The sequence below is a fragment of the Camelus ferus genome, chromosome 9 (genome assembly GCF_009834535.1).
Source record: "Camelus ferus isolate YT-003-E chromosome 9, BCGSAC_Cfer_1.0, whole genome shotgun sequence".
Lineage (NCBI taxonomy): Eukaryota > Metazoa > Chordata > Mammalia > Artiodactyla > Camelidae > Camelus > Camelus ferus.
Genome location: NC_045704.1, coordinates 36,863,081 through 36,974,955, shown reverse-complemented (window position 1 = coordinate 36,974,955; position 111,875 = coordinate 36,863,081). Strand labels below are relative to the sequence as shown.

The 111,875-nt window shown below is 42.4% G+C and overlaps 2 protein-coding genes across 6 annotated transcripts; both read left to right on the top strand.

The window, feature by feature from the left end:
• The first annotated feature begins 26,038 nt into the window (after positions 1–26,038).
• CSNK2A2 (casein kinase 2 alpha 2) lies at positions 26,039–64,511 on the top strand. Of its 5 annotated transcripts, XM_006179750.2 has the most exons (12): positions 26,041–26,493; positions 27,265–27,376; positions 36,466–36,567; positions 38,962–39,012; positions 48,013–48,072; positions 52,844–52,927; positions 53,734–53,844; positions 55,421–55,522; positions 56,052–56,152; positions 56,923–57,071; positions 58,345–58,438; positions 64,064–64,511. In XM_006179750.2, the coding sequence occupies exons 1-11, from the start codon at positions 26,390–26,392 to the stop codon at positions 58,419–58,421; spliced, it is 1,053 nt and encodes a 350-aa protein (XP_006179812.2). In that variant the 5' UTR covers positions 26,041–26,389; the 3' UTR covers positions 58,422–58,438; positions 64,064–64,511. The 5 variants fall into 5 exon arrangements, with proteins under 5 accessions (XP_032342325.1, XP_032342327.1, XP_032342324.1 ...); XM_032486434.1 differs by lacking the exon at positions 52,844–52,927 and having other exon boundaries at positions 26,039–26,493; XM_032486433.1 differs by lacking the exon at positions 64,064–64,511 and having other exon boundaries at positions 26,040–26,493; positions 58,345–62,916.
• A 10,802-nt stretch (positions 64,512–75,313) lies between these two features.
• On the top strand, positions 75,314–87,215 carry CFAP20 (cilia and flagella associated protein 20). The gene is made up of 6 exons (XM_032486432.1): positions 75,314–75,666; positions 84,112–84,191; positions 84,917–85,028; positions 85,639–85,827; positions 86,178–86,288; positions 86,777–87,215. The coding sequence occupies exons 1-6, from the start codon at positions 75,583–75,585 to the stop codon at positions 86,780–86,782; spliced, it is 582 nt and encodes a 193-aa protein (XP_032342323.1). The 5' UTR covers positions 75,314–75,582; the 3' UTR covers positions 86,783–87,215.
• The last annotated feature ends 24,660 nt before the right edge of the window (positions 87,216–111,875 follow it).

Here is a 111,875-nt window from a genome sequence, read left to right as displayed (position 1 = left end):
AATTAGGAGTTTGGGATTAGCAGATACAAACTACAATATACAGATTAGATAAACAACAAGGTCCTAGTATATAGCACAGGGAACTATATTCAATAATATATAATAACCTATAATGAAAAAGAATATATATATATAATTGAATCACTATGTGGTACACCAGAAACTAACACATTGTAAATCAACTATACTTCAATTAAAAAATATATAATACACACACACACACTCACACAGAAAGAAAGCAAGAAAGCACTTGCTTCCTTTTTTTTCATTTGCCAAGACAATATTTTTAATTATGAAAGGAATACAGTGTTACTGACAAAAAGTTGACCTAGTACAGAAAAACTCAAAGAATAAAAAATCACCATCAATTTAATCATCCAACATTTTACATGAATGTAAATATATACATACATGTACAACATAATCAAGAATATAACATAAATTCTTTTTTGTAATATGCATATGTACATTATCAAACTTTTTCTTTTTTTTTTAAACATTTTTTTATTGAGTTATAGTCATTTTACAATGTTTGCACTTGCTTCTTTGAAAGAGTGCAGCCAGGTCATCTGACTGCCAGGTTCACTGCCTCTCCATGCACCACCACCTCCCAACATCTATGCACTTCAGAAAGCCAATTAAATCACATAAACTCTACTTTCATCACACTCCTTGTGAACACCAGTTATCTGGACAACTCATTTTCAGAGAACATAAATACTAGATTCAATTATCTTTCAAACATATCTCTTTCTACCCGCTACTCAGTCCTGGCAAATTAGCAAAAAGAGTTGGTTGGCTTTGGAACAAGCACGGAGAATCCAAAAGGCAGAGTTAACACATTCAGGCTTCCTGCTCCTGGCAGGAGAGTTCATGTGAACATAGCCCATCATGACATCAAATCCTCACTTGTGCTGCTTGCTGATTCTCCCTCTGCCGCCTTCACATCACCCCTCATCACTACCCCTCCATCTTTGTGCTAGTGGAGCTACCAGTCCCACAATCCTAACCTTCCTTTCCCCATGCCCTGGAAGACTGGTTCCTGTGGACTCCATTTCTCAGGCTCCTTTGCTGGCTGACTTCCAGTTGGGCTCAGCCAATCAGAGGCACCCACAGGAGACAGAAGGCGGGAAGAGAGAGCGTCCAGGGTATTTCCTCCCTGCTCTCTCCCTGCTTTGGCACCACAGTTCTGGTGGGACAGAACTCCTCTATAACCACGCCTTCCAGCTGTCATCCCCTCACTCACAGCGCCAGCCCTCGCCGGACACTGGTTTCACCATCTCTCCCCTTCCCTCCATGTCTAGAATGGTGCTGGTCCCTGGGTGCCTCACTGTGGTTGTTGGTTCCCTTAGCTCTGCCCACGTGAGTGTAAACCGTTCTTTCTGCTAAGGTCTCTTCAGTTGAAGTGAGTGGAATTCTGTTTCTTGCAGGACCTTGACTAATAAGTACATTTGGAATCCACCTGAAGGAGTTCATCTCAGCTCCAAAAACTATCTGCCCACAGAAACAGAGAGGTTTGCTGTGAAGAGATCCCTGGGAGAGGGAACTGTTAAATATAAAGTCACTCAAAACTGTAGGCCATCTGTTCCTTTTCTAAGAGTCGGACTTTGTTAGAGAGATAGCACCAGGTATCTAAAAGAGGTGGGGAAAGGGGTGCCTTAGAGGTGCGACAGTCAGGAGCAGAGTGTTTTAGTGGCCTAGGGTTCCAGCCCTGACTTGGTTTCTGGCTTCTTAACTTGGTTTAGTCACTCTATGTTTTTGTCCCTCAATTTCCACCCCTGGGAATGAGGATGAGACATTTTAATTGGCTACCCTATGCATCTTACAAGCTTCCTCTCAGGCACAAATGGGATAGAGTAAGAGAAAGTAAGAGTTTGGAAAGTATGATGCCAAGATGGGAATCCCAGCACCTCCTGCATCTTTAAGGAGCCACTGCCCCGGTTGGTCAGCAATCCAGAGTATATTTTTATGAGAAAAACTGACTCAGCTGGCAGGTTTGAAATAATAATGATAATGATAATTGCCATTGTTATTTCTTAATATATTTATTACCAATTAGGTAATATCGTTCTTGCCTAATAAAAACACAGCAATTACTGGTTCATACTGTTTACTGAGTGCTAGCTATGTGTTGGACGCTGCACTAAGCACGTTCTAAGCATTCTCTCGTTGCATCAGCATGATGGCTCTGGGAGATGCAAGTACTGTTTTAACCCCCGTTTTACCAGTCAGGAGGAGACTGAGGTTCAGAGAAGTTTAGCACCTTTCCCAAGGTCAGATAGCTACTCTGGATGGGGCTGAAATTTACACCCAGCTTCATCCCACTCTGCTATGTTCTCTCATCATATCTGCCCCATTAGAGCAGTGGTTCTCAGCGGGAAGAGGGGGAGCAACTATTTTGTCACACCCCCTAGTAGATATTTGGCAATATCTGGAGACATTTTTGTTTGTTATAAATGAGAGGGGTACTATTGACTTCGAGAGAGTAGAAGCCAGAGATAGTGCTTGAATTTGTTTCCCCCAGCTGCTGTGACAAATCACCACAGATAGCTTAAAACAACAGAAATTTGTTGTCTCACAGTTTTGGAGGCTAGAAGTCCAAAATCAAGGTGTTGGCAAGGCCACACTCCCTCTGAAGGCTCCAGGGAAGAATCCTTCCTCACTTTTGATGGCTCCCAGCAATCCTTGCCTGTAGCATTTTTACTCCAATCTCTTCTTCCATCTTCACATGGCTTTTCCCCTTGTCTTGTGTGACCTCTCCTCTTTGTATAAGGACACCATTCATTAGATTCAGGGTCAACCCTGAATCCAAGATGATTTCAAGATCCTAAACTAATTACATCTGCAAAGATCCTTATTTCAAACAACGTTGCATTCTGAGAGTTTCCAGATGGACATGAATTCTCAGGGATGCTGTTCAATCTGCTACACTGTTAAACACCCTTCAATGCACAGGACAATCTCCCACAACACACAATTATATCAAAATATTAATAGTGCTTATTGACAATAGCCAAGACATGGAAGCAACCTAAATGTCCATTAACAGATGACTGGATAAAAGTTGTGGTATATTTCTACAATGGAATACTACTCAGCCATGAAAAAGAATAAAATAGTGCTATTTGCTGCAACATAGCTGGACATGGAGATCATCATTCTAAGTGAAGTAAGCCAGAACGAGAAAGAAAAATACCATATGATATCAATTATATGTGGAATTCTTAAAAAAAAGACACAAATGAATTTATTTACAGAAACAGACTCACAGACATAGAAAACAGACTTATGGTTACCAGCAGGAGAAGGTGGGGAGAAGGGATAAATTGGGGGTTTGAGATTTGCAGATACTATCTACTGCATATAAAATAGATAGACAAAATTTTCTACTGTATATCACAGGGAACTATATTCAATATTTTGTAATAACCTATAAGGAAAAAGAATATGAAACAAATATATGTATGTATATGTATGACTGAAACGTTATGCTGTACACCAGAAATTGACACATGGTAAACTGACTATACTTCAATAAAATAAATAAATAATAAATCGATAAATAAATATCAATAGTGCTGAGGTTGGGAAAATCTGCTTTAGAGAGATGCATTTGTTCTCTGGAAAGCAAGGAGAATGTGACTCTGCTAACCCAGACAGCTACAAACAGAAAGGGTTTCAGAACAGCTTCAAATCCAGAGGCCACCCTCTCCTTCCACTTTTCTGGGACCACTTTTTCTGACAGCCTCCAATAGCTCCATGTGGATGCTGCCCCCTGCCTGGCATTATTGTAGCACCATGCATTTGACTTAAGAACCGTATGGTCAAAAAGATGAAAGAAAGAAAGAGAGAGAGAAAGAAAAGGAAAGAAAAAAAAAACTTTGAAAAGAGAAAAAAAATTTTAACAACAACAAAAAAAGAGAGAATCATATGGTCTGATCCATCCAAAGTATTAAGTTTCAACCATAAATAAGAAGTGTCTGGCCTCTTCCTCCCCCAAAAGAAAGATGCTCAAAAATCAAAGAAAGTTTGGCTCATGGGCCGTTGACTGTACGGTGTGGGAAAGGGACCAGCCCTTCAAGGTGGGCCTTCATCTGCTGGCTGTCAGAGAGTGCTTTCCTCCATTCTGTCAACAAATATTTGTTGAGTACCTACTATGTGCTTGGCCCTGGGGATGCAACACAAAGGAGCAAGGTTGGTGTGTCTGCTTACATGGAGCTTCTAGTCTGATGTAACAGTTGAAGTCCAGCAGGGGAGTGCTAGAATAGAGGATATGCCCAAACTTCAAAGGATCATGGAAGGCTTCCTGGAACAAGTGAGCTCTAACCTGAGATTTGAAGACTGAGTGGGATTCAAACCCAGGTAAGTCAGACTCATTTGTCCAAATTCAAGCACAACCTTGGCCCGCAAGTGAAGACCCAGGGAAGGATAGTATTGGGAGAAGAGAGCGCTTGTGCAGGTTTGGGAAATTGAAGGAAGGTCATCTATGCTTCACTCCTTTGGAAGAAAGCAGGGAAGGTTATTACTAACATCCACCTTCTGATTTTCCTCCAGAAAATAAGAATCAGAGACATGTAGCTAAGGGCCAGGAGCCATAGTCAACATCACTTGTGTCTCCTGCTTCCTCTGGATCATAGAGGAGCAAAGAGATTAAGGGGCCAACACAGCCTTCAAATCCTGCCTCAGCCATTTATTAGTTGTGGCTTGGAGCAAGTCGCTTCACCAAGCCTCATTCCTCATACCATGGTGCTGCCCCCTAGAGGTGCGTGTGTGTGTGTGCAACTGAGGGGGCCACGAGATTACTCTCGTAAGAGCTCAGCACAGGGCTTGGCACCCAAAAAGACCCTAGGCCTTGGGGCCTGTTTATTTCTCGTCTTTGGCCGTGAACCCAGGCCTGGCCTCCTCCTGCATCCAATTTCCAGGGAAGCTCCCTGGACTGAGATGAGGGCCACAGGAAGTGGGAAAAAGAAATCGAGGCCTCCATTGATGTATTCACTTTTTAAAAAGTAAACTTAATGAAAGAATAACATAGAAAAATATGCACAAATCATACATGTGTAGCTTGACAAAACTTCAAGAACAGAGCACACTTGTGTAACCAGCACATGGCTGAAGAGATGGAACGTTTCCCAGAAGTCCCCCAGATACTCCTTTACTGTCACCATCACCTCCAAGGGCAACCAGGACCCTGACTTCTGAAGCAGACATTAGTGTTGCCTGTTTTTCTATTTATACACATGAAATCAGGCAGCACATACTCCTTTGCGTCTGGCTTCTCTCCCTCACCAGCATGTTGACGAGCGTCGTCCACATTGATGTGGGTAATTATAGCTCACTCATTACCGTGGCGGTACAGTAGTCTATTGTGTTTATCCATTCCACTGTTGGTGAGCTTTGGGGGAGTTTCCAGTATGAGGCTATTGTAATAAGCACTGCTAGGAACATTCTAGTAAATGTCTTCAGGTGAACATATGTACACATTTATGTTAAGTACACACTTAGGAGTGCAATTTCAACGTTAGTAAATATTGCCAGTTTTCCAGTGATTGTTATACCAGGTGTTCACTTTTTAAAACAATCAGTGACATGGGGCACTGTGCCTTCCTTCCCCAATGGTCAATCATTTGTTTACACGCATTTATGAAGCCTGTACCTGTGCCAGGCACTGGATGAGCTATTGGAATGCCAGGGTGGAAAGGCCATGGGATAGTCTTGATCCCTGTGCCCTAAGACCTATTCCTATTTCTTTTTCTTCCTTGTGTGTGTGTGTGTGTGTGTGTGTGTGTGTGTGTGTGTGTGTGTTTGTCAGGGGGTGGGGTGGCAATGAGCCCTTCTGGCTGCATTTCCCAGGCTCCAGTGTCACCTGGAGGGCACTGGCTGGAACCCAGTGGGCAGGTAAAAGGAAGAATCTCGGGCCATAGGGTGGGAGAATAGAGTTTTCCTCTCTCTCCGCGTCGGGCAATGTCTCTGGTTGTGGCTGCATCTCTTCTGGGGCTCCCAGAGGACTGGCCTGTTACGGTTCCAGCTTCTGCAGGTGACCCTGGTCCCTGGGCTCCAGTGACATCACCTGCTCCCTTGCCCCTCCAGCTGAGGGGCGGCAGTAACTTCCTACTCTTGGTGGCTCTTTGGCGTCTCCTCTCTTCCATCACATGTGTATCTAATTCCTGGCAATTGTACCCTCTTTAGATGATGAGAATGATTTCTCTCTTCCTGGTTGGATCCTGACTGATCCTGTCAGGGACCTCTAGGCCAGTAGGGAGATCTCCAGGCAAAAACAGGTCTCAATCACCCAGACCATTGCACTGATGGTGGCAGATGAGACTTGTTGTGGGTCAGGCGGTTCTGTTAGACATATTCTAGCGCGCCTGAGGAGTCACCACGAGGACTATTGCCAGGTAAGGGCAGTAGCTTCCTCCCAAACCTAGGAGAATTGTCAGGAGGCCTAACTCAGTGTCCTGCCAGCCGAGGCTGCTCCCTCCAAGGCATCCTGGTTCTACGATGGTTCTAAGAATCAGAGATCTGCAGGCTGGTCCTCAACATGAGTTGTCTGTAGCAGCTGTTTACCTTTGAGGGGAGTAGCTCACTCTCTTCCATCACATGTGTATCTAATTCCTGGCAACCATGACCTCGATTAGCATATTATCTCATGGCGTTCCCAGTGCTTTATGCACAGTAGGTAATAATAACTCACACCTGAGCATTTACTGCATGCAGGAACTGTTCTGAGCACTTGACATGTCAACTCAATAATCATGTTATTGTGACCCCATTTTACAGGTGAAGAAACCAAGGCATGGGGAGCTAAATTAGCCGGTACTCAATCCATGTTTGTTGATGAGAATAGCATCAATAATGGGTGTAGCAGAGTGCTTAAAAACACTGGCTTTGGAATTCAAAAGATAATGGTTTGAGTCTGGATCCTGCCCCTGGCTAGTGTGTGATCTTCCTCAGTTTTTTTCTCTGTAAAATAAAGATAATGATGCCCACCTGGCCAGGGTCCTGAGAGGATTAAATAATGGCTGATCATCAGTGGTAGCAGAGCTTGTAAAATTTACATCATATATAATACAAAATTGTACTTCATTGCATGTATACTGCATCTCAATTTTTTTCAAACATGTACTACTTTATTTATGATTAGTAATGACCTAAAAACAAATTATACCCTTCAGATTTAACAAACCAAAAATTAACTTTTTTTCTCTAATAAAATAACATTTTTGATGAATTTGCTTATGTTATCCCAGACAGTAGCCTCAGATCGTAAGTTACCCCTTTGGGGCTCATACTGATAATCTCAATCTATGAGGTATATTTTTAATACTGAATTATTTTTAATTTTGAAATACTTTCAGTTGCAAAATATAATAAAGAATTGTCATACACCCTTTACTCAGATATTCCACATTCTCCAACTATTAACATTTTACTACATTTTCTTTATTATTCTTTTATCTATATCTATAAAAAACAAAGTAGATATTCATCTAAGTTTTCTTTACCCAAACATTTCTTTTTCTTGTAACATTTGAGAACGTTTGCAGACCTGATGTGCCCCTTCATCCCTAAATATTTTAGTGTGTGTTTCCTAAAAGCAAGGACACTGTCTTACAAGATTATAAAAATCAAGACATTAACATTGATTTCATATTGTTATCTAATATAATGATCATATTTAAATTTTGTCAATTTGTCTTTTAGGGTAAAACAAATGCATGAATTTTTCTGGTGCAGAATTGCATTTAGTGGTCATGTGTCTCCAGTTTTCTTTGATTTGAAACAGTTCCTCAGTCTTCATCTTTTGTGACCTTGACATTTGTGAAGAGTCAAGGCGAGTTATTTTGAAAACTGCTCCTCAGTTTGGGCTTGTCTAATGTTTGCCCATGATTAGATTCAGGTTCTGCATCTTGGGCAGGAATGTCACAGAAGTGATGTGTCATTCTCAGCGCAACACGTCAGGAGGCATTTGATATCATGTGATTTTAACTTTGATCACTTAGTTAAGGTGGTGCCTGCCAGGTTTCTCTGTGGTAAAGTTACTGTTTTTCTTTGTTGTTTGTAAGTATCTTGTAGGGAGATACTCTAAGTCTATGTAAATATTCTGTTTCTCATCATACTCTCACCAGCCATCATTGGTAATTCTTGTCTGAATAAATTGTTAGAATGCAGTTGCCCAGTGGTGATTTTTCTAATTTCATGATTCCTTTCACATTTATTAGTCGGGATTCTACTTTATTTACTTATATCTGTATGGACTCAGGAATTCTTATTTTATTCTATGAGTTGTAAATCCTTACTATCATTATTTAATTTAATGCTCAACTTATCCCAAATCTGGCCCATGGGAGCCCCTTCGAGCTGTTCCCCTTGTCCTTCTGAATTGTCCCCACCAGTTTTTGTATGCTTGCTTGTTTTCTGGCCAACTGGGTATTCATCTCCATTTCCCTTACCCAAATCTGGCATCAGCCATTTCTCCAAACAACCCGAGTTTCTTTTAGTAGAGAATTTATATTTCCATTTTAAAAAGAAGGAAGGAGAAGAACAAAGAAAAGGAGGATGAGGCAGAGAAGTGCCCCAAAAGTGGAGGAGCAGGAGGGTTACAAATAGTGTAGTATGTGTTTAAGTGTTTGCATGTAAGAAATCAATAGTTTTAAAACAAAAAATATGATGCAAATATAATTGTACTCCTCAGGCGATAGTTACACCACAAGTCTACCTTTGAGGTTCTCCCCGAATGTGGATCCAAATTACCTCTCTGCCTCCCAAGCACACCCCCTACCTTAGCCTCTACTAGAGGTGCTCAAATGAGGAGGAAAAGGGAAGTCCACGGTGTGACGAGGAATCTCAGTGAGCTCAGCTCTGGTGTCTCTGAACACTGACCTTGACCCCAACCCTCAGAGCGGCTTTGCTAATATCTGTTTTGTATCTTCATACACTGGGATTTTAGTCCATTTTATTTGAGGAGGTTTCAGAACCATGGGATGGGGAAGGTGGTTAAGAAGAGCCAGACAATGAAATCCAGTTGTTTTCCCTAGATCCTGCCTTCACCTTTGTAAAGAGACCTTTTATTACAATCTCCTCAGTGACCCAGTTGTGTGTCACCTGTGTCCTGCAGATACACACGTGAAGTCTGTCCTAATCAGCCACAAAAGAAGGGACAGTGTGACAAAGATGTGAGTACCATAATGATTTGTAAACCTTAAAACATCAGACTGCATTGAGAGTGTCAGTCTGTAAGTCAGAATCCCTCTTCGTCTTGGTTTCAAACTCTGTCTTCTGCATTCCACCCAGAGACAAGATGAGGAAGGAAGCTGGATTTGGAGTCCAAAGCGAACCATCCCCCAGCCCCATAATGTCCCATTAGTGTGACCTGAACAAATTACTCAGTTTCTCTGACCTCCCTCAAGTGAAGAAACATTGGCTGCCTCCTGCATGGGTCGCTAGCAGAATTGTACAAGATGATGATTGTGGGGAGGGATCGCTGACATCCGGAGTTTTCCACTCACTGTGCATTGTGGGGCCTCAGGACTGCTGGGGTTCCCATAGGTGCCCCCTTCCTTCTTGCTTTTGGTTCTATTTGTTTCCATTTTGGCTGCAGAAGATCCCAGTCCTCTGCCAGCCACTCTGCATGCCCTTAGAGGTGACCGCCTGTACCGCTCGTCCCCTCCCCTACCCGTTGCCAGGATGCTAAGGATGCTCAAGGGTGATAACATCTGTTTATGGTCTCTCTGTGCCACTCCCACCGCAGGAGACCATGAGCTCCTCAAAAGCAGGGATACCACCCATTTTGTCCGCCGTTGTGTGCTTGCGTCTACAAGAGACCAGCATGGACCAAGTGCTCAATAAGGTATACGTTCAAGGATCAGAGGCAATCAGGAATCAAGGGACACCAACCATTGTTGTTTTACTTGTATGTGCTAAAAAACAAAATGAAGTATTGTAAAAACAAGGTTACAAAAATTGCCCACATGGCCAGCCTGGTGATAATAATGTCACCTACATTATAGGCTTGTTGTGAGACTGATATGAGATCATTTACATGAAGCAGTCAGTGCCGTGCCCAGCCAGGAGCAAGTGCTCCATCAGTGTTGGGTGGATTCATTAGCAGTGACCAGCACTTGTCTCTAGTGCTTGAGAGTCCCTCTGCTCCTGCCAGCCAGGCACCAGCTGCTAACATTGGGTTCCAAGGACAGAGATCATGGTCTTAGGGACAGAGGTGTCTTTCTGTCCCCCTCTCTAGGAGAGACACTGTGGCAGGTGAAAAGGCAAAGGGAAGCTGTGGGCCAAACTGAGTGGACACTGCATTCAGCTACTAACTTGCCCCTCAGGTAAATGGTTTAATCTTCCCAGGCCTCAGTCTTCTCATCTGGAAAATGGGGGTATTTACATCAGTTCCATCTACCTCACAGGTGGTCCTGAAGGCCAAATAAGAAAATGGCTATATGGAAAAGCTCTTTTAAATAAAAGGTCACTAATGAAGCTCAGTGGATGATGAAACTGTTCACTATTGCAAACCTACCCCTGCACAGGGGTCCCCAGATCCCCATTTTAAAGACTCTCTTCAAGCTCCTCTCCATCCACTCCTCTTCATCCTTTAATCAATGAACCTTGCACAATCCCCACCTCCCCACCCTGGGTTGGCTCCAAGAGAGCTCTGTGCAAAGGCCCAGACTGACATGGTTCCTTGTTTTTATTGATTTGGAAAGGACTCCTCTGTTACGATGGCTGAAACAGGGCGCTCTGTAGGCTCCAACCCCCAGGCAGCCCACAGGGAAGAGAGGAGGTAGCCACCTCCACCCCTCCTGGAAAGTGACTCACTCTGTCAACATGCCCATCTGAAGTTACAGCTGGTTCTACCAGATCCCCCTGGAGCTGGGCCCTGCCCTTGCCAAGCCGGAACCCTCACCTTCCTTCTGTGTCGAAAGCCAAAGACACACGCCAGCCAGAAATACCAGGACCCCAGAACCCCATTCTACTCAAAATTCCTTCAGACTAACACAGTCTTTGTCAAATATTACTGAGGGACATAGTGGAAAAAGGGAGTTTTCTCTCCTTCCCTGCCCTCCTCCTCAATCCATGCCCCAAAGGAAACCACTATTAAGAGCTTGGGAACATCCCAGATTCTGTACAATGCATATTCAATTTCATTTATTAGGACTTTATTTTTTGAAGCAGTTTTAGGTTTATAGCAAAACCTAAGAGAAGGTGCAGAGATTTCCTATATTCTTCCTGTTCCAACACATGGCAGAGCCTCCCCGAACAGTGGTACAGTTGTAACAACTGATCAGCCTACATTGATGCCCTGCAATCACTCAAAGTCTGTAGTTTTCGTTACAGTTTACTTTTGTGTTGTGCATTCTATGGGTTTGGGCCAAATGTATAATAACATGCATCTGTCGTTATAGTATGATACAGAGTATTTTGACAGCCCTAAAAACCCTCTGTGCTCCGCCTATTCACCCCTCTCCACCCCCACCCCCTGGCAACCACTGATCCTTTTACAGTCTCTGTAGTTTTGCCTCTTCCAGAATGTCATATAGGTGGAATCATACAGTATAGAACCTTTTCAGATTGGTTCTTTCACTTAATAAGATGCATTTAAAGATTCTCCACATCTTTTCATGGCTTGAAAGCATGTTTATTTTCAAAGCTGAATAATATTTCACTGTCTAGATGCACCACAGTTTATTTCTCCATTCACCTACTGAAGGACATCTTGGTTGCTTCCAAGTGTTGGCAATTATGAATAAGAGCTGCTGTAAACATCTGTGTGCAGGTTTTGGTATGTGATTGCTGGATCATAAGGTAAGAGTATGTTTAGTTATGTAAGAAACCATCAAACTGTCTTCCAAAGTGGCTGTACCAATTTGCATTCCCTGTTGCCCCACACTGTCTCCAGCATTTGGTGTTATTAGTGTTCCAGATTTTGGCCATTCTTGTAGGTGTGTAATGGTATCTTACTGTTGTTTTAATTTGCATTTCCCTGATGACCTATGATGTGGAGCATCTTCTCATTTGTTTTGTTTGTCATCTGCATGTCTTCTAGGGGAGATGCCTGTTAAGGTCTTTGGCCCAGTTTTTAATTGGGTTGTTTGTTTTCTTATTGTTGAGTTTTAAGATTTCTTTGTAGATTTTGGATAAAAGTGCCTTATCAGATGTGCCTTTTGTAAATATTTTCTCCCAGTCTGTGGCTTGTTCTCTCAGTCTCTTGATGTATATTCAACTTTGAAAATTTAACAAGTAACACAAAATTTTACCTTCTTTGGGAAAAAAATATGAAACAGGACAAAATCTGCCATGACTTTTACCCCCTCTGAGTCTACTCTCATCATGGCCCATATATTATGCCTGTCCTTCTTCTAAGAGTATTCTTCCCCACTTTCGTCTTTTTGCTTTTATTTGTACAGATTTCTATTCCTGTGGGAAATATACAGCTCTATTTTGTGTGCATGTGTTTTACATAAATGCTGGCATATCATACCTATTATTTGCCAGTCACAGTCATACTGAGTCTTGAAGATTCAGCCATGTCAGGACTATCTTGTTCCAAGCATAGCATTGTACTCCATTAAATGATATATCACAATTCATTTAGGCTTTCCCTGTTGGTTGATACTTGGGTTGCTGCCAAGGTTTTCTTTTGTCCCTTTAAAAAAATTACATTTTTCCCATTTTGATCAAATTATTATGCATGTTAATGATATTAAAAATTAAATAATTTTCCAATGTTTATAGCCAAAATCAGTTATGCATTCCCCAACCCCACCCGCACCCCCACATATATCCCTCCATAATCCTCTTCTGAAAAAATGACTTACTACTCTTTCAGCTGTTTCTTCTGGCATTTACCTCCATATTTTTGAATAAGATGCTTATGTGCTATTTCTTGATTTATCAACCTGAGACATGGTCTACTGCTTTCCTATTGTGGTGGAGACAAATTTCTCGCTTTATATGTACCACACTCACTTACTTGCTTCCCCTCTCTCTGTCTTTCCCATGTAGCTACAATTTTCTGGTTAAATCAGTATTCTCTGTTCACGTTATTGTGACTGTGGAAGTATCTTTTCCTGCCAAGCAGTGTTTCTCAACTCTAACTGCACCCAGGGAGCTTTAAAACACCCATGGAGATTTAAATCATCCTGAAGCCCAGTCTGCACCCCAAATCGATTAAGTCAGGCTGTCGTCAGATTCTTCCTTCTCAACCTTCCATCGGATGCTTTGTTTCTAATCTCACATTTTAATTTGCAAGAACTCTTACTTGTTGTCTGATTTGTTTCTTGTAGCAGACACTGCTGGCATAAGCCCTTGGCATCCACCCCTGCGTGCTGCCCAAGGCTGTTTACTGCAAATACCTATGACTCTCTGCCCAAGGGATGTTTTCTTCTACGTAGCATCCTCAGAGTACAGGACGAGTTGGAGGTAATGAATGTCACTTCCCTTGGAGGCAGTGGATCCCTGTGCACTGACTGGGATACCTCTGAGGCATGTTCTATACTGTCTCCAAGAGTTCCCCAGCGAGATCAAGCTCCAGTGCCAACCAGAGAAACTGACTGGAATAACACACCTTTTATTGCCTTTCTTCCCCTCCCTGTCTTACCTCCCATCTCCTCAATCAGTATTTTCTGGGATTACCTACCCAAGATCACTTGCACTGGAATCATTGTCTCAGATTCTACTTCTAGGGAAACCCACCCGAGACATTCCTTTCTTGATTTAATAGAATCTTATTCACGTTTCATGGATGCAAGACCTTATCATCCCTCTGAGGATATTAATTATAGTGAGATCTGACATTTTTAAAAAGTTTCACTCCTGCTGCTACATGGAGACTTAGCTTGGCCCACAATATCCACAGGTTGATTTTCTGGAGTTTCTCTAGAGATAACGCACCCATCTCTCACTGTGATGAGGCTATGTGCCCGGCTAGCCGCAGCCTTAGAGACAAGTGGTAGGAGGGAACAGGGTTCTTCCCAGTCAGCACACAGAATTTCCTACCACATCCCTGTTTGTAGTGGTGTTCCTCCCTAACTTCCACTGTGCCTGCTGTCCTTAGGTCTGGAGCCTCCCTGGTTCCATTTTTCTCTGGAACAAATTTCTGCCGAGGGTGGGAAAGGGTAGTCACTTGGCTGCATCAGATCTGAACGGGGTCCCTAGGTGGTTATTATTCCAGTTATAATTGTTAAGTAAAAGTCACACCAAACTAATCAAAACAACATTCATTTTATCATCTGTCATAGTTTCTGTGGCTGAAGAATTTGGGAAAGACTCAGCAGGTGCTTCTAGCTTGAGATCTCTCAGGAGATTGCAAGCAGAAGATGATTGAAGCTGGAACAGCAGGTGGCCAGCATCCAAGTCTGTCTCTCTTTCACTCTCTCTCTCCTTAGTTTCAGGTCCACTTCATGGGGCTTGGGGGCTTCTTGGAGCTTCCTCACAGCATGGTGGTCTCAGGAGACTCACAGTGCTTACATGGGATTCCAACACCAAGAATTCCAGCCTTGGAAATTACACATCACTTCCACTGCATTCTGTGGTTACAAACCTGCCCCAGTTCAAGGGGAGGGGACAGAGATTCCAGCTCTCAGAAGAGGAGAGTTATGATCACATTTTGAAATCCACGTGGAATAAGAGATGCTGCTGTGACCATCTTTGAAAAATATTATGTGTCACAGTGGTCTCACTGCTTCTCACACCCCGTTCCCAGCCATCCTTCTGTTGGTGATCCCTCTCCACCTCCAACACGTCGTCCTGACTCAGTTCCTGGTATTTTTGGATTTAGTCCATAAATCTTCCGACTTCTTATGGTGGGGGGACCCACATACAGATTTGCAAGCTGGACAGTACACAGTGGAACCATATCTTAGGGGTGTTATTCACCTTGTAAACATTGTCACTTTGTCTATTTATTATGATCATTTTCCAGCAGATGGCAGTAAAAGGGGGTGGGGTGGGAAAGAGCATATTATGTCAATTTCCCACCAGATGGAAGTCAAGTATCTAGCGCTACTTCCTTCCTCTTCATACAAAGAGGCTGTAAGGCTATTGGGTAGCCTGGCTGCTTGCTGGCACCCTCTTCTGCAGATAACTTCAGCTTTGCTAACTCACCTGCTCCCTACCTGCTCAAAATTGAACACCTCTCATCTACTGTCCTCTCACCTGTTCTTTTTCATTCTTTTGTAGGTTGATAAATTTTGGGTTCATTTGCTTTGATTTTGGTAGGGCTTTGGGAGGAGGGAGAGGAAAATACATGTCCTGAATCTATTATTTTAACCAAAAGCACCACATTTCTAATTTTTCCCTGAATAGAAATTGGTGCAATAATGCCTCATTGTGCACATGAGCAAGTATTAATACCTCTTGTATAGTTTACTTTTACAAAAATGGATCATGGTATAGATGTTATTGGGCAATTTGCTTTTCTCACTTAATGTATTCTGGGCATCTTTCAAAGTCAATTTATATAGATCTACTTTACTCTGTATAATAGCTGTATAATATTCCATGAAGGATAGGAATTCTATTCCAAGGGAGAGAAAAGGGGGGAAAAATCTCCTTTTTGTCACTCCTTATCCCCCAGGTGGAGGGATGACTCCCCAGGAGAGTTCCCCCTCAGGGAGAGGGTTTGGTGGGTGGGGATGGAGTGTACAGTTTTAACTATATCATTGATTCCACGTATGTAATCATAATCGTAGGGTGGACATGTCAGATTCTGTTACTTTCCCCTTGACTTTATTGCTAAAACCCAGGACTTCTCAACTTTGGCACAACTCACATTTTAACCAGAGAATTCTTTGCTGTGGGTTGGTCTGTGCGTTGTAGGCTGTTTCACAGCATCGTTGGCTTCTACCCACTAGATGCCAGTAGCATTTCTCCACCTCTCCCCCCCCCACCACCAACCCAGCTGTGACAAACAAAAATGTCTCCAGACTTTGCCTAATGCTCCCTAGTGCAAACTCACCCTTGGCTGAAAACTGATCTGAAGTTCTCTTAGCAACAAGTGACCCAGTTAGCTGTTTTTGCTTCCTTTGTTTCTGGTAAAACTAGCTATTTATGATTTTTTAGGAGAGGATCTATATTCTCACCATGTCAGTTTCCTGTGTGCCCAGATAGGGGGTTAATTTACTCTCTTAATTTACTCCCAGATTTTTTTTCCCTATCAAGTTTATTTGCTGGTTTTATTTTAAATAACTTTGAAAAAATTTTAAATGTAATACATATTTGTTGTTGAAAATTAAAAAATACAGAAAATCACAGGGAAGAAAATTTTACATCTCCTTTTAGGCTCATTCCAGAAAGTCATCAATAACATGATGTTTGTTATTACTCTTAGAGCCCCCCAGTCTTTTTACTTTCTTTTCCTCTGTGTAGAACATGTGTGTATATATAACATTTTAAGCAAAACTCTTTTTCATTTAACATTGTAATACCTCTCCTTGGTTTAAGCACCAGAGTCCTTTGCAATCACTCTATTCATACATCCAGAGAGCTTATCCTTAACGTTCAAGTTCTGATTGTTTATGCTGATTAAGGCGATCACTTGTCTGTATCATTTTTGAAATACAGCAAATGACCTCTGTTCTCTGTTAAAGTATAACCTGAAGAACATTAAAAATAAGACTCTCATGCAAATGAGCATGCACCAAAGATAAATTTAATTTGTTAACAAGGGAACCAGCGGGACAGTGATGGGGGCTCCCAGAGGGGCAGGGCAGCTAAACCAAGCCCTGCCCACCTTGGAGAAAGTGTCTAGAATGTGTGGACTTCTGGCCAAGTGTGGATCATGTTCTTGTGGTAAATAGAGGCAGGAAATGCCAGGCTTGCTGTGTGAGGCAAGGGAGCGGAGGACTGTAGCCTGGCCCTAGACTGGATCCCTTCAAGGAGGTCCCAGACTTCTGCAAGCTGTCCTCTGAGTACCAGCCAGAACAAAATGCCTCCTTCAACACCCTGCCACACTGTCAGAGATTCCACCACATTCCCAGAGCTAAGTAAATAAGTTGCCGCCTTTTAAAAAATGTGAATGCTCCCAGGAGGAGTAGGCATCTAGCAAGAAGTCAATACCTTATTGTGAATTAGCTTATCAGATGCCCACCCACATCCTGCAGAGACAGGGCTCAGAGGAAGTGGGAGTTTTGACTCATTGGGAGGAATGAGGGAGGGACAGGAGGGAGCTCTGGTTGAAAAGGGCTAGCTCTGCTCAAGAGAGACTAGGAGGGGGCCAGAATTGGGATAAGGGGCCTAATGGGAAAGTTTTCACCTCCACTCATCAAGTGATAATTGGTGATCATATTAGTTTATCATATGCCCCACATTGTGCTAAGCACTTTGCAAACCAGTGTTCTATTTTATTTATTTATTCATTAACACTTACATAGCACCATGTGCCACCACCGACCTCTCACACTCCACATGCTACACCTAGTTTATTACGGATCCTGTTGGCTCCCACTGAAAAATGATTTCAGAAATCTGACCCTTTCTCATCCCCTTTCCAGCCTTGCTGCTCACCCACTGGTTTCCGGCAGGTCTCCCCCGCTGGTCTCCCTGCTTCCATATTTGCAGTCAGAGGAATTCTTTATAAAACACGTTCCTCCTTTATTCTAAAGACTCCAATGGCTCCCGACCTCTGTCACTATAAAAACCAAAGTCTTACACCGGTCTATACAGTGCTACCTGAACTCTCCCCTCTTACCTGGCTGATGCCATTGACTGCCGGCTCAGCCACAGGGCTCCCACTCTTCCTCAGGCACACCAGCGTGCTTCTGCTCAGGGCCTCAGACTAGAACACTCTTCTCCCAGAATCTGCATGGCTCCTGCCCTCACTTGCTTCGAGTCTCAGCTTAAATGTCACTTCCTCAGAGAAGCCCTTCTTACCACTACCCACTCCATCTAAAAGAGCCTGCATGTGCCAGACTGCCCACTCTCAGAAAAGATGGCTGCAAATATAGAGAGGGAGAAAACTAGAATGAATTCTATGGTGTTAGATTGGAATTGGAGATATGGAGTGAACTCATGGTTTTCAATATACACAGATATACAGAGAAATAAATATAGATAGAAATATAGATAAATATAGATTGTGTGTGTGTGTGTGTGTGTGTGTGTGTGTGTACACATATATATATTGTTCAGTCCACTGGAGAAGGCCTGGGAACAGCAGCAGTCCGGTAAGAGTGAGCATACGTTGTGGCCTGATCTTGGCTTCTCAATACTCTTCTCCACTAAAAAGAATCAGGACACCTTGGAGAAATGTTTGATTCCAGGCCTGGGGCAGGGAAAGTACAAGATGAACTTGGAACATTTTTCTTGTGCCAAAAATAAGAAAGTACTCAAAGGATGATGGAACATCAAAAGGATATAGGAGCCAGCTTGAGGGAGCTCCCACTAGGCAAATAAGAGATAATTTGAACATCAAAATAACTAATAGCAAGAATTCATTATAATTCATTGAATAAGATAGGAATCCATGAGTTCATTCTAATATAAAGAAATAAATAGAAAGTTTGATGAGGATCAGGATAATTACAGAGCTTTCAAAACACCATGAAATACATATTCCTTAAAAAGGTAAAAAGAGTGACTTTATAGGAGAGAAATCTGGCAGATGCTACCCTGATAATCAAGTGATTGAAGTTAATACCTCAGGTAATGGGACCATAGAAACTGTACGTCACCTGATAGGATGGTATGAGGACATGGCATTATTTCTGTCATATTTCAGCCAAGGATACATAATCTGAATCAAATCATGAAGAAATATCAGATAATCCCAAGTTGAGGAGCAAGCTACAAAAGTACGGGCCTATCGTTTCCTAAAAGTAATGGGGAACTGCTCTAAACTGAGAGCGATTAAAGAAGCATGACAACTGTAACTGTGTGGTGATGGATGCTGGCTAGACTCAATGTGGTGATCATTTTGCAATATACATACATAGATCAAATCATCATGTTGTGTACCTGAAACTAATATGTTATATGTCAATTATATCTCAATTTAAAAAAAAAGAAACATGACAATGAAATGACATGTGGTTATGGAGGGGTTCATTTCCTTTGAAGGACTTCACTGGGGTAAATGGCAAAATTAGAAGGGGCCCTAAGGATCACGGTGTTGGTAGAATGACACGGTTCTTGCACTAATTAGGGCGAGTCCCTGCTCAACTCCGCGATGGCCCCAGCGATACCATGGATGTCTAGTGTGCTCGCCACCAGGGCCATCTTCTCCCAGCCTTCTCTCTCACTGTTGTCTGTATCTCGTCCTCCACTTTCTCAGTGAAAGGATTGGTCCCCACCTTAGGGGTGTGGAGTCTGGATTTTCTTCTTGGGTTTGGATTGTGCTTTCTGGGGCTGGCAGGTCACCCACAGGAACTTCTGTTGTACTTTGTGCTCTTCTGGGCAGCAGAGCTGGCAGGCCCCTGTGTTCACAGGGCCGGCCCATTGCTAGCATTTGGGCTTTCTGTGTCATCTTCCAGCCAAACAGGAAGACTTCTGCAAGCATCCAGACATGATGCACTTCCTAAAATAAAAAGTAGAGCTTGTGGGTGCATCATCTTTTAGTTTAGTTTGTTCTTTATTGTTGTTTGTGTGTGTGTGTGTGTGTGTGTGTGTGTGTGTGTGTGTGTGTGTGTGTTATTCCTCAGGGGATAGCCCCTAGTATCTATTGGGGGAAATAAAAAACTCCCAGATTCTCAGGCTCAGAGTCCTCTAAACAGATGCCTTAAGGTGAGGAAGAGGTGGGGCTTGGATGCACGGGGAAAAGCCTAATGCCAGGAGGATTCCTCCGTATCCTTTTGCCTCCAACAATCAGAGCAGCTGGTCCTCTGGAGAGCAAACTTTCCTGCTTTAAAATAACACCAACTGTAAAGTGATATGCAAGTATCTGTGATTTCTACTGGCGACAAACTGGCAGGGACTGCTAATGCTACTGCGCTTTCTTTTTACTTAAAAAAAAAAACTTTTTCTTTTTTACTACAGACATAACAGAGGGAAATGCTAAATTTTATTTAGAGGTTAGTGAATAAAGGTGTAATTTTTTTCATCCAAGTTTATGAACGCCCTGAGCTCTCGCCACAGACCCACGTTAAATACTCCTGGGTTAGCACTTGGTGAGCCTGACAGCCCAGAAATGGCTGCAGAAAAGGATCCACAGAAAACCCAAGGAGGAAATGATTCAGGCTTAAATCAGGGCCAACGCTATGGATGGGCATCAAGTTAGGAGGGTGGAAGCAAGTGGCTGTCTGGACAGAAAGCCAGCTGGACTTGGTGATGGATGGGAGGTGGGAGCTGGTGGTGATTTTGGACAATTTGGAAGAGCAGTTGATTTGCCAGGAAGAGGACAAATGTTTGTGAAGTACAACAGCCTTGCCAGGGGGTATGATGCCTGCTACTGTAGAATTCAGCCCACTCCCCTCCAATTGCCCACCCCAACCTTTTGTGTGCAGCTCTCAGGGAAGAAGTGCCTGCCCTCCAGAATACTGCCTCCACCTATCACTTGCAACTCCAGGATTAAGGAACTATGCTGCAGGACTTCTGAATCCTGATCCTCCTTAAAATGCAAATCTTGTTTAGAAAGCTGTTATTTTAGTCTGAATGAGTTTATTTATCCTTCCCTGAGAATAATAGAAAGGTTTGAGTTCACTGAGCTGCTTGGAACAGACGGATAATGAAGAACTGGGGGAGAAAACTGTTTCCCCTTTTCTAGTCAAACAAAACTGAATAAAAGGGGACCCCACTGGAGCACCAGCAGGAAATTTCTGTTTCTACTGCTTCTAGCTTTGGCAGGTTAGGTCACATCCCCTCCTGCCCACTGTGTGTGGGGGGGCACTTTCTGGTTGGACGGCAGAGTGGGTCATACTTTAAGGATGGTTAAGGAAGAAAGAATCAAGAAGTGATAACCCTAAGCAAGTTGTGTGAATAGACCCAGGTGGAGTGCTGCCAGGGAGCCCCTAATGAACACACTTTATTCACCTTTCTGGGGCCTCAGAGACATGCAAAGGTGAGAGTCCAGCATTCCCTGTGGATTCCTTGGTTTACAGAGAGAATTTAACATCCTACTCCCCCCACCCTCTACAACCTCCCAACTGGTGAAAAGCCTCCATTAACCCAGAGATTGCTGGGGGAAGGGCTAAGATAGTCAACCGCCTGTAAACATTGGTTCTTTTTTTCTGATTATAAAAGTAAAATCAAATGATTCCAAGACTCAAAAGCACTTAATGTATCTCCTTGCAGTTCTTTTCCTGTGCATTTGTTACATGCCTGAGAACTCACCTACTAAATATATACATAAATTTTGGCACAAAGCAAACAAAACAAAAGAACATACATTGTATTACATGTTCTTATTGCAGAGAAGAAGACCTGGAAGGATATACACCCCGTTATGGGAATGTGGAGGGAAAAGAAGGACACTGTCAATGTTTTAGCTCACTGAATGAATTTCTTGAAAACATATTTAGTAAATGTACTGTATGAGTTTCTTACTGCCGCTGTAACAAATTATACACTTAGTGGATTAAAGCAACACATTTATTATCTGATAGTTCAAGAGGTCAGAAGTTTGAAATGGGTATCATGGACTATAATCAAGGGATTGGCAGGGCTGCATCCCTTCTGGAGGTGCTCGGTGAGAATCTGTTTTCTTACCTTTTCCGGCTTCTGGAGGCTGCCCACAATCCTTGGCTCCTGGCCTCCTTCCATCTTTAAAGACAGCAATTGCTTCATTCTGATCTCTGCTTCCATCATCACATGTACTTCACTGACTCTCCTGCCTCCTTCTTTCATTTATATGGGCCTTTGTGATTACATTAAGCCCATCTGGGTAATCCAGGATAATCTCCCCATCTCAAAATCCTTCATTTAATCACATCTACAAAGTTTCTTTTTCCATGTAAAGTAATAACTTCATATATTCACAGGTTACAGAGATTAAGAAGTAGGTCTCTGAGAAACAAGGCAGGGAGGGTGGCATTATTCTGCTTACCATAAATACTTAGTGCAATTTAAAAAACTATTTAAAAAACCTTGTATTATAAAAATTTTCTCATCACTAAAAATCCCTAATAATCATAATTCCTAATGATGCCGAATATTTCAGTAGGGATACACCACGATTTATTGAACTGGTCCCCCAACTGGGGATATTTAGGTTGTTTTACATTTTCATGATTTTAAAGATGATTTTCATGATGAACATCTTTGGGTCTTTGTGGGGGGATATATTGAATCATAAATGGCTTAAAGAAACAGACTTGGTGATCAGAAAGACCAGAGTTCAAATCCAGCCAAAGCCTCAGTTATCTGCTTCATTGCAGTCTTGTTTTCCTCAACTGCAAAAAAGGGACCTCAGCTCCAATCTCACTGGATTTTTAAAAAGCTTTCTTGACATATAATTCATATACCACACAATCCATCCAGTTAAGGGGTAAATTCAATGATTTTTAGTCTCAGGGTTTTTGCAGGATTCAATCATACTGAAAACAAAAATTGTCACTTCTATTAATAATTCTTTGATCATAATTTTCATTATTTTCTTGAGCTAGGTTCTTAGAACCAGCAAATATAGCATAAAAGCCTGTAAACCTCTCAAATGTTTTGGAAACAGTACTTGTGAAGATAAAAGTGTTCTTATGAGGGTTTTTTTAATTTTGGGAGGTTGGGGGTATTTTTTAGTGTTTGGATAGAATTCGGAGGCATAGGAGGAGTGGGTAGGAAATCGTTGGGCTAATTGACTCAAGATGCCTTCTTTCATTCTCCCTTGCATAACTCTGAATTATACTCACCCCCAAACCCACACACTCACAGAGTAATTAGGGGAAGTTGATTCTGGTTCACTGAATGTCCCTGCCCTGTCTCCCACCCCTGCAGAGCCACTGGCCTGTCCCTCTCCATATCCACATGAGACTCCTTCAGTGAGAATTGCATTGGTACCATCTCCAGTTGCCCATCTTACTTCACACCAAGCACACTGGCAATCTGGCAGGAAGGAGAGGAGGTAGGTCCCCAGCAAGTCCACAGGGTGCCCAATCTACCTATCAGTAAACCAGAGAAGCATATTCCATTTGGCTGTGGGAGGACCGACCGCAGGTTTCAGGGCTGAGTTAGTGAAGTGTCAGCCAAATCCAAGAGCATGTTGCACCAGAGTCATCTGTGGGTGAATCCTCAGGCATCCCAGTAGGTGTGGGAGCAGGTAATGGGAGATGGGTGTGGGTTAGGCGGTGAGGGATGAGAGGAAGATGCAAGGAGGGTGGGTGGGGTCAGAGGTGGGCGAGGGTGGAGGCCAGGAATGAGGTCCCAGCTCTGGTTGGATCTAGTAGTTAGACCAGTAGTTTGGAACCATTTTTGGGTCATGGCCTCCTTTGAGAATCAGATGGATGCTAAGGAAAGAATGCATGCACACACATACCAACCCACAAATTTTGCACAGTGTCAGGGGTTCCTTGAACTTAGAAAGCTCATCCAAGAGTTTAGGATTAAAAACCTCTGATCTAGACTAGTTCACGGGGACTTGTCAGAAAGAAATCCTAACGCTGCATTAAAAATTTGAGAATGTTTATGTCTTCTCATGTGATAGAGATTTAGGGAGGTTTGCAGGTTTGGGAATTAAATTCCAAAGCCCACTTATTCCATACATGCTCTATTTATTTTCCTCCAGCTTTTATTTTGAAAATTTTCAAGTCTACCAAAAGGTTGCAAGCTCATATCTTCAATCACATTCTCCAGTTGTCTACACTTCTCCCTAATCGCTTCCCCCTCCCCATGTCTGCTTGTGCTCTAAGAAACCCATGTTTTTCTGCATAACCATTTGAGAGTAAGTTGCAGATATTATGATACTTCATCCCTAAACACTTGGCATGTAACTCCTAAGAGAATCTCCTAACCACAATATAAACCACATACTCATAAAATTTAACATTGATACAATACTTTATGTAATGTACATCCTATATTCATACGTACTGGTTCCAATACGTAGTGTCTTTTTAGCTGTATTCTTTCTCCTTCCCTTCCTCCCTCCCTCTCTTCCTCCTTCCCTTCCTATCTTTTTCATCCAGGATCGAATCCAGAATTATACACTTCATCTAGTTATATCACTCAGGCTCCTTTAATCAAGGGCACTACTCTGGAGTTTTGTATTGTTTTCTCTTGTGACATTGATCTTTTTGAAGAGTCCAGGCTAGCTGTTTTGCAGAATGCTCCCCAGTTTGGATTTCTCTGATTAGATTCAAGTTAAGGTTTGGGGCAGATGTTGTACCCCTTCTTGGTGCATCACATCAGAGGGTCAGTTGGTCCCTTACTGATGATGTTAAGTTTGATTCATGATTAGAGTGATGACCTCCAGGTTCCCCTTTGTAATTAACATGTGCTCTGTAGGATAACACTGTATTCAATGAAAGCCTTGAGCAGTGGCAAATGCTGGGTGAGCCAGTGGCAAGCATCAAGACTCAGTCCTTGCTCTCCTGCTGTTTTTACAGTGGAGGAAACAGAGAACAAGTTAGGAAACAAATAATTACAAAATATGCAGTTTTCTGAAGAATGTGGGTGAGTGCTGAGATAGAAATTACCAATTCTAACACTTAAAGTGAACTTAAATATGAGACTTGAAAAGGAAGAAGGAGTCAGGTATAGGAAGATGGGAGTGGTGGGCATGGAGGTGCCTCTGGACAAGCTTGGAGGGTAGAAAGAACTGAAAGATGAGCATGTGGTGATTTCAAGGAAAGAAAAGTGATAGGAGAAAGGTCCTGGTCTGGTAATAATAATATCGAGCACTTAGACTCTGCTCGATACTGTTCTAAGTGTTTTACATGGTTTACCTTGTCTAAATTTTCCCCATAGCCCTTGAAGTAGATGCCTTTAGTAGTTTTATGCAGTAAAATCTACAGCACAGAGAGGTTAAGTTATTGGCCCAAGGTCACACAGCTTGTAAGTAGCAGAGCTGCAATTCAAACCTGGATTCATTTGCCTCCATAGTCTGTGCTCTTAACTGTATCAAGGGTCTCACCTAGAAAACAGAATGTGAAAAAGGATTGGAGTCAGAGCAGCCTGGACTAAGTGAGGAAGATCTGTCGATAAAAAATGTGGGATGGGAAAGCAAGACAAAAGAAAGGCCCAGAAGATCAAAGAGAGAAGAGTGTTCAGCGCTAGAAGGCAACATGATAAAATGAGCCAAAGTTTGGTTGGCTACCCCACCCTCAGTCCATGCTCAACCTCTAGCCTGTCCCTTCAGGCAGGACTCTCACAATTCTTTTCCTGCTCTCTGTCCTCCTAAACAAAACCAGGGCATTTACTGAGTCTCAGAGTATTTCCCCACAAATTGCTTATTAATTACAAAGGGGAAAACAGGAACTTTACATTCAGCAACTTGGCTGACTCCAGGTTAACCAAGTGAGGGAAGTGAACACACAGAAAGATCTTAGGGAAGGTTCTGGAAGGAAATTTGGGGGGAAATGTAAGAGAAGGGTTTTGTGAGGAAGGCTCTGGATGAAGAGAGAGGGGGAAGTCTTGAGGAGGTTGAGGAGTTTATGGGTAACAGTGCAGGCTCCATTTGGGGAAGCCGGTGTCTCTGGGAGGGATGGGGAAATCTTGAGTTGGGGGAGGTTCAGAGTGGTAAGAGCGAGACATTAGGGAGGGCTTGATGGGAACAGTTTGGGTGACAAAAGGGTCACAACAGGGTCAATATGGGAGGTCGGGATGGGTAAACTCTGGATGACAAGAGGGTAGAGAGCTTGGGGTAGGGGTCTCTAGGAGAGTGCTGAAAGGGTATAAGGGGTAAGGCTCGAGGACAGCAGCCTGGGTGGGGTAGGCCCTGCGTTGAACGTGTTTAGCCAGCCCCAGGATGGGAAGATTTGGAAGCCGGATTGGGGAAGCCGGGGAACCCGGGGCGGGGCCGGGCCGCCGGGCGGGTCCCCCAGCGCTGCAGGGGGCGCTGTGAGCCTGGTCAGCCCCGGGCCGGGCGGCGGCCGCTCCTAGTGAGCGCGCCCCCTTTTCCGGGTTTCCTACTCCTCCTCCTCCTCCTCCTCCTCCTTCTTCGCCGCCGCCGCCACCGCTGCCCCTTTCCCGGCCGGCGGCTGCCGCTGCTGGTGCCGCCACCACCGCCGCCGCCGCCGCCGCCGCCTCGGGACCGCGAGCCGAGCGGAGGCCGCCGCGGAGCGCGAGCGCCGCCCGCCCCGCCGCTCCGCCGGCCGCTCCAGGGCCGGGCCGGCTCGGCCGGCGCCCCCCGCGCCCCCAGCCCGTCCGCCCCCGCGGGCCCGGCCTGGCTCGGCCGCCCACCGCCGCGCTCCTCCTCCTACTTCGGCGGCCCCCTGCCCGCCGCCTCCTCCGCCCGCCGCCCCGCGCCCCACGCCGCGCCGCCGCCGCCGCCCTCTGCGCCCCGCGGCGCCCCCCGGTCCCGCCCGCCATGCCCGGCCCGGCCGCGGGCAGCAGGGCCCGGGTCTACGCCGAGGTGAACAGCCTGAGGAGCCGCGAGTACTGGGACTATGAGGCTCACGTCCCGAGCTGGGGGTAAAGCCGCCGCCGGCCCCTCTGACCCCAACCCCTGCCGCCCCCCGGCGCAAACCTCAGCGATCTGTCTCTCAGCCGGCCCCTCTGCTGGGCCCGCGCTTCCTTGGGTCTGGGGTTGGAAGCAGACCACCCCCTTACATGTTTTCGTCTCCCTCTCCCTTTTTCTTGCCTCTTCCTCCCCGCCGTGCGCACCCCCTTTCTCCCGCTTACCCCAGGGAATGCTATCTTACTGAGAAGTACAGTGGTCCAGGGACCAGAGCCTGGTGGAAGTGAGGGAGCAGCCTTTCCTTCTCACGCTTTTTAATTTATATTGGGGTGGGAAGTCAGCAGCTGTCCTCTTGAGCTATTAAAATTCTCTGCTTTTTTAGTTTCGTGAAATGAGGCTGGGTGGGAGGAAATTTTTTAAAGACGTCCAGATTCTCAAGGCAGGCGCAGTCTACCTTCCGGGTGTGAAATATAAGGCAGGTGCTGTGGGCAGAGGGGCACCCTTTGAGGATGGACGCTTTGCTCTCCCCCCTAGATTGGCTTAGAGCTGTACCTTTCCTACCTCATCTCCACCAAGTTGTGAGGGACTGATTACGTTAGGAGCTGTGTCCAGTGAAAGGAGCCAAGTTTATGTTGTGGCTTTCATTTAGGGAATGAGTTGTGGCGTGATGTTTAGACACTACCAAATGCCTGATTAATGGAGGCGGTTAGATGGGGGCATGTAATGGGCATAGGTTTGGTTAATTCCAAATCCTGGCATTTATCTGTCACTCTTGCCTTTCACAGTAATCAAGATGATTACCAACTGGTTCGAAAACTTGGTCGGGGAAAGTATAGTGAAGTATTTGAGGCCATTAACATCACCAACAATGAGAGAGTGGTTGTAAAAATTCTCAAGGTGAGTGTCTTATGAGTCGCATTGAAATTTCCTTTTCACAGGTCGGAAGGATATAAACTACTCCAGCCACATTCTAGAGTGAGCAGTACTAGGTCTCATTTTACTTATCTTCTGATGTCCCTCTACTCCCACCCTCTGTTTTCCTGTAATCTTTTGAGAAAATATGCAGACCTGTTTCAAATCTAAGCTTGAGAATTTGGGAACATTCTCGTTCTGAAATGTAATTATAGGCTCCCAAAGTGCCTATTCCAAAGGGGCTCCATTTGTTACAAAATAAATAGGTATTCAGAAGCAAGAAGAGCCTTTTCGTGAAGATCTCATCAATCCAAGGGCTTCTTGAGCACTGAGTTCGTTACTCTTGGTGCTCTAAGTTATTCCAGAAAGAGAGCTGGAAGAAATTGGAGCAGCTCTAAAGATAAGTTTGAAGCTTGAGTGGAGGGAAACACCTCAGTGGATTATCACTTTATTTTTCTCCTTTAGCGATAAACGTTTCAGGTGGGGTGGACGTGGTGAGCTGTTAGTGCCAGGAAGGTTCTTTGTTGCTTATCATCTAGTAAAAGTGAAATTGGGAGCGGTAGAGAGTACACTTATAATCACTAACATTATAATTGGAACAAAACCCTCTCAGTCTGGTTTAGCAGCCTAAGTTTGTTAAAGAGACAACTTCTGTCATCTCTTGGATGAAATGTGAAGATTTGGCTAAATTCTCTTTCAGGTAACTGATTTTGTAGCTTTAATAATGTATTATAGGGTGTACTAAAAAATAATTCTTAGAATCTGTGAAGGTTATTCATCATTACCAGATCACTTGTTGTGTGTGGCTGTCATTCAGTGAAATCTTGATAAGACCAAAGAGTTAATTAATTAATACAAACACTTTTAGGGGGTGAGGATATAATTCAGTGGTAGAGTGCATGCTTAGCATACATGAGGTCCTGGGTTCAATCCCTAGTACCTCCACAAAAAAATAAGTAAAGATTTTTTTTTTAATGTCTAAATATATACATACAAGCATTTTACATGTACAGGACTTCAGATGTGGCCATTTTGGAGAGGCTCTGTAAATAAGAATGTAGGATTGAAAAGTTTTAAGTAGAGTTACGGCAGCTGTGTCCCTGTTTAGAAAGAAGAGTCAGACTTAGACTGTCTGAAAATCACCTTTCAGAAAAGTGGTCTACTCTGTCTCTCAGTACCATCCTAGCTTAGTGATGGAGAAGCAGGATTGCAGTAGAGAGAAACAGGCAAGTTACTTGTGCTGCCAGAAACAGTAGGGGTGAGAAGTGAGGAACTGATACTGAAGATGTGGCGTTTGACTCCCCTCTTCCCTAAATATGAATTGCACCTACAAAGTCATATTTTTTTTCACGAGCATAAATATTTAATGTTCCTTTCAGAGAAGTCACCTGGGAAAGCTATACATTTTTTTCCTTTATACATTAGCATAAATGTTTTTTTAAAAAGCTGCTTAAAATCTCTCTAGGAAGTAAGCAAGACATAAATTGAAATTAGGAATATTCTTATTCCACTGCTGTGCATTCAGAAGAATGAATTTCTGACTAAATTCCAGAAAAATGTCTAAACTTTTGTGTGATGGTAGCATTTTAGAGTAAATGTACAACTTCCCATGGTGTCTTTTTTGAAAAGGAACAGCACTCAGATGTACGTGCAAGTAATAGTACATTGATTTAGGAAGACATCTTATTGCCCCTTAGTCATCCTTCTAGAGAACCTCATAACCTCAGTTGGATAGTTTTTCCCCTGCTCTAAAAATTCATGGGATATGTCTAGGGAATCCAATATGGAAGCTGAAGTTTATTTTTACCAACAAGAAACGTAGGCACAAAGAAACATATCTCACATCACTATGTTGAAATAACCTTTAGCCAGAACTCCCATTTCCTGTTTCTTCCTGTCTCTTGCTGCTCATTTTACCATTGGGTTGTATCTTAATGTTGAGCACAGAGGAAGTCCCAGTGTTCTGGAATAAGACTTGGGAGGCCCCTTTGATGCTCTAGTCCATGAAGTGTTGTTTCTTTTGTATCTCTTTGACACAAGTTCCTTTCAGACTATGGCCTGAACCACCTTCTTTCCACTGGTGAAAAACTATACTCACTTTTTGTTTTTCAAAGCCTTGTATCATTTCTATCCAGATTTTGTTCTGTCTGAAGGATGATGGGGTAAGAAAGTACTAACTGTATTTTTGGGGTTTTCCCATTGTTCTGACAGGCTGAATTAAAGTAGATTAAAAATACTGGATTTTTTTGTTTGTTTTAAAGATTAGGATCTTTATTCTAAGTTACATGTACCTATTCAGATGAGACAAAGTTATGACTACTGCCTACTATTGTGGTGTTTGGCCACAGGAAATTAGGTACTCAATAGAATGCCAGTTGCTCGTAATTTGGAGGAATCTAGAAAAAGCTTCCTCTTCATGTAGACCTACTGTACTTCAACTGCAGGAAGGAACTTACGTATTGATGTGCACGTTGTGACCAAGAGAGAGGGTATGTTCCTCGAGGACAGGAGCTGCCTATCTTTTTGGTCAGTAACATTTCCATCCAGTCCTTTTCCATATATGAGAATGGTTGGATGATGAATGACCATGGAGAAATTTTGTATCATTTAATTTACATCAGATTTCTAAATTTTTTTTGATCAAAACATATTAGGGCTGTTAAGAGGAACTTAGAAACTGGTGAGCAAAATGCTTCTGTCTATGCTGAAGTGAAATTCTGAGGCTGAAGTCTTAAACTTTACAATCAAATAAGGAGGTTATCTTTTTTGACAAATTGTTTTGAGGAGAAAGGGAGGAGGGCAGATGGTAAGGGTTACTGTAGTATGACAGGAAGCCATTTTTGTTCCTAAAGTTTCATCTTTTGATTCTGAAAAAATCAGTTTTTCAGTTCTTTTGTGGTAACTCTTAGGAAAATTACACAAAAATGAGAGCATTTGGCCATTTTGGGCAACTTCCAGCCCTTTGTGAGTACCACCTATATATGGATTTCGATTCTCCTTGGGATCCTTCGAATTAAACTGCTATTTCCTAAATAGAAGTTAAGAGCAATACCAGTTTTTAAAAATCAGATGTACAGGACTTTGGACCCATGCTGTGATGACTAGAAATCCTCATGAGGCTTCCTGTTGCTAGTATTATTTTATAAAGAGCTTGACTATCCATTTTTTCCCCCAGAAATTAATTCTCAAGCTTCAGAGAGTGGTAGTAATACAAGTTCATTTTTTCAGCATGTTTAGCCTACTTGTTTATAGATATTTTTTAAATTTTTTGCTGTCAGGAGGTAGTATTAAAAGAAGGATGAGATATCTGTTGATTATAGATCTTTTTAGTTACTTCATGATGAGCTGGTGGCTGTTATCTTATATCAAAATGATGTTTTCTCCATGCTGATACTGTGCTTTCTCCTTTATTTCTACTTTCTCAGGTGGAAGGTTTTTTACCCCTCCATTTACTTCATTAGGCAAGTGTAACAAGACATCTTCCTGAAGCAAGACATTAATGTTAATTCATCAGAATTTTTCATGATTTCTAGTTTCCACACGTCTCAAAGTATACAAATTTTTTTTAAAAGTATTATTAAACTATTACTGACTTCACTCATTTTAATTTTTTTTGGAGGGGGGAGGTAATTTGATTTATTGATTGGATGGAGGTACTGGGGATTGAACCCAGGACCTCATGCATGCTAGGCATGCACTCTGCCATTGAGCTATATACCTTCCTCCCTAAGTATCACTGACTTTAAAAGTAATACAGATTTTAAAAGTTGTGTGTGAACTAGTCAGTGCTGTTTCTAATATTGTGGTTGTGGGGTCAGAGATTAAGAGTGTGGTTAACCTGTGAAACAATCACAGAATAGGGGAACATAGAAATGATTAGAACCCAAACCTTTTTTTCACAAATAAACCAAGACCCAGGAGTGCCTGCAGTTTGCTCAGGGTCCCATGGCTGTGAGGGGAAACACTAGGTTCACAACCCTCTGTCCCTGTTTCGGGGTCTTGGTAGATGTGAAGGGCAAGGGTAGGACATTTACTGGATATTTGACTTCTTGCTGTACATCTTGCTGGAAAGATGGACGAACACTCAGCAGAAGTCAAATGAATTACTTTGTTTCTAATGATTTTTGGAGTTATTCTTCTGAAAGGAAATAACTTGATGTCAGTGGGTTGCTAGTTGAAGTGTGGAATAGATGAATACCCAGAGAGCTATGGAGACCCAGATTTGGGTTCTCTGGTTTGTATTCACAGCAGCATGTTTAATGCATAAGTGAAATGTTACTTTCCTTTCTTGGTCTGATACCACAAGAACCAGTGTTTTTGTACTTTTTTAACCCATACAGTTTCTCCAAGTCTCATCCTGATTACTTGTAAGGTTTAGGGGTTAACAGTTTTGTTCTTTTAATACATTAGAGTTTATTGGAGAGTGCACCATGTGTGAAAAGAATCTTTTGGTATATATAGAGTACCTATTTTCATGTGTAGAGCATGACTCCAAATAATTTTTAGAGCCTAATTTTAGGATCTGTCACCTCATAATCAGGGTGATATAGTGTAAGAAGTACTGCAAATGGAGGGCAGAATACTTGGATTCTAGAACCAGCTTCTTCATTTATACCCACTTGACTGTTTTGTTATCTGTAAAATGGGTATACCTTTCTTGTTTGACTCACAAGTTGTTGGGAAAATCAGATGAGATGCAGATAGATGAGTAGGTAGTTAGAGGATGGTGTTTGAGTAATCTACAAAGTTTTTTTCTTTTTCGAGTGTGAAGTAGACTGCCTGGATTCAGGTGTTAATTCCAACACTTAGGAGCTTTGTGACCTTGAGCAGTTACTTAAACTCTCTTCCTCAGTGTCCTCATGTAAAATTGCAGTAGTTAGTAGTACTCATCTCAGAGTACTATTAAATGTGCTTAAAGCGGTGCCTGGGACTTACAAAGCAGTAAAATATGGTTACAACAATATTTCATTTGTGCCAGGTGAATGATTTTAGAGGGCAGAACCAGTCATAGAAAGGACTATACCATCCTCTCAATGAGATTCAAAAGACCTGCTGTATATCTCGCTTTTTAAAATAAAAAACATTTTTTAAATCCTGAGAATAAACAGTTACCCTTAAGGAGTTGGTATTGTGGTTGGAAAGATGAGAGTTGAAAGATTAGGGGGAAAGTTGCTGTGAAGAAATTAACATTGCTCAGATAATATTTATATTTAGGTCAGTTGCAGTAGATTTTAGAGATGCTACCAAGGTAATGAAATAAAAGCTATCATCTAGACTGAGCTTTCTTTCTCCTATCATACATTCCTGACAACCATTGTTCATTGTAATTGTTTGTTACTGGTGATGAAATCAGTATCTTAGTCGGGCAGTTGTTGCTTTCGTGGTGGAATAAAAGTAATCCCATGTTTGAAAGTTCTGAGCTATAGTCCCACTTTCCTTGAATTTATCAGGTCGGTTGTGCTTGGAAAGACTTTAAGATGGGACTTTGCCTGTTAATATTTGCTGGGATTTATTGGGGTCATAATTCTTAAGCCTTTGGTAGACATTACTTTGCAAATTCAATCACAATTAAATGCTAGTAGTTGAAACCTTTCTCACATCTGGCTTTTTAAAAACCAGCTCTGAGTAAATAAATAGAACAGATTACTGACTTTATCAACTTTTTCCTTTCCAAGCAGCCCATCACTAAATTGTTCTTTTGTTTTAAAATGTTTTAAGTTGGTGAATGGGGAAAGAGAAAAAATACCTTACTCTTGAATTATTTTGAACAAGTTTCTCCTAAATAGCTGGGACTCTTCACTGTGGGCAGAAACCTGAAAAAAATGCTTTTTTTCTTTCTTTTCAGATCTCATGCACAGAAAATTTTAATGAGTGTTTTTTTCCCCATAAATATTGTCTCTAGGTGTGTGCCAAAATTCATTTATTATTGAAACTTATTTTAATACTTTAATTTCTTTTTTTAGCTTTTTACCATTTTATCTACTAGACTTTGTGTTTCTTTTTCCTTTTTTTGCTTTGTTAAACTGCTAAACTGATCCAGTTAGAATCAGGTAAATTCTCTGAACTGGAATAAATGAACCTTGGGTAGGAGAGAGGCTCTTTCTAATGTGCAGGGTGAAATAATGAGATTGTGATAGAAATGTATTCGCCACCTTCCTGGTGGTGAATGAGTGCAGACTCTGGGCTAGAGGGTCAAAGCATCCTTATTTCTGTAAAAATTCATGGTCTCTTTTCCTTTAAATGGCAAAGGTCCCTTATAAATCCTAACTTTTTCTCTTCAGTTACTATTTATAGAATTTAAATCATTGCTTTCACTTCCTGGGAGTTTATTGGTTTTTTAGCTTCTGGAGCATCTCTCAGGTTCAGCAGAGTAATCTTGAGGCTAAAGGAAGTTACCTGTAGCCTGGTTCCTATAGAGACTTGCTGCTCCTGCTTTGCAGAGGTGTGTCTTGAGCTGTGCCTTGAGCTGTGCATCACTTTCCTTTCTTACAGTCTCTTGGTCTTTTGTCAGTATATGAGGACTCCAGCTGCAGTATAACTCCATTGTGTGACTTCAGAATTACCGTGCTGTCCCCAGTCTCTGGTTCGAGAAGTTGTTGGACAGGTGACAATTCAGCAACAAAATATGCTTCACTTGCTCTCTAAGTTACCTTTAGACGTAATGAAAGATACGTTCATCTTAACTTAACTGGGTTGTCCAGGAACAGTGTGCCTGTCTGATCAGTTGCTGAATAGCAGGAGAACAAAGCAAGGCTTTATATGGGGCATTGTCATGAAAGCAACTTATTTAATGGTTTACCCCTGTGCTCACCCACTGTTAGAAGGAGAGGAGGGCTTTTGGTGAATATAGGCTGCTTCTGGCCGTGGTGTTTTTCTCCCTCTGTTACCAGTCCTAATCCCACAGATTTGTAGTTGCTTTCCAGTAGTGGATGAAAACTGGAATTTTCTTACATTGAATATACTGGTAGCATTAGTAAATTTTTAGATATAATACCCAGCTTTTGTTTTCCTTTTAACTTTTTCACAAAATTTCAGACTTACAGAAAAGGTGCAAAAATTCCCGTGTATGTTTCACTCAGATTTCTCAAGTATCAACATTTGTTTTTATCCTTCTCTCTCACACTGTCTCTTGTGTATACACACACACATAGATATGTATGTATATGCCTATATAACTATATTTTTTACATGTTTTAAGTGCTTGAGAGTAATTGCAGTCATCCCTGATTTCCTGTATTTTCTAAAATCAAGAACAATTTTTTTTACATAACTCACAGTGCCATGATCCAAAGTCAGAAATTAACATACAGTGCTGTTAGCTAATCTACAGCCCCCATTCTCATTTTTCAGTTGTCCTTACAGTGTTCTTTATCACAAAGGGAAACCTCAGATCATGCGGTACATTCAGTTTTCATATCTTTTTAATCTGGAGCAGTTGTTCAGTCTGTATGTTTCATGACATTGACATTTTTGAAGCTTATCGACTAAAATATTGTGATATGTCCTTCTCTGGCTGTTTTCTGATCAAGTTGTACTTTATTTTCAAGAGCTTTCTCTTCCCAAAGTACTGAGCTCTGTAATTATGAAAAAGGAAAATAAGGAGTAAAATTCCCAAGTGAAGATAGGGAAGAACCACAGTAGTGAGGTCTGTTCCGCTGAGAACCCTGACCAAGTGAAGTGGTCATGATTGTGGCAGCTGGCTTAAAAGAATGCAGCTAGATTCCAGAGCCTCAGTTGAGCACCTTGTTATAGGTGATGTAGGTGTTCTGTGTTTCATAATCTCTGTTTTGTTGTGTGTTCAAAGCTGTAGCTTGGTGACCAGCAAGAGATGATGGTTTCTCGAGCATATGCATGTGTTACGTCTCCCCTTCCCTCCCCACCAATGCACCATACACACAGACTTTTTTAATCTTGTTTCATGGCCAATCCATTGAACTCTTTTTGACTGTGCTAGTATAGCTAGTATAACACTGTGATGGAATACTCCTTTTCCTTAGTTACATTTCTCCCAAAGCCACACTTGGGAAGTAAAAGCACAGTGGCTGAGTGAGGCCGACAGAGTCAGACTGTGTAGATTTGAATCCTGCCTCCACTCTTTACTATTAGCTGTGCAATCTTGGGCAAATAGCTCAACTTGGCTGAGTCTTCATAGAAATTTTATGAGGATGAAATATGATTTATGACTAACTAAAAATTTGAAAATAATAAAGCTAGCATTTATTGATTGCTACTAAATGCCAGTCACTGTTTAAATACTTTATAAAATGTAATTGATTGTGATACTTACTTTTCTGGAACTACTTTTATTCTTCTGCAAATTCTTTAGCCCATTTAAGAGAAGAAATAATGTGTGCAAAGCTAGTGTTTCTCATTACGGTCTTCAGTTTTGCTATCAAGTAGGTTAAGAGGTTAGCAAGTAGCAGAGGTTTTTCAATCACTGCTGTATCAGAGATCAGTTTTCTCCTTTGCTGATCCATCATGTTTTTCTGTAGGAATGGGATCTGTTGGGAAGTTTTACTGGCTTTGTGCTGATTTCAGATTCTAGATGTTAAGGAAATGGGAGTGGTGACAGGAAATGGGAGCCAGCAGCTGGGAAACAAGTTTGTAACTTGATGTCAGTGAACTGGTCTTCCCTCCTAGAAGACAAAATTACATGCAACTCGTTGTAAGAGCAGGTGTCTCACCATTTTGTTTCAGTTTTTCTATTTGTGAGTGCGTGATAGACAGCTGTTCAGAGCTATAACAGTTTCCATTTGGCAGTTATCTAGTAAGCATTTTATTTTTAAAGTATGACATGGGTGTTCAAAAATTTTAAGTGCCCTAAATGTAACTACTTAAAGATCTGACACATAAGCTGTATGAGTCTGTGAATTATTTAACTTAATCTTAAAAGTTCTCATGGGCAGGCCCGTTTTTATCTCTCTTTTTTTTTTTCTCTCCTGATTTAGACATGCCCTTTAGCATAACACAGTGTGTGAGATAATGCAGTATCCATTTGATATAAACATGGTTTTAAAGTTTTATTTATTAACTTCAAAAGGAGTCTCACTTTTGATTACTTTTATGTATTTAAGCCAGTGAAGAAAAAGAAGATAAAACGAGAGGTTAAGATTCTGGAGAACCTTCGTGGTGGAACAAATATCATTAAGCTGATTGACACTGTGAAGGACCCTGTGGTAGGTGCCTGGTGGTTCTGAGAGTGAGTGAGTGAGTGAGTGTGTCACAGAATTTCAGAATATGAGAAACATCATTATAATCTACTGGGGATGATTGAGTTTGTCTTTACTACTGAATGGTTATGAAAACCAGAAAAAATCATAGCGGCCTAGTGATAAAATAGCCACCACCACTTTTTTGGAACCTAAAAGCACATGTAGAAAAAATTCCTGTCCCAGGTTTGTTACCTCATTATTTTGATATGGTCCGCAAACGTTTGCTGAATCTCTTTACGCCCCTGCTTCTTCCCCAATTTTGAAAGCTTATTACTGCCAATTAACATTATTTTACCTCACTAAGTAAGCCTGACATTTGAAAATCTGGGTTTACAGAAGGAAATATCAAGTGTTTCCATGTGGACCCTTGCCATAGAGAGCTGAACAGACCACAGCCCCACAGACCCCTTGAAAGGCTGTCTTGCTATTTCTCATAGTGGTCTTTAATTCAGCATTCATCTTTAGGACTCACATTGTATTTGCAGATGTAACTTAAATATTTTTGTTAAAATGCTTGATTTTTAGCCATTTTAAATGTGCTGTTAATTTTGTTTTCTCTCCCTGAGGGGAGGAACTTAACCTCACGTGTTTATGATTAGCTGAGGGTTTTTTGGTACCATGCTTATAGCACATCCCATCCCATTTCTGTTCTTCACCTGTTCTACCTCAGATATTTCTCTGTTCTCCCATGATAGCTTTTTGTTTAAGAAATAGGTTTTTGTTTGTATCTGCTAAAGACATCCTTGTAATGTAGTAGCTAACATACATTGAAACTGTGTGCTAGGCACTATTCTCAATGTTTAACTGTATCACATTGTTTAATCCTCACAACAATCAGGTGGGGTAGGTACCATCATTGTCCATCCTGTCACATTGTACAGATAAGAAAACTGAAGTCTGCAGAAGTTATTTGCCCAAGATTACACAGTATCATTGAACTGAAGAATAAGGAAAGTTTTTCCTTTGGGATCCTGACAAGATTGAGAAGGATGATTGTAATCTAGATTGTCTAGTTGGCATTAAAAATATATCCCAGCCTTATAAGCTCAGATTGATTTTACAGTGATGACTAACTCTGAACTATATAATATTTGAAAATGGCCTGCATTGTGAAGCAGTATGTAGTTTTATACCTGGAACATCTTCATTTTGCTTTTTTTTTTTTTTTAAGTTCCTAGAACTTAGTGATTCCTGTCTTACTATTTTGGTAATCCGTTATTTAAAGCATGTGTGTGTTTTACATGATATGTAATTCAAGTAAACTGAAGTGGATGGAAACCAACAGGGAACCTCTGTCCCATAACTTGTACGGGAACAGGCTTGCTCCCAGCCTGTAGACAGATCTGGTGGTCTTGATGAAGCCCTTTCAGTGTTGGGCTAGTGAGGAATCCCTGGACCAGGGCTGTTGCTTGTTCTGGCAAAGACCTGCATGCATGCATTGTAGCCTATTTCCTAGGTAACTTTCACCTGCTTCCTTGAGCAAAATTTTCCTAGCCATAAAGATTTCCAAGATGATTTTGTTACTTTCTATAACCTTTTAAGCCCCTGCTTTTCTCTCAATTTTGAAAGCTTATTCCACTGCCAATTAGCCTTATTTTACCTTACTTAAGTAAACCTGACATTTGAAAATCTGTATTTAAACAAGGAAATATTGAACATTTTGTTATTATTGCATTAAAGATCATAGTGCTTTCAAAATACTTGATTTTACATGAGTTTTTGAGGAATGCATCTTTGTAAAGTGAGACATTCTCTAATCGTCTCTAGCCAAGGCAAGGCAGTAATTTCACATTATAACTTAATAATAATCACAGATTTTTTTTTGATCCTGAAAAGACCTGTGATAAATTCCCAAGACCTCTGATAATTCTGTGAAATGCATCTGGCTTACTAAACCAAGATGAAAATGTATCACTCTTTCGTGGTTGGCAAACTGGAACACTGCAGAGTATAAATCTTCACATAATGTGCCAGGCACACTAACAAGTTGGTCAGAGGATATGTCTCTTTTAAAAAACAAAGCAAAACCTTTATTATGAAAAATTTCAACCATTTAAAAAAGTAAAATGAATAATACAATGAGTCTCCCTGCACACATCACCCAACTTGAGCTCAAGTTAATCAGCTTGTGGTCAGCGCTGTTCATCTGCACCCCACCCACTTCCCCACCGCCCACCATCCCCAGTTATTTTGAAGCAAGTTCCAAACAAAAAATTTCAGGAGGATACTTTCTTAATAGGCGTTCCCTGATGAGTGAATCTCTTTCATCTGAGTAGGGTTTGGGAATGGGCCAATATGATAGAAGCAAATTTGTTTATTTTTTGAATATTTATAAAGCATTGCTATTCTCTCTTGCAGTCAAAGACACCAGCTTTGGTATTTGAATATATCAATAATACAGATTTTAAGGTGCGTATGTACTTTTTCTTTGTGGCATGGGGTTAACGGGGAATGGGGATGTGGTAATAAGTACTGTTGATAGTCTAGAACACAAGGCGGGCAGGAAAGGTCATTGGTGAGAGCAGGAAGTAACAGATTGGATTCCTTACAGCATTAGTACAGGATGCAGAAAGCCGTTAGGTTCTTACATTTTTATCACCCTTTGCCTTGCTTACTCTGGGAATCGCTGCTGGTCTGGCTCTAAGTTAATGCGTCATCTATAGCACTCATGTTTTAGACAACATAGTTTTAGGTAGATGTTAACTCTACTTTTTATAGGAATCTTACATTCCTGATAGCAAATGGTAAATGGGTCCACAGCTTGTGTGAAAAAATGCAGTATAGTACATTGGATTCAAGCTGTCATCTAGATGATGTGTGTTGGTCAGGCACACTGTATACAAAGCAAATGATGCAGCATAACTGTGCTTTAGAAAAGCCCTATTTTGGGGTGTTTACATTTCTTATAATGCATGTTAATTTAGACTTTGAAGTGTTCTTCGAAAAGCATGGTCTTAAGCTGTTTTTTCATGAATATGTTTTTATTGTTCAAACACTGCAACCTTCTGATAAGGTTTTTGGGGCCAGACATACTGAACATGGTAGAGCATAATATGAAAACCAATATAAAAATAAATAGTCGTGTTGATTTTTATGGGCAGTTAGAGAACTTTTAGGTGATTATAATTCTCTATCAGTGAAAAAAAAGGCTTGTGGTTTTATTGTTATAGAAGGTATGGCAAAACCAACACAGCAGCTGAAAGACGCTGGTAACAGGAGTGATACTTTTGGGTGAAAATAAAAGAATCTTACTCTCACATTTACTTTTTATTAGGTAATCACTCTAAAATAAGGTTAGTGATAAGTAAGCAAAAGAGGATTGTATGACTTATAAAACAATAAGGAAGTTTTATATACAGTCATCCCTTGGTATCCACGGGGGATTAGGATACCCCCCAGGGATACCAAAATCTGAAGATGCTCAAGTCCCTTGTATAAAATGGCATGATATTTTCATATAACCTATGCATGTCCCATATGTTTTAAGTCATCTTTAGATTACTTATAATACCTAATACAATGTAAATGCTGTGTAAATAGTTGTAAATACAATGTAAATACTATGTAAATAGTTGCTGGAGCTTGGCAAATTCAATTTTCTGGATTTTTTTTTTCCCTGAATATTTTCTATCCGTGGCTGGTTGAATCCTTTAGATGTGGAGGGCCAGTTGTATAGCTTCTCCCATATGTAACAAATTTCCTTGTTGATGTGACTCCTTAAGGTGAAATCAATAGTGAATTCTAAAAGGTGGGATGTAAACTTTTCATTACCTAGCAGAGCAGTGCTTAGCTGCTAGACTACCGTGCTGATGCTTGTAGATGATTACGCTTCTGCTGTGCAAGATGTCCGTGGCTGGGAATGTGTGTGCATTTAAGAAGGCTTAGGGCTTTAATGAAACCAAACATTCTCTTAATGCAAAAGTTTAAAGCTGGTCTTAATGAGACTTCATAGTAAAATCCCTCAGTTTTCAATGCGTCTGCTTCCTTAATGAGTTTTTACCAATTATCTAGCCACACATGTAAAAATATTCACTTCAGCATTTTTGTATTTCTTAAATTGACAGCTGCTCTCTTGATTTAACAACATGCAGAAGATCAGTTTTTAATTCCTAGAGAAGTCTTCCTTCTTACAAAGGGGATGTTTTGATGTGGTACATTCTCTAGGAGCTTCCTTTAAAAGGGAAACTGATGCTTTTGGAGGCTTGCATATATGAAAACATCTTTATTCTATCCTTGCAATTAATATAATTACCATGGTATAGAATTCTAGGTTGTAATTAATAATTTCCTCAGAATTTTGAAGAGATTGTTCCACTACTACCACTGAAGCCATTCTGGTTTCATCTTGTGTGATCTGGTTTTTGTTTTTGGTTTTTCTTCTGAAAGCTTTTATGATTTTCTCTCCATTCTCAGTCTCTGAAATTTCACAGTGATGTGCTTTCGTATGGGTCGCTTTCATCTTTTGTCCTGGGGACTTACTGGGCTTTTTCAGTCTAGAAACCCATGTCCTTCCATTTGGAAAAATATTTTTAATGTTCTTTTATTTTCTTCTCTTTCTTTGTTCTCATTTTCTAGAACTCATTCAAAAGTTAGACTTCATATCTTAGAACTCTATTTTCTTCTCTGAATTTTTAAAGATAGTATCCTGTTCTTTTATGCTTTATGTAATATCTTCTATTTTCTCACTGAGAATATGTGGTCTTTTTCCCATTATGTTTTCTTCATTCCTTTTTCTCTTTTTCTTCTAAATTCCTTTTTTGGGGGGTGTTCTCTGTTTTTGCCTCTTACAGTTGTCTGAAATGTCATAGTTTTTATTAAATGTCTGCTCATACTTCAGAGTAATGAATTCAATGATTACTGATTGTCAGCTCCTATCTCGAGGATGCGAGTCTGGCTGCCAGCGTCTTAGTAACTTCTCAAGTTAAGGAGAGCTATGGGGAGTGTCATGTGGACTTTCACTTAATTCCCCCTTTTCAGTGTGGTGTTTTAAACTCATTTTCCTGTTTTCAGCTCAATCTCTGCCCTCTTTCGGGGATCCCTGGGGTCACTAATTCCTGAACCTTTCTGTAGTTCTTCAGTGTGAAGTGTTTGCTACTGGACCGCCTCTGTTGGCAGAATGTTAGCAGAATTCCCAGCTTTTGTGTGGTCTGCTAAGTCAACTGGACATCTGTTTTATAGCTTCAAAATTTGTTATTGCTTCCATTCTTTTAGTTATTGTGAGTTAATCCCCCCTTTTCCTCTTACTGTTATTTTAGAGGAGCTTTGGGAAGAAGCAGAGGTAGGATGGGTTTGTTCTGCCATGTTAAACTGGAGGTCCCTTTGACATGTTCAAGCCATGCCATTTTAGTAACTTAAAAGATCATTAAATATTAGGTAGCAGTTGTGTGCTTTGGAAGAACAGATCATGACAGAAAAATTATTTTCTTTTCCAGATGGTATAACAGGCCACAGGTGGGAAAATCAGTTGATTAAATGTCCAGTGTCCATTTTATTAGGAAAGTTTGTTTTTATTTTTTCTCATTTTACTGTTAAGTGTACTAATAGCTGGCTTTTAGATATCCAGAGGTTTGTCCATTTTTTTTAAATTTTTAATTTTATTTTTTATTGAGGGGGAGGTCATTAGGTCTATCTATTATTAGTTTTTTTTTTTTTTAAATGGAGGTACTGGGAATTGAACCCAGGACCTTGTGCATGCTAAGCATGTGCTCTATCACTTGAACTATACCTTCCCCCCATCCCTGGTTTAAATATCAGGGGTGAATCAACAGTGATACAGCCTGCAGCCCATTCTTTTCAGTATTTTTTATGAATACAATTGATAATAAATTTTGATCTTTGATTTCCTTTTATTGTAGAACCTTTCTGGTTTTGGTATCAGGCTTATACTAACTTCATAACATAAACTAGATAGCTTTTCCTTTCTGTTCTCTGAAAGTTTACATGAAATAGAAATTATCTAGGTAGGTGTCTTTTGGGGTGGGGAGAGGAGACTTTGGACTAAACTTTCCTTTTTAAAACATAATATTGGCTAAAGTTTTATCCCAGCTTTCTATCTCTTCCAAGTCTGTTTAGATAATATCTATTTCTAAAGTTGTCTACTTTTGATTATATTTTCATAAAGTTAATAGAATTCTCTTAGGACTTAAAAACATAATGCATCTGTAATTTATGCTTTCCTTTACGTTTGTAACATTACTTGTACCTTTGCTGTGTTTTCTCCCTCTTTTTAAAAAAATCAGCGTTGCTAGAATTCTCTTATTCATACCTTCAAAAGAACCAGCTTTTGGTTTTGTTGCTCAGATAGTTTTTGTTAGTTTTTCTATTTCATTCAGTTTCTGCTCCTATCTTAATTATTTTCTTCCATCTCTCCTTTCTTCCTTTTTTTTTTTTTAACTGGAGTTACTGGGGATTGAACCCAGGACCCTCGTGCATGGCAAGCATGTGCTTTTCCACTGAGCTGTATACCCTCTCCCCTTCCTTCTTTCTTCTTTCTTGAGTTTTCACTGTTTTTCCTACTAACTTCTCAAGTTGAAGTCAACTCACTTGATTTGTTTCTTTCTTTCTTGATCGGTAGTAAGTGTTACGTCTGTACAACCCCAGGAACCATTTTAGCTACATTCCATGATTATGGAACTCCTGTTTAGTTTTCAACCCACTGAATATTGGGAGGAATAGCACAGTTGATACCCTTAAATTACTCACCTAGGTTTACCAGTTGTTAATACTGTTTGCCACATTTGCAGTTATTTCTCTCTCCTCCACCCTCCCCTCTTTATCTCTGTCTCTATCTGTTGAAGTCATCATAAAGTAAGTTGTAGACATCATGATACTTCATTTTTAAATATGCTAGCACTGGAACTAGGTAGGATATTTTCTTAATATAACTTAACTTAATATAACATAACTACAATACTATTGGTATACTTAATTTAATATTTATACAATAATGCCATCTAATATACCATACAGAGTTTAAATTCAAAAGTTTCCCAGTAGTTATTATCCTAGGAATGGCCTTCATAGCTGTATGTTTGTGAATATATATCCAGGATCTACTTGGTTTTTTTTAAAAAATGATTCTTCTATTTTGTTGGTTCCTAATTTGATTGCACTGTGGCCAGAGAACATGATCTGTATGTATATAATGTTGATTATTTGGAACTTGTTGATGGTTGCTTTGTGACTTTGGTACATAGTCATATTTTTTATATTGTTAATTTAGTTCAGATCTTTTATGGCCTTGCTGATTTTTTTTCCTTGATACTTTATTTTATGATAGAGGTACTAGTTTGATCAATTTCTCCTTGAAATCAACAGTTAAGCTTCATATATGTCAAAGTGATAATAAAAGATACGTGGTGATACTTAGAACAAAAGACAAAGCCAATTTCTAAAAGTTGGGATGAATAGTTACAGAAAACTCTCAAACTCAAAATTATCCCAAGGAGGTTCAGATACTGTTTTGAGGTAGAAAGAGTTTTCGTTGAGACATGCTTCTCAGTTTTCTATGCCTTTGGAAGAGTATAAATAAAAATGAATATACAGTTTAAGTAAAATATATCATGTGGGCATTTTAAAGATTAATGAGACATCCCAAATGGGCCCCATCCTAAGAAGACGGTAGACCTATATTGATCTGTGGAAAATTTCATATCACTCCTAGAGGAGGCCTTGAACTCCTGATGTTTTGAGGTCTTGTTCATGTTGCTAGAGTTTGATGTGGAGAGGATGAGTTCACAGTCTCAAGTTTCCTTAATTGGGGGAACAAAATCTACTTTTATTATTATTGGTCACTGACATTATTTTGTCATCTTTGTAAGACATTTTCATGTGATTTGTAGTAACTTTGATGTACTTGATTAATGATTTGTTCTGCTTCCTTAAATTTCTAAAAATGTTTCCCTTGGTCTCATTCTGAATCTTGGGGTTATGTGTAAATAGTGGCAAAATGGGTGCCACCTTTCACTTTTACTTTATATCACACTTCCCCCACTTTGTCTTCTCCCTACACGGGGACCACTGGGGTTTATGGACATAGACCAAGCTGTGTATGTCAGGGAATGTGCAAGCTGTGTGTTCAGGGTGAAAGTTCGCTGTGTTGGTAATTCCCATATCTGGCTGGGAACCTTCTTAAAGTGAGAAGCCCTCCTGAATGACAGTCACTGGGGCTGGGGCCTTGCAGCCATTCCATTCTGCATGTTGGTTTTTGACCAAGTAGGCCCTGATTTTCTTGATCAAATTGTATTTTTTGCATTCTTCTCCCCAGACTTTCTGAGGTTAATAAAGGTCTCAGGAGATTTCCACCTTGGGTTCTTTGAATAGTTCTGGAGTATAACTGATTTCTAGGGAAATGCCAGTATATTTGAGGCTTTGGACCCAAACTAGGATTGGTGAATAGTTTCTTCCTCAGCACCTTTGTAGTCTTCCGGGAAGCATAGGCTTGTTTTGTTTTTGGTAAGTCACTTACTTTATGAAAATGTAAGTAAAACTAACTTCCTGGCAGCGTTTTGCCATTGGTTGGTTAATGATGTCCATGTACCTGACTAAGAATAATGGAGGAGAAGTGTAGTTCTTGTGAAATTTCCCTTTCTAATGTGTTGTTGACTCATTACTTCTGTTTCTTGGAAAGGTATCAATTTTGTTTCATTGACTGGTGAAGATCATCAAAGACAAATATTTGTTGACTGTCTTCTGTGTGCAAGCAGAGGATCACGCCACGTGTGGTGTAGGGTATATAAAACATAGGCTGTTCTGCTGTGTGAGGACTTAGAATATGGACTGGGTTGTACGGTGGGCCCTTGACATACTTGGGGGAGGGAAGGTTCAGAGATCTTGAATCACCAAATTGGTGACTGCCACCAGTCACATCACTCATTCCTCCCCATCATGCATATGCCACAATGTGCAAGGATGCTGGCATGGGACTCTTAGGATGTGGACGAGGTGAAGAAGCCCTTTGTTGTTTCCAGCGGAGTGAGAAATTATCTTGATAACTTCAGGTCACTGCCAGTACCTGAGTGAGAAATGTTAACTCTGGGCATGCTGCTGCTGTTGGCGTCCTGTGGGCTCCCCAGAGGACAGTAAACATCATGGGGGCTCAGAGAGGGAAGAGACCACTGTCAGCTCTGTAGAACCCTGATGGGATGGGATGCTAAGGGGGAGGGGCAGGTATTCTAGGTTTTGGAGAGGGAAGAATGGAAGTGGCACACACAGGTTTGTTTGGTCAGGGTGGGGATCTCCTGGGGGTTGCAGTGGAGAAGGAGCTACAGAGTTAGGGGAATCCGGACTGGATCCTGGCGAGGCCTGACTTCCAGGCCCCAGTGGTCAGATGTTACAGGTATAGTTGGTCTCCTACCCAGAGCTCCTGAAAAGTGAGAGTGAATGTCAGCCTGTCGCTTAGGTCTTTATAATGTATTAGGCCTAAAAGCTATAGTCAGCTAGGGTTTTTTGTATTACATAAAATTGATATTGGTTGGAGTAGCCAGAAATACTATGTTAGCAGTCCAAGGCAATTTTTATGCCTTACACTGTTCACATGGGTGCTTGGTATAGATACCACGTGATATGAGAGGAAAGCCTCCCACAGATAGAAATCCAAATAATTAAATAGCCCATATCTGTTTTTCGGAAATAAAATATTCTAGCCCTTTAGGGTTTAGAAAATGTCCTTTTCACTTTCATGGCCTGTTTATTGACTTGAGGTTCAACTTGGCCCAGTCTCTGGGAATGATCTCCTTAACTGTCAGAGGAAAAGCTGATTTGGCATCCAAAGAGATGGTATCTTCAGCCTGTGTCTCCATACAGGCTGTTCATGTGCTGGCTGAGAAGCCTTTCTTGCTGTTCAGAGCTGAGGGAGAACAAAACACTTGGGTGTTTAGCTGTTAGGTGATTGAGTCTCCTGAGCAGAAGTGGTGGCGTGTTTGCTGTTGGGCCTGAATGTGATTCTTTCCCAACCAGGGTCAGCCTCCAGTAGTGGAGCAGCTCAAGGCACCACCAGTGTACTGGAAAGTATGTTTTCATTCCCTGTAGTGCCCTTAGCTAGGCACTGCCTGAGATTCATGAAATCAGATCTTAGTAAATGGAATTTTGAGAAAGAGGCAAAGTCCTGGTGATAGAAAGTGTTAGGTTCTTGGCAAACCTGTTATTTTTCCTAAAAAAATTTTTTTGAACAGGTAATATCTTTACATAGATCTAAAATATAAAATAGTACGCAGTAAAAAGTCTCCTTATTCCTGTGTCCAACTGTCCATCCTCTAGACATATGTGCACAAAACCACTTTTCATTAATCTCTTACATCATTCTTCCAGATACAAACAAATATGCATGTAAAGTTTTAAGTTTCCCCTCCTTTTACACAGATTGTTTATGCTGTTTTGTGCACCTTGGAAAGATTCCCCACGTGGTTTGAGTCTTCCAGTAAAGAGAGAAACAAAATAAGTTTGATAAAGGTGTGCAAATTAATTTTATAGAAGGTACTATTTGACTGGTGGGGAAAGATTTGCTTGGAATTGATTATCAAAAATAATAGTATAGTTTCTGATAAGGGTTTGTGATAATTTAAATGAACCTGGATGTGTAAATTCTGCTGTCTCTCTTAGAAATTGGAATTTAAAAACTCCCATCGGATGGGTCTTTGGATTATCAATTATGAATACTTTCATTTGTATGTCAGTTTGGTCTTGAATCATTTTCAGTACCTGTATCTTTTCCTTCCCTACTTTCTTCCTTTTCTATATTTTCTTTTCTTTATTTTTTTAAACATCTCACCCCACCACTCCTTTTTTCCCCTCTACAACATTTTACTTCTTTAGTTCCCATCAGTTATTGCCTATGAGGTGTTCTTTTTTTCCAGCCTGCAGTTCGTTTTGGGAATGGAAGGTACAGATTTTTTTAGTCTCTTGCCATCTCCAAATGCTATAGCAGTTCATTTCCTTCATGTTTCACAAGCAGACTGTTTTGTCACTATTTTACCATGTGGGCTGATGAAATTTTTCAAGTTCCGCTGTCCACTCAGAAGTCAGTTATCTAAACCATGGTGCTGCAATGGGTTTAGTTTGTTTGAAGTGCGGTAAAAATACGAGGTCAGTTGGACAACTTGGACTTCATCTCCATAATAATGTAATTGTGGTGTTGAAATCATAGAGCATTACATGAGTTTTTGAAAGATCCATGTTGGTATAGATGTTTTTTTTTTCCCCTTGGAATTCCTCTTTTTTTTTCTTCTGAAGACTGAAGTATTAGCGCCTTGTCTTATGTTTTTATCCCTATTTGTTCCAAATCAGGTAGTAAAATGCTCTGGGATTCTTGAGTGACTTAAGCACTAAGTTTATGGAGAAAAATGACCAACTTTGGGATGACAAGATACAACAAGACTAAATAAACTTTCTGTTTTCTAAAATCTGTTTCAGCAACTGTACCAGATCCTGACAGACTTTGATATCCGGTTTTATATGTATGAACTACTTAAAGTAAGTGACATTCTTAAACAGTGAATTTTTTCAGGCTTATTCATTAAAGGAGAAGTTTTTGAGAGGACAAAGAGACCTCAGGAATATTTTTTGATACCCAGAGAATTTATAGTGTTTTTTGTTTGTTTGTTTTGTTTGTTTGTTTTTTAACTTATTTTGAGGTCTCCATCAGGGGATCTTTACATAGAAATTTTCCAGTGGAACTGAAAATGGTCAAGTTAGGGGTACTGGGGACATTATACCAGAGGTTAGAACCTCACTCTTCATAACTCCTGTTGGTACTTGGATTTTTTTTTTCCTGCTTAATTTATACTTACTATTAGTTTTCATTGCATAGCAGATCACCCCCTAACTTAATGACTTTTTAAAATGATCTATTAATTCTCATAATTCAGTGGGTTGAATGGATGAGTCTTTTGGTTTGAGTCCACTTGACTGGGGCAAGATGGTCCAATTCACATATCTACGATGGCAGCTGTAATAGCTGAGGTCTCATTCTCCAGGAGGTTATCCTGGGCTGCTTCCTGTGGTGGTCTTGAGGGTCCTGACAGCAAAAGAGGGAAACCTCGACATGTATGCACTTTTCAAGATTCTGCTGTGTCATGTTTGCTAATGCCTTGTTGGCAAAAGCAAACCACATGACCAAACCTAGATTCAGGGGGTTGGAGAGGTAGATTCCACCTCTGGTTGAGCAAAGCATTGAAGTCACATCATGGAAGGACATGCATTCAGGGATGGCAGGACATTTTGCAGCCATCCTTTTCTTCCCCTGTCTCGTTGAGACAACATACCCTTTAGCCTACCTATTTAGCCCTGGCTGGTTAACCTTAACATGCAGGGAGAGGTGATAGGTGGACCTTCTTGGAGACTTACTAATCCCAAGACTGAAATTTTCAAGCATTATTGATAAATAGAGGAAAGATCTTTTTTAGTTTGTCTAGGTAAACACTTAAGAATTCTGAAAAGATTTGTAAAATAGAATAGACCAATTTTTTTTAGGGTCATGGATCACCAAAAGTGTAATGATAGCTATGAACTCTCCCCAAAAATGCATATGAAAATATACATACAGCATTATGTACAGCTTTAGAGTGAAACATGTGGATCTCAATATAAGAAACTCTGGAAGAATATAGAGGAGACTAAGGTATTGGCATTATTGATGAAAATTGCCAGGATGGAGTTTTGATGGGATTGTGAACAGTTGCTGGAACAAAATACCAAGTTAAATTAAGGCTAAAGCTTTTGGAAATGGGGATTTGAAGAACTAGCTCTTTGAAGTAAACATGTTCTTTTTACAAGCACTTGCACAAACCACTTATCATTAGAGCCATAGTGGTGGGTTTAAGGGTTCACTCTTATGGCTCACGGGTCTTTCTTTTGTCAATAAGCAAAATGATGAAGAAGGTAGAGCTTGATCTATCCCATCTTTCTCCATCTCTTCTCCGGGCTAGAATTGGAGGACTCGGTGGGACAGGGGTGTGCAGTGCTATGGCCCTGTGAACTGTCAGGCTAGCCTTTTTCCTAGAGGTGCTTCTCAGAAAACCCCAGGCATTCACTCCATGAAAGCTGCAATCCAGATCTCTTACAGGGTTGTTTTTGTTTGTTTGTTTTTGTGGGGGTGGGCATAGTGATAGGTTTGGTTGGGTTTTTTGTTTTGTTTTTGTTTTGGGTTTTTTTTTTTTTAAGTAAGGATTAAGATTTTGTGGTTAGCTAGCACACTAAAGGTAATATTTATAACCTAGTGCAATTGTCCTTTGATCAGGTAACAGCATCCCAGTGATGCAGGTCTTCAGGCTAGTCATTCCGATGGCACGCAGTATCTGATGTTCCCTCTGCCTTCCGGGGGTAGCAGCTAGGGATAAGGGCATACTTTCTGCTAATGAGACTTAGAACCCCAGATGAAACTTGAAAAACCTCCTTCATGCTTAATAGTCAGAAACTATCAGCTTTTAAAAATGAAATAATTCCCCAAGGAATTTAAAAGCAGTCAGTAATTCCACAGGGAATCATCTTGACTAGTGAACTTGGCAGAAGAATTAATTCCCTTACTGTATCTGTTCAGCCTTTGCTTTCATCAGGTATTTTTCACACCCCAGGTACTGTGGTTTTAATTACTTTATTCCTTTGGGCAAAGACAGGGCAAAATAATAAAATCAACACTTGCTAAATTTTCTCCTGGAAAAGGGAAGAAAAACAGGATTGGGGAAGAGGAAATACTTAACATCATTAAAAATGTAGAAGAAACTAAGTCTGAGGGCATCAGAGTGATTGCATGGTGACTTGCTGAGGCTTCCCACCAGGTGTGAGCTCCTGATTCAGATTTAGGGAGGTCTGTCCTCAGGAGCCCTGGTTTCCTAAGGTACTGCCACAAAGCCACTGTGGAGTCTTGCTACAAGTGTTGGTGTAAAACAAGACAGAGAAAAATTAAACTGAAGTAGAACCTACATAGATGAAATGAGTAGATCTAAGAGTACAGTTTTCTGGATTTTACATAAATGTGAAACCTTCATCCACATCTACATAAAACTATGCTGTCCAATATAGTAGCTGCTACGCAAAGGTAGCTATTTAAGTTAAAAATTAAAAATTCACTTCCTTAGTCACACTAGTCATATTTCAAGCATTCAGTGGCCTCATGTGGCTAATGGTTACCATACAGGACAGTGCAGATATAGAATATTTCTCTCCTTGCATAGATTATATTCTCATCTCTACCATCATAGTTTAGTTTTGCCTGTTCTTGACCTTGATGTAAAAAGCATCATACAGGGTATACTCTATGGTATCTGGGGAAGGCAAAGTGTGCCTGTTCTTAGAATGAGGTCCTTAGGACCATCCTCTAGTTTGTGTATTCCCTCCCATGTAAAGATGCCTAGTAGAGTGTCCTTGCTAGTCTAGTCCGTTGAGTCTCAACCAGGTTAACTTTGTCTCCCAGGGGACTTTGGCAATGTTTGGAGCCACTTTCAGTTGTCACAATTGGAGGGGTGCTACTGGCATCTCGTGGGTAGAGGCCAGGGGTTTTGCTAAATATCCTACAGTGTGCAGGAACACTCCCCACAACAAAGAATTATCTAGTCCAAAATGTCAACTGTGCCAACGGTGAGAAACCCTAATCTTGTCCCTCTTACAAGAGTACTCAGTGCCAAGCACATCATAGATACCATAAGATTATGGATTGATAGCATCATTACTCAAGGAGTATATTATGGGACTCGTGTTGACGTCAAGAGCTTTTTAAGATAAGACAAAGCAACCAACATTGAAGTTTATGGAAATAGTTACTGTGTTGGAAAAGGGAGATTTAGGAGCAAATTTTTATATTACATAAAACAAAAAATAGACTTAACCCAAATAAGAAATGGGTGAAAATTTTGAATCAACATTTGTCCAAAGGAGATAAAGGCTAGCCCCAAAGCATATTAAAAGATGTTTAATTTGATCACTAATTAGAGAAATGCAGTTTAAAACCACAATGAGATACCTCTTCAGATCCACTGGAACAGCTGTAATCAAAGAAATAAATAAGAGCAAGTGCTGACGAGAATGTAGAGAAATTGGAACCCTCATATGTTGTTGACAAGATTGTAAAATGGTTCAGCCACTTTGGAAAACAATTAGGCAGATTTTTCAAAAGTTTAATGTAAACTTACATACAACCCAACACTTTCACCCTTAGGAATTTACCCAAAAGAAAGAAAAAAAATATGTCCTCTCAAAGATTTGTAAGCAGCATTTATAGATAACATTAGTCATAATAGACAAAAGTTAAGACAACCCAAATGTCTATCAACTAATATATACAATGAAATACTGCTCAGCAAGGAAAAAAGTAACATGGATGAATCTTAGAAACATTGTGCTGAGTGAAAGAAGATAAAGTACTATATGTTGTGTTATTTCATTTTATGAATGTTCAGAAAAGGCATATCTGTAGCATTAGGTGGTAGATGAGTAGCTGGGAGGAGAGGGGAGGGAAGGAGGAAGTAGGAGGTAGATGGAGTGGGACTGACTGCAGGCAAGCCCAGCCTAAGGGAAATTCTTGGGATAATGGAAAAGTTCTAAAGCTGAATTGTGGTAATGGCGGCACAACTTGAGAAGTTTACTTAAAAAATCATTGACTTGTAAACTTAAAAATCTTAGCTGCATGCCAACAATCTTATAGGAAGTAATTTTCTCTCTTAGAGTAATAACATAATCATGATTCTTAAAGACCAGCTGGCTCAGGGATTGTTTTTAAAGAAAATACTAATATTAGAATGCAAGTAAATCTAGAAAACCCAGAGACACTTACCTGAAAGACAAGCCACATTGACAGATATATTTGGATGTCATTCTTCATGTCCACGTGGACCCTTACATGTTATTTGAACAACTATAAGAAGTGACTCCAGTGAGGTTCCTAGATCTGGTTTTAAACACATCTGCAGATTAATGTATGATTTCTAAATCCAGGTGGCTGAGACACTGCCACCAGGGACAGGTAGAAGAGTACCTTAAGAAGTATATCATGCCCCTTTTTAAGAAACCTTCATCATAGCCCTTGACGTCCTCTCCATAGCCCTCTTTCTACCAGCTGCCAGCATCGTGTGCTCAGAGAGCTAGGGGTGCCTTCTGAACATGTTTTTTTCTCTTTTTTTACAGACACTAAACTGCCCCTGGGAGACTGTATTCAAATCAAGCTGTCACAAACAAATAATAAGAATATGTTTACATTGCAGGGGGTGGTAGAGGGTTTGCTTACTTTTCTCTGTGCTTTCTTATCTAATAGGCTCTGGATTACTGCCACAGCAAGGGAATCATGCACAGGGATGTGAAACCTCACAATGTCATGATAGATCACCAACAGAAAAAGGTACCATTACAGCCAGGCAGCCACAAGCCTTTCATTGGAAGGCTTAGGGCCAGTCAAAACTCTGACCAGTACTAGGTGATTTCTGAAGACTCGTTCTCTTTTCTTTGGCAGACTTGTGATAATAGTATTTCTCCAGTCTCCAGTGTTGGTTTCTACTATACATAAGCGTAGTACACAAGGAAAGTAGACAGCTAACCCTAACTGTAGTCACTTGTTTACTTCGGTCATGTTTTTCTGGAGGGCCTCAAGAAAGAAACTACAGTTGATGGTTTTTACTTCCTTTCTTAATGACCCTCAGACTAATCTGCCTGGCCTTACAAGTACACTGAGTCCTTCCTATTTTCAGTATCCAATTCTGGTTGTCCCTGACTGGTGAGTAAATGAATCAACTAGTGTTTGATTAATGGAAGGCTAGAGCAGCACTTCAATCCAGGAGTGGGCGTATGTCCCCAACCCTTCCGTTATGACTAGAGCTTATAGTAAGAACTCTCAGTAATGGGCGGATGTGTTAACACATGAAGCTGGTATGGAGGCAGAAAAAATGCTTAAGCTCTATTGATCTAGAGAGAGTGGTAAGCCAGGATAATTTAAATTTGAAAAAGAAAAAAGCAGCAGCAAATAAGATTCTGAGTGCTCTGCTCTAGAAATGACCTCTTATGCAGTTGCAAGTATAGATTTTAGCCAGTGCACTTGCTGACATTTTCTATATGGTCAAATAATTGTTTTCTAATATACGTGGCCTTGTTGTAAGGCACAGGCATCGAGAAACACTCCTTTCACATGTTTTATTTCTGTCATATTTATAGCTGCGACTGATAGACTGGGGTCTGGCAGAGTTCTATCACCCTGCTCAGGAGTACAATGTCCGCGTAGCCTCGAGGTACTTCAAGGGACCAGAGCTCCTTGTGGACTATCAGGTAAGATGGCTAGTGAAGCACCTCTGGATTCTTTTTATATTTCCTTAGGGCTTTGCCTGAGGTATTTTGGTTTTTTCTTTTTTTAGTTGAAGTATAGTTGATTTACAATGTTGTGTTAGTTTCTAATTTACAGCATAGTGATTCAGGTTTATATATATATATATATATATATATATATATATATATTTCCTTTTTCATGTTCTTTTTCATTATAGGTAATAATAAGCTGTTGAGTATAATTCCCTGTGCTCTACAGTAGGACCTTGTTATTTATTTTGTATATATTAATTTATATCTGCTAATCCCAAACTCCTGATTTATCCCTCCCCCCCTTCCCACTTTGGTAACCATTGTTTTCTGTAAGTCTGTGAGTCTGTTTCTGGTTTGTAAATATGTTCATCTGTGTTTTTCTTTTTTAGATTCCAAATATAGGTGACATCATATGATATTTGTCTTTCTCTGTCTGACTTACTTAGTATGATCATTTCTAGGTCCATCCATGTTGCTGCAAATGGCATTATTTCATTCTTTTTTATGGCTGAGTAGTAAATTGGGTATATATACCACAACTTCTTTATGTAGTCATTTGTCGATGGACATTAGGTTGCTTCCATGTTTTGGCTGTTGGGAGTAGTGCTGCTATGAACATTGAGGTGCATGTATTTTTTTTGAATTAGAGTTTTCTCCAGATATATGCCCAGGAGTGGGATTGCTGGATCATATGGTAACTATTTTTAGGTTTTTAAGGAATAGCCATACTGTTTTCCATTGGGGCTTCACCAAATTACACTCCCACCAACAGAATAGGAGGATTCCCTTTTTTCTGCATCCTTTCCAGCATTTATTGTTTCTGGACTTTTTAATAATGATGGCCATTCTGACCGGTGTAAAGTGATAACCTCATTGTAGTTTTAATTTGCATTTCTCCGCTAATTAGTGATATTGAGCATTTCTTCATGTGCCTATTGGTCATCTGTATGTCTTCATTGGAGAAGTGTCTGTTTAGGTCTTCTGCCCATTTTTTGATTGCTGATTTTGTTGTTGTTATTGAGTTGTATGAGCTGTTTGTATATTCTGGGAGTTAAGCCCTTGTCAGTCCCATTGTTTGCAAATATTTTCTCCCAGTAGGTAGGTTGTCTTTCTGTTTTGGTTATGTTTTTGTTTGCTGTGCAGAAGCTTTTAAGTTTAATTAGATCCTATTTGTTTATTTTTGCTTTTATATCTGTTGCCTTGGTAGACTGACCTAGGAAGACATTGCAACGATTTATGTCAGAGAATGTTTTGCCTTTTTCTGTTCTAGGAGATTTATGGTGTCCTGTCTTATGTTTAAGTCTTTAAGCCATTTTATTTAAAAAGCCTGGTTTTTATTTAGTTGATTTGGATTTGGATATATTCAAAATCCAGTCTATTCTACTGCAAAATGATTAATTACAGATTTTTCTCAGCCTTTTTTTTTTTTTTTTTTTTGACTTTGAATTTAAAAATATCTACAAAGGTCAACTAAAGACTAGAAACTCAGATCAGAAAAATGGCATTTGTAACATCCTTGACTGACTGGTTGTCTTTATTTCCTCAGATGTATGATTATAGCTTGGACATGTGGAGTTTGGGCTGTATGTTAGCGAGCATGATCTTTCGAAAGGAGCCCTTCTTTCATGGACAGGATAACTATGACCAGGTAAGCAAGCACTGTCTGGATCCTATCTACTTTGGGGCAGATGCCAAGAAAATAGCATCTTGATAAGGGATGCTGTCCTTGAGGCACTAAAAATCACTCTGTGTCTGCATATGAGCTTTTCTTCAGGGTAAAAAATTTCACAAAATCTTGTCTGTGGTTAGCCAATCTCCAAAGATAGAGACAGATAGTACTGTGTTATGCCCAACTTCCAAAGTGAGTTTATGAAGTCATGTACCTCCTTGTCTAATAAAACAGGATTCTGGTCATTAGATTTTATGCCCCCATAATCATCAGCTTCTAGAAGATTATTGTCATAAGTTGTGTTACCATTTTAAAGGCATTTTGGAAATTTGCATTCATGTAAACTTCCTATCTGTGGTTTGCTGCCTGTCTGCCCCAGGCTTGGATCTGTATCTAGTCCCTGGAGATTTAGTGATGTGGAAGTCTCCTAATTTCTTGATCCAGCATCCCCGTGGGCTTGCAGTGAGTTCTGTGCTCAGTGATTTGGTCAGTTTGTTTTGTGTTTCAGCTTGTTCGCATTGCAAAGGTTCTGGGTACAGACGAGCTGTATGGGTATCTGAAGAAGTATCACATAGACCTAGATCCGCACTTCAACGATATCCTGGGACAGTAAGTAAGAGAGAGAAAGAAAGAGGGTTTTAACTTACCCATATCAGAAGTGGAAAGGTTAGCCAAAATCACTTTTTAAAGCTCTTTCCCCTTTCTGCTCATACCAGAATTGAAATACTCTTTTTTCCCCATCTGTATTTTTTTTATCTTATCATGAGATAATTGGGCATTGTTTACATGTGTCTTCTAATCATTTTACTTCTGTAAGAAATAACCTGTTTATCGGTAGAAAATGAGAGACAATCATGTAACAGAAAAAAGCTTTCTGGACAGCATATGCTTATTTTAATGAAAAATCTTAGAAAGCTGTGATTCTTCTTTGAATAAGAGATTTATAGTTTTTTCTTGTTCTGTGTAATGGATTTTGAATAAGGGAGCAAATTTTAAAGCACATTTTTCAGATACAGTACAGTAGTGTTGAAAAGTAAATGTGTGGACAACTTTCACCATTTCCATCTCCATGCTTCACCCAGAATTGACTAAAAGCCTGGAGCGTTATCTAGAAATTACCTAGAAAATTATCTAGAGAGGTTCCACAAAGTCCTAAATCAGATGTAGAAGTTGTAATCAATTCTATTTATCAGTCGGCACTGTTTTGTTTAAGGATGCTATAATCATAACTGGGGAGTGAGGCAGGTACTGGTAAGAATGAGATTTAATGAGCTTGTAATCAGCACAGTGTTTTAAGACATTGTTGGCTTTAGCCCTAATATGTAAGGATTCTTGTTTAACTTAACCTCAGGACACTAATGCTTTCCTCTTTTTGTCAGACATTCACGGAAACGCTGGGAAAACTTTATCCATAGTGAGAACAGGCATCTCGTCAGCCCCGAGGCCCTAGATCTTCTGGACAAACTTCTGCGATATGACCATCAACAGAGACTGACTGCCAAAGAGGCCATGGAGCACCCGTACTTCTGTGAGTCTCCGGGGCCTGATTGTCAAAGGGAAATTCTTCCACCCTTTATCACTGAGGACAGTCAGGATAATTCTGAGTGTTTGGATGACTCGTCCTTGGGATTTGGTCTCATTAGTTCTAGGCTGTTGAGAACTCTGCAGATCTGCTTCTTGATGCCCAAAGATGTTTGCTTGTTCCCCACTGTAGCTCCCTTGAGTCTGGCCTGTTTGTTGCCCTTGACCCTGAGTTGATGGATCACAAGTATCTAAAATTTTGTTTTCAAATATATACATTTGTGTGGAAACCTAATCAAAGGTTTTTCCCCCTCAAAAAAAATAAGTGATTAGTTGGAAGTAATAAGATGACCATAGTGTATTTTTAAAGAAGGAAGTAAGTTAAATAAAAAGAAAGAATTTGAGGAAAGGAAAGCAAGTATGGAAAGATCTCACTAAAATCCTCTCTGAATTACCAACTTCTTAGGTGTTTCACTTCACAGGATGTGTATATATTCAGTTTATGTGGTTGCGTATCTGTCTGTGTGCATATAGTTTTCCCTGCTGATAAAGTGTGTCTCAGACTTTCCTCTTATTTCAGGCAACATGAGGTCATTTAGTCCAGTCACAGAGGATACCGAGAGTAAGGGAGTTTAAGTGACCTGCTCCGTTTCTCTCAGAAGTGAGATGAAAATGTACTCTCATTCCTTTTCCTTTATCCCCCTCTCAAGATAATAGTCTTGAACCTACTGGCCCTTAAGCATTAGTAGACAGCAAATTTAGAAGGTCTTACCCTTCATTCTTCCAGTACACTGATTATGTAAATCATAATCTTTCTGATTTTCTGAATATATACTGTACTTCTATAAAAAACTTTTATACTGTTGCTTAAAATTGATAGGTCTTCTTTTTTTTTTTTTTAATTGATAGGTCTAATGGTTCCTTTTGTTCACCCTTTCCTCCAAAGTGTTTATTGTCTAACATGCTTTAAAGAAATCATGAGTTGGATATGATATTAATATTCAAGGAAAATAACACGTAAGAAGTTAGTAGACATTTTGCACAGTGGCAGATGTGTGATTCTGTGCCTCTTTTCCCTGAGTCTCAGCAGTTGAACTTGTACTCTGAAGAAGTATACAAGTTGACTGTACTAGCATTTCCCTGATCATCTCAGTGTCTGTAATTTCTGTTGCCCTCCTGACCCTGACTTCCTGGCGGCCTATCTCGATCTCACTGTGGAACGGGGTTGGGTCTGTCATGATGTTTTCCCCTACACTGGCTGACTCTCCTGTTTCTTACAGACCCTGTGGTGAAGGAGCAGTCCCAGCCTTGTGCAGATAATGCTGTACTTTCCAGTGGTCTCACGGCGGCCCGATGAAGACTGGAAAGCGACGGGTAATGCGGCATTGATGCTTGCCAATAAAACCAACCAACCAAACACAAACCTTGAAGGAAAACTACAGTGTGATAAAAAGAAATTCTAGCCATTCCTTCTAAACGCAAAGAAGAGTAAAGACCTAAAAGTCTGTCAAAAAGAAAGAAACTCCCCAGTACTAGTCTACAGGGAGCTGCCGTTCTGGTAGCCTGACGATGCACATAGTTGAGGATCTGAGGGGCCTCTCCCTTTGGAATGCATATGGGAGACGAGAGACTCGGAGTTGTTGCACGTTTACCTTTATTTAACAGGAGACCACTGTTGAATTAACCCGTTCAGTCAACAAGCTCTGAATATCTGACTTCCTATCTATTCCACTGTGGTCTGGGTTTCTTTTGGTGAGATTCAGGCTCAAGTTTTAGCAAAGCATCAGCAGTCTATTCTGACACACCAGCCTCATTTATGAAAAGGAGATACTAAAACAGTGACAGTATTTTTTTTTAAAGCTCTTTTACAAATTCATGTTTTATGTATTTTTTTTTAATGACATGAGCTCTCTAGGAAATGTACCTTCATCCCTGCAGTTTTCTTCCAAGTGTATTCATTTGGGAAAAAACTGCAGTCACTCTCACAAGAGTCCCCTTTGATGGGTCAGGAGGCATCACTTTAAACCTTGTGATGCCATGAACAGGTCCGTCTGTCTCATCAAAAGTTGGATGCTAAGTGCATAACTTGGAGCTCACCGTAACCTTTGTTGATTTGCCTAATTTAAAACTTTGTTGCTATTTTTTTATGTAGCTTTTTTTTTCCCAGCCTTATAAGGAAACCTCACTATTTCCCAGCACATCCCTGTGTGTGCACTTACTTTAATGCACATCTCAGAAACAAAGATTTTCTGTTCACAACCATAACTAAAGCTGGAAAGTCAGTCTTCAGGGAAGTCAGAGAGGGAGAAAAAAAAGTCCTATTAGAATTTAGGCAAGAAAGGCCTATTGGGTGGAAAAAAAATATTCCCTTCCCACCCTTTGTTCCTTTTTAGCCCCATGAGAAACAGTTTCCCACTGTAATCAGGGTAATCTGCATTTTTAAGCTCTGGTAGTTAACACAGGAATGTGTTGGCAAAGATAAGTCTTTCTCACATGCAGGGACTGGAGTTGTGTGGGCAGGACCAGCAGATAACCCAAGTGATCAGAGAGAGTAACATGTGAGGGGCTTGGGGAAGGGAGTGGAGCTCCTGGGGCAAGTGTCAAAGCTTGGGATCCATTATGCTAGCCTTCATGTTAGCAAAGGAAGCTAGATATTGTTTAAGGAAATAAAAAATAGGCTGATTTCATTCTGGGGACTTGTCATCAACATGGTTTGCAAGCAATCCCCTGACCCCAGCTGCAGAGCCATGCCACAGCTGTGGGGACCTCATACACCTAGGCTAGAGGTCAAGGTGTCTACCACCACATCACACTTTAGGATTTCTTTATCAACTATTTAATAATGCCATACATTTTTATAAGGTGAGGTTGTTTGAGAACATCTGTTTACATTCCATATTCCAATAAAATCATATTGGTATTGGTAGCAGGTCCTATCTCTAAATGTAGATTCTATTTTTGTTGTTTGGTCGGTGGGGACTAAAAATACAAATAAAACTTTTATTATAGGTTACAGATGAAAGATAAGATCCCAAAGCCAGGAAATGCATTCAGTTAAGGTTCTTGTACCAGTGCTACCTACCTGCATTGCACATTCTGTGTATTAATGTGTACATTTGTTCTACCTGAATATCAGACAAGACAGGAGCTCTTGGTTGAACCCATATTGATACGTCAGGCAGTGAAACTCAGTGTTTTGGATTATCAAAAGCCTTCTATTGCTCCCTTTTAGGCAACACCAAACTGTTGGTTGTTATTTATCAGGGAGATGTGCGACTGTGTGTCTTTCCTGCTCCACCCATCTCCTGCTTTGTCACGCATTCCCTTTCCCCACCACCTTTTTTTTTTTTTTTTTTTTAAATGTTTCCTGTCTGGACCAAGCAGGCTAGCCTACTGTATGGTCTTGGTGAAGTGGTAACCCCATTTCTTTCTCTTGGGTCCCCCAGAGGCAATAAAAGCATCTGGAGGAGAAGAGTCAGGTGACTGACTGCTGCCTCTCTCCTCTGGTCATGATGTAGTAGGTGCAAACACAGCTGGCCTGCCTGTCCTTGGGCTGTGACTGCGGCTTGGCAAAGGAGTAGTTCTTCCTTTTTATTCATGTAGTTTACTTTTCCACCACCTATACTTTTTACCTCTCATGCCTTAGACATACAGCATAACTGAGTTTGAAGTGCTCTCTTCTGGGTCTGGTCTTAACACTCAGCTTGCTGGCTGGTTGGCTGTGCGTGGTTCTTGCCCAAACTGAACTGAATCCAGTCCAGACCTTTCCTCTTTTACCAATCACCAAAACCATTTTGTGTCCAGATGGACCTAGCTCCCCTGAGATTTAGAGTATTTACCTGGGTTAGAAGGCGGTCTTGCAGAGTTCCAAACGACGGATGAAAGTATGCCTGTGTGTGTTTGTGTGTGTGTGTGCATGTGTGAATCTAGTCTTACATTTAGACAAAGCTATGATAGATTCACCCATCCAATATCTGTTTGGGTTGGCATATTATTTCTTAAATTCATCTCAGTAATTTTCATTAGACATTTTGTTTGCTTCATTACCTTAACAGGTTAAAAGTGCCTATGATAAGGACTTATTTCCTAAAGAAAAGCAAAAAAATGTGGGGAACAGGGTAGTGTTACACTGTCATCTCAGGTACTGCCTATGTTCAAGAACATAGACCTGTATGGTGAGAACAAAAGGTTCCTGTGCCAAATACAGATGGGTGTATCATGGTTTATTGGCCACGATGAGCATAACTGCAAGGTTTTGCTTTAGCTGAGAAATCTCATGGTGAGAGTAGAACTGAGGAAGTGTTAATATTTCCATCAGGTTTGCTTGCAGTTCACTCTTCCCAGGATCTTGTCAGCTGGCCTGCTCCTGTCCTGCCCTATCCCTGTGGTAGGTACCAGGTGGGAGAAGCCATCAGGTGTGTAATGCGGACCAAGCATTCCCGGGGCTTCTTACTAGTTAGAGGGGTGCCAGTTGCCAGTTCTGTGAGGCACGTGAACATCAGTCACTCTACTGGTCTCCTAACAGGCATTTCTCTAACAGGTCGGTACTAACAAGGCTCAAAGCATATGTATTCCCTCACAGAGAATTAAAGTACTCTCCAACTGATTGATTACAGGAGACAAAAGAGCTTGTAATCCTTGGGCGCTGGGAGAGAGGATGGGAGAGGAGGGTGTTAAAAGAAGAAAGGGAACCAGTAAAAACAGTCAAAAAGTAGATCTTGAGGAGGGAACAGGACTTCTTGAGAGGAGAAAGCTAGGGGGCACAAAGTTGAAGTTCTCTGATGTGCCGAGATGGGCACTGCCCCAGGGTTGGTCCCAGTGGGGCTGCAAGGTGGTGCTCTCGAGGCAAATGCTGAGTCCCGGAGAGAGCTGGCAGCCGTGGGCCTCAGTCTGCGCCTACTCAGGGAAATGACTTAGCTTCTCCCAGGTGCTGCTATGATGAGGATGGACGCAAAATTATTTGGGGACACAAAAATTGGAAGAATTTTTATATATGCATTGAAATGGATCTGAGAGAGCCCCGTTGACAGTTTCCTTTAATGCCAGTTCAGATTAATGATTTGTTTAGAAACCTGTGTTACTGCATGAGCACTCACAAGAAAAAGCAAACTTCCCTCCTGCAAATTAATAGGAGTGGATAGTAACTGATCAGAGTCAAGGTCATTGAGAACATAAGCCTGAAAACAAAAGCAGGGTCCGTGTGAGCACACAAGAAGCCAAATCTGTCAGTAAGCTTATTAATTAATCTAAGACTAGTATCTTGCCGTTAAAAACTAACCCCAGGGTGGGGATGAGGAGAGGGGAGGTGGCAGGGAAACATCTGGCTAAGAAAACCAGTAATAACATACACTTTGGAGCTCTATGGATGTGTCCATGAAAATGACCCCAACCAGGTATTGTAGAGGCTGGGGAACGTGATGTGAGGGGATTATACAGGTGATGCATACTTTTGTGTAGAGACTCAACAATGTGCTACAAATGTGATACTTAATCCTGAACTGCATGTATTGGGGATTGTTTAAAAAAAAAAACTTTCATTGAATCAATAAATTAACAGTTTTTCACTTGCTGGCTTTTTTTGCTGTAAATGGTGACTAAGAGGTTGGGACAGAAATCTTACACCCAGTGGAAAGCTTGGATAAATCTTCGAGAACCATGGAGCCATTTCCTTCTGTTTGCAGAAAAGCAACACTGCCTGGGTTGTGATCTTTTACTAATGACTACTTCAGACTCAATTGGCCACCTCTTTGTATCACTGGATGACTGATGTATGATTTATGTGCTGCTGCCCTTAGAGGAAAGAAAAATGCTATGTTAAATTCTGTTTTCATAAATAAAAATGTTGATAATCACCAGCCTTCCCAAGTGGGAGACAAGCCACTGCCATAAGGACCTTAAACTTGTATTTCCTGTGTCTTGGGGGAGAGGAGGGATAAACTTTGAACTGCAAAGATGTGGGTGGGTGGTTGCAGTTAATTACCTTGGTGTGATGACTTTCCTTTAGCAAGAGGCAGGACTAGGGTGGTGTGGTGGGGATTGTTCTGTTTCTTGCTTCTGAGTTACACCACTCAGAACCTGCTGCTGGGGGTTGACCATTTCATTGCACGACTTTAACCACTGTGGCAGGGTGTCTGCATTTATGAAAACCTCTCCCCAGCTCCATTCCTTGCAACGCAAGTAGGCACATGCTGTTGTTTGGCAGATGGTGGTGTCTTTCATTAGTGTGCTTGTTTCTCACTGATCCCTCTGTGGAGTTGAAAGCTTGAAAATCATCTGCTGAAGAGTCATTTCTTTCTTAACCATATGCACCATGCAGCCTTTCTCAGGTACTAAGCAGTAGAACCCTTCCTTTGCCCAAAGGAACTTTGAGTCATGAAGTGTTTCTGTGTGACAGTTTCCCAGGTGCATAGTCCCTTCTGCCAATGCTCTCGTACCATCCTGAGATGCTGCTTCTAGAATTCTGGCATCTCACCACCCACTCTGCTGTGCTGGACATGGAAGGAGAAATGAGGTTTTCAGGCCAAGCCTGACAGCCACTTCCAGGGAAGAGTTAAAAATACTTGAGCTCTCTTGGACTGGACCCTTACCCTGTGTAAAAACAGTCATCTGAGTCTTGGTCCCAAGGTGTCCTCTGTAAATCAGGTCATGCGGATCTGCTGAACTTGGTAGCTTGGCTTGCACAGAATGGTCAGGAGACTATGGAGCTTCTAAATCAGCTTCCTGGACTGAGAGAAAGGGAGGGAGTGGGTCACAGCAAGGCTGGGACAAAGACTGCCCGTTAGTGGTGATCAGAAGAGGAAGGAAAAGGGTACTACTTGAAACCTGAAATCGTAAAATCGGTTCTTACCTGATTTCCCACAAACTGCCATGGGCAAGTTGGGCTTGCATACTATTCCCAGCACTCCCCTGGAGAAGGGAGCCACCAGCCAGTGGAGACCTGTTCTCACTCCCAGTCAGATTGATTAATGCCGTCTTTCCCCTCCTCCCATCTCTCCCCAGGTCTGTTGCGGTTCCTCCCACTTTTCCATAAGCAGAACAAGAACCAAATCAAACGTCTTAACGTGTGTAGAGAGATCACGTTCCGTGAGCAGACACAAAATGGTGGCAGGTTTGGCAAGCACGAACTAGACCAACCGAAGGGCAGCCCACCACCGTATATCAAACCTCACTTCCGAATGTAAAAGGTTCACACGCCTTTGGCTTCCTGTTGACTTCCTCCTGACCCAGAAAGCATGGGAAATGTGAAGGGTATGCAAAATGGTTGTTGGTTACTGTTGCTCCCCCCGTGCCCCTGGCTCATCCCGTGGCCACCTGTTTTCCAGCAGACCACGTTAACTAGCCGACCACAGACTCCACAGTGGGGGCACGGGGGGTATGTGGCATGAAGGGCGGTTACATATTATAATTTTAAAAGTATATATTATTGAATAAAAGGTTTTAAAAGAAATGTATGGAGAGTTTTCAGTGTGGAAGGGGCCACTAACCGAGACCGATGGCCACCAGGACTGAGTGAGATAGAAAAGCGTTTATGCCAGGTTCTAGCCAGAGGAAAGAGGGCGCTTCCCAGCGGTGATGAGGGCGGTTTCAAGGATGCTCTTTACAGAGACAAGATGTTGAAGAGGTACGTGAAGCAGAGCTGGCAATGGGGGACCACAGATCATTCAAGTAGACTTGGTGAGCCAGGAAAGCCAGGCCTTGCCTTGAACACAGGTCTCCTTGAGCCCCTCCTTCCAAAGCAGGTGAGTCTCCCAACCATTTAGATCGTAGGTTAAGATCACCTCTAGTGAACTCAGGAAGCTGCCTTAGCCCCTTGTTTGCTTTCCCTTTGCAAGTGTCGCCATATTTCATTCCACCTTTTAATCCTTCCCCCTCATCCCCTGCCCCCTTCTGAAAAAGCATCTCACCTTGGAGGCAGGTGGAGTCTGCTGCCCCAAGGCAGGGAAGGGGTCAGGGTCTCCGGTTCAGAGCATCCTGAAGCTCCCTAAACTGGGAGGAGAAGAGGCCCCTCAAATGTGAAGAGAGGGTGGAGTAGAAGCACCAGATGTGTCTGTTAAGTGAGAAAATGAAACCCGTTTTACAAATGAGCTTCCTGGCTCCCTCAGCCCTCCTCTCCCAGGACAGCTGTGCCCCAGGGAGGTGAAAGCAACAACCTGGTGGCTGCCAGCCTCGTCTCTGGCTGAAGCCTGCATCCTCCCACCACCTGAAGGGAGCAGAAGTGGTGGGCAGACTGTGGCACCCAGGCAGCTGGATGAGACACCAGCTAGTTCTCCACAAAAGCCAAGCCACTTGTTCCACAGAACATCCCTTCTCCTGCCTTCTCTGCTGCTTGTCCTGAACAAGTGACTGTGGGAACCCGTGTGGACACTCACAATTTTTGAAGCAATTATGGGGGGAAAGCAGAGGCCTCTCAGGGCCACCTCAGCATCACAGTGTCCCTTGGACCAGCTCCTGTCATATCCAAGCAGCTCCTCAGATGTGGGAGCTCAAGACTGTGCCTGCCCTGGACACAAACGAGTTTGGGCCCACAGGCTCATCACCAGCTGACTTTGTAAGGCCGGTGGGACACTGAATGGATGGACTTGCTACTTTCCAGCTCCATCACCGGCCTCGTGTTCTCAAGCGGTCTCTGTCACAAGACCCTTTTTGACCCAAGGCTCTGTAAGCTTCTGTTGGTCTCCCACATCTCTGAGACAGCATCTCAGTACCATGTTTTAATGAGCACATCCCCAAAACTCATAAACATGGTGCTTCATACATGAGTGTTGATCTACATAGTATATTATCTCCATGTTGACCCGCTGGCATTCGAGGGCCTTCCCAGACAAGGAGGGTCTCTTCAGAGCACATGCACGGTCAGTTAGTTTGGGAGTTCTTTTGATACCATGTAGAACTTGAATGCTAGTTTTATCCAATTTCCCTTCTCAATCAGTGGGAAAGTCTTATTTTCCAAGATAATCTTGGTTTTTGTGAATGATTATCGTTGGGTGGGAGTGTTCGGCTGTAGAAAGAAGGCGAAAGAGGAGTTTTTGTTTAGGTTGTTTTGACCTTGAGAAAAGGGGACAAGGAACCCACTAACCCCGAAACAGTCTAAAGCTCATCCACAATGTGCTTGGAAATTCAGAACATCAATTCACATTTTTCAGTAGTCCTGCTTGTGTTTGGATCGTCTAAAGTAATATTTAGTGACTTTTCCTGATTACCAAATTAATATATGTTCATGGTAAATTCAAATGTTACATAAAAGTAAATAGCGAAAACCTCCCTTCAACCGCATACACATACATACATAAAAAACTTTTTCCTCCCTTGGAGGTAACCATAGTTAAATTTGGCATGTATCTTTCCATTTTTTTTTCCTGTGCATTTACTAACATTTTAAAATCATAATGATTTTTATTTTACAGAAATATAGTCAGATTATACATTCTTTTTTGTGACTTGTGCTTTCACTTAGTTGGGAAAATTTTGCTGTTCGCATGTATAGATCTACCTCACCCCTTTTCATGGCTGTACAGTATTCCACTGTGTGATGTACCACAGATGAAGCAATCCCTTATGGATATACTCTTACCAGTACTATTACCAATATTGCTACAAAGAACAAATTTGCACATACATTTTTACACAGTCTATGTTTGTGAGATAAAAAAAATCTTAGAAAAGAATTATTGTGCCATTTTTTTTTCTTTTTCTTTTTTCTTTTTCTTTTTGGAAGGGCATTATTATGATTCAGAGAAAGCAGTCTTCCATTCTCTTCTCTCACTGGTGTAGGTTGGCACCGTGTTGCCTTCAGCTATGACATTCTTGTGGGACTCTGTCAGGAACTTGGGGCATGGTGCTCAGGGTCTGTGAGCTTTCCAGGGATCTACAGAAATGTTTGAGACTTGAAAAAAGGATGTTGGCTCTAACATAAGAAAGTTGCAAAATAAAAAATTAATAAATGTAATGAAATGTCTCTACAATCCTGTGAACTGTGAATCCAGTATTTACTTTTTTTAAACATGTTTTCTTATTTTATTAAATATTACTAGTATTCTTTAAAGGACAAACACACAGACCAGTTGGCTACAGTGAAGAAATCTCCTTTTTATAAGAGTTAAGAAACCACTTTAAAAGATACTTCCAGGTATTATCTTCAGTGATGCTGCTAATCTTTTTTTCTGGGACTCCAGGTAATATTCAGCTTCTGCAGCTACCACACATGCAGCAAATCCCCATTTGAATCCTTTTAATGTTGCACCAACAAAGGAAATATTATTTGCAAAGCCACCCATGTATCTCCAAGCTGCTCTGCAGGCCCCATGGGTCCCTTAACCCTTGTGCAGTCAGCTTCTCCTGGACAGTTTTTAATGATGTCCCTTCTATCTTGCATTGTTTATAATCTGGAAGTTTCATTTTACTGTGACCATGTTCGTCATGTCCTTGATGGGCCATGTCTGCTCTCTTCAGACAATTCTTTTAAAATGCAATATTACTATGTTTAATACATACAGATCACATGAACTTTTTCTGACAGCAATCTGATCTCTCAGACACTTCCAGTATTTACTTTTAAAAATATTTTTCTCATGATAATTAGTGAAGAGTCATAGACAATCACAAAATAATCAAATAATTTCAAAAGCAATTCCAAAGTTCTTTTCCCCAAAAAGTTACAAGAAAAAAAAATTATCTTCAATGAAAAATGGCTGCCTTTTAATGTTTGAAATGCTGTAGGGAAGCCTTCAAAAGTAAGCATGCAGACAGCTGACAAATATTTTAAAATATCCTTGTCCAGAGGGGGCTGGGTGGTGGAATGGATGATCAATCCTTTGCAGAATATTCTACAGGCATTTAAAATAATGTGCATCTCAAAAGCATTGTGCTAAGTGAAGAAGCCAGACTTAAAGGCTGGGTAATTCTATTTAATGATATTCTGGAAAAAGTAAAGCTGGGGGAATGGAGGGCAGACCCATGGTTGTCAGGGGTGAAGTTTGGAGGGTGGGGGTGTTGACTATAAAGGGATAGCATGAGGGAATTGGGGGCTGATGGAACTGTTCTGTATCCTAAATGTGGCGATGGTTGTATACTTGACTTTGTCAAAATGATACACCAAAAAGAGTACATTTTACTGTATGTAAGTTTAAAAGTAAATTAAAAAAAAAATAGTAATCTGCAGGGACCCAACAGAATTCCCTTACAACTTCACTCGCAGACTAGCAGGAGCCTCATCTGCCCATCACTGGCTCTTCTACCCATGTCTTTGGATATAACCCCTGGAGCTGAGATTCAGCTGTCCGCACTCTGCCAGCTGAGCACCCCAGTCATATGGGCCCTCTTCCATCTTTGCTCCCAGCTAAGGGATGAGTCTCCAGGCACAACTCCTCACCTCATTGCTATACCTCCCCATCCCCATCAGCACAGAGGAGTGAAGAATAAACTCTGCTTTACAGTGTGTGATAAGTCCCTTATGTCTCAGGGCCAGGTGCTCAGACTTTCTCATCTTGGGCTGACATGAATGGATGCTGTCCGGGTTTTGACGTCTGACTGGGGCTTTTGTGCACTGTGTTTCTTACAGTTCCTGGTGCTTTAAATAATATCTTAGTTATTAAAGCTGTACATCTAAAAGTCGAATTTGTCTTGTGTCTTCAAGATCTTGTCTTAACTACAAAGCGATTGGTTTTGTATATAAATTTGAACACTTATTTTGCTTAATTCTTGATTGATGCTTGATTAATTCAAAACGTAATGGGTTAAACCCTAAACATTGCTCACATACTTAATCTAATTTCTGTAGGCATTTTCAAGGAAAAACACATATTTAATCTGTTTGATTTGCACAAACACTTTCAATAGCTAATATGAAAGACCTATAGTCTGATGAAATCTTCCTAAGCATTCAAATACTAACATATCCAAGTCTAAACTCAGAGATTTAATCAATCAAAATCTTTTATTGTTTACAAACTTAATTAAATTTTCTTAGCATTTTAAAATTAAAACCACAGATCTAATTTCAAATTCCTTTAAGCATTTTAAATTAAATTCAAAGTATCAGATCCTCTAATCCTCTAATTGAGCTATCTGAACTATTTCAAATATGTTAAATAACAAATATCACAATGATCAGAAACTTATTCCTCAATTCAGCACGATTACTGATGTCATGGATTTGATTTACTTGCCATAATCTCTCTGCGTGTTTTGACACTTACCCTACCAACGTGAGATATTCTATATAACGCAGGACTATGGTTCATGGTCAGAGATTCTGCTCTGGGCACAGAATTGGTTGCTGCGTCTGCAATGGTTCTACCCAAACAACAGGTTAACAAACTAAGCCCCTTCTTGTAGTAGTGGGATTATCCAGACCACCCCATACCTTGCACCTCATGTAATTACTTCACTTTTACCTCTTCTGCAGCTTTTATCTTTTAATTTTTATATATTATATATTTTTTTATTGAGGTATAGTCAGTTTACAATATTGTGTCTTCTGCAGCCTTTAGTGGCCTGATTGGCATTGGTTGAGCTTCCGAACACACTCCTCACAATGTAATCACTATACTGCCTCATTAGTTCTGCTCTTTTCACTTACTACTTTTTAAAACTGACTCATCCACCTCATTCTAATTGCAAAGTCATTGAAAGAAGCAAAATATCAGCAAGACTTCTTTGTGTGTTTTGTCCTTACATCCTTCATGTTGATGAAGAGAAAGCACTCTTGAAAAAATACAGTTGACCCTTGAACAACATAGGTTTGAACTACAGGGTCCACTTACATATGGGTGTTTTTAATAATAAACACGGCTATACTATACTATCTGCTGTTGGTCAAATCTGAGGATGGAGAACCACAGATAAGGAAGGGATATAGAGGAACCACATATAAGGAGGAACAGCATACATGGAGGGCCAACTGTAACTTGTACATGGATTTTTAGCTGCTGCAGGGGTGGGGGGTCAGCGACCCTAACCCCTGCATTGTTCAACGGTGACTATATAGTGCTTAATGTATGTTTCTGTGAGATATCTGTGGTCTTAGGTTATGTTAGTCTACATTACTTTGAAATGAAGGCAAGTGTCAGAGGTAACCATTTGGTTCTAGTCCGTCTGTCCATCCATCCATCCATCCATCCATCCATTCATTCATTAATTGTGTGCCTGCCATGGTGGGATACATGGCCAGAAGACAGTCTACACCTAGAAGGAGCACATCAAAGTCAAGTCTACAATAGGAGCAAACCCTCTAACTTATGTTCTCCAAACCTTGGACCAAATAATCTTTACTGTAGCCAAGGCTGTGATCACGATAAACTTTGAATCCCAACCTAAGGAAGAACTGAACACAGTTCATGTGGACACTCACCGAGAATGAGAATGAGTAGTTAGGAGAAGCAAGCATTTTCATTTTCTCCATCAGCTTGCTCACTGACTGGCTATCTGTCCAAAGCATGAAGCCCACAGACCTCAAGCTGTTTCCATTTTAACTGGGGACATTGCATGTTTATTGAGAGAAATGTGAGGTGGCAAATAGACGAGGTGAGCTCTAATTCCAAGCAGAAAATAACCTCTACTGGCTGGATGGATATGGAGATGCTGAGGCTGAGAGAAAACCTGTGCTGGGCCTGCAGAGGCCAGGACCCACCCAGTCTGTGACTGTAATTCACTGATTCAGCACTTAACTTACTGCATACATACTGGCACTTAGTTTGGGCAGTGGGAATACGGCTATAAGCAATACAGACAAAATTGTTTCTCCCAGAAACTCAAAATCAAGTGCAGGGAGACAGACAATAAATAACTACAAAGAATGTCAACTGATAATAAATGCTATGGAAAAACAACAGAGTAGGGTAGAGGGATGAGCAGTTCGGATGGAGGGAGTGCTATTTCAGATTGGTTGTAAAAGAAGTCCTTCCTGATAAAGAAGTATAGAGGGTTGAATAGTGTCCCCTCCAAATTCACCTCCACCCAGAACCTCGGAATGTGAATTTTTTTGGAAAGAAGACTTTGTGAATGTAATTAGTTGGAGATCTCAAGATGATATCATTGGATTCAGACTTATCCTGAATCCAATGACTTGACTGGTATCTTTATAAGAGGAGGAGAGGACACAGATACAGAGAGAAGAAGGCCATGTGAAGATGGAGGCTGAGACTGGAGTGATGCTGCCTCAAGCCAAGGAATGCCTAGGGCCACCAGAAGCTGAAAGAGGCAAGGAATGATTCTTCCCTAGAGCCTTAGGCACAGCATGACTCTGTCGACACCCTGACTATGGACTTCTAGCCACCTGAACCGTGAGTGAATAAATTTCAAGGTAGATGGAGGTTTTGGGAATGAGAAAAAGGCAGTGGTCTGGGAAGAGTGATGAAGAACAAGGAGGATGCATGTCCCACCTCTAGACCCAGTGGTTGAGGGGTACAAAGGAAAAGTCACCCTCACTTAAGAGGCTTGAGGGGGAAGCCATACCTCCTGGGAATAAGTAGACAAAGTGAAGGAGGGAGTGGCATGGGCAGGAAATAAGGAGAGAAAGTGCTTATTTCTGGGAAATGTCAAAGACCATTCTGGCTGAACTTTGTACCAGTAAGGGAATAATATGAGAGAAGCAGAGGTATATTCACTGTGATGAAACTCAAGCATCAGGACCTCTCACTTTCTGGGCCCTTACCAAGGCCCTGGGAGGGGCCTTGGCAATTTATTGAAGTGTTCCATACAATTTTGTAAAATCTGCAAAGGCAAGCAGATTATTTGGATCTCATCAAAGCTGAGTCAAAATGGCACTTCCTTCCCATCAGAAATAAAATCAATAATGCAGGGTATATAGTTATAAACATACAACTGGTTTTTCTCCTTTTTAAACTTTTTTTTAAGAAGTAAAACTCATGCAAAATAGAATGAATCAGTCCCTGTGTTTGGAGGGCACAAACAAGTAGCAGTACTACAAGCAGTGGCACATATGTGGGTGAAGTTGCATGTTTTTTAAAATTAATTTATTATTTTTATTTTTAACTTTTTTGTTCTAAAATTTTTAAAAATTATTTTATTTTAATTTATTTAAAAGATGCATGTTTTATGAATCCTTCCATCAACCATGATAGACTCAGTTATCCTATTCTCTTTATAAAAATGATATTACAAACCTATGTCTTATAAAGAGGTGATCACCACGAAACCTAGATACTCAGCTGGTGAGTTCTGAGGACTTTAAATGTAGGGCAAGAATTTGGACTTTACCCAAGGGCAGCAGATTAACAGGAGCAGAGAATGCTATGGGATGACTGACCTGGAGTCTGGGAGCGGGGACCATGGAGAACAGAGGAACTAGTTCATATACTAGTTAGAGACCATAGCAAGATTCATTACTATAGATTAGTTTAACTTTTTTTTTTTTTAATATTCAGTAAGTGAAATCACACAGTCTGGTTTATTTTGTCTGACATTTTTTGTTCAACATTATTTCTGTGAGACATATTATCCATGTTATTGAGTGGAGCGTTGGTTCATTATTTTCACTGTTCCATAGTATTTCACTGAATAAATATATCACAACTCATCCATCTACTGCTGATGGACATTTCAGTTGTTTCTAGTTTAGAGTTATTATAAATGATGTTGCTAAGCACATTCCTGTACATGTCTTTTATCAAGCATTTCTGTTTGGTACCCAGCATTAAAATTTCTCAGTCACAGAATGTATATATATATTAGACATGGTCAAACAATTTTCAAAAGTGGCTATACCAATTTAAACTTCCATGAAGAAGCTATGAAGTTCCACACAAATAACAAAAGAGGATGCAAAGAAAAGGGAACTCTTGTATACTGCTGGTGGGAATGTAAATTGATGCAGGTAGTGTGGAAAACAGTATAGAGGTTTCTCAAAAAACTAAAAATATAGCTACCATATAATCCAGCAATTCCACTCCTTGGTATATATCCAAAAAAAAAAAAAAGCACTAATTCATAATATATACACACCCCAATGTTCATAGCAGCATTATTTACAATTGCCAAATACGAAAGCAATCTAAGCAACCTATCCATTCATTAACAGATGAATGGAAAAAGAAGATATAATTATATACATACAGTGGAATACTACTCAGCCATACAAAAGAAGGAAATGTTGCCATTTGCAGCAATATGGATGGCTGTGGAAAGCATTATGCTAAGTGAAATGTCAGACAGAGAAAGAAAAATCTACATGATATCACTTATGTGTGGAATCTAAAAAACATAACAAATTAGTGAATAAAACAAAAAAGAAGCAGGCTTACAGATATAGAGAACAAACTAGTGGTTACCAGCGGGCAGAGGGGAGGAGAAACATAGGGGTAGGGGTATAAGAGGTGTAAACTATTAGGTATAAAATAAGCTAAAAGGGTATATTGTACAACCTGGGGAATACAGCTAGGATTTTATAATAACTATAACTGGAATGTAACCTTTAAAAATTGTGAATCACTATATTGTATACTTGTAATGTATAATATTGTACAGCAACTATACTTCAATTTAAAAAAAAAACACTGTAAAAAGAAAAAAAAAAGTTATGAGTGTTCCAGCTGCTCCATATTCTTCCCATCACTTGGTATTATTGTCAGTCCATTTAATTTTAGCCATTCTGGTTGGTATGTAGTAATGTTTCATGATTTAAATTTGCATTTTCCTGATGACCAGATATGGTGAGCATCTTTCCCTAAGCTTGTTGATCATTTGGATATTTTCTTTTGTACAGTACCTCTCCAAGACTTTGATCAATTTTTCAAAATTAGGTTTTCTTTTTCTTATTAATTTGTGGGAGTTTTTTTTTTATATATTCTGGATAAAAGATTTTTTGTCTGATATATGTATTGCATATACCTTCTCCCAGATTGTGGTATGTATGCCTTTTCACTTTCCTAATGTTGTCTTTTAATTAACAGACTTTAAAAATTACAGTGAAGTTCAATTTTTCAATAGTTTCTTTTATATTAGTACACTTGGTGTCCTATTTAAGAAATCCTTATCTACCTGAAGGTCTAGAAGATATTTCTAAGGATTTTTTTCTTTTTAAGAACTTATTTTTTGGAGCAGTTTTAGGTTCACAGAAAAATTGAGGGGAAGGTACACAGATTGCCCATATATCCCCTGGCTCCACACATGCATGGCCTCCCTTATTATCAACATCCCCTACAAGAGCGGTACCTTTGTTAACAATTAATGCACCTGTATTGACACATCATAATCACCCGAAGTCCATAGTCTACTTTGGAGTTCACTTTTGTGTTATACATTCTATGGGTTTGGACAACTGTATAGTGACATGTATCCATCATTATGTTACCATTCAGAATATTTTCACTGCCCCCAAATCCTCTGTGCTCTAGCTATTCATCTTTCCTCACCCACAACCCCTGGCTTAAGCACTGATCTTTTTATTTCTCCATGACTTTTCCAGCATTAGGTATTTCTTCCACACCTGAAATATCGTAGTTCATTTTGTGTCTTTTAGAAAATGTTCTAGGAATTAATTGATTAAAAAAAAAAAAAGCTGTTGAGTCAACCAACCCAACCGTATTTTAATTGTATTAATTTCTCTTATCATAATGTTTAGGCTTTCTTGTTTTCTAATGTATTTAAGGCGAGAAATTTTCCTCAAACTATTGCTTTGACTGCATTCCACAAATTAAGCTATGTGGTGCAGTCACAGCAATCCTATTAATAATTAAAACAATGATGAAAAATGATGCAAATAAGGTGCATTCATAGCGATTCTGTTAATAATTGAATCAATGATGCAAATTTAGTGTTCAGGGCACAGTTAGTGTGCAGTACTGGTTAGCTGCTTTAACCTTATCCTGTACTGTCCAAAAAGCATTTATTTATTATTCGCAGGACACCAGATAAGCACTTGCTTATCCAAGCCACCTTCCGTCCCTTTCCGCACGTTTCTTTCACTCTTGTAACTCCTCCTAGCTCCGTAGGGGATGGGGCCCGGTTTTCACGCCCTTTGACCCCACCCTCCAGGTTCCCATGACACCACGCAGGTACTAATAAGACGTTCTATAATCCTCTGTCTCCTTCCGCTTTCTAAAAGCAGCGCTCAGAGATTACGATGGGAAAATAGTTCCTTTGCTACCTAGTTCTTTCCATGAGGAGGCGGGACTACGGCGGGGATTAAGAGCGGAAGGAACAGGAAGTCTGTGATCCCTGTGGCGGGATTGGGTCCTGCGCTCTAGGGGGGGCGGGCTCAAGTGGGCGGAGGGATCCATCTCAAGCGGCGGGCGGCTCGCCGCCACCATTTAAGGAGGGGAGAGCGCCGCGGTTGGCGGTTGCTGTGGTTTCTATGCTGAGGTGGGTTAGTTCTTCTGGGACCTGAAGCTCACAGACGTGGCGTCTCCCTTTCAATTTCGGCTGTCGGTGGCTGCTGATACAGAGTTCGGGAACTCAGCGTCCCTTTTTCGGACCAGAGCCAGCCCCCTGTTTTGCCTTCGCCACTTGGTGCCCAAATCTAGGTTGGCTCCGGCGCGGCTGAGGAGAAGGCCGGCGGCAAGATGTTCAAAAACACGTTCCAAAGCGGCTTCCTCTCCATCCTCTACAGCATAGGCAGCAAGCCCCTGCAGATCTGGGACAAAAAGGTCAGTGGCTGGGGGCGGCGGCGGGTGGGGTTCGGGGGCTGGGCCCGGAGTGGCGGGTAGTTGTGTCGAGTTGGGGCTCTGGGGGAGGCCAGGCGGTCGCTGCTGTGCCGTCCCCAGCCTGTCGTGACTGAGGCGCTAGATGGGGGCGTCAGGTGTAAGCAGCTGGGGTGCGTGTAGGGTGGGCGTGGCTGGGGTTCAAATGTCCTGCGGCCGTGGTGTGGTTAGAACTGTGGTCCCTCGGCGCATACTTGACCTGGGCCGTTAGGTTACTTGGCCTCGGTTTTCCCATCCAAATGGTGGGGTTGATAGTGCCCGTCTCATAGCATGAAAAGCGCACCTTCACGTGAGGTTGCTTTGGGGACGTGCAGATGAAAGGATTGCTGTTAACTGATTTCACAAATATTTACTGATACCCTGCGTTGTGCCAGGCACTGTACTGGGCACTAGACACAGAGCCTTTGTTCCAGGCCCCCTTATAAAGGCACAGCCAGAACTCAGTTATGTTTGGGTTCATTCATTTGCTCCCTTCCTCCCACTGATCCCAAAGAAGCCAGAATTAGATGACCTTTGGCACCATCTCCACACTCACTGTGACTTGGGGTCTGTACTCTGTCTTCAGTGGCTGACTTCTCCCTCAGGAAAATTGCAAGATGGTGATAGTCTTGCCTGGGTTAACAAGCTCAAAGCCACGTACGAACCTCATCATCTTTATTAAGGCATCCACTGGATGATACTTTCACTGACTCCAGGAGATGGTAACCTTGCCTACTTTCTTGGAGATGTTGATTAGGGGACATGTGTGTCTAGCAATCTGAGTTGGTCTGCATTTTATTACATTGATATTTCCTTTTTCATGCAAATTCCCATTCAATCATCTGAATTTTTTTTTAAATGTAAGTTAATATAAGGCACTCTGCTGTGGAAGATAGATGATTTAGGATATAACCCTAGTACTACCCTCCTCCTGGGAAAATACGGAGAGGTGGTTATGTTGAATGCTGTTTTTATAGAGGTGGATGTGGGATAATCTGAAAAAAGCAGTTTATTGGTAATGAGGCCAAGAAGTTTGGATTTCATCTTTTTCATCTTCCCTTATCCACAGATAAAAGTTTTGGGCCATGTAGAGATTAGGCCTTTTCTGCCTGTCACCACTAGGGAAGTCTGCATTCTGAGAGCAGCTTTGGGGTGGTGTGTACACAATGTTATTTTTATAAGATAGTTGAAAGATCTGAATATAATGAGTTTGGCCTTAAGCATATGTGAAAAATCTGACCAGCTCTCTTCTTTCAGTGATTCTATCCTCAAGCTAGAGATAATGACAAGAGTTACTCATTACATAGGAAAGCAGTTCCTTAATTGTTTTCCTATATAACTGAGCTTTTCAGTTCCATGGTTTTGTTCACATTGGAATAAAAAACATTGTAAACTCTGAAATTGTACCTCTACAAAGAGAACCCGGAATGAGCATACCTGGGAGCTTTGTAAGGATGATGGCTTTTCAGCCGTGGCTTGACTTAGTTATGGACTGTCAGAAGGGATGGAGAGAGTGGATGGTGCCTAGTTGAACTTGGAATTATAAAAAAACTGTCAATATGAGGCAATTGAGATAGAGAATGGACTTGATCTAGGAGGAGAGGTTTTCAGAGCAGGTGAGTGAATTTACCAACACTGAAAGAATGAATTCTAGTGCAGGGAGGCCTCAGCATTTCTATTAAGTGAAACTTTTATTAGAGTTGCCCCATTTTATCCTTTCTGGGCTTGATCTTCTGAAATGTGTTTTATTTTTCAAATGCAGCTTTTTGACTAGTCAACATGTTTACACATGGAATATAAAAGCAAAGTAACCATGGTGCACTGTGTCCCTTAACAACACCACTAGAGGTCGGATGGTAACTTAATGACATAAACACGTGTGAAAACATTGCTAGATCGACTGGCAGAATTACATGGAGTGAATTAAGCAGGCATTTTGGCAAAGAGAACCTTTAGAAGAACACTCATTTTAAGCAAAATTCTTATAGTAGTAAAAAAATGAATTACATGTTTCTACTCTTCTTCTTAGACTAGATTGAAAAATGTAATTTTCCCCCCCTTGAGGCAGAAGAAGGAAAGGGAGGAAAAAAGGGATAGTTTGGGGCCAGATCCGTAGGCTGTGGTGTATATGTGCTATTTCTCGACTATGTTATAAAGTCTTCAGAAAGTGCTGGGAATCCAGTTCAGTCAGGGAAACACTGGGAATTGAAATTCTTATCACAGATTTATTGAGCAACAGCTAAGGGACAGGCATTGTGTAGATCTGAGGAGATACAGAGTTGGAGAAGACATTTTTCCTGCTCCCATGGAATAAGGCCAACTTATAATAAGGGCAGAGTTTGATGAAGGGAGGGAAGGACTGTCCACATTTGTCTGGAAATGATCCTGCCCTCTGCTAGTAGGTACGTATTGGCTATAAGTGTCTATTTTTAGTCATTACATATTTTGATTTCACAAAGCTGTACTATTTGTCTTCCTGAGTTTATGGAGAGAGAATTTCTGTAATTTGTTTACTATGAAGAACAATCTTGGCAAAATTAGATTTGGCTTCTGTTTAGACTCTGTCTCCTTATGAATATGAGGAGTGAATGCCATATTCACAATACCAGTGAATTTACAAACTGCAGTTTTGTGAGTGTGGCTACATTTGCAACACTTGCATTTATCTGACACTCTGAAGTACTCCGTTCCTCCTCCCATCTCATCCATCTAATCTCAGCTTAAACATAATTTCACTGGCAACTTAAGTTAGGTCTCCTCTGTGCTCCTGTGGCGCTTTATACCACACTGTATGGCAGCTGCTCATTTAATGTACACCCCCACTAGACTACAGGTTCCTTGAGGGGAAGAATAGTATCTTACCTTGAAACCCCAGTGCTGGAGTGTGATCAGACACCTTGGATTTGCATACTGGCTCTGTCATATGTCCTGTGCTGTGCAACCTTGGGCAAGTACTTAACTACTCAGTTTTCTAATTTTGAAATAATGCCACTTCCTTTTCATGGTTATGGAAATTAAATGAAGATGTATATAAAATGCTTAGCAACAGTTGTGGCATACAGTATTATTAAATAGGGCAGGGACCTGAGGCATTTGGTCAAGAGTAAGTGAGAAATTTACAATTAAGCTTGATTATCAGATGTGTAGGAATAGGAAGTACAGTAAAACCAGACATCTGAAATTAAAATAATTTAGTCATTGTACCATGGCTTTCCCAGTCCAAAACCTCAACAGGGCTCTAAGGCCACGTAGCCTGTGGTCTAGTGCCTCTTAGCTAGTTCTCCAGGCCTGCCTCCCTCTTAGCAGTGACCTTCTCCTGAACTGAGAGAAGTCTGCTTTCTGTCAGCTTCAGGCTTTTCTACTTGTGGATCCCTCTGCTGGGACCCAGTCCTCCCCTTTTTCACCCCTAGTCTCTGGGTCACAGCTCAGAGGCACTTTCTCAGGTTAAGTTAATTTAAATCCAGTTATAGAACCTCTGCTTCCTTCTCATCATACTGGTCATACTTGAAATTAGCTTCTCAAGGTCTTTATTCCTGACTGGACTGTAAGCTTCCTGATAGAGACCTTTGTAATTTTTCAGACCAAGAGCTTAGGAGAAATTAAGGGTTTCTTAATATTCCCTTAACTTCTGGGACCAGCAAATAATACATTATTAAAGGACTCTTACTGTTTAATATAAACATTACTTCTGGTTTGTAAAGAAAATACCAGGAAGTTCTATTCCCACTTATGCCTGTGTAAAACATACAATTTTCAGTCTCTACTGATAATATCCTGAAAGTCTACTAGATGAGAATGTTAATTCATACAAGCTTGTCTATCTTTCTCTCCTCTCAACTTGTCTTTCTCTCAGCTGCTTCTGGTCCTCCCGCATTCCCAAATGAAATATTAGAAGCAGAATTTTTGTGGTTGTTGCTTGAAAATATTAGATTCCCATTCCCAGTTCATAATTTTAAAAATGAACAAAATCTCTCTCCAGAAAAAAAGTTTCCACACCCTAGCTTTTAATTAGCAAATCTTGGTACATGTTAAACTAATACAATTTCCAGTAGTAGAATTGAGAGCATTTGGACATGAAAGTACAAAAACTTTTCTTCAGATTGTCCCTGGGTCAATCTGAGGATATTCTTCATTATTCCGAATAATAGCTTTTACTACAATTGGGCAAAGGCATGGGTTTTAGTTACACTTGCCCTTTCAAGGCATTGTTAGGAAGAGAATAGTTAGTAATACACATAATTGTCCTCACTTTTAACTAAGGGGCTGTTTGTAAATGCCCAGAGTTGCCTGTCTGCTGAAGGATAGTCCCTGTTAAGTGTCACAAAGGGAGAGAAGCCTTTGATCCATTGGAGCCTGCAAGGTCCAGGCCTTGAGTCAGAGCTATGCCCAGCTCTCCCCACAGAGGTCTCCCTCTGCCTGTTCTCTGACTTAGAGCCCAGCCCTAGCCCAGAGCTGAAGTGGACAGCTCTAATGGCTTAATGTAAATTGGAACATGTGTCCTTAAGACTAGCATGCCAGATGGCTGAGGGCTCAACTGTCTGCCAGGATAAGTGGGTGGGGCCAGAAAAATGAAAGATTGGAGTAGGGAATGGATGCAATTCATGTGTTATTTTTAAAGTGCTTAACGAAATATAGAGCATTGGCCAGCTTCCTCCCTATCCTAGTAGTATTTTTCCCTCCTTGGCTTGACCCTCCTCCCTGGGGCTTGCATTGAATAAAAAGAAAAAAAAAAAAAAAAAACACAACCCAGCGTTCTTTATTAGTTGCCCCAGCAACCATGGAAAGCCCAGGAGAGTGATCGTAAGAAGGGCTTGAAGTTTCCCTTCTTGCTGTCTGCAGAGTCTGAGAACCATTCTGATTGTTAATTGCCAGTAGTCTGGGTTCTGAAGCTTCTAAAGAACCTCCAGCTCATTGTTGGAGTTGGCAGTGGGGAGAAGAAGAAAGAGGAGGACCTTATGAAATTAAAAAATACAAGATTGACTTATTTTTTGGAGGAATAAAACACTCATAGGCCACACTGCAGGAATGTGTTGTGAAATAAAAAGAATTAACAACTCTAGAACAATTGGCACTTTATAATTTAGAGAGGGAAGTAAAATACAACCTACTTCCACCATGAGCAATGAATGCTGACCAGTTCATTTTATCTTCATTTCAAAGCCAGGCCTGCCTATTGGCCTCTGAACTGGAAGGAACTAAGGAAAGGAAGTTGATGTTTCTTCTGAGGCCATGTATCTTGTTATACGTGTTTGTCAGAAGCTGGGCTGAGGAGGGGGTTGCTTCCTGGAAGACCTTTATAACTTAAGGCAGTGACAGCCAGATTGCCAAGGTGGGGCAGGGGTGAGAGGCCTTGCCCCAATTTGTCCACCTCCCTTTCCCCGTTGATCTTAGTTTTAGAGCCTAGAGAAAGATTTTGGGAGGCCTCCCATCCTCAAAGTGCTCATATTGCTGATTAATTTCACCCTCACCCCTGCTCCACTCTTTTTTTTCCATTCAATTTGTGTTTGCAGCCCTTTGAACTTAATAAAGAAGAAAAATCATAATTCACTAAGGAATCAGCTTAATATGATTTTAAAGCACTGGCAGCATGTGATATGAGACTACTTGCAGTTTTGTTCTTTGAGGACTGAACTTTCTCCTTGGCAAAGTTCTATTTAGCTCGTTCTCACCACCAGGCAGGTTAAAACTCTAGCAAGACTGATGGACAAGAAGGGACTGATGGACATCCCTTCAAAAAAGCTGCCTTTTCCCCCCTCTGGGTTTTCTTGTTTTATGGGCTGTGTTAATTAATTTGGTAAGAATTAAGTTTGAGTGTGGTTGTTGATGTGTTGTGAAAGACATTTTTCTCTTTAGAAGTTAACTGAAAATCCAACTGAAAAGTTAGTTTGCCTCTGTTTTGGCTTTCAGTCTGTTGTCTTCTGTGTACAGTGTAAGGCATTGTTTTCTTCTGTAAAGACCTAACTAGTCAAATTTACTGGAGCGATGTCATCTGCTGTAAACTTTGAGATGGGCAGAAGGCAAGTTTCCTAACACTTCTTCCTGTGCAATGTGGATGGGTTTTCTGGAGCTGAGGGCAGCTTCCCATTCACTCTGGTCTGAGAGACCTGAGGGGATGTAAGATTTGAGGCCATGCTTTCAACATTGTTGGATAAATTGCAGTGTGTTGCCTTGGGCCCTAATTACTTCATCCTTTTAATTTAATCATCTGTTTGGTTTGTTGCATTCTGTGCCTTTTTAAGAATGAAGTTATAGAGAATAATTAGTGCTATGTTATAAAATTAGTGTTTGCATTTTGTTGGAATGCTGCCAGCTCTTATCAATGTGGCTGAGTCATATTATTTGGAAAAAATTTCTTGATGAATTCCTCCTTCACCAACAAGTTTGCCTGACTTTTCACAGCAGCTGTGGGCTAGCAAATAGAGGAGGAATATTGTCACTTTGGGAGCGTTTATATGGGAAATGAGGTGGGCAGTGTTGGCATGTGCTATACAGATCCAAGCCTTTGTGCTCTTAATCTCCCTTGGAAAGAGGCCCAGAATTCAAAGCAGGAGGGCATTGGATGTTGCCAGCTTTGTTTGAGAAGCACATCAATGTGATGTTTGTGACTTGAGAATCCAGAAATGCTACATTGGCAGAGATCTGGGGCATTCTGTCTCTGACAGTGGGTACCAAAGGATGATTTGTGGGAAGGCATTCTTCATGCTGGCAACCTCAGTGGCTTTGTGATATACCCTAGGATCTCTGGCTTCCTATAATAGTCCATGGTGGATATGTTATCCAGGAATTTAAAAAAAAAATCCTCCTTGAATCTCTTCATATGTGCCAACTCTTAGGGTGACAAATCCAGAAGTCAGCAAATATTTGAATGCTTAGTTTATGCCTAGCAGAGTGCTAAGCATTGTAGAACATACAAATGTTGCTTAGCACTTGATCTGTGCCCTTGAGCTTATTTTTTGAGACGATAAGGCTCACTTGCATCTTGCAGAAAAAAATGAGCAGTGATATCAGATGTCACTTGGGGAACACCGAACACACCATGAGTGGATCAAATTCACAGTAACAGAGCTCACAAGACTGATATCTAAAGACAGAATACCATAATATTAATACTAATCTATGTTGAGCAATATGACTATCAGACTCAACACTGTTCTCTCCTTATATGTGAATCTAATGGAAAGCCAAGTGATGAATCATTGAATATGACAGCCCAAGGCAGCCATTTTTGCTATAACTAGAAAAAGACCACATGCTTGTCTTTCTGATGCATCTGGTTCTAAAGCTGATTGATCTTTTTTTCATATGTTAATACATTCAGCCCCAACAGTCCATCCCTGTCTCAGAAGTGCCTTTGCATGTCTCTGCTCTGTCCATATTAGGTGCTTGAGTGTAATGCTTGAAGATTGTGCTTTCTTAAATATTTTTTGAGATGAGGAATCCATATTGAATATTGATTGCTCTCCATCATGTACTTCCTACATATGCAGCAAACAATATAAAACAATGTAGGATGAAGGGCTAAATTATGTAGTCTAGGCTACATGAGCCAGAAAAACAAATCAGAGAAGAGAGGTCAGTGTGGGCTGAAAATGCTAAAGAAGGCTTCTGTGTGTGGCACAGATGGGACTTGAATTCATATTTGAAGAACTAGAAACTTAGGGAAAAGAAGATAAGGAAGCATGAAGTGTAGGAGTAAACCTGGGGGTGTAATACTTTCATTTTTTGGTTGCCACCCTCCCTCTCAGTGACACTCTGCCTTTGACCTTTCTCACCAAAGACGTGTATGAAGCAGTATGGGGCAGTGGAAAGCCTGCTTGTTAATCCTACCTCTTTTACTTAGGATCTGTCCTTGCACTTCCCAAGTGTCCATGCCCACATCTGTAAAGTGGAAACAACACCAACTATCTTGTGACTTTTGTTAAGTGTTAGGATTGAGACTGTTGTTGCTAGGAAAGTTCCTAGTGCATAGTAGACACCTGGTAAATGTTAGCTGAATCTAGATTAAGTTCATTTCCTTGGTAAGAAATTTGTCCTGATTTATAGATTGCCAAGTTACCTGCAATTCCTGTGGTGGTTGATTGGGCTCTATACAGAGGTAACAGCATGGCTTACTTATATTCAAGCTTCAACATACCATGTTCCAAACTTCTGTGTTATGTGCCTTGAGCTACTATGCTTTTCTTTAAATAGTCCCATTCAGAAAAATATGTGAAAATGAATATATGTATATATATTCATGACTGGGACATTGTGCTATACACCAGAGAGTGACACATTGTAATTGACTGTACTTCAATTAAATAGATAAATTTTAAAAATAAATAAATAAATAGTCCCATTCAGCCTTCAAAATCATAACAAAGTTATGGCCAAATATTTCAGTACTAACCAGTTTAATTTTCTTCCTTGTAGGTGCGGAATGGCCACATCAAAAGAATCACTGATAATGACATCCAGTCCCTGGTACTAGAGATTGAAGGAACAAATGTCAGGTAGATTGTCACTCTGTTCCCCAGAGACATTGTATACCAGGAGGCAATACGTCCTAGAGGTGAATAGCATGGACTGCAGAGTCAAAGTAAGACTGCCTGGTGTGGCTTGAGCTCTGCTACTTAGCACTCACCTTGGGCAAGTTACTTAATCCCCTAGGCTTCAGTTTACTCATCTATAAAACAGGGATAATAAAGGTACATCTTCCTTATAGAGTTATTGTGAAGATTAAATAAGTGAATGTGTGTAAAACACTTAAAACCTGCCTAATCCATAGTAAGTACTGTGTAAGCCTCAGTTATTATTATTAATATTTATCCAAAGTGTGTTAGTATGGAGGTGGGGGTGTTGCAGTAACCATCCAGTGGGTGGCCAGTGTAGTTTTCAGTGCCAGGGTGGTCTTAGTTTTGGTTTTCTATCATTTGATAGTTTCTAAAAGACCAGAATTGAATCTTCTCTCACTGGAAGAACTTCATCAGATCCACTGGTCTGGCTTTGTTTTTCAGATGTTCTATTGTTGATGTCTAGTGCCATGTTAAGCTTTTGTTTCAGAGTCCAGCATTTTAAAAACACTAGCTTAGCTTAAGGGTTGAGGGATCATTAGATGACATATCTGGGTCTTTTAGATCTGCCTTCCAGTTTATCCTCTTGGACTGAGTATTATTGCTGTGCATACCACAAAGAAAAAGACAAGTAGTGTGTTTCCTGGTTTTTCTTCTTTCTACAGCACCACGTATATCACATGTCCTGCAGACCCAAAGAAAACACTGGGAATTAAACTTCCCTTCCTTGTCATGATTATCAAAAACCTGAAGAAATATTTTACCTTTGAAGTACAGGTAAGCGTACGCACATGAATCTCCATACTCTTGGCTGTACCAAAGAGGTATCTTGTGAATTTATAGGGAAAAAAATGGCCCTAGGAAAGTATTACTAATTTTTGTATGTATTCTTTCCTGCCTCTGCTGTACACTTGATGTAATCATCATTATTATGACATAATTTTGGCATTAGTAATCAAAATTTAATGCCAAGTTTTAAAAGAAGCAGTAAGCATCTCATCTAATCAATAGCTACAAGAAAATCTAACCAATAGCTATAAGATTTCAAAGCTTGAGGGTTAGAGGAGTGTTTGTTTGGAAAGTAACTAATATGGGGCTATTGTTCATCTCTAGTCTAGCATTCTTCATTTTTCAAAGGGAAGAATGTTTATGGAATCATTCTATGGTCTGAGGGCCTGACGGATGTGTTATATGTCATAAGCAGCTGCTGTTGTCTTGGCAGACAAGATAAACTAGCTACTTCCGGGCCATCTGCATCCAATGTGACCTGTCTCTGATCTGTTTATTCTCCCTTGAGTCTCAGCCTTGGGAAACCAAGCTGTGGGAGTTTCAGGTTGTTTGCTTCTTCCAAGATGGAATTACTGTGATTCTTCTCTGCATCTCATAGGTACTAGATGATAAGAATGTGCGTCGGCGGTTTCGGGCAAGTAACTACCAGAGCACCACCCGAGTCAAACCCTTCATCTGTACCATGCCCATGAGGCTGGATGACGGCTGGAACCAGATTCAGTTCAACCTGTCGGACTTTACTCGGCGGGCGTATGGCACAAATTACATTGAGACCCTGAGGGTGCAGGTACTGGCTCCTTTCCCAGATGGAGCTCCAAATGGGAGAGGGGGCTATGCTCTGCTTATCACTGACTTGTGGCCCATGTGACAGAACAGTGTGGGTTTCTGGCTAAAGTTCCCAAGTCACTGTCTAGGGGGCTTTGACCTCAGAGAGGCCCGGGACCTATTCAGGAATCTGCTCAGATGCAGTGGGAGAATATAGCAAGCAAAATCTCCCTCGTATGAGAATCTACCCCTAGGCCAAGCTGAGAAGGTGCAAAGAGATGAGGCTTTGACAGCACCGTGACAGGGCCCGAGGAGAATCAGGAAAAGAGGAAAGACAATCATATTTTGCCTCTTACTGTCTTACATTCACAGATCCATGCAAACTGTCGCATCCGACGGGTTTACTTCTCAGACAGACTCTACTCAGAAGACGAACTGCCAGCAGAGTTCAAACTGTATCTCCCAGTTCAGAACAAGGCAAAGGTAAGCCAGCCTTCCTCAGAGGAAGGCTAGACAGTGAAGCTGGAGAAGCTGTGTCCCTGGAAAGTGTTCTGTTCTACGAGTTCAACTGTTGATGTGGAGTATGGAGTACCTTCACATCATAAGATCTTAGGTCTTCTTCCACCACCAGCACTGACTCAGGAATGATCCTGTGAAATGTTCTGTTACTACTGTCTCACCTCCAGAAGGTGGTCCTGACCCTTCTGGGGGGCATCCTGCTGCTTCCTGTTCATAGGCTTTCCTTGAAGAATACCTTCCATCTGAACCTCTTACATTAGCCCCAACTTACTGTCAGCCGATCCGTCCTCTCTGACACAAGGGTGGGTGCTTATGTGCCTGCCCACTGTGACATGTATGCATCTCCCTACAGTCCAGTGACCCCTCAGGTTTCACCAGAGGAAGGGGGTCAGTGGCACTGACCATCTATTTTCTAACAACTTAGACTAATGACTTTTTTTTTTTCTCTCCAGCAATAACTGGGCTGCAACTCAAGGGATAGACCCTGGACTTGACTCTTAGTTTAAAAAGGAAACTATCTGGAGGACAATGCAAAAAACAAATATTTATATTAGTTCACTGTGCTGCGGTTCTTTTATCTACTACTTGGCGTCCCTTGTCGTGGACACCAGTGACCATGTTGAAATGCCCTAATTGCATTGTAAGTACAGTGAGGAATAAGCCGTCCTTTGATACGCGAATGTTGGAGTTTATCTTGCTGCCTGCCTCAGTGTGTGGGGAGATACATTTACCACGAGTTTACGGAATTAAAGATGTCCCATAAGGCGATTTCAGACCAATATTTCTTCCTACAGTTTGTTCTTTGTTTTATATATTACCTAAATATATGTATATGCTGTGTAATACTCATAATCCAGAAATGAATAAAATGTTATATTCTTGGTTTGTAAATTTGTTCTTAGTTTGTGTCTTTTTTAATGGTGACATTTCTCTTTCTTTGTGATGTGAAATTAGAATTCTTTCCAAAGAACATCCCATACATTCATGCTGTGAAACAGCTTGCAGTAAGCTCTTAATGTGTTAGATCTGTACATACTGATTTGGAATCAACTTCCAAGATAAACTAAATAAAAGGAAACACGCATAGTGTCTGACCAGTGGAATCATCTTACTCCAAGTGCAGCTTTAGACAAAATGGCATGTATTCCAGATTGTCCTTACACACCTCAGGAAGGTGTCATGTTGGAGACCTATGTGCTCTTTTATAACAGTCGGCACATCTCGTGTTGCTTAGCATTGGAACAGATCACAATTTCCCTATTTGAACTCCAGATGAAGTACTTGCCTTGGATTTAGGGACTTACAGGAAAAATGTTTCTTTAAACACTGGACTGTTTAAAGAACAGAACTGAAACCTCACACCGCTCTGCCTGCTCGTACTTATTCTGGGGCATGTGCTTGGTTAGCAGAATGACGTGGGCACAAATATTAGAATTTACAAAAGTTAAATGCTTACGTGTGATACAACTCTACCGTACGTAATATTTTTTTGGGGAAACAATTTTAGGGCAGAGAAGAGCATATGTAGATGATCTCATGTGACACATAGGAACTATACAGTGACTACATCTGGAGAGAATGGTTTTATCATTTGTATACTTTTTTGTATTATAAAAATGTTTCTTTGAAAGGTAATGTTTTTTAAATAGTAGTATTTATGTAATAAAAATTTCAAAGTCAGAAAAGAACAAAAGGCCATCCTGGATACTATGCTCTTCCCGACACTCCCTCTGGATTTGGTTTTGTCCCACAGGATGAGGCTGGAATTGTGGGCACTGGCAATTTTGACTTTGATTAGAGGTAGAAACAGCGCTGAATTCCTTGTTACCACTGCTGCCTCCTGAGAAGTTAAATGGCAAGGAGCTCTGTTGTCCCACGTCCTTATCCTCCAGAGTGCACTCTGGGTAAGCACGACAGAATTTCTGAGGAGCGCAGGGCTGCAGGAGGTGTCGGGTGGAGGGAAAGTTGCTCCACTGCTGACTTCCATGACTCACTGAGTTCTCATTTCACCTCACAGCTGTCGAGTGCCTGACACTTAGGTGGGCTCAGTCAGGGCTACTCTGCCTTCCTCTTCCTGCTAACAACCGGACTGGAGCTGCCTTCACCACAGACGCTGCCCCCTCCTTGGAGAGTCACCATCGTTCAGTGTCGCAGAACACCCATCAGCCCAGGTGACAGCCTGCTCTCTCAAAGCCAATGCAGTCTCATCTGAATGTTGTCCCGCTTCTCCATCCTTAAACACACTAGCATTCCTGTTGTCAGACTCCATGTGCCTGTCTGCCGAGCTTTTACAGAGGGTTACAGAGGAATCCTCAGAGATGGGTGGGGGTGGGATGGTCAGTCAGGGACTTCAACAGAGCTGCTTGTCTCTGGCTGCTGTGTAGAGAAATCTTCCCTCCAATCTGGAGTCTGTTGTGGGATGAAAGATGCTTTTGTGGAGGCGAGAAAACCCGGTTAACTTTTCATCTCTCTTTGGTGCCAGGACATCAGTGGCGTGCTCCTGGAAGTCCAGAGAAATACAGTAATGCACTCTCCTCCACACAGAGCCCCTTTCACCCCAAGGCACTTGTCAGACTATGTATGGGGATTACCTCACCACCCTCTTTAGGGTGGAAGGCGGCAGCTGTTGACTTCCCAGATGCTTCACATATCCATCTGAGAGGAAGTGAGGGGGCGTTGAGGGTGCTGGGATGTATTATCTAAGCTGGACCCAGGCCAATGTGAACTGTGGCACCAATGACTGCATGGCCTCTGCCCTCAGCTCTCTAGCTCACCAGGAAGATGACGACTAATTATGAGGTCAAGGGAAGGAGGAAGGAAAGGACAAGCTGCAGGGCCTGGAGGCCTCCTCCATGGAGCTGGGGCCGGAGTGACCTTAGATTGAGGAAATTGGAGCAAGCAGAGTCACGTCACCCGGCTCCTTGGAAGTCACGGTGTGTTTTAGGAGTTGCCTTCCAAACAAGAGTGTTAGTTAATTGGCATGAAATTAAGGGGACAGGTATGTGACCATTCCCAACAGGGCCCATCTTGAGGGAGACCAGATCCACTATGTCCCTTATTTGCCACTGGCCCATTGACTGCTTCTCCTGTAGCCAGACAGCAAGACCAACTGTGCCAGTCCAGCCCCTTCCTGGGTCATTTCTCCACGAAGCAAGTATGCCAGAAAACAACCCCCAAGCTGATTTCCCTAGCACATCAGCAGCTTTGGCCAAAAGCCTCAAGTCTCAAGAATTCATTGGAAAAGATCTTGGAGCTCTTGGTGTCCGAGTCCTCTCTTCCTCCATTTTACTAATGAGAACACTGTAGTCCAGAGAGACTCGGGCTGGCTCCTCTAATCGTGGCAGGGGTGGAATGAGGACCTGGATCACCTGATGGGAGTCATATGCCATCCCTGTCCTCCCTTGTGCTGGCATCTCCCTGCTTCCTGTGTGGCTATGTCCTCTGTGTAACGGCATTGACAGGTCAGATAACGTTTGCCTAGAAGGGTGGGCTAGACTTGGCTACTCAAGAGAGCTTGAGGGCCAGACTCAGGGCTTGCCTGGTTCGTACATTCGTGGTTGCACATTAGCTGAACTTTAAGGCCTGAGGCTGAGGGTAAAAAGCTATGGGGCAAAGGTTTGTGTTTAATAGATCACAAAAGTTAACATAGGCTAATGGGAAATTCAGACTGTACAAAGAATATATAGTAAGATGAAGTCCCTGTTCCCATCCCTGACTGAAAGTATTTGAATGGGCCAAGCCAAGTTTTAACTACTTTACTTGTATTTGTTTCACTGAATTATCACAACATTGAAACAGGAACTATTATTCTCATTTTACTGATGAGAAAACTAAGGCATAGAGATTAATGTGCCCAAGCTCATGCAGTGATACCCCTGGTGGTGGAAGCACGTTTCAAACTCAGGCTGTTTAACCCCTGTACTGGGTTCTTAAATAACTGGACTTCTTTAACCCACTGCTTCCTCCTCAACAAAATTAGCCTCAGGATAAAAAAAAAAAAAGTGAAGCTTACCTCCGAGCTGGGCTGGAAGACTGTCCATCTATGAACAATAAATTAGATCAATTATGTTAGCGTCACAGTGGAACACCACAAAGCATTCAAAAGGGACACATTACACCTAAGTGCAACAAAAGAGGAAAATCACACAAAATGCAGAGTGAAAACAGCAAGGCACATTTCTGTACCATTTTTAAATAAGTCAAACAATATATTGTTCAGGATGCATTTATAAACAGTCTATAAAGTAATCCCCCCTTATCTGCAGTTTCACTTTTCCTGATTTCAGTTATCTGCGGCCAACTGCAGTCCAAAAATTTTAAGTGGAAAATTCCAGAAATAAACAATTCGTAAGTTTTAAATTCTGTGACAATCTGAGTAGCATGATGAAATCTCATGCTGTTGCACCTGGGATCCCCAGCCATCAACATCGTTTGCTCAGCCATCGACGTTGTCACGGCTCAGTGGTTCAGCATCAGCCAAAGCAGATGAGCCTCCTCCTCCTGACAGACCAGGTCAGTGGTAGCCTAATGCTACGTCCCCACACCCGTGTCATTCACCTCACTTCATCACGTAGGCATTTTACCACCTCATGGCCCAAGAAGGGTGAGTATGGTACCATGAGATATTTTGAGAGAGACCACATTCACATCACTTTCATTACAGTATACTGTTATAATTGTTCTATTTTATTATTAGTTATTGTTGTTAATCTCTTATTGTGCCTGATATATAAATTATACTTTACCATAGGCATGTTACGTATCAGAGAAAACGTATTATATTTAGGGTTTGGTACTATCTGTGATTTCAGGCATCAATTGGGAGTCTTGGAATGGATCCCCCTTGGGGACTATTCTGGTGACAGGCAGAGGGTTGAGTATCTCAAAACTCAGGAGAGTTCTTTACCTAGAGGAGGCAGAGGTAGAGGGGTGGGGACACAAGGGATGGGAGAGGCACTTAAGCTGGCTTCCAAGGACCACCAATGCCTTATTTCCTAACCTGAGCAGTATTTACCCATAGATTTTTGTCTCATTACTATTTGAATTACACCCTATTGAATATATTCTTCTGATTATATTTCTCAATTTTCAAAAAAAAAAGTTAAATTTGGATTACTTAGCCCTGACATATTAAAATGCAGGCTCTTGGGGCCCAGCTCATTAAAATGCAGATTCTCTTTCAGGAGATCTAAATCTGGCCCAGAAATCTGTGTGTTAGCATCTTCCCCTGGTGAATTCTGGTGTTTCTGTCACTTGAAGCTGCTCCAAGTTGGAGCGAGCAAGAGTTGATGTGATACCTCTTGAGTGAAGAGAGGCCAGATGCCAGGAGAGGAGGGTATAGAGCAACCCACCCTGGCACATCTGCAGACTGCAACTCCCCTACCCCCCGAAACCTAAAGGTTCCCTTTATACAAAATTCTAGTGTGTAACTTACATCTCTATACCTTTTTTGTAACCTGTAATGCAAATCACGAGTGCTTCTGGGCTGCAATAGAGGCCCTCCAAATTGTAAATCCATGAGCCATTGAACATCTGGATGGAGCATGAGCCTTGGAAAAATTGTGCCTCTTGGTATCCATGGTGTCTGAAGCAAAGCAAAACAGTGTGCACGGGGTGGGATATGGAAACACATTGGGCAGAACCCCTTATTAAAGGGTGTAAAATGTCACTGGGAGCCTCTGCTGTTTTATTGCATGAGGGTAATAAATATTAATAAGGGCCTTCATGAGTTCTCTCATCACATGGTTTTCCCCCAATGCTTTTTACCATAAAGTCTTCAGTTGTGAATCCTCCTGTTATTTGGGAGAGAATACAGCAAAATCAGGAAATACAGTAGAATCAGTCCACAAACACACACCAGCCTTTGGGTTCCAAGTCACCCTCAAAGCTGTCTCCCCTCATGTTCACTTGAAGCCTAAACCATCTTTCCAAGCCTGGGACCTCTCTTCTTGGTGCTGGGCACTGACCTGAGCCAACATGTCAGAGTCCTGGTGACTCTCAGGAGCCTCCGACTATCAGAAGTGGGGAAAGCTTAGCTCTCTCCCCTCCTAGCTGGCTACCACATGGTGTGCTATGAAAGCAAGTCTCAGACCACAAGTACAAAACTGACCAGTGAGCATACGATTCATGCCGTCTGTTCCTAAAGCTCAGCGGAATGTCTGTTTGCTCTCTTGATGCACTTCCGTGGGGCATGTAAGGATGTGTGGACAGTAGGATTGTACTGAGGAAACAGAATCACATGGGGATCCTCTGGTAAGTATGTGTGGTTTGGAGGAGGGATGAGATGCAGGTCCTATCTGAGTTCCAGACTAAAACATTCTGAAGGGCTTAGATGGCTGGGCTTGCCAAATTCTTATGCCCCATTTTAATGGGGACAGAGGTGCCTATATGTAATGTTTCTGGCCAGTCACATATTTTGGACTTGACTCATTTCACCAAAGGAAGGTTATTTCTAATATTTCTATACTAACGGGGAATAGAAATTCACTCCCAGGGCTTGTGCTGCCTTTAAACATGTGCTGGCAGAGGAGTGGAGGAGGGGAAGGACCCTCTATACCCAATGCACCACACCAGACCTTTAAAAATAGATGGAAAACTGTGCTAATATGATAACCACTGGCCACCTGTGTCTATTTAAATTAAGTTTTAATTAATTTAAGATAAACTAAAAACTCAGTTCTGTCATACTAGCCACATTTCAAGTACTCTACAGATACATGTGGCTAATGGCTACCGTATTGGACAGTGTAGATATAGGAAATTTTGATTGGACAATGCTGTTTTAAATGCTTGCATTAAACAACGTAAAACATCACCACTACCAAAAAATGTTCAATGTAATATAATCACTTCCTTAAAAATGAATCTGAGCAGACTTCCCAAATGTTACTGTGTATAGGAATCATCTAGGGATTTTGTTAAAATGCAAGTTCTGATTCAGCAGATCTGGTGTGAGGCCCTAGATTTTGCATTTCTAGTAAGCTCACATGTTGTGCTAATGCTGCTGGTCCATGGATCACCCTTTGAGCTGCAAGGATTGTAGGATTAGTTAAAAACACTCAGGGTGAATTTTGGGTGATGAGCTTCGGGAATGGGATGCAAGTTCAAAATTGAATGATGAGTGATGAGCATCATCTTTGTCCCTGACCTTGGTCACTGTGTAACCTCATTCAGACATGATCTCTCAAGTCTATAAATTTCAGGCTTGTTGTAAATGTGAGGCCCAGCCCAATGGCTAGAATGATAGGCCCAGAAGTCAGGGACAGCTCCACTGCCCTCCTCCACGTTAGGGCCACTTGAGGCTAGAAAGCCCTATCTCCCTGAGGATAGAGGGGACCTGCCATGACAGATGCCTGGGACAACTTTGTGTAGAAAGGTGAACTGGATTTTTCATCTCAGCCTCCCTTTTATTTCTTGTCTTTTTTCAAATGTAAAACCAGAAAAGTACAAAGTATCCATTCCCGCCACCCAAAATTACCATTGTTACAATTTTTCACGTATTGCTTCCAATGTTTCCGCCCACGTTACAGCCTGTTAATTTGGCGGCCTCCAGTGAATGCTGCCTCCTAGGATTCGCATCTAGTGTAGTGCTGGCCTGCCACTTGCTGTAACTACAGAATGTGGCAAAGGTGATGCTGTGCCAGTTCTGAACCAAAGCCTTAAGGAAGCCCAGAAGTTTCTGCCTTTTAGCTGTTGGAAGCTCTTGGCTACTTTGTTGGAGTGATACTGTCAGACAGCCCCAAGGAGAAGCATGTGGAGGAGAAGCATGGCCTCAGCTTCCAGCTGAAGGAGCTGTGCAGGGAGCCACCAGCTAGACCAGCCATAGAGATGCCCAGAATGTTCAGCCAAGATGGAAGAATCAGGAGCAAATAAAATGGTGGTTGTTTTAAGCCGGAAGTTTTGGGGTGGCTCCCTAGGTAGCAACAGATTACCAAACCCTACGTGACGCAGGTAATAGCACACCCAGTTACCAAGGAGCTAAGAGTAGTCAAAATCATGAAATGAGAAAGTGTGTGGTTGCCAGGGGAGTTACTGTTTCAGTTTACAAGATGAAAAGACTTACGGAGATGGATGGTTGCACAACAATATGAATGTATTTAATACCACAAAAGAGTATGCTTAAAAATGGTTAAGATGGTAAATTTTGTGTTATGTGTATTTTGCTACAGTAAAAAGAAACAAAGCAAAGAAAAAAAGCACACCCAGCTCCACCATCTTAGTACCTCCCTCCCTGCGCTGCCCCCTCTCCTCAGACCCCTCATGCCTTTAGACAAGGGGAGGAAAGGATATGTTAGTGGGTAGAAAAAGCAGGAATATTTATTTACTCACACATATCTCATCTCAGTTACAAAAAGGATATGAAGTGATTTACCAAGAAGACATGTCAGATTTTCTTAAACATTCAAAGGATGAGGTGGAAGGGAAAAGGCTGAGGGTGGGAGGGCAAAGTACCACCTGCCAGATGAAGGTATATTGACACACAAGCTCTCACCCTCGTGTTTGCTTAGGGAGGGACTGGCCTGAAAGTGTGGCCCTGAGAGCCCTTGTGACCAAGATCTGCAGGGAGAAAGCAACAATCCATGATCCAGCAGGCTGCCTCAGGAGAGGAACACAGGGACGAGAGGGTGTCTGCAGAGTGAGGAGGAGCTGCAGCTGGGAGTAGGGGCGAAGTGGACTCCGAGTGGCCCCAGGGAAGAATGGCATGAGCACAGAGGAGCCGTCCAGAGAGAGGCAGCAGCCCCAAAGGTAGTGGGAAAACGTGCACTGAGGCGCCACAGCCCTGCTTGGGAACTCAGCTCAGAGCTCTTCCAGGGTCCTCCCCCACCAGCCCAGTCATGCCTCCCCTTGTCCTTTGGCTGCGCTGGCCCTGGGTGAGGGGTTCCTGCTCAGAGTGAGGCCTGTCCAGTTCAGTTCAGTTCTGGGGTCCAAGAGAGCCTCCATCTCCTCCGGCTGAGGGTGGCTCTGCCCTCTCACTGTCACCCTCACAGGGTCAGTTCCCGTGAGAAGTACCGTTTGAGATGGTGTGTAATCAGGTAAAAGATGTAACTTCCAGTCTTTGAGTTTTGTTAGAGGTGTGGGGGTATCAAGGAAGGCTCTTTGCAGGAGGGCTTTGCAGTGTCCAGGAGGTGTGGACACCAGGCCATAGGAGAAAGGGCAATCCAGGCAGAGGGAACAGCAGGAGCAAAGGTGCAGAAGTGGGAACTCCAGCTTCCTGCTATAATAAGAGCATATAGTTCCTTTACGTCTGACTTTCAAGCAGCCACCTCAGGCTTGGGGCCCAATTCTGGCCACAGGTTGGGTGCTGTGCTTGGGGAGGCAACTATCTTCCGAATTCCTTCTTCAACACCTGCTCCTGGGGAAGAGGACTTTATTTCAGGGGGAAATGATGCTGGGGTAGGGCAGGCTCCTCACTCCATGTCCACTGCCCCGGGCTTCAGTTCTGTGGGTGGGGGTTCTCTGGTTCCATTCCCCACGCCTAATCCCTTGCAGCTGTTGTCCTCCCCAGGAAAGGCAGTTGTGTTGGAGGGAAGGGAAACAGTTATTTTGAGTTGGTCACTGGCTTCTGACCAGGAGAGGTGGATGGCCGTGTGGGCCTGGCAGTGGGGTAGGCGAGTAGGACCAGAGCCAGGCCTAATTGGGAGGGAAGCCTGCACGATTAGAGGGGGTGTTGGAGAGGAGGACATGGTCCTCATCGAGATGGGAGCTGTAGAGGAGGGTGATGGACCAGGGAGGAAACAGGCCCCACATGGGGGATGCAGAAAACTGAGCTGGTGTCCTGAGTGTAGTCTGGATTAGCTGGAGGGGGTGGTGGGAGTGGACACAGCCTCCCCAAATTGGCCCCTGTGTCATAGAAACTCCCTGTGACCAAGACTGGGGCTGTGGGGATGGGGGGAGGTCTCTTATTGAATGAGCTGCCTGTAAGGGACTGGACTGGCTGGTCACAGTCCCCACCTCTTCCAGGCAGGCCTTTCCCAGCACCTCCCTCCCAGCAGAAAGCAAGTTTGACAGAGACCAGATTCTCTGGAACATCTGCCCTTCCTGTCTGTGGGGTCATTGTAGGGCAATGAGATGAATGGATATGCCTAAAAAGCCAAGTGGCCAGTGGTTAAGCCCTTCCCTGTGGGGCATGCCAGCGTGGGCTTGAATCCCGGCTCTCCTGCTTACCAGCCCTGTGAGCTCAGGGCATACAGTTCACCTCCCTGAGCCTTCCCATTTTATAGAAACAGGAATTACAACAGTGACATGCACTTTATAGGGCTGTGGTGGGGATTCACTGAGAGAATGAATGGGCTGTGCTTAGGCCAGGACCCAGCACTGGGTGGGTGTTGTCATGGTGACAGTTATTGTCCTCAATGCATCATCTTCATGAGTATCATCATTGTTGGCCTTCCTCTTGGGCCCTGGCCTGGGTGTGTCCACCTGCATGGAGGTGCTTCATGGAGAGGAGAAAGGAAGAAATTTTCAGGGAGGAAGACGGAGGCTCCCAGAAATGTGGGGAGGAGAGAGGAGCACACTGGGCTGTGCACCTGAGAGGACACATCTGTTTTCTTACCTGCTGTATTCCAGCACCTAGGTGATGCCCAGCACAGGTTTGGTGCTCAGAGCAAATATTTTGAATGAATAAACAAATGAATTTTTTAGTGAATCATCAGCTGTCTGGGATGTGGGACCCTGGGTTCCTGACTGAAGGTGATTGGATGATGAATTCTTGGGCTGGTCAGTGACCCAGGACATGGCCATCAGGTCCTTCTGTCTGGAATTTGAACAGGGAAAAAGAGAAGGGGGCAGTTAGCAGTAGGGGCTCAGGAAGCAGAAGTGAGAAATAGGCCCAATAGAGCAGGCTGGAGTCGGCTTTTCCAAGAGGGAGGCAGCCCTTGGGGAGACAGTGGTACCTCCTACCTCTCCCAGGCATCCCTCCATCTCCCCAGCCACCTTAAGTGGCCAGAGGAGGGAAGATGGAGCGGGAGGAGGGCCATGCTCCCTGGGGCCTAACCCCCATCCTAGAAACCCTCCACCATAAGGAGCTCATTCCCATTGTTCACAAGCCCCCTCACTGAGCAAATTGTTGAGCGCCTGCTGTGTATTAGCCATAGTGCTGGGACTGGGGCTGAACTACAGCCCTACAGAGTGGCTTCTACGATAGGTAGGAGTCCAGAGAAGGCCTCATAGCCCCGGATGCATGGGGACATGAGGAGAGGGAGCACTTTTTGGAAGAAGACATGTCTACTGTTAAGAGCTGAGGGAAAGGTACAGGTTGGATGGGAAAAAGAAAGGGGAAATGACTTTCCAGGCAGAAGGAACAGCAGGGGCAAAGACTGGAGAGAGCCTGGCTGGTGTGAGGAACTGCAAGGAGTTCCATGCGTCTGGGGTTGGGGTGGTGAGTGATGGGATGAAAGGGCACACTCAGTGGGGTCTCCACTCTGGGGTCAGAGCCTGCCTGTGCCAGAGCATCCAACCCATCACCATGAGGGACAGCTGCACTTGAGCGACTTGTCCTTGGAGCAGAGCCAAGTGCCAGGCCTGGGGCCAGAAAGAGCTGGGCCCTGTCCCCAGCTCTGCCGCTGCTGGCTATGTGACCCCAGGCAGCTCACTGCTCCTTCCTGAGATGATTTCCCCCTCTGCACAGTGAAGGGCCTAGCTTGCTCTCCCCTAAGACCCTGTCCCTGCCTCAGAGAGGCCTTGGGGGACACTGTGGGCTGGTTGGGGGTGGGGTGGTAGGATGGAGAGGGACTTGAAGGCAGTTTGGAGGGGTTAGGCAGCTCCACGTTTGGTCTTTATAAGGAAGCCCCTTTTCCAGGGACCACTGCCAGCATCACTCCAGGTCCTTGGATGAGGCTTGGAAAGACAGATTCCAATGGCTCCTGGCCTGAGTGGCTTTTCTCTTCCCTGGGGAGACCATCCCCACCCACAGAGCAGGCCCCAGGCCCCCTGGTCCTCCACTCCCCGCTGGGCCCAGGCTGCCTGGATTTTCAGGGATGGCTGACTCATGGCTTTGGCAGCTCTAAGCTCAGTCTTTTCCTCCAGCTGGGGGCCAAGGGGGACCAGGACTTTCTCTGAAGTCCTTTCCACCCCTAGCTTCCTGCCAGCCTCAAGCCTTTGGAGAGGGCTCTGTAGCTTTACAGTCTGGTCCAGGGAGCCCTTTCTGCACATTCTCACCTGTGCTCCTCCCCGATGCACCTATTGAGCAGGTGTTAACTGCCCCACTTTACAGGAATGGGGAGGTGGCAGGGGTGCTAAATTTCCAGAGGGAGTAGGAGCCCTGCCGTATAATATACAGCTGGGCAGTGTCAGACCTGCAGAGGTCAGGTGTAGGGGAGGGGTGGAGCTTCTCCCCTGTACTAACGGGGATGGAGCTCTGCCTGAGGACCTGGCATTGGGCCCTGGTTAGGGAGGACCTGTAAGGGAGGGATCGGGCCACCTGAACTGAACATTCCCTGAAGGCTGAGCCTTTCTCTCCTTGGGGTCCTGCCAGGTAGAATGCCCGGTGTGTGAGGGTGGCTGTCTCAGGGAGATAGGGAGCCCATGGGTTAAAGGCATGGCTTTGAGGGTCAGATAGCCTTGAATCTGAATCCCAGTTCTACTTCTTTCTCATCACATAGCTTGAGAAAGATCCTTCAGTTCCCAGATGGAGAACCTTGTGCCTCCCTCTTAGGATAGGAGGAAGGGGATATGAAATGACCTATGTGTTCATTCAAACAAATATTGAGTGCCTATTTTGTGTGTTGGGCTCAGGGACATGAGGCAATGGGACATAAATGAAAAATGAACATTTCAGCTGGGGAGACTGACAAAAAAACCACAGATATAACAAATGACACTGTAGGCTGGAAGGTGAGATGGTGTGATGAGAGGAAGTAGAGCCAGGAGGGGAGGGGGGAGGTGACAGAGTGGGCAACTTTGAGGTGATGAACAGTGCAGACACAGGGAATGGTGTCCTAGGTAGAAGGAGCAGCATTGCAAAGTGCCTGTTTGGGCTGTGCAAGTGACTCAAGAAGCAGTGAAAGCAGAGTGGGAGAGGGGTAGAGTAGGTGAGAATGTGGGCAGTGAGGTGAGGGGGCTGCCCTCTGCAGCTGTGAAAGGTCAGGGCCAGTGTGGACACAGGACGTGACAACTCTAACCCCACTTCCTCATGCTGCAGTTTGAGTGTCTCCTTTCTCCTCTCCTGCCATCACATGGCCTCTTCCTCAGGTCCTTTGGCCCAGAGGCCTCCACAAGTATGGCCTATGACCCTCTTCCCTGCAGGGCGGAGCTGCCCCCATCCCCCAGCTGCCTGCCTCTGCCTCCTATTTGGGGAGGGCGCTGTGTCTGCTCTGGCTGTCTCAGGGAGCATCACAAAGGCTCCTTTCACCAGAGGGCATTGTAGGGGGACTGGGAGGAGACACGGTGCCCTCCTGCCTGTGGGCATAAAGACCCCCTTTCTCTTCTGCCGCGGCAGCCCTCTCTCAACTGGCGGGCAAAGGGATGGCGTGCAGGGAGATTCTTGTCCTTCCTTTTAAAGTATGGGTGAGACTGGGGCCAGGCCAGACAATGGTGGTGATTTACAGTCTGCTGGGCTGTGGGGCTGCCTGCTAGGGTGGCAATGACCAGCCAGGAGTGCCTGGTGCAGGGAGCCCTGCACGCTGGGTCGGGGCAGGGTGTCGGGGGAGGCCTGCCTAGGATCCCACAGTGGGAACCCCGACTTACTAGCTATAATGTGAAGGGGTTGTGCTGTAATTTCAGAGCTCCCCTAAGCTCTGCTGTTCTGAGGTTCCACCTCAACTGGCCTCTTCTTGGGTCTGTTAGCTCCTGGCTAGTCTTCACCTGGGTCTCTCAGCCCTAACTCATGTCAGGTCCCTCGTGCTGCTGTTCTGACATTCTGTGCTGGAGAGAGACCTGTCTTTGGAGGGAGACAGGCAGGAAGTGGGGAGCACACAGGGGCCACACAGGGATGGAGAGAGCCTGGGGGAGCACTGGGGGGAAAGAGGCAGGCTGAGGAGCTGATAGAACAACTTGGGGAGATGTCCACAGGACAGCTGGCTCTGTAGCCAGGGAGTGCTGGAGACTTAGGGGGACAGAATGACGGGGAGGGAGGGAACAAAGGAGGGAGCGAGAGGGAGAGAGGGGCCAAGAAGGTGAAGCAGAAAGCTAAGGAAAGTGAAAGTGAGGGAATGCCCAGGAAAGAGAGGGACCTGGAGAGAGGGCAGCGAGGGAGACACACAAGATTCAGAAGAAGAGAGAGGGAGAACAGAGGAAGGAAGCGGGAGGGAAGAGGGGAAAAGAGACAACGAAGAAGATCTAGGCCAGAGCCACAGGCGTAGAAGGCAGAGTGAGTGAGAAGCTAGAGGACTTCTCTCCAGTCCTCAGTGGCCTTGACCCCCCACTTCCAGCGCCTTGCCCTACATCCCCAACCCCACGACTCACAGGGGCACAGCGGGTGCTAGCCTGTCCTCCAGTGGGGGTGATCCAGTTGGACATAAGCAGGAACTTTTTGATTAAACAGCAGAATAGGCCCACAAGGGAAGTGACCCCCTCATTGGAGCCCTGGCTCTCCCGAGGCAGGGGACTGGCCATCATGACCCCTTGAAGGATGTGGGCTGGACCGTCTGATTCTGGGTTGATCGGACCCAGTGTGGAGGAACGCGGCTATGAGGCAGAGCTGTGGTCAGGGTCCTGGGTCCCCTGTGGGGGTGGGGGCAGGGGCTCTGGAGCAAGTTGGGCTGGTGAAGTCACAGTACATCTGTCCAGGTGGGCCTCTCCAGAGGACCGTCTCCTCTCCACTCCCAGCCTTTGTTCCAGGAAAAGGCAGCTGGGGGAGGGGGCGGATGACAGGAGTGTTTCCAAAGGAAAAAAAAAGAATCCTTCCATGGAACAGACAGCCAGCGCGGCCTCCCGCCACTTCACCCCCCCCCCCCCCCCCCCCCCCCCCCCCCCCCCCCCGCTCCACAGCCACCGCCTCCATGCCTTCCTCCCTCCCCTCTGGCAGGAGAAGCCCAGCAGCTGGAAAAACCATATTCTGCTCCCAACTCCCACCTCAGCACTGCTGAGCCCTGGTGGCCCTGCAGAGGGGGCAGGGGTGTGTGTGAGTGTGTATGTGAGTGTGTGTGAGAATGTGCACATGTGTGCCTGGTCATCACTGCCTGCAGCCCTAGGGGTGGGAGAGGCAGAGTGCATCAACAGGGTAAGAGGCAGCCTGAGCTGACTACAAGGAGCCTCAGTTTTTTCAACTGAAATATAGGCATGACCCTTACTCTGCTTCCCTAATAGGGTTGATGTGAGGGTCCCAGATGCCAAGGTGGGAGGGATGGGAACATGTTCTGAGAACCTGTTTACCTGTTGGCCTCATACCAACCCTTGAGGCAGGTGCTGGTGTTACTGTTCCCTTTCCCAGTGAGGAGCCTGAGGCTCAGAGATGTAAACGGCCCACAGCGAGCAAGTGGCTGACCTGAGACTGGAACCCAGGTCTGACTTCCTGCAGTTACTAATGTGGCCCCAGAGCGCCTCTTCCTTCCTCCAAGAATCTGAGGCTCTGTGTCCCGACACCTCAGAGAGCTACCTTTCCCCAGGGACCTGGGGTCCTTCCTGACTTAAGAACTTTTGGCAGGTTATCCCAGCCCAAAGAATCCCCACAGGCCACCAGGTCTAATTCCTTGTCTGCCCAGGCGCCCAGCACTTCAAGTTGCAAATCACATCAGAGCAGAGCTGGGATTCCAGTTTCCTGCGTGGTGGTCCTGACTGTGGGCTGTTTTTCTCTCTTCCTTCCTGTAAGCACTAACTGGTTCCTGGAGGGGCTATCAACACAGGCACACTCCCCTTCCTCTCTCTCTTCTGCCTGGCCCAAACCCCACCCCATTTCCTTGCCCTCCCCAAACAAGGGGCTCAGCCAGGTAGGAATGCTGAGTGAGGCTTCTGGACATCCCCCAGCCCACCCCTTTCCTGGCATGAACCCCTCCTCCTGCAGGCTGCTCAAAGGGACCCAGCTCTTCTCCAGACCCTGTCTCTGCACCTGACCCCCTCATCCCAGTGTAAACATCCTGGTCTTTGGCTGGATGACCTCAAGGCCTCTAAGACTAGCTCCTTGGTGACCCTACCATCACTATCACCGGGGAACAGGAAGCAGCGAGACCCATGCCCTCTCCCTTTTTTCTGAGACCAAGTCTGGGGAGGCTTCCAGGAGGAGGAGGGATTTAGGGAGCTGCTTGCCAGTCTAGAAGTGACTTGTGTAGGGATGATGCCCAAGGAAGAGAGAGCAGTGTAAGGTGGACAGTGCTGGAGAGACATCCAGGACATCCTTGGCACAGAGGCCTGTGGCCCTCCTAGAGCCTGCTGGACACACAGCCAGGGCAACCAACACAACCAAGGGGAGGGAGGTGGGACACAGCCAGAAGGAGATGAGGCCCAAAGCATAGACACCAGCCCTGCTGGGAAGGCACTGGGGTAGGGGGTGACCCCACATACCCGAGCTCAGCACAGAGTTAACCAGTATGAGCCCTGGGCTCAGCTTAGTCCTGACATGTACTAAGTGCTCTTCCGGTGTACAGTTCTGAGCTCTGGGGCACCTCGGATGACACACCTGCCCTGGGCAGCTCCCACTTGGTGGCAGGGTACTGGACACTCCCTGTGACAGACTGTCCATGTCCACCCAGATCCCCAGGCTGGTGCTTCCGTCCCTGAACTGCTATGCTGTTGGCTGCTCTCAGCTCACCCCCTCCAGAAGCTGCCCTTGGCTGACAGGAGCTGCATCACCTGGGGATGCCTGGGAGATTATGAGCAGTGACTCACTGACATGAGCCGATAGCAGCTCGGTCCCCTGACCTCTGGAGTCCACAACTTCTTTGGTGCCATTTATGCTCCAGAGACCCCAGGGATCAGGCTGAGGCAAGATTTCTCCTGAAACCATGTCCTGCTCAGCTTCTTCCTCTGCCCTGTTCTGCTTCCCTCATTTTCACACAGACTGAGGCTCTCAATAAACTACTTGCACAAAAGTTACATCTCAGGCTCTGCTTCTAGGGAGCTTGACCACAGACACCCACAAAATTGACCTGGTGGCCTCTCCTATAGAATGGCCTCAGGGCTGGGTTGGGGTGGGGCCCAGTCTTAGGGACACAGGAAAGCCTCCTTGAAGAGGTGGCATTTGAATCAGGGCCTTGAAGTTGGAGTAAGAGTTGTTGAGCTGAACAGAGACTGCTTCATCTGATAAATCTTGCCTGATTTAATTGCTCAGGACACGAGAGGCCAGAGGAGCAAAACACAGGCAAAGGCCCAGGGGCAGGAAAAGGCAGAGCATATTCAAAGGAGAGAGTGGACCTGTGGCTGAAGGGGAGGGCATGGAAGGGAGGTAGGAGATGAGACTAGAAAGGAAGTTGGGGCCAGAGCAGAAGGTTGCTGTCACCACGTTGTAAGTGCAGATCACCGTGCTGCACTCACGGCTGATGGACTTTTAGACTCTTGCTAAGCCCAGATAGAGCCTCAGAATCCTCACCCTGTGACTAGCAGGCTCTATCTATCTACTGAATTAGCATGTGAGGTGACACCCATTTACTGTCCCTGCCCCAGGGAAAGGCCGGGCTGGGCCCATGTTGGGATGTGTAGTCCAGATTCAGAGGCCTTTGGAGAATGGTCCCTAGTACAGTAGGGGCCTCCCCAGGGAAGCAGCGATTGTGGCCCATAAATAGGTTAGGCGGTCAGGAAACAGGAAATCCTGACAATACAATGAGTCCTGGGGTGCAGGGGTTTCCTCTAGGCTGAGGGCTGGACCGAGGATGCTTCTTAACCAAAAGGCCTTGCTGAAGCAAGAATCCCTGGCTGCTGGCCTCAGACGCCCAGCTCGTCCCACGGTCCTTAGGGGGACTTGGGGCACACCCTCACCCCACCCAGCCCAGCCAAGGGCAGCTCAGGACAGGCCAGCACGTGCCAGGACAGGCAGTGGAACCCTGAAGGAAGAGCGATGATGGGCTCAGCTCCCAGCTGAGCTTGGAACCAGGCAGTGATGAGAACAGCTGGGGCGGCCAGACCAGGGACCAGGCCAGGGGGCTACCCCAAAATCAGGGGGTACTTCTGCCAGGCTCTCCTGCCCAAGGACCCTGCATACCTCTAAGCCTGCATTGGTGGCCTGTCTTTGCCTGGGCTCCCCAAGGGCATAGCAAGCACCAGGCTGACCCTACCTGAACCCCAACAGTGGAGAAACAATAGGACGCCTCTTCAGAGAACCAGGCAGCCCGTAAAACCATGTCCCAGAAGAATTTTATTAAAGAAAGCAAGTAACAAAACATGATGTCCAATAGGACCCCAATTTTGTTAAAATACAAACATAAAAATCTGTGTGTGTGTATACGAGTGTGTATGTGCCCATATATGTGCACGAAGAGACAGGAAAAAGGACCAACAAAATGTCAAAGCGGTAGGGCGTCAGGGGATTTTTATTTCTTCTTTGTTCTCTTTTGTACATTCTAATTTTTCTACAATGAACTTTGTAATCATAAAAAAAAAAATCAAAACACACGAAAATCCTGCAATACCTGTTTTCTTTTAAGTACAGTGTTTTTACAAAGAGTTTTCAAAGAAGTGGGGAAATGTTGATAATCCAGGCTGAGAGGAAAACAGGATACAACATTGTATACATCGTATGTAAAGGACAAGAAGCTTAGGGCAGGAAGGGGACAGGAAGGAAGCTCATGGGGTATTAAGGCTGATGGCTTTGCAGGGTACCACCATGGTCCCAGCCACCTACAGTGTAGGAATCCCCACACCTTTGTGTCCATTGTCCACCATCTCTAGTCTTTAACATTTTTGGCAATCCAGAGTGTGGAAGATAGAGTCTTGTAATATGCGTATCTCTGATCATTGAGCCTCTTTCCCAAAAAAACTTTTTATTATGGAAATTTTTAACATACAGGAAAGTAGAAAGAATTGTACAATGAACATCCATTTACTCACTATGTAGGTTCTGCAATTTACATTTTACTAGACTTGCTTTGGCACTTATCAATCTATCCATCCATCCATCAGTTCTTATTTTTTGATACATTTCAGAGTAAGTTTCAGACATCACTACACTTCATCCTAAATACTCAGGCATGCATATTGTTAATTAGAGTTCAATATTTGTCTATGATTCTCCCCCTTACCTTTATGTAAAATTTACACAAGGTGATGCAAAAATCTTAAATGTATCATTTGATTTGTTATGACAAATACATACACTTGTATAACCCAGACCTCTATTATGATATGGAACATGACTCTCAAAAAACTCTCTCCTGTCCCTACCTTGTCAATCTCTGCTCCAACCCCCCCAGAGGCAATCACTGTTCTTATATTTTCATCATAGATTAATTTTGGCTATTCTGGAACTTCCTATAAATGGGATCATACAGTTTGTACTTGAGTCTGGCTTCTTTCATTCAACATTATGTCTGTGAGATTCATCTACATCATTGCAGTAGTTACGTTTAATTAACGAATAGTGTTCCACTATATGGACATACAAATACCTATACAGTGTTCATTGAATAGATGTACATTGTATGGATATACAAATGGTTATCTGTTGTGTAGATACATTCCATTCATAGATAAGGATACATTGTTTGGATACGTTCTCTTGCTGATGGATACTGGGGCTGCTAGTTTTTACTTATGAATAAAGCTGCTATGAACATTCATATGCAAATGTCTTGTGAACACATTTCTCTTGGATAAATTCCTAGGAATGCAACAGAGCTGGTTGCTTTTCATGTTTGTTAAACACTTGAAATTTTCTTTTGCATATTTTTTAGTCTTTTTCTTATTGATTTGCAGGAGATTTTTCATTATTAGTGCTAGACCCTAAGGATGCAAAAAATTTTATCATAGTCCTTGCCCTCAAGTTGCTCAGAGTTTAGCAGGGTAGACAGTCAGGGACATAGTTACACGTGACATGGTGGCTGCTTTGAGTACATTTATGCATTTGTAAGTTCTCTGCTCAAAACTCTGTCCTGGCTCCACCTCACTCAGGGTCAAAGCCAACAAGACTCTTCATGATCCTAAATGACCTGGTCCCCTAAGCCTCTGACCTCATTCCTACCACTGTCTCCAAGTGCAGTCGGCTTCAGCAGCTCCAGCTCCTTGCTGGTCCATAAACCACCAAACATAATCCCCTCTTCAGGGCTTTTGTCCCTGAGAGTCCCTCTTCCTGGAACATTCTTCCTTACCCCAGATTTCCACAAGATTTGCTTTCTGTATTAGTTTCCTAGGGCTTCCATAACAAATTACCACAAATTTGGTAATGTAACAACAGAAATTCATTCTCTAACAGTTCTACAAAAAAAAAAAAAAAAAAAAAAACAACAACCCAAAAAAACCCTATTCCCAAATAAGCATCCATTCACAGGTTCTGGGGACTAGGACATGGACATATCTTTTGGGGGCCACCATTCAACCTACTGCACTTCCTAATCTTCAGGCCCTTGCTTAAATGTTACTTTCTCAGAAAAACTTTCCCTGGACACATTATTTAAAAGTGTTTGTGCGCATGCACAAACACACACACACACAAACATACACACACACACCCCCTCTCCATTCCAGCTCTCCCTATCCTCCTTCCTTGCTTGATTTTTCTCTCTAATCCGTACTCACAAGTAAACCATGTGTAGTTTACTAATTTATTGATTTTTATTGTCTTTTCTCCTATTAGCATGTAAGCTCCATGAAGACAGGGTTTTGTCTATGTTGTTCTCCGCTGTATTCCTAATGCATAAAACAGTGCTGGGAACACAGAAAATGCTCAGTAAGTAACTGTTAAATGAATGAATGAATGATCATATTGAGCATCAAGCTTTGGTTTAAATAGAAATTTATAAACAGTAGGAGCACAGGAGGAGGGAATAAGTCATTCTGTTTGGAGTCTCATCCAAGCAGGATTCACAAAGAGGGTATTTTTGAGCTGGGCCAGGTAGGAATGGGGAGGTGTAGAGATCCTCAGAGGCAGACAGGGCAGGACCAAGACCCAGAGCATGACTGTGAAAAATATGGAGCCTGGTGTGACCTGGGTGTGGAGAAGGAAGGAGAGAAGGGGGAAAGCATGGTGCACATGAGGCAGGAGCCTCTTTAGCCTATGTTTCCATCTTTGCATCCCTGACCCCCATGATGGGGAGAACGTCCCGCGTCTGGCCCTCTTCCTCTGGGAGACACAGATTGATGCTCTTCCCCAAAATATAGGGGCAAGGGAAGCCCCACAATTATTCTCAATGACCACATTTGTCAAGGTACCTTAGTGCACTGGATAGCACTTCCACTGGAAGCCCAACTCAAACTGGCTTAAGCTGAAAAGTGTACTTACTGGCCCTGGTATCTGAAGAGTCCTGAGGTGGATCTCACTTTAGGCATGATTGTATTCAGGGCTCAAATATCACCAGTGATCAGTCTCCACTTCTCTGCTGGTTTTTTCCTGCGGCGGCTCTCAGACACCCTTTCCACCAAAACACACACACACACACACACACACACACAAACACACCCTGTAATGGCAAGATGACATCCAGCTGCTCCAGAGCCACAAACCCATCAGAAAAAGAGCTCTACTTTCCCAGTAGCAGCAGCCAATGTCTAGAGATTACCTTTGATGGGGCTACTTGGATCATGTGATCATCTCTGAACCAATCACAGTGGCCAGCAGGATAGAATCTGCTGATTGGCCAGGCCTGAGTCATGTGACCATCCTTGTATCTGAGGGGCAGAGCCAACTCCACCCAGACCACTAGAATTGAGAACAGTATGCTGGCTGTGATTTCCCCAAGGAAAATCCAGACGCTGGTTTGAGGAGAAATCAGGATGGCTTCTGGAAAGGCACAAGGCCCATGGCTAAAGCAAAATGGGCTGCTGAGATATAGATTTCCCTGCACCAGTTTCTGCTACTCTGCTGTCTTATTCACTCAAGAAGACAATGGGGAGACACAATTAGCAAAGGCTGTCAGTCCCCTGGTCTTTCCTGTCTCAATTTCCAACTGACAGCTCCTGCATTCTTTACCTGAGAACTTCCTCTAGCTGCAGGAGTAGGCTTTGCCCATGCACATAGCAGGGAGTCAGCACCCCTACCCTAGAGGATCCCTCAACTAGTGGCTGATGGGAGTTGCTGTGTGGTAGCCCAGCTCCTCACCTCTCAGGTGGGATGACTCTAACATGCCTGTTCTATACCATCCCCCAGAGTTCTCCAGGGGGATTAAACTCTGGTTACCTGCAGTGGTGACTTGCTTGATAACATGCCCTTTATTTTCTGCCTTCCCTTCCCTTATCACTTTCTCGCTCCTGTACGGGTGTTCCTGGATCACCAACAATAAACTACAGTACTTTGCCTGGAATCTGTCTCAGGGTCAGCTTCCGGGGGAACCCAAACTAAGACACAAGTGTACTCTTGCAGCTGCTTCTTCGGCTTTCAAAAGCAAATCACTGGCAAACTCTTGTTGAGATGCAACCCAGCTATGTGTGATTTGGGGCCCCCAAAATTTCCAAACCTGGGAAGCAACTGTTGAGAAAAATCTTTTTGGCTGCCTCTGAGGAAGGTAGTATGGAGGAGATAAGACTGAAGAGGGGGTCTCACCTGGGACCTGAAACAGGGCTCTGTGTGTGGGTGGCTGCTGTGGCCCAGAAGGAAGGGCAGAGGGACCTCACTTTTCACAGTAGAATCAGAGACACCGGAAGATGCATTAGCGGGTGGGAGTATTGGATCACATGCTGCATTGGTGTGGATGTGGGGAACCAGGCACTCTGATGCACTCTTGGGGGTGGTGTGAATTTGGGCAGCCTCAATGGGGGCAATTTGATGACTTTAAAATGCACACGGTCTTTGATCTGGAAATTGCATTTCTAGGAATTTATTCCACAGAGATGCAAACTTGCACACGTATATTAGGAGATATCATAGTGCTCAAATACTTGATAATCTGCTATTTCCCAAAGAGATCAAAACCAAAAAACATCACACCTATTAGGATGACTATTGTCAAAGCCCAGAAAACAACAAGTTTTGACAAGGATGTGGTGAAATTGGAATCCTTGTGCACTGTTGGTGGGAATATAAAATGGTACCACCACTGTGGAAAACAGTATGGTGGTTCTTCAAACATTAAAAATAGAATTACCATATGATCCAGGAATTCAACTTCTAGATATACATACAAAAGAACTGAAAGCAGGGTCTCAAAAAGGTATTTGTACACTCATGCCCATAGCAGTATTATTCACAATAGCCAAAAGGTTGAAGCAACCCAAGTGTCCACCAATGGATGGATGGTTATATAAAAGAAATGTGGTCTATACATACAATGGAATATTACTCGGCCTGAAAAAGGAAGATATGACACATGCTGTAACATAGATGAAACTTGAGGACATTACACTATGTGAAATAAGCCAGTCACAAAAGGACAAATACTGTATGATCCACTTTTATGAGGAATAGTCAAAATCATACAGAGAGTAAAATAGTGGTTGCCAGGAACTAGGGAAGGAGGGAATGAGGAGTCGTTGTTTTATGGAGACAGAATTTTACTTTTGCAAGATGAAAATAGTTAGAGATAAATGGTGGTGATGGTTGCACAACAGGGTAAATATACTTAATACCACAGAACTGTAAACTTGAAAATAGTTAAGATGGTAAATTTTATGTTATGTATATTTTACCACAATTAAAAAAAAAGTAATAAAACCCAACAACATATCCATGGGCCAGCTTATATTTAGAACTTTTAGGTATATAGGTTAAATAATCAAATACTTAAAACATTTAGTGTATTAATTTAGCTACACATATCTTTTTAAAATCACATATTAGATAAAACCATATGTCACTTTAGAAATATAGTTTTATCCCCTCTATCATATTCCAGTAAATAATTATGTTCCACTTTTTGCATTACACTTCTGATGCATCTCTGTCACCTCTTTGTCACTGTCACATGAAAAGATGCTCAACATCACTAATCATCAGAGAAATGCAAATCAAAACCACAATGAGCTATCACCTCACACCTGTCACAATGGCTATTATCAAAAAGACAACAAATAGTAAGTGTTGGCAAGCATGTGGAGAAAAGTGAACCCTTATGCACTGTTGGTACGAATGTAAATTGGTATAGCCACTATGGAAAACAGTATGAAGAATCCCCTCAAAATTAAAAATAGAACAACCATATGATCCAGCAGTTCCACTCCTGGGTATTTATCTGAAGAAAATGGAAACACTAATTAGAAAAGATATATGCACCCTTATGTTCACTAGAGCATTGTTTACAATAGCCAAGATGTTGAAACTACTTCAATGCCCATCAATAGATGAATAGATAAAGAAGATGTGGTATATAGGTATACATGCACACACAGTGGACTATTACTCAGCTGTTAAAAAGAAATAAAATCTTGCCATTTGCAAAAACGTGATTGGACCCTGAGGATATTATGCTAAGTGAAATAAGTCAGGCAGAGAAAGACAAATACTGTATGATTTCACCTATATGTGGAATCTAAAAAACAAAACAAACGAGAGTTCTGGCTGCTCTGCATCCTTGTCAACACTTGATATTGTCTTCCATGTTTATTCGAGCTTTTCCAACGGGTAGATAGTGGTTTTGCATTGTTGTTTTAATTTGCACTTTCCCTGATGGCTAATGAAGTTGAGCATGTTTTCATATGTTTATTGGTCATTGGGATATCCTTTTTAATAAAGTGCTGACCAAGTCTTTCATCCATTTTTCTTTTGGATCACCTGCTTTTTTTCCTTATTGTTTTGTAGGAATTCTTTATATATTTTGGGTACAAGTCTTTTGTTGGACATGCAGATTGCAAGTATCTCCTCCCATTCTGTGGCTTCCTCTTCGTTTTCTCAACAGTGACTGGTGAAGGGATGTTCTTAATTTTAAAGCATTTAAAGTAATACTTTAAAAGGTTTGTTTATAGTGTTATTTTAACACTTGCAATTGTGAAGTCATATCCCCAGGAAAAATTACTGCATTTGTGTTAAATGCCTTTGCCTTCTTTTTTACCCCCAACCAATTCTGTTGGGTGTCCGCCACAAACATCCCAAATTAGAATTCATGAGGTCATTTCAGGCTATTGTGTCTTCCACAAATAGCACCTCCTTATTTAAAATAAAGGAATCAGCATCAGGTAATGAGAGAGCCTTTATCAAAACTTCTGTATACAGTAAAGGGATTCCCTCTTTTCTGAGAGATTTTTTTGGAGGGAAAAAAAATTGCCTAATATTCAAGCAAAGACAGTCCGTACAGAAATATTCTCCATTCCAATGCCATAATAGAAAAAGAATGGAAAAACTGGCATGTCCTAATACTGGTATATTCATTCAGTGGAATACTAAAGAGCTACTTAACAATGACAAGATAAACATATGCATAAGAATACAGACTTAAGTGAGAAAAAAACCAGGAGTGGAACAGCATGTGTGGTAAACCATGTGCACACATCTCTTCTTGAATTTGCACAGTCTGCTTGGAAGGAGTCTCAACAGTGTTAGGAAGGGGGTTGGGGTGCAGAAGCAGAAGGGAGCTTGAGACTCTTGCAAATCATTTGAGGCATTCTAAA

Coding starts and splice junctions, on each gene's coding strand:
- CSNK2A2 (XM_006179750.2), top strand. CDS start 26,390: ATGCCCGGCCCGGCCGCGGGCAGCAGGGCCCGGGTCTACGCCGAGGTG. Junction 26,494..27,264: donor GCTCACGTCCCGAGCTGGGG/GTAAAGCCGCCG, acceptor TGCCTTTCACAG/TAATCAAGATGATTACCAAC. Junction 53,845..55,420: donor AGCTCCTTGTGGACTATCAG/GTAAGATGGCTA, acceptor TTATTTCCTCAG/ATGTATGATTATAGCTTGGA.
- CFAP20 (XM_032486432.1), top strand. CDS start 75,583: ATGTTCAAAAACACGTTCCAAAGCGGCTTCCTCTCCATCCTCTACAGC. Junction 84,192..84,916: donor ATTGAAGGAACAAATGTCAG/GTAGATTGTCAC, acceptor TTCTTTCTACAG/CACCACGTATATCACATGTC. Junction 85,029..85,638: donor ATTTTACCTTTGAAGTACAG/GTAAGCGTACGC, acceptor TGCATCTCATAG/GTACTAGATGATAAGAATGT.